Genomic DNA, 115,267 nt, shown 5'->3' with positions numbered 1-115,267 from the left:
ACTTTTATCTTTAATGTAACCAATTTTTACTATTGTATTGACTTTCTTTTCAGTGTAGAAAGATAGTGGGAAAAAGAATTACAGAGGAAACTATTTTTATTTCATTGTTCTGAACAAAGCAATCTATTGAGTCTTTGACATGTTCTAGAAACCACCCACATGAATTTTTTTTTTTTTAAAGTTTGTTGCTTCTTAAGGCTCATTTTTTTTTTTAAGATTTTATTTATTTATTTGACAGAAATCACAAGTAGACAGAGAGGCAGGCAGAGAGAGAGAGGGAAGCAGGCTCCCTGCTGAGCAGAGAGCCCGATGCGGGCCTCGATCCCAGGACCCTGAGATCATGACCTGAGCCGAAGGCAGCGGCTTAACCCACCAAGCCACCCAGGCGCCCCTTAAGGCTCATTTTTTAAAAGTTCAGAATACAAATAAATATATGAAAATCATCTGATGATGGTTAAATTTGGGGGAACTCCCTTAAGGTGAGAGTGACAGAAAAAAATTCGCTGCCAAACATAAACACGAGCCTAGGTGAGATGGTCCTGATGACCTATTACATTGGCAGAAGAACATAGGCACAAGCACTGCGTTCTGGAAACTGCTCCTATTTTGAATTTTTGAAGAATTTTTAAGTGAGGGTTTTCCTATGTAATCTTCTTTCTGCGATAGAGTCAAACCCCTTTTAATCCCACTCCAGATTTCACTGGAGTGGCCCAAGGCCGCTGGTTACTGGCTACAGATAGCTGGTGGCAGGTGTGGGAGACACAATGCACAAAGCAGAAGATGGTGTGTGTTTGGGTACATAGGTAGAGAGAGACATACAAATGCTCAATATACAGTTGTGAAATTTATGTATCTGAGTTTTGTTATTTGAGGAGCACTGTTTTTTAGAAAAAAAATAATGCTATTAAGATCTAGTCAGGAAAATAGGGCCAATATCTCACTAGAGGGAATTTTTTTTTTTTAAGAGGGAATTTAATATAGGAAAATGTTGGGACTTCAGCTCAGGTCATGATCCCGTGGTCCTGGGATTGAGTCCTGAACCTGTGGGGCTCTCTGTTCAGCAGGGAACCTGCTTCTTCCTCTGCCCTTCCCCTACTCTGCTCTCTCTCCCTGGCTCTCTCTCAAATAAATAAAATTTTTAAAAATGTTTCAAAAGTCCTGAAATCTGGGGCCACCACCAGTTCCTGTTCCTAGTGTATTTACCATCAAGCTGTTGCTGTTTCTTTCATTTAAGGAATAATGAAATAAATAGGTATTTTGCAGTTGCTTCTTTCTTGAGAATATTATTTGCCACCTACATTCTTTAGGATATGTGTCCGACAGAGCCATTCTAAAACCTTTTCTTACTTATTTTTCTTATTATGCAAGGTGTATTTTTAAAGAAAAACCTTTAAAGTGGTAAAATCAACAATGCACCTTCTAGAAATTAAAAAAAATAGAAAATTTAAAAATATAAAGAAAAAACTTTAAAATACCACTTATTTTCCCACCCAGAGATAATACTTCCAAATTTTTAGTTGAGAAGCTTATAGAAAAACCTGTATAGGATCATACAGTCTTGTCACTGGCTTTTTTTTTTTTCTTTCTTTTCTTGTGTTTAAACATATTTTGTTTTCTTCCTAGTTCATTAAATATTCCTCAGAAACTGTCCTTTGGTGACTTCAGTGTATTCCAAGTCTAAATTTCTTTTCCATTTACCTACTACAGGACACTGAGTTTTCAATGTTATTCAATTCTGCAACTTCAAATAAAGCTATAATGTAAATGTCTTACAAATAAGCTTTTTTCCTGCTTCTTTAATTATTTCCAAACTTAAGCAAAGAATTAACCCCTGTTTGCCTCTCCTTCTTCTTCCTTTTTTTTTTTTTTTTAAAGATTTTGTTTATTTATTTTAGAGAGAGAGCGCATGAGAGGGGAGAGGTCAGAGGGAGAAGCAGACTCCCTATAGAGCATGGAGTCCGATGTGGGACTTGATCTCAGGACTCCAGGATCATGACCTGAAACGAAAGCAGCTGCTTAACCAACTGAGCCGCCCAGGTGCCCCTGTTTTCTTCTTCTTAATTAGAGTGGGGGGGGGGGAATCAGTTCTAATCATGACTTAAAAGGTATGAGTAGTGCTAAATGACCTGACATCTTAAAAATAAAGGAAAATTAGAATTTTTAAGTAATTGTTTGAAATGCGTGAAATCTTGCCATTTGCAGTGACAAAGATGGAGCATTATGCTAAGTGTAGTAAGTCATAGAAGGACAAATACCATATGATTTTACTCACGTGTGGAATTTAAGAAACAAATGAATAAACAAAGAAGGAAAGACAAATACAGAAAACAAACCAGAAGGGAGGTATGTGGGAGGATGGTTGAAATAGATAAAGAGAATTAAGAGTACATTTATCTTGGTGAGCACTGAGAAATAAATAGAATTGTTAAATAACTGTATGTACACCTGAAACTAATATAACACTGTCAATTATACTCGAATTTAAATTAATAGATAAAATATACACACACATATATAATTGAAAAAAACTCAAAGACCTGTTTTGACCTAAACTACATGATGTTTTCTTTTGTATTTGATTAAGAAACCCTTTTTATAACCCCCCAAATATAATTATTTTATAATATTAAAATACAATCAATTCTAACAACCTCTAAAAACCTTGAATGTTCCTTAGGTCCCTCAGTATTCTCTTCATTTTCTGTTTTCATATCAAGTTTTCTTGACTATCATCCAGCAAGGAAAAAAGATATGATTCTTTTGTATAGATTTTCCACTTTATTTAATACTATGTCATAGACAATATTATGCTTTATTATTTCTTCAGTTTTAATAAATTGCATTTCAGCTAAATAATAAACTTGGATATATATCCTTATACTTAATATTATTTCTGTGGGACACTTCAAAGATCTAAATGCATATTTACAAATGTATATTTGTATCCACTTGTATCAAATTGTATCCATAAATATTTAGCAACATAATTTGCTTATAAGTAAAGGACTTCCAATATCTAAAAAAGTAAATGATATTTATTTAACCTCATATGTCATAATTCAAGTATGACCAGAAAACATTGTGCTTAGATACATAGTTCATAGTCCGGTCAAACATAAATAGTATCTTTCTAAGAGGTGTGTGTGCGTGCGTGTGTGTGTACCTTAAATATTAGGGCAGATTCTTTGATGGACCTGAGCTTTTAACCTGGAATCATTAGCACAACACTAAAATTATGTTGATCTCCAAAAGGAGATCATAAGTCCTAACAATGAAGATTGTGAGCAAAGTATATAAAATAGAGTCATCTCTGTTGTTACTGTCTCTTAATTTTTCATTACATATCACCATCTGGCTTATAAAAATTTTGTTTCTGTATTTATTGTATGCCATCCTTTACTAGACCTTAAATACCATGAGAATGGGACATTTCATTCATTCTCTGCTTGATTTACTACTTAGTACATAGCAGATGCTCAGTGAATGTTTTACTTGAATAAATAAAAATTGAGTGAATAAACAGTGGATTCTTTGTTTTTAGATTTGATATAATAGAAATAACATATAATAAAATATTGAAAATTCTGTAAATATCCCAACTTTTAAAAAACTTGCAGGTATCATATTTTTGATAGCCCTTTAAAATTGAATGTGCCAAATCTTTGGCTAAATCTGTTCAAAAAAGAAATGTGAATCTCAAAGCCTCATATGAGATATCTTTTTTCCTTCTAAGTAAATTAAAGAGTTTTGTCTTAAAAATATGGCAGAGAGGGGCACCTGGCTAGTTCATCTGTAGAGCATGCGACTCTTGATGTTGGGGTCATAAGTTTAAGGCCCCATGTTGGGCATAGAGCTTACTTAAAAAAAAAAAAAATGACAGGGACATAACTCTTTAAACCAAGCAAGATGATAATGGTTTTCGAAGTGGTTTCCCTTTCATGGAAAGTCACAAATATGGTTTTCATTTAATACAGACTTCATTTGCTATATTCTTAATAAATAAGTTAAGCCTCCAACACCATAAAAAATTACCCTGTGAATGAGTAATATGTAACTTAAATCTTCTAAAAGTGAGAATTCTCAACAATTCAAAGATAAACTCTTTAGTGTTTTCTTGGAGAGGCAAAGCTACAAAGAAATAAGATCGCCAGGGTCAAACCTAGTCTGGCTTCGTTTCCCAGCAACTGTTAGGCATAGGAATGCATTGGTCACAGTGTTTAACAGGAGTTCCTGAAGTTAAGTGAGGGAGTGGAATTAGAATAGATTTTAAACGAATGTTTATTAAAATCCACAGCTGTATTCATTGTTGATAACTGGACCTCGTAAGCAAAGTAATGAGTTTAAATACACAGCAACAGGAATAACTTTTCATTTTAACTTACAAAAGGAACTACAAATTAGGTTGGAAATAATAGAAAAAGAATCATCAACATCAGTCAGTCTTATAACCAAAGCCTTTGATTTTATGCATCCTTCAGAGGTAAACCAGTTAATACACCAGTGCCCTGCACGTTTCTATTACATCTCTTTTCTCTCTCTCTCTTTTGCACTCTAGCCTTCCCTTTCTAGATCCCTTCTTACCTCTCCAACACAGCCACATCACATACTCATGCACACACACAGGTATGTCTTTGGTATAAAGCTATTGTCTTCAGTTTCTTTTTGGCAGGTTATTTTTACTAAAGGATCTAGTCACAATTATTTCATTAGAACAATTGTAATAATGGATCATTACCATAGAAAGGTATATGAATAAAAAAGTAATTCTTTTTTCTTGTTATAAGTGCCTACCTTGTATAGAGAGCAACTGCTTTTGCCATTTTCTGCAGGTATCATACCATTCATATTACTGAAGGAGTAGAAGAATTTTTCTGTTCAGTCTGGCCTCTGGAATCACATGGAAAGTTATTTATATCAAAGGCCAGAAAACCACCAGGACTTTTTGCTCAATGATCCTAGTGCTAACAAATCTATCCTAAAAAATACTTCCAAATATGGAAAAGTATGGATGCAAGTATTGCTGCAAATAACAAAATAAATATTAGCAAAATTAAGCAAATAGAATTTATTTTTTTATTTTTTATTTTTAAAATTTATTTGAGAGAGAGAGAGGGTGAGTGGGGGTGAGGAGCAGAGGGAAAGGAACAAGCAGATTCTGTGCTGAATGCAGAGCCCAACATGGGGCTCTATGCCAGGACCGCGAGATCATGACTTATGCTGGAACTGAGAGACAAATGCTTATCTGACTGAGCCACCCAGGCACCCCATCTTAAGTTTTTATGTTTTAGGAGAATTTGTTTTAAAAGTAACAGTTAAGTCACAAAATTAATGAGACATTTGTAAAATTGGCTCAGGAATGGACACAGACTAAAATACAGCTCTAGAGCAGGTGATCTAAGCTATAAGAATTTCTAGAATCTCTTGTTAGTGGGCTACTGCTAGAATTAGCCAGTTCCACCTGCTTTTCCTGTCTTGGTTTCAGTGGACTTAAGATTCAAAATCCATGGTGGGGGGAGTTGGAGGGGGTACCTTATGGGAATTTTTCTACTAGAGCAACCAACATGCCAAAATATAGTGGGTTGAGAATTAAATCTATTTTTCATGTAACACTTCAAGGCAGATTAGCTGCCTGTTCCATGTCAGTCAAGAACTCCAGTTCCTTTTGTTTTACTGTTCCACAACCCCCTAGGAAGTATTGACACGTTACCCACAGGATTATAGCTGGGTCACGCCCTCTCATCCAAGCCTGCAGGAAGGTGGAGAGAGAGGCTAGGGAACAAGCAACTTCCTTTTTTAAAAGATATGACCCAGAAATTATATATAATATTTCTGTTCACTTCCCGTTTACTGGAAGTTAGCCACAAACACATGGAGCCAGAAGTGAGGTCAGGAAATGTGGTCTCCCGTGCCACACTGAAACTTGGAAATACTCTATAACTTAAAGAAGGAGAAGAGAACGGATGCTGGCGACCAGAGTATAGACTAGGATGAGGCAAGTAAGTTACCCTAGGTGAAAAATGAAAGAGACACTCACTCTTGGGATAGTGCAGATGCAGGTGTTCCTTACATCTTGTAGCCTAAGTGCCTCATTGCCTGGTTCTGGTCCTGCTGGGGACAAGCGTAGTCTCCGTCATACCTAGTTAGATCACATGGGAGTACAGGACACCTTCATTTACAGTCCTACAGAAGTATACACATTGGGTAAGAAGTATCTACCTTAACAGAAAGTAGAATATTATTGGTGAAAGTAGAATGAATATGCATATGGTGGCTGACTGAAAAAAACATCTGTAGTATACTGACAAATTGCCACAGCTTTTCATGCCCCTGTATCCTCACACTTTGTCATGTGAATTTGCAGCTCCCTCTGGTAAGAAGTGGAGTCTGTTTTAACCTCTGTTTGAATCAGGGTTGCATTTATGATAAGCTTTTTCTTTTTTTTTTTTTACTTATTCATTTGAGAGAGAGAGCGCACAAGCGGAGGGGAGAAGCAGAGGGAGAAGGAGAAGCAGACTTCCCGCCGAGCAGGGAGCCTGACACGGGTCTAGATCCAGAGATGACAACCTGAGCTGAAAGTTGCCGCTCAACCAATTATGCCACACAGGTGCCTTTATGATAAGCTTTAAACAAAAGAATGCAAGGAAAGTAAGGTTGGGCTAGCCAGTTCTGAGCCTAGGTCTGAAGAGGGTTTGCAGGCTTCTTTGCTGGCTGTTGAAACCCTGCCTAGATACCATATAATAACTGGTCTGGCCTGTAACAAAGTGAATGACCACATGGACCAGAGGCAAGATTGCTCATGTGATATGAGAGAGATCAGCCAAGCTGTCTGCCCAACCTGCTGCTAAATATGGTTCATGAATATGCCCGGCCAAGATCAATTGAATCTGGCCCAGGCCAGAAGAGTGACCCAGCTGATAAACAGATTTGTGTTAAGTGGGTTTTGTTTTGTTTTTTTTTAAGATTTTATTTATTTATTTGACAGACAGAGATCACAAGTAGGCAGAGAGGCAGGCAGAGAGAGAGGAGGAAGCAGGCTCCCTGAAGAGCAGAGAGCCTGATGTGGGGCTCGATCCCAGGACCCCGGGATCATGACCTGAGCTGAAGGCAGAGGCTTTAACCCACTGAGCCACCCAGGTGCCCCTGTTAAGTGATTTTTTTAACCAATTTACTTTGGTGTGGTTTATTAGACAGCAATAGCTAGTCAATATTTGCTATACCATTTATCCTAACAAGAAAGCAGAAACAATCTGAGCAGTGATAATAAGTTGTTTAAGTGAGTTACCCCACATTTCCTAGGAAGAAGATTTATGACCCTGAAGCTGTTCTCATGAAGTTAGCCTATAATCATGCTGACCATTATCAAGGCAAGGAGGAGTACTTGCTTCCATTTCTCTGCTTTTTTCACACAACCTCAGATGCCCTTTTCCTGTGTTTTGATGAATTCTCAGGGTAGATATTGTTCTGAGATGGTGGGGTGGCTTTTCCTAATTTATCCTTTTATTGAGATGAAGGACAGGAATTGCCATACCTACTTAAAATCTTGTCTTACAATCCCAGTTGTGTATTAAAACTCAAGCCCCTTCATTACTAAATCCAGCAAAACTTTCAGAATAGCAGTTTCAAAAATTCAGGTGTTGGGACGCCTGGGTGGCTCAGTTGGTTGAGCAGCTGCCTTCGGCTCAGGTCATGATGCCAGCATCCTGGGATCGAGTCCCACATCGGGCTCCTTGCTCAGCGGGGGAGCCTGCTTCTCTCTCTGCCTCTGCCTGCCATTCTGTCTGCCTGTGCTCGCTCTCTCCCCCTCTCTCTCTGATAAATAAATAAAAATCTTTTTTTAAAAAAATAAAATTAAAAAAAATTCAGGTGTTTATTTCTCTGGTTTGCAGTTTCTTCTTTAATTTTTGATCCTTGGAGATTTTTTTTCCTTCTGAGCTCACCCATGTATTAAAATGGACATTTGTTCTATTTTATCCAGGATGTCTCAATGTCTTGTAATATGAAGGCTTTATGTTTATAGTGCGATGCGTTACCAGATACAGAAATTTCCCTCCATAATCTTTACTCATTGACTCCACGATGACACTTGAGGCTCCGCCATAGGTGGGAGATAAGATTCTCTCTGCCCTCTAAGAGCTTGCAATACAAATGGCCTCTCCTTCCTTTTCTAGCCTGATCCACCAAATCCCTCTATCCTAAGGGTACACTAGACTATTCACTGCTCCAAACATGCCATGCATAAAAGATTGTGATACTTTTCACGCTGAACCCTCTGCCTACAATGTCTTTTCTCTTTTCTAACTTTTACTATTTTACACATTTTTTATTTATCCAGTTTCTTGCATATGTACAATGTACCAGTCACTCAGTAGAGTTCCAGATATGTAAAGATAAAAAATAAACCTCTTTCAATAAATTTACAGCTTTTCAAGCCCCAGTAATGCTATATTTCTACCTAACTTTCCTTAATTTCCCAGCCAGGATTTAGATATTTCTTCTTTTCATTTTCACAGCATATTTTTATGTCTTTATTTTGTACTTAACTCATTCTGTATTCCATTGTTATGTTTTATGTAGAGCAATATTGGAAAAATCTTATATGCTTTAACATGCCATGTGAGTCCCCATATAAGAAGTTACCCACTGATAGCTGAATGTTTTGTAAACCTCACCTGAGATGACATCTCCCAGACCTGAGTCCCCTGAGATTTAGTTTTGAGCATGCTTGGATGATTCTAAATTGCTCTGCATAAGAAAAGCATGATAATTTGTATTTAGAAACTGTGTAAGGCAAGGGGACAAAGAGGTTATCTCTATTTTTTATTATTTTAAAAAAATTTTTATTTATTTATTTGAGAGAGAGAGAGTGAGAAAGAGCATGAGAGGGGAAAAGATCAGAGGGAGAAGCAGACTCCCCATGGAGCTGGGAGCCCAATGCGGGACTCAATCCAAAACTCCAGGATCATGACCTGAGCTGAAGGCGGTCGCTTAACCAACTGAGCCACCCAGGCTCCCAGTGGTTATCTTTAGACTGACCTTAAGGAGAATACGAAACAAATGTTTAATAATAGAAGCGAAGTATATCTATCTTATGCCCCTACCTCCTCCAATCAAACTAGACTGAAAGCTCCATGAAGGTAGGAACCCATTTGTACTCACCTTTATATCTCTCATTTACCTACTACTATGTTTTCTCCACAATACCTTCTCAATAATTATTTCTTGAATTTGAAAATGAAGATGAACCAGAGAATCATATCATACATCTAGGGTCAGAATTAGACAAATTTCAGGGTCTTATAGATAATTCAATCAAACTCCCCATTTTACACGTGAGGAAATGGAGAGGAAAAGTGAGTAAATAATATGCACAAAGTTACCAGGATTGTTAATAACAGCAAATAATTTTAAAAATTTATCTAGTGTCTCTTTAAAAAAAAAAAAAAAAGCGTTTATAGCCTTTAAAAAAAAAATTGGTGGGTGCCTGGCTGGCTCAGTTGGTTGAGCATGTGGTGTGATTCTTGATCTCAGGGTCATGAGTTTGAGCCCCGCCTTGGGCACAGAGATTAATTAGGAAAAACTTAAAAATTTTTTAAAATTTGGTAAATACAAGGTTCCTGGGTGGCTCAGTCTGTTAAGTGTCCGCCTTCGGCTCAGGTCATGATCCTGGAGTCCTGGAATTGAGTCCCACATTGGGCTTCTTGCTCAGTGGGGAGTCTGCTTCTCCCTCTGCCCTTGTGCTCTCTCTCATTCTCTCTCTCTCAAATAAATAAGTAAAATCTTAAAAAAAAATTTGTAAATACATATCACATAATGTTATATCTTTTTTTTTAAAGATTTTATTTATTTATTTGACAGAGACCACAAGTAGGCAGAGAGGCAGGCAGAGGGAGAGAGGAGGAGGAAACAGGCTCCCTGCCAAGCAGAGAGCCCGATGCGGGGCTCGATCCCAGGACCCCGGGATCACGACTTGAGCCGAAGGCAGAGGCTCAACCCACTGAGCCACCCAGGTGCCCCATATAATGTAATATGTTAACCATTTTTTTTTAAAGATTTTATTTATTTATTTGACAGAGAGAGATCACAAGTAGGCAGAGAGGCAGGCACAGAGAGAGAGAGAGGAGGAAGCAGGCTCCCTGCCGAGCAGAGAGCCCGATGCGGGACTCGATCCCGGGACGTAAGATCATGACCTGGGCCGAAGGCAGCGGCTTAACCCACTGAGCCACCCAGGTGCCCTATGTTAACCATTTTTAAGTGTACAGTTCTGTGACATTATGTACATTCACATTGTTGTGCACCCAATCTCTAAAAGTCTTTTCATCTTGTAGAATTAAACCCTGTACCAATCAAACAACAGTTCCCTATTCACCTCTCTCCATGTAGCCTCTGGCAACCATCATTTTACTTTCTGTCTCAATGAATTTGACTACTCTAGGTACCTCAGATAATTGGAATCATACATTAGTTGTCTTTTTTGCCACCAGCTTATTTCACTTAGCATAATGTCATTCAGGTTCATCAGTACTGTAGCAGGTATTATTTTTTTCCATTTCAGGGCTGAATAATATTCCATTTTATCTATATATCACATTTTGTTTATTCCTTCATTCATCGATGGACACTTGGGTTACTTCCATCTGTTGGCTGTTATGAATAATACTGCTTTGATCATGGGTGTACAAATACCTATTTAAGACCTTGTCTTCCATTATTTTCAGCATATATCCAGAAGTGGAATGGCTGGATCATATAGTAATTCTAATTTTAATTTTGGGGGAAACTACCACACTCTTCCATGGCAGCTGCACCACTTAACCCCAGCTATGCACAAGGGTTCCAGTTTTTCCACATCCACATCAGCACTTGTATTTTTTGTTTTTCTGATAGTGACCATCCTAATGGACCTGAAATGGTATCTCATTGTGGTTTTGACTTGCATTTCTTTCATGATTGGTAACATTGTGTATCTTTTCATGTGATTATTGGCCATTTGTATATCTTCTTTGAGAAATATCGATTCTAGTTCTTTATCCATTTAAAAATTTTTTCTGTTGAATTTTAGGAATTCTCTATATATTCTGGTTATTAATCTTTCACCAGGTAATGTGATTTCCGAATATTTTCCCCCATTCTGTGGGTTGCTTTTTTACTCTGTTGATAGTGTCCTTTGATGTACGAAAGTTTTTGATTTTGATGAAATCTAACGTCTATTTTTTCTATTGTTGCCTGTGTTTTTGGTGTCATATCCAATAAATCACTGCCAAATCTAAGGTCATCAAGATTTCCTCCTGAATTTTCTTCAAACAATTTATAGTTTTAGCTCTCATGTTTGGGTCTTTGCTCTACTGTGAATTAATTTTTGTATATAGTGTTAAGTAAGGTTCCAATTTCATTCTTTTGCATGTGGATACCCAGTTTTCTGAATAGCACTTGTTGAAGAGACTATGCTGTCCCTATTGTATGGTCTTGGCATCCTTATTGGAAATCATTTGAGGGGCACCTGGGTGGCTCAATCAGTTAAGCATCTGCCTTCAGCTCAGGTCATGATCTCAGGGTTGGGATTGAGGCCCATTTCAGACTCTGTGCTCAGGGGAGAGCCTGCTTCTCCCTTTTCCTCTGTCCGCTGCTCCCCCTGCTTGTGCTCTCACTCTCTCTCTCTCACTCTCTGTCAAATAAATTTTAAAAATCCAAAAAAAAAAAAAAAGAAAAGAAAGAAAAGAAAATCATTTGTACATACATGTGAGGATTTATATCCAGGATTTTCATTCTGTTTTGATCACTGTAGCATTGTTGTAAGTTGAAACCAGGAAATGTGAGTCTTCCAACTTAGTTTGTATCTGTTAAAATTGTTTTGACAATTTGGACTCCCTTGAGATTCCATATGAATTTTAGGATGGATTTTTCTGTTTCTGCAAAGAATGTCCTTGGGATTTTTATAAAGATTGCTTTGAATCTATAGACAAATTTGGGTAATAGCAACATCAATATTAAGTCCTCCAACAGATGGAAATGGGATATCTTTCCATTTATGTCTTCTTTAATTTCTTTCAGCAGTGTTTTGTAGTTTTCTTTAACTAAATTAACCTCTGGTAAATTTTTAAATATTCTTTTAAAAAATTTTTTTATTTTTAAGTAATCTCTACACGCAATGTGGGGCTCAAACTCAACAAACCTGAGATCAATAACTGCATACTCTATCAACTGAGTCAACCAGGCACCCCTTAAGTATTTCCTGATGCTATTATAAAATATGGAATTGCTTTCTTTTTCAGTTGTTAATTGTTAATAGAGATGCAACTAATTTTTGCATGTGATTTTGTATCCTATTTTGTTGAATTCCTAATTATTTAGTTCTAACACGTTTTGTGTGGAATTTGTAGGGAGCCTGCAGCTCCCTCTTCCTCTGCCTGCTGCTCCCCCTGCTTGTGCTCTCTCTCTCTCTCTCTGTATCTAATAAGCAAGTAAAAAAAAAAAAAAGAAGAAGAAGAAGAAGAAAAGAAAAATTTGTTTATCCTGCTCCTAGAAGATTATTAAGAAATGAGAAATGTGGGGCGCCTGGGTGCCTCAGTGGGTTAAAACCTCTTCCTTCGGCTCAGGTCATGATCCCAGGGTCCTGGGATCGAGCCCCGCATCAGGTTCTCTGCTCGGCAGGGAGCCTGCTTCTTCTTCTCTCTCTTTTTGCATGCCTCTCTGCCTACTTGTGATCTCTCTCTGCCAAATACATAAATAAATTCTTTAAAAAATAAAATAAAATAAAATCCATAATAGCTTAAGGAGAAAATATTTGCAGACCCTATGATATTTATAAAATAAATTTTATTTAAACTGGTAATTCCATTTAAACATACAAGACAAGGATCCACATATAAAACGCAACATCAAAAGGTCAATATTGACTTCTTCTCATAAACTTGTGGGATTATGAATGTAAACTGTCACATTAGAGGAAATGGATCTTAGAAGATAATTTTATCTTCTCAGCTTCTGACCTATCTCTGGACTGTCACATCTCTTTTGAGACATATACACACACACACACAAACACACACAAGTAAAAAAAATTTTTTTAAGATTTTATTTATTTAACAGAGAGATCACAAGCAGGCAGAGAAGCAGGCAGAGAGAGAGGGTGAAGCAGGCTCCCTGCTGAGCAGAGAACCCGATGCGGGGTTCGATCCCAGGACCCTGAGATCATGACCTGAGGCAAAGACAGAGGCTTGACCCACTGAGCCACCCAGGTGCCCCCAAATATTTTGAATTTATTTATTTATTTGTTGATTTTTTTTTATTTTAGAGAGTATGCAGGCAAGTGAGAGGGGGAGGGCAGAGGGAGAGAATGAATCTCCAGCAAACTCCCCACTGAACGTGGAGCCTGGCTTGGAGCTTGACCTGACCTGAGCTTGATCATGACCTGAGCTGAAACCAAGAGTCGGTTGCTTAACTGACTGAACTGCCCAGGCACTCCTGGATGTATTAAAAGTAAAAATTCTGGGAAATATATTAGGAAATTGTTACAGGGTTAACAATACACATTCATATCTTCAGAGATTCAAATTGGGAAGACTAGCTATAAAGACCTAATAAGCAGTTCTGCTCATTAAGAAGACTGTGGGTTGTGACTTTCTGTGATAAAAAGCGTTGATTTATTTCACTTAAGTTGCCTTTTAGGGACACTTGTGCAATTGTAAAATACTTTCTGTGGATGTAATTAATCCGTTTGATTTGTTATCATTTCCTTACAGGAATGATGTTACCATAATGGGGACCTCTGAAGAGGTATTAGAGATCTCAGTACTGGTGAACCATTTCACACATTTCAAATTATCTTTTTTCTCTTATCTGTAGTTAGGCCATTTAATTCATTTAGAATCCCCATTGAAACCCTAGCATGTCCTCAACTGTGAAACATTTGTGGGAAGACTTGCTCTATACCATGCATTTTGCATATTATAGTGAAAGGGTTGCGCAGAAGGGATTTAGTAGACATAATTTACATCTGTTACATAGCCAAACCTTAATTATTTAGTCATTGATCGTCCTATTTGGGAATTATACAAGCATTTTGTTTCTACTCTGTCTTACTTCTGCTGGCTGTTCAGCCATTTCACTAATCATCAGGATGTCTGCCAAGAGTGTTTTGGGCATAGTAAAGCAGAGGACCTCATTGTCCATCATTTTGCTATTTCCTAGAAGACTTAATAAAATCCTTAATGAGTAAGGGGATTGAATCTTGTCAATCAGTGAACCTTAATATTTTCATTGTCCGTGTTATTCTCTGTCTCCCAAGGACAGTTAAAAGTTTCCTTCCTTCCTTCCTTCCTTCCTCAAATTCCCTATGTATGTTCTGAAAATTGTAAGATAGGAATAAGGAAATGTGTTTTAGGGATGCCTGGGTGGCTTAGTCGGTTGAGCATCTGCCTTTAGCTCAGGTCATGATCCCAGTGTCCTGGGATCAAGTCCCACAGCTGGCTGCTTCCTCTGCAGGGAGCCTGTTTCTCCCTCTGCCTGTACTCTCTTTCTCTCTCTTTGACAAACTAATTAATTAATTAATTATATACTTCGTGTGTGTGTGTGTGTGTGTGTGTGTGTGTGTGTATCTCCATTCTTCTAGAGACACTTGGTTGCTTCCATATCTTGGCTATTGTAAATAATGCTGCAGTAAACATAGGAATGCACATATTTTTTCAAATTCGTGTTTTCATATTCTTTGAGTAAATACCCAGTAGTGGAATTACTAGAGCATATGGTATCTCTATTTTTAATTTTTGAGGAACCTCCATACTGATTTCCACCATGGCTGCAACGATTTGCATTCCAACCAAGAGTGCACAAGGGTTCCTTTCTCTCTACTTCCTGGCCAACAATTGTTATTTCTTGACATTTTGATGCTAGCCATTCTGACCAGTGTGAAGTGATTTCTCATTGTGGTTTTGATTTCTGTTTCCTTAATGATTAGTTATGTTGAGCTTCTTTTCATGTGTCTCCTTGCCATCTGTATGTTGCACATTTGAAAATTTTTTTCTTTTTCTTTTTTTCATCTTCCCTACCCCTCGCACATTTAGAATTTTAATGTGCTCTATTGTCCTGCAAGAAAGTTCTATTTTGACACTCCCATAAATAGTATATAAGAGTGACTTTCCTCTCTTTAATGTTTTCATTACCTATGTTTAATATCTTTCTAATTACCTTTTTTCTCCTCTGTATTTAAAACATTTAGTTCACTTAGAATTCCCATTGAAACTGCAGCACAAGGGCGACTGAGCGGTTCAGTCAGTTAAGCGTCTGCCTTCAGCTCTGTTCCTGATTCTGGGGTCCTGGGATGGAGCCCCACATCAGGTTCCTTGCTCAGTGGGGAGTCTGCTTCTACCTCTGCCCCTTCCCCCCTACTCATGCATTTGTGTTGTCTCTCTCAAAGAAATAAATAAATTAAACCTTTTAAAAACATTTTTAAAAAGAAACTGCAGCACATCCTCTACTATGAAACATTTGTGAAAGACTTCTGTACAATCCATTTTGCTTGATATTAAGAAACAAACATTGTATTTTTTGCCCCAACATGGTCAGTGAAATTGTCTTTAACTGTTAAGTCTCTTGGGTGATTTATTTTTTGGATATACTTATATAGATGTCCAAAGACATTTTCATTTAGAGGGATAGAATCTATAGTAGAGAAATTTGGGGGAAGGTTAGAGGAAGAATGATATTCAATAAGGTAAATTATTTTTAGCATAATAAAATGTTTTCTCTGAAATTCCTTTTACATTAAAATTTATTTTTAGAGCCAGGGGAGCTCTTCAGGAGCTCCTTAGTAAAGGACTTATTCAACTGGTTTTAAAGCAAGAGCTCAAGTAATATACACCAGAAACACCAAGATGTTTAGAGATGGTCTAGCTGCTGGTGGAGATACTGTACATTTTGGAAATTAAAACTTTGTTAAATAAAAAAAAAAAAACTTTCCAGAGTTTGAAAAATCATGTAAAGAACTATAATTTCATATTGTTGCAAATAAAATGTTAATAATTTTCTGAGACCATAGAATATAAGAATTTTAATTTTCTCAGTTTTTCTTTAATTTTTATATTTTCTATAATGATAGTAGTTTTTTAAAGATTTTATTCATTTATTAGAGAGAATGAGCACCAGCAGAGGGGAGAGGGAGAGAGAGAAGCAGTCTCCTGACCGAGCATGGAGCTTGGTGAAGGGCTCCATCCCAAGACCCTGAGATCATAACTTGAGCTGAAGGCAGACACTTAAATAAATAGATAATTAATTTTGATTGCATATTTTACCTAGCATATCCAAAATATTAACAAAAATATTGTTCTTTCATGTAAAGGTAAAACAATTATTAATGACATATTTTATATGCTTTTCATTTAAATCATTTAAATCTTCAAAATTCATTGTGTATTTTATACTTAGCACATCTCAGAACAAACTGCATCTCAAGTGCACAATAGCCACAGGTACATCTGGTGGCATCTGTGTTGAACACCTCAGGTCTAGAATAAAACACGAATACAAGAAACTATTGGGGAGACAGTGGAGGGAAAGAGACTTACCTTTTACTATATACTCTTTTTTTATTTTTAAAGTTTTACTTATTTATTTTTAGAGAGAGAGTGGGGGGAGAGGGTACAGAAGGAGAAAATCTTGAGCAGACTTCCTGCTGAGCATGGAACCTGATACCAGGTTCAAGTCCACAACCCTGACATCATGACCTGAGCTAAAATAAAGAGTCAGTTCCTTAACCAACGGAGGCATTCAGGCGCCCCTTATTGTATATTCTTTTGTACTTTTAGTTTTTTTATTCCATGTACTTGTTACCTATTCAAAGAAGTTTGGAAAGATATATTAATAAATTAGAAGCATCGTCTTTTTATCTGTATGTGTACACATCCTTCTATGCCAATGGTTTGCAACTAGAGGTGGTTTGCCCCCCAGAAAACATTTTGGCAATGTCTAGAGAGATTTTGAATGGAGTGGGTGGTAACTACTGGTGTCTAGTGGGTAAATGTCAGGGATACTGTTACATACTTACCACCTACATATACCACAGCACCCCTGGTCCTCCACCCCCCAATTGTCTGGCCCAAAATGTCAATAGGGCTGAGGTTGTGAAACTCTGTTCTTTGTATATATTCCAAAAAGTAAAAATTTAAGTGTCTACTAGTTAGTAGGCATCGTCAAGGCCATGGCTTTACAAAGAGGAATCACACACATACAGCTCCTGAACCATAAAGGCTCAGTTTCATGAGGGAGTGATATAGAAGCGAACAACTGCAGGTCTATAATAAATTCTCGAACAGAATACAAACAAGGCATTAAGCAAGAACTAAAGTATCTATAAACATATTCATTAACTAGAAAGCCACTTGTTTGAAACATCAGTTTGAATGGAATAATTGAAACTAAAACTTCAATTATTTCCCACTGAATCCTAGGTTGAGAACGCAGCACTTTATTCAAAGGCTTTAATGTTCCTGTGTACCAACATAATGTCAATAAAAGACATCTGAGGGGAGCCCTGAATTTGGTTATAACAACTGTTACTCTATTTCTGTGCTGAGTAACACATTTTGGAACTGTAAATGGACTCAGTGATATATTTTTAAAAGAATGTGTAAGTCATGACTAATGTTGCTGTCTGAAAGAGATAGCTATATTTTATAAGAACAGTCCAAGGATTATCATGTTTTGCATATCTTCTCCCTCAAATGCCTCCTTTTTTCCAAGAGGCTCCCAAGTTCAACTATATTTCATCAGCAAAGAAACCAGACAAAGCTCAGACTCTGAAATCCATTGGCTTTGTTTAGTTTTTTTTTTAAACCTTGGTGCTTTATACTTTTGGTTTAGTTTTTTACTGGTGAGCTCACAGAGTCCTGCAGACATCTGCTTGAAAAAAGAAAGTTTGTGCCCTTCTTACTGCCTGTAAGCTGCTTGCAGTCAGGGCAAGGCAGCACAGGGTCTTGGTGAAGGGCAAGTGCTTTGGCATCTGTTAAGGCCTGACTTTGAGTCCCAGTTTCACCTTGTAAGGTCTAACACATTATTTACCTCACCAAACCTCAGTATCCTCATGCAAAGTGTCTGTCTTGAAAGGGTTCCTGAGTTGATTAAATGAGATAATATATAGTCAATGTATTTATCATTGCCAGGAATTAATCAAGCGATGAGGCCTGTTACTATTGAAATGACACAAAACATAAAGCAGACTTATTTGTCAAAGTAGTGCTGTTAGGGGCTCCTGGCTGGCTCAGTCAATAGAGCATGTGACTTTCTATCTTGAGGTTGTAAATTCAAGTCCCATGTTGGGTGTAGAGATTACTTGAAAATAAGATATTTTAAAAAAAAATAGTCCTATTAGTCAGAATACTGCTTGTGTGATTTCTCCACTAGAATTTATTTTTTACTGTATTTTATCATCAGTATTTTTCTGAAAACCAAGTGATTTCCTATCTTTTTGTTTGACACCATTCTTAATCAGATGAAGAATCTTGAGGACTGTTTTGGCACTCTGGGTTTTATTTGTTCATTATTCATTGGCTACTACCTTTGACCACTGTGCTGTTAGAATATGGTATTGTCTTTTGATGTTTGCAGTCTATGCCTCTTCCCAGCTAAATTCACATTGTTTATTTAAGACCAACTGTGTTTTGAAATTTCCCTTGTGCCCTCATTATCGCACTGACTAAGCCGCACTAGATAGTAACCTAAATCTCTTTGGTAATGAGCCCATCCTCAACAGCTTGAAGAACTACACTGCTCTGTAAATACAGAGCTCATTTATAGACAGAGACAAAAGGCTCTTCTTGATTGTAATTTCAGCAGACCAATGATTGTAATGTCACTATGGTAAAAATACAGTTGCATTTTTCATGCTTTCTAGAAAAGTTGAGATAAAATCTCACAGTCACGCCACACATATTTTACAAATTAAGTCTCCAAGGGATTTTACTTCATTTAAAAATGCTGAAACTGTAAATTTCACTTTAAGTTTGTGTGAAAAGTTACATTGTAACAAATAATTTTCTTCCATACTCTTTAGTTTCTTCCTACTATGTTATTTCTTCCTTCTATGTTCCTACTTGTTACTTTTACTTCTTCCTACTTCCTACTATGTTCACAGCAGGCCTCACTAAAAGAGGCAATGGTTTTCTGATTCTTTTAATATGTTGTTGATATTTTATACTACCCTGTTTTAATCATAGCCAAGAAAAAAAAAAATGAGGACCAGATGAAAGAAGGTAAATGACAAAAAAATAGGTAATTTCCTTGTTTTTTGTTATTGTGATCAATATTAGTAGTTAATATTAATAGAGCAGAGCATAAATAAAAGGCAAGCTATTTCTCTAACAGCCTAATGACTCGAGACAGATAATTAAGGTTCCATTCCATCAAGAGGGATGAGAGAAAGCTAGTAGGTTTTTCATCGTGAGGGAGGGCCTGCTCCCATCTTTTCCTTAGCCCCACCGAGAAAGATGAGAAACAGACCCACTGCTTCTTTCATCTTTATTTCTCCTGTTTTCCTCTTTATTTCACTCCTGAGGGGAAAATTTCAGAGCTGGTATGCCCAGAATACAAGTAACAGATTTCAAAAGAGGGATTTTTATAAATGAAGGGCATATATGTGAAAGGAGCAAATACAAATGGTGCAGAGCGAGAACAGTTTCTGGCTGAGTAGGCTCTGTAGAGAAAATAGCACTGAAATGGGCGTGGGAAGAGACAAAGAGAGCATTCAGGGGGGGAAATGGCTGAAGAAATGAGGGGAGAACAAGTGGCAATATAGATGTTCAGAAATTACCATAAAACTTAAAACCCTCAAGCGGATAATTCGATTTTTCCCCCAGAGGACATGTTCAAGTCGATTCTTTATCAAGTTCTGGAGATCTGTGGAAGTTGTTGGCCACACACCCAGAAGAATTTGAGCTACTCAACAAGCTACTCACAAAAGCATCTGTCTCAACCTGTTATTCGCTTTCACCTCTTACCTGGTCTAGAATTTTAACCTCCTTTCTCATTCCTCTGGGTGACACACCAAAGTGGATGGTTATCTTAAAAAGCTACAATTAAGACTGTTGGAGATGGAGTAGAGGCCCTGAGGGTTCTTTTAGTCTAGCACAAAGGAATTTATCAAATTAACCACTTGAGAGCACTAACAGCTCAATATTGTCCATCAGAAAGTGTTTGAGATTAGGGAATTGCAGGAAGAGAAAAGCTTGTAGCCCAAGGATTGTACTCCTGAGGCTACCTTTTAAGTAAAGGGAAAGCACCAGACCTAGCAAAGCAGGCCTGGGGTTCAGAGGGCACCCAAAGTGAAAAGTTTAGAAAAGCAAGAAGTACAGAGTTTTTAAAAGACTGACCTGTTTTACATAGGGCTTACCTTGGTTTGATGCCTGTTGATAGCCAAGACTAGAATGGGCCTGGATGGGGTTCTTCCTGGTCTTGAGAAGGCTGGTAAGAAAAGTCAGAGATTAGGAGTGCCTGGTTGGCTCCGTCAGTTGAGTGTCTAACACTTGATTTTGGTTCAGGTCCTGATCTCATCAGTCATGAGATCCAGCCCCATACTGGGCTTCCCAGTCAGTAGGGAGTCTGCTTAAGATTCTCCCTCTTTGTCCCCCCACCTCAATAATGCATGTGTACACATGCTCTTTTTTTCTCTCAAATACACAAATAAATCTTTTTAAAAAAGAAATGATAAGAAAAATTAGAGACTAGGGCTTCCTGGCTGGCTCAGTTGCTCAGTTGGTAAAGCATGCAACTCTTGATCTCAGGGTGCTGAGCTCAAGCCCCACCTTGGATATAGAGATTACTAAAGGAAAAAAAAAAAAAAAAAGCTAGAGATTATACTGCTTTTCTTCCTAAGAGTCATTGAATCATTGTGCATGATAAGCTGGGGGAATTTATCCTGAGATAAATTCCTGAGAGTCCTGAACTAAGTTTTGGCGCAAATGCCTTAAGGGATTTCACACTTGCTGAATAGTCTCTGAGAACAGATTGGGATTGGGATCATAATTTATTGGTTCCAGCCCCAAATCAAGGAGATCATTTGAGTCAGAGATGACTAGCAACTAAAACTTATGGTAGAGCAGTGAGGAATTCTAATATGTAGTCTAATACTTTTAAAAATGAGAGCCACACATTGGGGAGGGTATGCGCTATGGTGAGTGCTATGAAGTGTGTAAACCTGGCGATTCACAGACTTGTACCCCAGGGGCTAATAATACATTACATGTTAATAAAAAAAAATTTTTTTTTAATTTTTAAAAAATGAGAGCCACCATTTCAATCAGCGTTGTGGGTTAGAGTCCTCTGGAAGGATATTTATGGGGGAAAATGGACTTTGAGTAACTGGTAAGATTTAGATAGGTGGAGAAGAGGGTGAAGACAGTTATTCATTCATTCATTCCCTCAAAAAAATATTTGTGAAATATCTATGGGCCTGTGCCAAACACCAGGAATTCTGTAAAGAACAAAAGTGACAAGATCCCTGCCCTAATGGGTGTGTGGAATCAGACATTACACATAGTAAAAGACAAAGATTATTTCAGATAAAGGGGTAAGTGTTATGGTAAGTGTTATGAAGGAAAAAGGAAAAGTCCAGTGGGACAGAGTGACTTGGTGGGGAGGTTTGATGATGAGTCTTTTAGGTAAAGAACAGAGAGACCTATCTGAAGAGGTGAGAGTTGATTAAGGTCTAAGAGATGCAGCGCTGACCCTGTGAAGGGACATTCTTAGAAGATGGAGGGGCAAATATAAGAGGCTTGAAATGGCAATGAACTGGATGCGTTTGAGGGACAAAAATCATCAAAAACAGCAACAAGAATAAAAACACAGCATAGCCAATGAAAGTAAACAAAAGACAAAGTGTCTAAGACAAAGTCTTCATATAGAAACAGTTTCTTTTGGGGTGCCTTGGTGGCTCAGTGGGTTAATCCTCTGTCTTCGGCTCAGGTCATGATCTCAGGGTTCTGAGATTGAGCCCCACATTGGGCTCTCTGCTCGGCGGGGGGCCTGCTTCCTCCTCTCTGCCTCCTCTCTGCCTGTGTCTCTGCCTACTTGTGATCTCTGTCTGTCAAATAAATAAATAAAATCTTAAAAAAAAAAAAGAAACAGTTTCTTTTAATTGCAAAGATAATTTATTTATTTTTTAAAAAGTTATTTATTAGAGACAGAGAGAAAGAGAGAACAGGCATGCGCGCTCATGTGTGCTCAGGGGGAGGGGCAGAGAGAGAGAGAGAAGCCTCAAGCGGATCCCCGCTGAGCTCAGGAACCCAAAGCCGGGCTTAATCCCAGGATCCTGAGATCATGACCTGAGCTGAAATCAAGAGTCAGATGCCTGACTGACTGAGTCTTTCAGGTGCCTCTTAATTACGAAGAGAATTTAAATTTTATTTATTTATTTGACAGAGAGAGAGAGAGAGAGAGAGAGATCCACAAGTAGGCAGAGAGGCAGGCAGAGAGAGAGGGGAAAGCAGGCTCCCTGCTGATTAGAGACCCCCCCCACCCTCCCCCCCACCCGCGATGTGGGGCTCAATCCCAGGACCCTGAGATCATGACCTGGGCCGAAGGCAGAGGCTTAACCCACTGAGTGATCCAGGCGTCCCTACAAAGAAAATTTAAAGGCAAGATTAAAGTAGAGGACAACTGTGACCTGGAGAAGACTCAGAAGAAGCCCGAGTCCCTTACACTAGAATTGTTCTATGAGAATATGGAGAAAAGAGGGCTGGATATAGAGTCCTTATAATAGTGAAAACAATAGCTAAAACCCAGGTGACACCCTATGTCAGCAAGCTTTGGTTTAGAAATTCCTGCCCGAGAAAAAAGTAGCACCCTCAGTGCTACTGTTGCCAGTCGGTAAGCAACCCCAGGGGTCAGTGCCATCTCTAACATTTTAGTTGCCACAGCTGGCATTTGAAATCCAGAGGAAAATGGAGATGATGGTCACTGATTTCTTAGTAAAAAAAAGAACAGAAATGTGACATGACATAAGATTTGATGGCCTAAGTGTTTTGTATTTTTATTTATTTTTTTAAAAGATTTTTTTTTATTTGAGAGAGAGAGAAAGAAAGAGTGGGGGTGCAGCAGAGGGAGAGGGAGAAGAAGCAGATTCCCCGCTCAACAGGGAGCCCCACTATTCACTCCATCCCGGGAGCCGGGGATCATGACCTGAGCTAGAGGCAGACACTGAACCAACAGAGCTTCATAGGCATCCCCAATATATTTTTAATAAAGCTAAAAAAAATCTAAAATTCTTTTGTGGGAACCCAAAATATATGAAAGAATAATTTAGTCCTTAGAGGTAATATTTTATTTGTTTTGTGTTTCAAAGGCTTTGCAACATTTTTAATTGGTCTAAATTCCTTTGTCTACCAATGTAAAAGACAAACTTCACTTCTTTCCCAAAGAAGCTAAGATTTTAATTAAGTACACATTATTTACTAGACTTTGGGACTTCAAAAACACATTGGGTGAAGTTGGTTTTCTGTTTTGTTTTGTTTTTTTTTTTTTTTTAGGCTAGCATGTTCTCAAGGGGCTGCAACAACTTTTCCTTAACAATTCTACTTCAGTCTAGATTATGAAACTGCTTCTTAATGCATACTTTGGTGAGGAAAAAAAAACCCATTAGCCATCTAATAATATTGAACAAACAATGAGCTAATACACAGGGGGAAAATGGCGCATAAAACTTACCATTTGTAGAGTGCCAATGAAGTAGTCAGCTCAAGGCTGCCTGGGTGGCTCAGTCAGTTAAGTGTCTGCCTTCGGCTCAGGTTATGATTCTGGGGTCCTGGAATCGAGTCCCACATCGCATTGGGCTCCCTGCTCAGCGGGGAGCCTGTTTCTCCTTCTGTTCTCCACCCCCAGCTCCTGCTCTCACTCACTCTTTCTCTCTGTCAAATAAATAACAAATCTTCAAAAAAATTAACTGTGAAGTGGTCAACACAGCACTTTTCACATGTCTGCACAGTATCACTCTGAGATGGTTTTGTCACCCACAGATGCAGCTCAGAGAAGAGCTAGCAAAGTTCTGAGCTGTCACACAGCTGAGTAGAATTTGACATAATGACCATTGGCCATCAGTCTGTGTTCTGTCTGCCAGACATTATAGTATCCCCTAATTTAGATGGGACAGTGACAGTACAAAGAATAAGTTTAATTACTAACGTTAAGAAAAAGTTAGTAAATTTAGCTTGTTAATGGTCACATTAATTGGTAACACTCCCTGCTTCTGGTGGAAAAGTTAACTGCTAGAAACCTGCCAAGGATTTAGGTTACTTTTCAGATAATGTTTGTGATGGAGGAGGCCTGGGGAAAGGAGGGGGAATAAAATAGTTTGCAGCTGACTATAGCTTGCAAGGAAGCATTGGAAACATTATCCATCCAGCGTTGAGCAAAGGGAATTTCTTCTCATTCCTTTGGCCTGTTAACACTCAGGAATTCATGCAAAAGTATAGGGTGAGCATCTTAGAATGTTTAGAAACAAGCAATCTTTGTTTTTCCTTTCTTAAAAAAGCCCTGGTATATAGGAGGTCTTTCAGGTGACATGGATGTTAATGCATCAGTATTTGCTGGTGGCAGAAGATTGTTAGGCTCACTATTAAGCATCAGTGAGTTAAGACTAGCGAGCCTAGTATTTATCCAGCTCCTAGGCAGGCCAAGCTTGATACCGAACTTACAGTTTCATAAACCACATCCAGAACTTACGTCACCTACCCCTTTCTCAAGACAGCCTAGTGACCCAGTGTGTGCCATATTCAATTAAAAGTGGTATTAAAAAAAAAGCCAATATTCTTTTCAGAACTTTAGATTTCTTATGCTGTACTTGTTTTTTTAGTAATAATAATAATATTAATAGCCATCATTTATCCAGAACTGACTGTATGCCAGGCACTATGCTGTTATTGTGTTATTTTATTTAATCATCAAACAAGGATCACCTCTGAGACAGGTATTAGAATTACCCACGTTTTATAAATGAGTAAGCCGAGCTAAGAGTTAAAGTAAGCAATTTGTCTGATGTCACTTGAGTAACAAGAAACAGAGTCGGGGTTTGTACAACTTAATCCTTAATAATTACATTGCATAATATGACTAATAAATAGAGAATTTCTTTGGGAATGTTTCTGTTACTGGCCAGAAGTTTTCAAAGGCATTTGTTATTTTCAATAATAGCAATTTATGAACTAAACCCTGTTCAATTTCTTTTTAGTTAATACTCTTTTTACCCCCCCTCAAACAAACAAACATATAAGCCAGGTACCAAGTAAGCATTTGACAAAAATTATCCCACTTAATTCTCATAACAATTTTAGGATGCTTAGGGAGGTTACATACTTTGCCCAAATGGTCAAATTGATAGCAGGCTGCTGAGATGAATTTGAACAATGTTACTCTTCAGGTTTTTTTGTTGGTTTTCAGTGTTTAAATATTTTAAACTCTCCACTTCAAAAGGTCTCTTTCTTACAGGTTTCGTCCTTCCCCTTTAATCATTATATGCCCTGTTGAGCTGGTTACATTCCAAAGGTTAATGTCATCCAAAGTTATTTTTGATTCTTTGAAATAATTTACTTTAAATATTTCTGAAGACAAGCATTCCACAAGACATATGCATTGCATTAACAGCTATTCTTTCACAGAACAAAACCTTTCCAGTTAATTTTTCTTATTTTAGGCTCATAGATGGAACCTAACATCTTCCATAAAGTTGTCTTTGCTTTCTACTCAGCTGTGAGTGACAACGTAAGTGTGCTACATGCCAACTATTGTTTTCCTTGTTGAGTGATGGGCCAAGTCCAGCTTTCTAATGACCATTTGATAGCAAAGAACATTGAGTCATATCTAGAGCCTTTTTATATTGGGTAGAGGTTTCTAAGCCTTCTAAAAATAAAGATAGTCTAGAGTAATGTCATATTCTTAATGCCCTGAGTTTGTTTTATTACATAACTTAGCTATAAATACTGCCATTGAGTCTCTGTTTCAGAACTGTATCTATCTTTCAGTACCCAAATGAGAGTCTATGTCCTTCACAATGTAACTGTTTTATGAAAGGGAAGAAAAAAAAGAAATTCTTTCTGATTTCAGCTCTACCAGCAAATTTTGTTTCTTATTGATATAACAGTATTATGCATACATATAAGCCTTTTGCTTCTTCACAGTCTTTGTTCAGATGAGGGTGTGTAGAAAGCAACAGAAATGTGCGTAACTTAATTTCTTGAATAAGAGATTTTGTTGCATAACAAAATGCTGGGATTTGTTTGTTTTGTAGATAGTGAATACAGTTTAACTGCAAAAGGTTGTAGTCTTCTCATCAGATTAAACCATGGCTATTAAAAAAAAAGATTTTATTTATTCATTTGATGGAGAGAGGGAGAGAGCACAAACAGGGGGAGTGGCAGGCAGAGGGAGAGAAAGAAGCAGGCTTCCCTCCAAACAGAGAGCCCAAATGTGGGGCTATATCCCAGGGCCCTGAAATCATGACTTGAGCCAAAGGCAGATGCTTAACGGACTGAGCCACCCAAGAGCCACTAAGCCATGGCTATTTTTGTTTTGCTTTATGCTTCTTTGTATGTATTCTAATTAGTGGTATTCTGATATGGACAGCCTTATAAATGATACAATTTCAAGAGGCATCTTCCTTATCCAAATCACTGCTCCCCTGGATGCAGTTCAGGCTGTCTGAAATCCCATAATTCCTTTGTCCATTCCATGCATTCTTTTGTCCAGTTAAAATGTTAATAATGCCAGACTGGTTGAAACATTAAGTCTTATCGGGTAGCTGGTACACTTGGGAGTCTTTTAGTAGGAGTCTGGATCCCTGAATTCATTGATAAAATCTTTTATTTTCTTGCAACCAGACAAAAAATGAGTCTGCTCATAAAGTAGAGTGGGAGATGCAATTGTTGGGTAATTCAGACACTTTTGTTTAGAGCTGACTCTGTGTTTTACATAAAACAATTGTTTAATTGACAATATACTCCTTAAGATATTTGGTATTTGGAAAATACATAGAGCCACCCTACAAATACGGTATCTGTTTAAATCTTCTGCTATAGAGTGATTTTGCAGAATATAACTATGGTAGCCAGCCTTAGAGAGGGTCCCCAATGACCCCCCCCTCCTGGAATTCACACTCTGGTATAGTCCCTCCTCCACTCTACCAGGGGTAGTTTGACTATGTGATAGAGTGATAGAATGATACAGTGATAGAATATGTGTCACTTCTGAGATTAGGTTATAAAAGTCTTTGCAGCTTCTGTCTGGGTCATTTTCTTGTTGTCTTGCATCACTGGCACTGGGAAGCCAATGCCATGTTGTAAGTGGCCCTAGGGTAAAGTGCACATGGTGGGGCACCGAGGCCTCCAGCCACCGGCTCCCCAAGTTAGCTCAGCAGCAGATCCTTCAGTAGCGTTCAAGCCTTCAGACTACTAAGGTCCCATCTAATCTTGACTGCATCTTCATGAAAAACCTTGTGCCAGAAACACCCGGCTTACCCAACCACACACTGCTGATTTTCAGGAACTCTATGAGATAACCAGTGCTTGTTGCTTTTAAGCAGCTAAATTGGGGGTCAACATATTTGGGGTTTGGGGTCCAACCCCAGCTAATTGCTAGAGATACTGAAAAGCCACCTATTCATTAGCCACCAGAATCTGTAAGCTGAAATGCCAGCGAAACATCATAGTTTAGCAAGAAATTCCTGCCAGATAAAAAGGTATAAATTAAATGTGATAAACTTTCATGCTTAGAAAGTCCAGGCAGGGGGTGGCCATGATGAACTGAAATCTGTTCCCTAGGTCTGAGGATGGAAACAGCTAGAGATACATGTTGCCATGTGGGTATTGGGTTGCGATGTTGCCAGATCTTTTCGTTTTTCAAGGTGAAGTATATATAGGTCAGTGTCTTCCCAAGCACACATTACACTCCAGATAATTAGCCCAAGCTAACCACAGTAAGTCTATCCTTTCTGCCGTGAAATTGTTCAGGAATGGGCATGTGACCCAGTAATGACAAAGGAAGTGTGAGGAGAAATCTCTGAGGAAGTTTCTGGAAAAGATTCTTAGACACAGAAGGAATAGCCTTTTCTTTTACTATCTAGTTGTAATGCCTTGCTATTTGCTGAGAGTCTAAGATGAAGCTAGCACTAAGATGACCAAGCAGAGACATAAACATGGCTAGGCAGCGAAGCAGTCAACCTCTGAGGAATTGGCATTTCCCATTGTATGAGATCATAAAGTCTGTTAAAATACCTTATTTTAAGGCGGTTGGAGTTGAGGTGTCTTTTACGTGTAGCCAAAAGCATTCTAACAGATACACAAGGAAGCCCAGTAATCCATAATTTTGTGGATAAACTGATTTTTAAAATGCATGAAAATCAACTTTAAAATGGTTCTGTATCAAATAAAATATATCTGGATGGCATGTCCATCCTGCTGGCTGCTAATTTGTGATCTCTTTTGTAGTCACCATACTACCATATTATTAAAAAAATTTTTTTTAACTCATTTACATTTTATTTGAAGATCTCATTTGTTCAATGACTGTTTATCAGCTGCCATTTGGGCTGCTAGAAGAAGCAGAAAAGTCCTGATAATTGTCTTCACATACTCAAATGATAGTCATTTTCTCAGCACAGTACTTAACATAGTATTTCTAATTCTTACAGGTTTGTTACGTGGACCTGTTCTCTCTATATTACAGGCAGGCAAACTATATTTAGAGAGGGCAGCAGTGATTGATGGATGACTAGGGAGCCAGGATCTGTATATCCTACCTCCACCCCTACCTGATGCCATACTTGCCACCTCCCACCCCCATTCCCAGGCAATGAATTCCCCAGAGAACATTTAGGCATTGAGGACAAGCCCAGACAAATGCAGGCTTTTTACAATTAGCTGGGGTTGGACCCCAAACCCCAAAGTAGTTTCCTTGTAGCTGGGCCAAACAGCTAACCAGCTTCTCTCTCTCCCATTCAACTTGAACCTGTAATCAAATCTCTTCATTATGGTTCATAAGATTCCCATGATGAAGCGAGGAAAAACACTACACATAAGAAAGGAAAATAGGGCATTATTTATGTGGTTACAGACTTATTTATATCTCACAAGATAATAGGACCCTCCTAATGAAGACTAATTACTGTTCTTGGATCTGCCCACCCAGCGAATTGGTCTTGAAGGCCCATAGAGAGAAGGGGGGGGGGGTCTTCAGTGCCCCTAGAGGCCAAGAAACCAAAAACTCAACAGGGATTTGAACCCAGGTCAGCTGGATTCTAAAGTGATACTAAATCAATAGGAGGTCAGAAAAAACAGAACCACAGCTGGGTCAAGTAGTTTCTGGCTCAAGAGAAGGAGAGATTTTTCCAATGATTTGGACTTTCCAGAGATGGAGTATGCTGGCTCCCATGTAGAAATTTGCTCCATCAGTAGTTTTCAAGAAAAAGCCAGAAGTCCACTTGTCAGGAAGTTTTGGGAAGGATTCCTGTGGTTGACAGAAAATTGGAAATCTACCTCTTTTTCAGCCCTAGTTCTGTGATCCTCAGATCACTGGCAAGCAGTTCTAGTATTGCTTTTCTTCCAAACTGTTTATTCTTTTCATCTGTGGCCACAGCCCTCTTGCAATTGAAGGATTTGAAAACCACTCATTATATTTTAGCAAACTCCTCAGGAAATACTTTGTATTTATTTTGAGTAAATACTTAACTCAAAATACTCAGTGTTTCATTGGCTTTTGGAACACACTTGTTGAGGGGAAGAGAAAGCAAACACATTAGAGAGGACAAACTTTCAGGTGAGTAGAGTTAGAGCAGCCTTGTGATGGTTGTTGATTCAAGAGAATTACCTAGGGGCAGTAGGAGGCACAGGCTTGGTGGGATGAGAGCTCTAAACACATTTCCAGCTTTTCCAGGCAGGTTTTCGTGGGGTGACTTAATTTGAGTGGTTAAGAGTCCAAAGGCAGGGGCGCCTGGGGGGCTCAGTGGGTTAAGCCGCTGCCTTCGGCTCAGGTCATGATCCCAGGGTCCTGGGATCTAGCCCCTCATCGGGCTCTCTGCTCCTCAGGGAGTCTGCTTCCTCCTCTTTCCCTCTGCCTGCCTCTCTGAATACTTGTGATCTCTGTCTCTCAAATAAATAAATAAAATTTAAAAAAAAAAAGGAGTTCAAAGGCAGTTACTGAGAATATGCTGCCATTCCATAGTTGGCATTTATTGAGTGTTCAACAGTTTACATGAATTACCTCAGTTACTCCACACAGAGACTTACGCATACCATGATCTATTGTCAAGCCTTTGGCTTAGGGAAGTAAGGGAACTCCTCTAAGACCCCATAGGAAGAGCTAGAGCCAGAATGAGCATTGGTTTGATCCCAAGGCACTGAACTATATATATATATATATATAATATATATATATTATATGTTACATATTATATACCTCATCCATTAGAATGTACTATTTGAGTAATACTGAAAGTTAATCTGTAGAATTAGTTTCCATACAGACATTACACCAACATTAGGTAAATTTTTAAAATAAATAAAATTTGGGGGTGCCTGACTGGATCAGTTGGTGGAGCATGTGATCTGAATCTCAGGGTGGTGAGTTCACATCCAATGTTGGGTGTAGAGATGACTTAAAAATAAAATCTAAAAAAAAAAATCAAACATTTAAAAATATATTTTGTTTTGTTTTATAAAATTCAATTAAAAAATAGAGATCAAATGACTCAAGTAGCAGTTTTCTTTTGCTCTTGAACACTATATATAAGGTCAACAGTTCATATGTATGGTTACTTACAGAGCTGATGTTGCTATCATGGGTCCTCAGATGTCAACATAGGCAGAGGTCTAAACTTCACCTCCAACGCCAGAGACCTTCTGCTGACAGCAGACTTCTGAATCACTTCTGAATCATTGTACCATTCATTTAGCAATTCATCACGTGTATTCTGGACCTCTTCTTTTCTTAAACTTTTAGCTAAATATTATTCTTTTATTGTATTACCCTATTCTAACAGCCTGATAATGTCTTATCATTTCAAATCTCCCATGGTCCCCATACAGGCTTTCATTGGATTTGATTTTTTCCCCCTTTTATGTGAAAGCAGTGCTCAGTGTTCTTTTAACGAATTGTATGCACTTGGAATTGTACAAGTCAATGCTGATTTTATGCCATATGTTCAAAAACTCTTTGCTTCTCCAAATACAGGCAGTACCCAAATTGCAAGTGGAACTTTGCCAACAGTTATTTTGTATACTGGTTTTTGGAACTCTGTAAAAATGATAGGCATATTGGTTGCATTTCCAAATAGGACAACAGAAGAGCTTTTCAACCCATCATGGATGTGAAGCAAAATCATCTCCTAAACAACCATAAACCAACTATTTATATACATAAAACATAGTTGTCCTAGGAAATGCAGATATGCAGATAGGTATGTAACCCAGCCCTACCCCCAAGACAGCTCCCTTCCCTGTTCTGATATGAGCCCAGTGACATTCCTCTTCACTTTTCTAGGTTTTAGGCCATGAGGCTCTCTGGGTAGTTGAACTTTTGGGACTGAAATCAGTGAGGTTGCAGGAGGTTGCAGAGCTGACAAGGGGTATAATGGGGACCTCCTGGGGCCTTCTAAGTGTTGTGGTGGGGAAATTCTTGCAAGGTTTTCCTTGCTCCTTTGTTGCTGCTGAAGGGATGCAGGGCAGGGAAAAAAAAAATCAGCAGTGAGGTTTTTGCAGTTGTAACAAGATGGAATTGACTTCCCCTTTCCTTTGGCTTTGATATCTGTGATAGAGGGTGATGAGAATCTGAGGAGGGATCTGCGGCTGATGGCTACGGAGTACCTAATCCAAGCAGGAGAGAATTTCTCCTTGCAAACACCCCTCCTCCCCGCAAAACACACATTGCGATGTGCTAGTGATGGGAGAAAGAAATGCATCTCAAGGAATGAATCCAGGTTGGATATCCTAAACGTCTGCATGTTGGTAGCCCCAAGGAAGCATTAAAGAAGAGAGGGAAGGAAAATATTAGCAAAGGAGGGAAGAGATATGTAAAGGGTGGGTCTGTTGAGGTCATAGTTTGCCTGTAAAATAGAGGACAAAACCCAAGTTGAGGCCCCTAAACTCACAGTCCAATTACATAAATGCCATTTTATTTTCTAGGAAAGATGATTTAAAACCTCCATGATTAAATCCAGATGTGGAATTTTCTGTGGGTAACTCCACTTTGTCTGTGTCAGCTTTATAATCTGTTAAATGTAAGTATGGATTTGCTCTCTTCTCTCCCGTGATTTCCTTCTCTTCAAGATACTAGATTGGGAACTAGGTTTGCTGGCGGACCCCCACCAAGTGTGAGAACAATTGGTGGAGGAAGTAATGCAGGGGAGGGAGGGCAGCAGGATCTGAGCAAGGCAGCCAGGATCCCAGGGTAGAAGGTGAATAAACAGGTGGACAACTCCTATTAGAACTGTCACCTATTATGACACAGATTCTTGATATAATCACAGATTCTTGATATAAAAGATTTATATCAAATATATATTTATAGATTATAAAAAATTGAGAACTCTAAAATAAGTACATCAACCTCTCTTGCAGGAGTACCCTTTTAATTATGCTTTTGGAGGCAGAAAAATAGTAAAAAGAAACCAACCAACCAAAATAGTGCATACAAGCATCTTGAACAAAAACACCTTTTTTTTAAAAAAAATATTTTATTTATTTATTTGACAGACGGAGATCACAAGTAGGCAGAAAAGCAGGCAGAGAGAAAGAGAGGAGGAAGCAGGCTCCCTGCTGAGCAGAGAGCCCAATGTGGGGCTGGATCCCAGGGCCCTGGAATCATGACCTGAGCTGAAGGCAGAGGCTTTAACCCACTGAGTCACGCAGGCGCCCCAAAACATCTTGAATAAAGACCTGACAAATGCACCTTGGGATTCCTAATATATATATATATATGAATCATATATATATATATGAATGAATTGGGTAAATATATATATTTACCCAATTCATTCAGAAATAAAATCAAATATTTAATTAAATAGGAGTGGGGAAAATCAGTACAACGATTCACGAAAGTTAAACTAAAATTTATTATTTGAGATTAGAGAATTAAATCAGTTTCTAGTTGAAACCTAGTTTTACAGTAAATGTTTAAGTTATGCTCAGGTTTTCTTTGGGATACATTAAATTATGGGACAGTAGTCTTCCCTTATACTTAAAAGTGATTACCAGAAAGTAAATATTACCATCTCTCTGGCCTTCCTTTTCCGTGCTTTTTTTTTTTTTTTTTTAAGATTTTATTTGTTTATTTGACAGAAAAAAAAATCACAAGTAGGCAGAGAGGCAGGCAGAGATAGAGAGGAAGAAGCAGGCTCCCTGCCAAGCAGAGAGCCCCACACAGGACTTGATTCCAGGACCCTGAGATCATAACCTTGGCCAAAGGCAGAGGCTCAACCCACAGAGCCACCCAGACTCTCTCCTTTCCCATGTTTAACTTCAGTGGCATGGTCAGGAACCACTGAAAGGAGAAATCCTAAAATATCCAACTCCAGTGAATTTTTAAAAATTCGAAGCCAAGGGGCACCTGGGTGGCTCAGTGGGTTAAGCCGCTGCCTTCGGCTCAGTTGATAAGAGTCCCGCATCGGGCTCTCTGCTCAGCAGGGAGCCTGCTTCCCTCTCTCTCTCTCTGCCTGCCTCTCCATCTACTCGTGATTTCTCTCTGTCAAATAAATACATAAAATCTTAAAAAAAAAAAATTCGAAGCCAACTTTTTTGGGTACGGGGAGTGGAGCTGTTGAAAGTCGCTGCTAAGGTAAGATCAAGCCAACAGAGCAGCTTCAAAATTACCAGCAGTGAGTCCACTTTGGAAAGGCAAATATGTAGGCTTAACTCAAGTCCGTTGCCCTGCAAAAACGAAGCAGGTGTTAGAGGGGTGGACTCTTTGGATAGGATGGAGACCCGGGCGGATGAAGTCTTCTCTGGTTAGAAAGGAAATTTGGTATTAACAGGGCCTCGCTGAATCCCAGTAATAACCAAACAACTGGTGTTGTCCAGCGCACCCGGTGGCAAGTGGGAGGCAGGAAGTAGAAAGGCTCAGGCTCCCTTCCCTGGGTCAGTTCAGGAATTTAATTTCAGCAAATGTTTATTGGAGCCTAATAAGTGTTGGGCACAGTGTTAAGCACTGGGATATAAAGCTAAATGAAATGTGGTCTTGTCCTTGAGGAGCTCACACTTCAGTAAAATGTCTTCAACGTTCCTCCTGTGCTTTGTTAACTCTTCTCCTGGGGATTTGTCAGGGGACAATTGTAACTAAATCCATTCACACTTCTGAAGTTTTCAAAACTAAGAAAACGAGACACGGCACGGGGGCGGGGGGTGGGTGGGTGGGGGAGGACTGGTGGAGAGATGGCTGCAGGGACCAGTGCCAAGCTTGGGAGCCGCCAGACTCGGAGCTCTGATGGTGTTGCCTCCTGGCAAGGAGCAGCCAAGAGCTTCCCCCGCACTGGCACCCTCGAGCTTGGCTGGGGCACAGCGAGGCTGCGGCGGTGCCAAAAGCTGGTCTGGTCTGGACGGCGACAGCCGGGAGCCGGCTAGGGGCCGAGCGCCGGTCCAGCTCCCCCGCAGGAGACTGCGCGCCCCGCGCCCGCAGCCAGGGGGCAGAGTTCCCGGGCTCGTGCCACCGCTGGCTACCTGGGGCTCAGTCCCCACCACTCCCCGCCGAGTCCGCGCCTTCTCTTTGCGAGTCCTCTCAGCCAGCCGAGTCTCCGAGGAGCTCAAGATTTCACCACCCGCGGCCGCTACGGATGGGCAGGAGCCGGGACGCAGAGCGCAAAGCGCAACGCGCGGCGGGAGGCGAAATGGGGAGGGGAGGGCGGTCCGCGCGGGGGGGAGCGGGAAGGGACTCGAGTGGGGGATTCGAGGGACGCTGCAGCCCCGCCCCCGCCCCGTCTTCTCCTCTTCTTCAGAACCGGAGGAGCCGGGGAGCATGGACCAAACCCGGCTGCTCTGGAACCATGACGCTCGCCTGCTTCGTGGTGGCTCTGGTTCTAGGGGCGCTCCCCGAAGTGATCGGCTTTGATCTAGTCGTCACTTACCCCCTCCACCACCGCTATCGCCATTCGCCCCCGGCAAGTCCCCGGCACCCTCATTACCTTCCCACCCAGCAGCGACCACAGAGGACGCCTCCGCCGCCCCCTGTCCCGCGCGTCCCGCGCCCCCCGCCCGCGATGCATGCCCAGCGCCTGCACGCCCTCCATGCCGGGCGCACGCCGGGGCCGCACCACCGGGATTGCCCCGCCGGCGAGCCCTGGGTCAATGTGACGGACTTCGGCGCCCCTTGTCTGCGCTGGGCAGAGGTGCCGCCCTTCCTCGAGCGGTCGCCCCCGGCGAGCTGGGCTCAGCTGCGAGGGCAGCGCCACAACTTCTGTCGGAGCCCGGACGGCGCGGGCCGACCCTGGTGCTTCTATGGGCACGCCCACGGCAAGGTGGACTGGGGCTACTGCGACTGCAGACACGGTGAGTCGTCCCGGGACAGAGGCGGCAGCTCGGGAGTGGCAGGGAGCCAGCCTGGCTCTCCCAGGGCGTTAAGTGTACCTCGAGGAGAGGAGGTGTGAGTGTGGAGGTTCGGGTTTGCATTGCCGGGTGTGATGGTTGGCTGCCGCCGAGTTACCAGCAAAGTACATTGTTAGGTGACCTTAAATGAGCGACGCGTGCTTTGTGTGGGCAGGTTGTCGTGAGGATAGATTTTGTGCAAGGTGCTGCGCCCTGGGTTCCTGGATATGGTCTCTGGCCACTGCTGTGTGTGTCTCTGTGTGTCTGTGTGTGTACACGCGTGCTCGTCTGGTGGATGTGTGTTCGTTGGATGGATGCATGTTCTTTAAGTCAGTTTGCCTTGAGGGTGTTACCATATTTATACCAAAGAGGCAAAGTAAAGCAGATAAAGTTTCTAATTACTTGTTATGGAAAGGGAAATATTAAATCTAGTATGACAACCAATAGCCTTACCTCCTCCCCATAGACCCTGATTTGGAACAATGTGATACATTTTTTTGCCTTCACTCTCACCATTGACCTATGTTTGAAAAAGTATGGCAAAATTTCCTGATCAGAATACAACTTGTCAAAATGATGTTTTACGTTCTGGGACACAATTTGGTAAATATTATCAGTGAGTGAAGAGAAAAGAAAGAAAAAAGAGTAACTTATCTTAGGGAAGAAGCAACTTGATATGTTCAGATGTACTTCTCAAGGATGCATTTTTTAGCTGTATATGTTCTTTGTGGGCAATTGGGATTAGTTGGTGACATCAAGAGATAAAGTTGGTAACATGTTTTGGTTTTATGGTACAATGAAAACGTATTAATAGGTTTAATGTAAGTAAGTGATCTGCCTTTGAACAGTGCTTCACTTTTAGTCGCTGGGGTTTTGTTTAACATTAGGGCTCCCCCCACACCCCTTTTTTCATAACTGGGAAGAAAAACCTTATGTCCTTCAAAGTTTGAATTTTCCTTCAAACATCTTGTTGGCAGCTCTCCATCTAAGCTATGGGGCAGGGGTTTTGTGAATTGGAATTCTGAAATATATTGTACTTTATTTTTGGAGGTAATTTGGAGGTTGGCTTTCATAGTGCTATTTTTTCCCTACAGACATTTTTATTTATCTGAATTGCATTAGCTTTGAGTTAAAGGAAAGTGATAGGAAGGTTAAGATCAATTATCCTTCAGTCTGGAGAATGAAGTCATTGCTATACTTGGGTTTCATGGACAGAATGCCAATGTGGCTATAAAAAAAATTGAGGTGATATCAGGCAAAGAGCCCTAGCATTGTCTCATTATTTACTGTAAGAGATTATCTGTTGTAAAATATCATGTTCAGCAAACATTGGAATTTTTTTCACTTTCCTGTTATTATAAGGTGCTTCTTATTTTTAAATGTATATTAGGGTATACATATATATGCAGCTATACTGAAGAAAAATGGAATTCAAAGGTTAAACCCTTTAGTGATAAATTGCTCTCGTTCTGATACGTAACTCCTTCAACTTTATATTCCAAACGAGGAGAGTAGGTTGTTCTTTGTTTTCTCCCTTGTGTTGAATAGAAATGTAAATCTAACAGCAGCACAGACTCTTTGTGATGTTTTTATGTTCATAGCTAATTCTCACCAGACAGAATCCCAAACACTGCATAATCGTTGTATGTGCAGTACTTCCTGGGGCAAAGGGATTGAACACAAGAGAAACAAAAGAAACCACCCAAGATGGGAGATAAATGTCACCCCCCCCCACCCTCAAGAACAGGAAAACAATTGTCTGGCTATGTAATAATTAATTACTTTCACAGACCCAGTCTTGATAACCAGAGCTTCCCATCCTTTCATTTACTCACATTCTGATTAGGCATGATCCATTCCTTTGAAATGACTGGCATGTTCTGAACATACTTATGGCTTTCTGGCCTTGGTCCTACATTTCACTGAGGAGGGTAAACAAAGCTATCATGGAGTAGTGAAAAGAATATGGAATTATGCTTTAGAAAACACTGTGTCTGTTGTGGCTCTGGCAGTACTATATAGTGTTGGGTAAGACTCTTAACTCCCAGAGCTTTGGTTTTTTTATCTGCAGAAAAGCAGTTTTTGAATAGATTGATTCAAAGAACTTTTCCAGCTCCCAGCATGTATCAAAATAACCTGGTCTGATAACAACTAGGATTCATTGAACGTTCACTCTATCTTGGATGCTGAGCTAAGCATTTTATGTATGAGTTTTCTCATTTAATTCGCATAACAACATTAGAAGGCAGTGTACAATCTCATGTCACAACTCATTTGGCTCTAGTTCTTTAATTATATAAACATGGAGAAATATATGTGCTGTCTGATGATCCATCCTATTTTTGTAGCTTGAAGACTAGTCTTAAAGGAAAGAGGAAAGGAATTATGTTTGGTCCAATGCACATAGTTTCCCATATCTTAGGATTTAGAGATTTCCAGAGGTTTTTTTTTTTTTTCTTTACAAAAAACAACTGGAACAAAAGGAAAGAAAATTTATAGTAGTGAGATCCTCCATCAAGAAATAAACTGGAAGCCAGAGTTACGTATCTAGTTGCATTGAGAGAAATGAGGAAGTCAGTGCCTTCAAGTAGAGACTTGGTCTAAGCCTATTTGAAGGGACGCTGGGGGGATTTCAGGTAAGCTAAGGCAAGGTGTGGGCGCACCAGTGGCTCAAATGTCTGAGAGTGAAAGATGATGCCTGGCCCCCAATTGTATGAAACTGTGAATTAGTAATAGAGTTGTTTGGAGGATTGGAATACCTAGATCAGCCCAGGGAGTTTGTTCTCATAATGAGCACCTAGGAACTTCTTAAAATGCAGATACCTAGGCTGTAGCCTTCAGAAGCCCTGAATACGTAATCTTTAGATCTGTCTCAGGAATGTGCATTTCTTTCTTTTTTTCTTTCTTTCTTTCTTTTTTTTTTTTTTTTTAAGATTATTTGTTTATTTATTTGACACAGAGAGAGAGACAGCGAGAGAGGGAACACAAGCAGGGGCAGTGGGAGAGGGAGAAGGGAGAAGCAGCAGGCTTCCCACAGAGCAGGGAGCCCGATGTGGGGCTCCATCCCAGGACACTGGGATCATGACCTGAGCAGAAGGCAGATGCTTAATGACAGCCACCCAGGTGCCCAGGAATATGCATTTCTGATGAGCAGTCGAGGTGATTTGGATGTTGAAGACCCTTTGTCATATTTGGGACATTGGAACCCATCTAGAATATACAGTGGTGGATGATTAGGTAGACTGAGTCCACCATCTGTGACTTAATTCTGCCAGGTGTGTAGGATCAAGAAGAAGGCATGCCAATCTATGGTACCTTTTTATGTCATTCTAGGAAATGGCACCACTGTTTTTTGTTTGATTGGTGTGGGATAATATAACCTAGTTCACCAGAATATGATTATTAACTGCATGCAAGCTAGGTTATTTTTTATGTTTCTACAGAAAGAATTAATACGCAGTTCATCCCCCTGCCCCTCAATACCCTGTAGTAATTTAGAGCTTCCTGACTAGGAAGGGAAAATCACTTTCCAGTCACTGGTTGGCATGGCAGATGGGACAACTTGATGCTGTGCTAACTACTCTCCATTACAAGCAGCCGAGTGGAACTCAGCCACATGTGACTGATGACTGATGGGCAAAACAGGTACAATAAATGGTGATAATGCTCTAATATTGGAGGTTTCACCAGAAAGAATGACTCCTAGATCTGACTTTTTGTCATGTCGTCATGCTAAGCTGTTCGTAGACATGTACCCTGTGCAGTCTCTTGATTCAAAAAGAGGTAGCAGACTTGTGGGGCAGTTGTTTACAGGCTGTACTCTTTGACGTCCATCTGGCGTTTGAAGTGAATGTTAATTAAAAAGTTGGCTGGAAACTGTCCCTTTAAAAAAAATGCTGCATCTTGATTCTGTGTAGCGGGTTCTCAGAAACATTAGCAATACCAGATTTTATATATTTCCTGGCTGGATTGTAAAATTTGAGCTCAATCTGCTTTTCAGGATAAAGCAGATATAAAGTACTTTGATTTGAAGCATTATTGGACTCTACTAGTCTGAAGACTTCTTTTTTTGAAAGAAGAAAATGAGATATCTAGTTACTAATGCCTTTTAAAAAAAGTTTTATTTTGGAGAGAGAGATAGAGACTGAGTGGGAGGGGCAGAGGGAGAAAGGAGAGAATCTCAGGCAGACTTGGCGCCAGATATAGGGCTCGATCTCATGACCCTGACATGACGATGTGAGCCAAAGTCAAGCAAGAGTCCAATGTTTAACTGACTGAGCCACCCAGGTGCCCCTAGATACTATTGTCTTTTGTGAGTGATTATCTGTGAGTGTAAATAGATATGTGACCATTGTCTTTGTGTGTGAGTCTGTGTGTGTTAAGGTGACCTTTGTAAAAGTGATTTGGTTCACAGGTGCCTGGGTGGCTCACTAGGTTAAGTGTCGGCCTTCAGCCCAGGTCACCATCTCTAGGTCCTGGGATGGAGTTCCGCCTTGAGCCCCAGGTCCTGCTCCTTGCTCAGCAGGGAGTCTGCTTCTTCCCCACTTTGTCCCTCCCTGCTCTTGCTTTCTCTTTCTCTCTCAAATAAATAAGTAAAATCTTATTAAGGAAAATAAGGAAAAAAGGGCGCCTGGGTAGCTCAGTCATTGAGCTACCCAGGCTCAGGTCATGATACCAGGGTCCTGGGATTGAGCCCTGCATCGGGCTCCCTGCTTGGCGGGAAGCCTGCTTCTCCCTCTCTCACTCCCCCTGCTTGTGTTCCTTCTCTCGCTGTGTCTCTCTCTATCAAATAAATAAATAAAATCTTTAAAAAAAGAGAGAGAGAGAGAAGAAAAAAAGTGATTTGGTTCATAATTGTGGAGGCAAACCTAAATATAGCAATAAGATACTACACAGAGGTCCTTCATTTGATGGCTGCTATGTAGCTACTCAAGTGATAATTGTAAAGATTATACATAAAAGATGGAAAAAATGCTTATAATGGTAAGGGGAAAAGATGGATGCCAAGTTTATATACATTATGACTGTGAAAAAAAGATGCTTTGGGGAGAGGAAAAAATTATAATTACTTGGATATGAGTGTGGCTTGGATTAGTTAGGGTAGTTTTCATGGCAAAGACCAGAAAACCCAATTCAAAACGACTGAAGCAATCAGGAGATTTGTTGTTCATATTACAAGAAGTTGGGCTCCAACATGATAGGACTCTGTTTCTCTTCTATTCTCTTGGCTCCTTTGTTCTCTAAGTGTGGCATGTTCCGGGCTTCCCACTGTGATAGGATAGCCTGCAGAAGAAAGGAAGGGCCCCTCCTCCTGTAGTTCACAGAGAAAGAGCAAGGAAACCTTCCTAGAATTTCACACACTCCCCATCGACTTCCTCTTGCATTTCATTGGCCAAGACTGGATCACATGTTCATTCCACACTCTCTGGAAAGGAAAATTCAATTAACGCAATTGGGTAGTTTAATCAGATTAGGATGAATCCTGGAACACCTGGGGACTTTCCTGTCAGGAGGAAGTGAGGTAATTGTTGGGAGAACCAACAGGGTCTGCTAAGAAGTATGGTTGGAGTTTGTCCTTGCATTTTGGAAACAATGCGATTCAAAAATAGTAGGAAGGGGGCATCTGGGTGACTCAGTGGGTTAAGTCTGCCTTCAGCTCAGGTCATGATCTCAGGGTCCTGGGATTGAGCCCCACATCGGGCTCTCTGCTCAGCGGGGAGCCTGCTTCTGCCTCTCTCTGCCTGCCTCTCTGCCTACTTGTGATCTCTCTCTCTCTCTCTGTCAAATAAATAAATACAGTCTTTAAAAAAAAAAAAGTCTTAAAAAGATTGTTCTTCCTTAAGTCTTTTAAAAAGAAAAAGAAAAAATTGTTCTGTGAAATGTTACATTTATTTTTCATCTGAATCTAACTGAATCACATTTAGACCCTGATTTGATTGAAAAAGCTTATTTCCTTGTTTGAGGATGCTATTTGCAGGTCTAGCAAATTTATGTCCTAAGTGAATAATTCCATAATTATTAAGATACTGAAGTTAGCTCAATTGTGAGGTAGACACTTTTAATTCTAATTTTGAAGCTTCCCCCATCCCTGAATTAACTCGTAAAGAAAGCAGTCCTCTGAAATCTCTTCCTTGAGTCTGCACAATAAACAAGCATTTGGTTGTGCACCATGTGAACAGTTCATTTAGTTGCCTTCTCTGTGGTTGGCACCTTGTTAGGAAATGTTTGTTTTTTGCCTCTTTCGCACCTTATTTTTCCAGGGCAGCCTCCCCCCTACCCACTCCCCTTTTATCCTGCAAGTCAGCCCAGCAATATTAATAAAAATTTTATTGTATGCAAAGCACTATAGTAATGAGCTTTTCCCCACACTACAAGACACCATCTCAATACTTATTAGGATCACCAGAGGGACGCAAAGGGTGGAAAATGCTGGTTCTTATAACAAGGCAAGGATAGATTTCATTAAACACTTTCTGAGTTCACACTAGGAGCAGCAATTACAAAGATGAATAAGAAATCACTTGTGTCCTCTGGTTGAGGACACCTACTCTGTGATTGAGATGTCAGAAGAATACTAAGCATTTTCATTACCTTTCCGGTGGTCCCTACTCTGGGAGACAGATATGAGGATTATTACCAGGAGTAGTTTAATTTCATCACTCAGAGATGAACAATGAAATGTTAATACCCATACCATTTGCTTGTGTGTGAATAGTTCAGAGACACACAACTGGTGAAGTTTTCTGCTAGGGTTATATTCATGTGTTCTTAGTATGCCATCATTAAACCATGGAAAGAGTCTCCTTTTGCATAATATTGTTTAGTGTTTTAAAAGAAGTAATAATTGATATAATTTATAAGTTTCAAGTAATCTCAATGTAAATGAGTAGAATTGCTTTTAAGGCTACTCTTTCATTGTTTAGATACTCTCATTTTGACTTAGACCAGTTGAGATTTTTTTTTTTCCTCAACACTGAAGGTATCTACATGAATAATAAATGAACAACTAATATGAATTATAGATGTGAACTAATGGAGGCAGATATAGTTCATTTGGAACTCAATCTGAGGGAATGTTTCATATGTTAAAAGATGATTTAATTTCATTTTGACACAGCATGATTTGAATAAAATCTATTTCACAGGGCTAAAGCCAGTTTTGGTTATGGGTAAATACAGTCATAGAAAAACATCAAAAGTAAAGCAGCCTCATGTACTGAACTTGAAAAATTCAACTAACAACCTCCCAGTTCAGTTGTTTTTACGCAATGAGAATTTTTTCTATATTTCATAATTTAGATAGGACATGCTCATTTAGTGTATTTTCCCAGTGTTGCATTTGGTATAAGACATAGGATTATGTTTAATTCATTTGTGGAATACGTGTACTAAATTGTCCAACATATAATGGGCATTTTTCTTCAGAATAGTTCACACATTGGAATTTTTCTCTCACTTTCAGCTTTTAAGTATATATTTTGTCCACGATCTGAACAATAGCTTGATGTCACCAGCATTCATTCTTTCTGGTTCCATCAGAACAATATCAATGACTAAAATTAATTATTTTGTGCTTCTGTGAAAATCAGTAATAGATGCGAAAGGATTTGTATGGTAACTGTAATTTTATTTTACTCATTTATCAAATTGTGATTTTAAAAGATTTAAAAAAATATATAATTAAATCTGTTCAGAAGACACTACTGCTTCCCTTTTGCTGGTATTTCTTTCAAACAAGTGACTGCTATTCTCTAAGTACCTGTTAGTTAATGAAATAGGCGTAGCTTTTCATTTGGTTTATTTTGGAATGAGTGGGATTCACAGAACAAAGACAGCTGACTCACCTGATTCCTTACCTAGTATTTCTTTTAGGTCTCCTTGAAGTATAGAGTATGAAAAGGATCGTTTCGCTAGCTGTCCAAGGAGGGAAGGAATGCTATCACGCTCCATGAGTTTGCTAGGGCTGTTGGAACAAGTACTGCAACTGAGCGGCTTAAACAGCAGAAACATAGAGGTTCACAGTTCTGGAGGCTGAAAGTCCATGGTCAAGGTATCAGCAGGGCAGCCCTTCCTCTGAAGACATCGGGGAAAGATCTGTCCATGGGATCTCTTAGCTTCGGATAATTCCAAGGCTTGTGGGATGTAACCCTGATCCTCAGATGCTGTTCTCCCTCTGTGTGGGTCTCTGCGTCTAAATCTCTCCTTTTTAAGGAACATAGTCATACTGGATTAGAGCCCACCTTAATGACTTCATGTTAACTTGGTCATCTGCAAAGACCTTGTTTTCAAATAAGATCAGATGTATAGGTAGTGGGGGTTAGCACTTCAACATTTTGGTGGCAGGAGGACTAGAATTCACATTGTAATAGGCTTACAAACTGATAAACTAATGAGACTTATGAAAGGAAATTTTCAGGAAGATTTCTTTGTCTCCACTGAGACTGATAAAATGGTTAAAGGGAGTTATTTTGTAATGTCTTTTCATTTCGGGAATTCCTGTTTTTTGTTTTTGTTTCTTTAATTTTTTTAAATTTTAAGTAAATCATCCGCCACACATGGGATTCATACTCATGACCCTGAGATCAAGAGTCACATGCTGTGCTGATGGAGCCAACTAGGCAACAGCGAATTCCTGTTATTTAGCAAAATTGCCTTTAAAGCTAATTTGAGTAACATACATTTTTTTTTTTAACATACTTTATTTATTTATTTGTTTGACAGAGATCAGAAGTAGGCAGAGAGGCAGGCAGAGAGAGAGAGAGAGAGGGAAGCAGGCTCCCTGCTGAGCAGAGAGCCCGATGTGGGGCTCAATCCCAAGACCCTGAGATCTTGACCTGAGCTGAAGGCAGAGGCTTTAACCCACTGAGCCACCCAGGCACCCGAGTAACATACATCTTTTATGTTCCTTTCTTTTATAAAACTAGAGTTATAACTACAAAGAAGAAAAAGAATAGAAAACTAATACGACAATAAGTTCAACAGTTTGAACAGGTAATTAAGGTGGTAAAACTCTGAGCATTATTGCACATTTTTGCTTTTAGGTAATTGTAATTAACCAACAGACAGTTGACTTTTTTTGGTGTTTGGGGGGGTGGTGGGTGACAATCTCTTTCAAGAACTCTGGGCAGTCCTCTCCATGACATGATACCACACATAGCTTTACAGTTCTAGACGTTCTTCCGGAAAGTTTTGTTTTGTAATATTGTAATGCCTGTTTTAGTTGTCCTGAAACCTCTATTTGAGACTTCAAATTTTAAATTTTTATTATTAACACATTTTAAAAATAGAAACATTTAGAATAGAATAATTTCCATCAGACTGGCACTTGAGAAACTTTAAGCCAGGGCAGCCCATGTGTTCCAGAGACATTAGCTGACACTGAGGAGCATTGCAAAGTGCTTCGCTGGAGTAGGAGTGTGAGGGAAGGAAGAGGGATCAACTTTTAATAATAAAAGAGCTTTATATTTCTTTAGCAATGTAAATGAGTTTACTGGGTTTTGACCTTTGTGGAGTGCTGCATTGTTTTTTTTTTTTTTTTTAGTTGAGTTAAGGATATTTCCCTCCCTTCACTTTGCAATTGTGTACCTCTAAATTTGTGCGAATGTGTAGTTTTCCTACGAATTTATACAGCCCGTAGGACTGCTCCGTTGGGGGGTCAGCCTCAAATGTAATCACTGGAAAGTACTCATTTCTCTCCTGTTTGCAACCTCTTCAAGTTGTCTTACCTTCCTCGCTGGCTATTTCTTCCCATAAAATGTTTGATTGATTAGTTGCAATATTTCAGATAGAATATTTCACATAGAATGGTGAAAGCCACATGACATAATGCATAAAGTACATTATGCAAAGAACATGAATGCATAGACATGAAAAAGACATTGCAGGGTCTTTGCTAGGGTTCAGAGATGGGACGGGAGCAAGGACAGGAGTCTAGGAGATAACTTGGAGACAGAGGAACAGTAGGAAGGGTAGGAAACTAGGAAATAGGTGGTCATGGCAGTTGATTTGGTCCAAAATCTTCTTCACAAATTGAGAGAAATGAGTTACGGTTTTTGAGATTTTTACCATCTTGGCCATTCTAAGAAAATAAACGTAACAAGAGCAAAGTAAAACCAAAAACAAATAAAAACTGCTACTTATCTTAAATGTAATCTAAATTGCACATTCAAACTTTTATTATTTTGGAGCATGTTCTGATATTTTTTAAAGTGCTCTTTCAAATAATTATTTGAAGAATTATGCACTATATAGAATTATCTTCCATTAAGAACTACTCACCCTGAGTCCAAAGTAGATAATTTGTCAGAATATGTTAGAAATTTTTATGACCTTAGGAGAAGGATAAACTGGGTGAGGGTGGAGATAAATGAGGAGGGTGTGGGAGCTGGGGAAGTGGGTGATGGGAATGGATTCTGACAGAGAATTCATTAGTCATTGACTTGCAAATTGACTTTCCAGAATTGTAAATATTTGTATTCACTTGTTAAAGGAAAATTGGATGAGCACTCCACATTTCTTGCCATACAGCTAAATGAATCCAGGCTTTCATAGCATGTTTGCAGAATCTGAGAAAAGATGGTGGAAGTGATAGTTCACCTGGAAGCTATTTCCAGCTCTGTCTTGTCATTATCATGATGCACGGGTAGTAATTATACTTCATGCAGAGTTTTCTGAGTCTTATCTCCAAATGCCTTTATCATTTAAATAATATGCACACATCATTTCTTCTTGATAGCTTTTTGGTGATGTAGGCAGTATTTATATTTTATTATGATTTTTTTTTTAACCACGCGTAAGTAGTGTTCCAGTTTGTTTTCATTACCAGAACTTTCTTCCAACACTTGACATGAGTAATTTGGAGAAGGAGGTTAATAAAGAGATAATATATTAATTTAAATATCATTTCAAGTAATGTTTGTTTGAGGTGAGCTAATGAATTTTTTGATTTGAAATAAAATTCTGGTATTTGCGATGTGTAGGATATTATGTAGGTCTCTATAGAAGAGATTTTGTGGTTAAAAAAGTCATTAAAGTTCAGTTAAACTCTTCAGACCTGTTTCTTTAAAAATGTTTTGCAGGTGGGGCACCTGGGTGGCTCATTGGTTAAGCTGGTTAAGCGGCACCTGGGTGGCTCATTGGTTAAGCTGGTTAAGCGGCTGTCTTTGGGCCAGTCCTGATTCCAGGGTCCTGAGATCGAGACCTGCATCCAGCTCCCTGTTTAGCAGAGAGCCTGCTTCTCTCTCTCCCCCTGCCTGCCACTGCTTACTTGTGATCTCTCTCTCTCTGTCAAATAGATAAATAAAATCTTAAAAAAAATTGTTTTGCAGGGGTGCTTGGGTGGCTCAGTCAGTTGGCCTTCTGCGTTTGGCTCAGATCCCAGGGTCCTGGGATGAAGCCCCGTGTCAGGCTTTGCTCAGGGGAGAGCCTATTTCTCCCTCTCCCTCTACTGCTCCCCCTGCTTGTACGCTTTCTCTCTCTGTAAAATAGATAAATAAAATCTTAAAATTTTTTTTTTGCAGTTCATGCTTTTCCTTTAGCTAAACAGGGCTTCCTCTTGCTTAGTCTGAACTGAAGAGGTTTGGAAAGTATGAATGATGACTTAGAGATTTATCTGCCATGTGAATGATCCATGTCCGTGCTCTCTCCTGAATAATCAGGATTTGGCAGTGTAATGTTTTGCCTCCATTTATTATTATTTTCTTTGAATTAAATGACACTTTGTACTTGTCATGAGACAAACAATATGTGTTTCTTAAATAGTTACATTTTTAAATGATGATGACTTGGAAAATAATGGGTGCCTAGGCCAGTGCAAGTGAAATGAATGGGTAATTTGTGAATCTAATATTTTGGAAAATTATTTTAAAGCCATACTTTGAAATAAGTTTGAAATATGCAAAATTTGACAGAATTTTTTGGTCGAACTTACTTTCTTAATTTCTTTACCTATGAAATGAAGGTCATCATAAGTGGCTTTAAACAGCATTTTGTGAAATCCTTCAGCTGTCAGTTTGCTTCGGTCTCTGCTTAAAAGTCCCACTTGTGGTCTCCCAGTAGCCACTTCGAAAACCAGAGCATTATAATAAGAAGAGAAATGTAGGGCCTCAATCTGTCTGCACTTAAGGGATGTTATTTTTTACTGGGGTGCTTGCATTTTACTTTTGACTCTTTTCAAGACTGAGTGACTCAAATCATGGACTCTGGAGCAGCTAAGTGAGGATAATATGTAAGGGGAGGGGAATTTCCAGGGACCCTCAATTAAACCAAACGATTCTGCCTGGTGGGAATTTTCCTAAGACTGATATTAGGCGATGTCATCAACACCAACACCTTTTTGAAATTATAGGCATAATATTTAGAATTTCATCACTACTGCTTGAGGTTAAAAAGGGAAAAAGCTTTTTGCTCTTTTGTGGTGAATAAATCAGATGGAAAGAATATATAACACAGTAACAGCTAATTTATAAGTAGAGCACTGAATTTCATTTCTGTGCTTCTTATCTCTGACCTGAGGTGAAGTGGAAGGTGATACATATATGATAAGAATTTTATATGTGATGTCATCTAATATTTGGGATGTAATATCAGACATTAGTCATACTCTTCTGCTTTTCTCTTTTTAAAATATAATTGGACTTTCTCTTTGCTTAACTAAAAAAAGAAAGCATAATTACTATTAACACTATGATGTTAATTACCAAAAACATAAATAAAATAAAATAAAATAAAATAAAATAGAATTGAATCTGTGAAATCCTCATTTAAACAAAGAACCAGGGCTGAGAACCTGGAGGCCAATTGTTCAGGCTGGATCTGCTTATGTGGACAAATGTTAACTGAGGACGGGCTCAGTATGTTCAAATGTTTATTTGCTATTAAAGGGTTTTGGGATTCTTTTCTACTTCAGGGTCAGTGCGGCTTCGAGGTGGCAAACATGAGTTTGAAGGCACCGTGGAAATATATGCAAATGGAACTTGGGGCACAGTCTGTGGCAGCCACTGGGATGATGCTGACGCCTCCGTCATTTGTCACCAGCTGCAGCTGGGGTGAGTTCTCGTAGCCTTGCCCACATCAAGCTGCTCATGTGGGAGAGTAATGGAGGGCACCCATCACTGCCATGGAAAGATGATGCATGTTTTCCTTCCTTTGGTCTCATTTCCCTCATTGTCAATTTTCCCTAGAGTTATAAAGAAAGGGCCCTATGGGGGAAGGAATACTAACTGGGAAATAAGCAAATGCCGAGTGGTCAGACGTTAAAAGCATCCTTTGGTCTATGTATTTAAAAATCATCCCTTAGCCCTGGGAAGTCAGGAACATGATTCTGAGGATTGTCATTTCCCAGTAGCATCATCTGCACATTTCACTGGCTACTTGTAGCCGTCCACAGCTTCCATCTCCTCTCTCTCTCTCTCTCTCTTTTTTTTTTTTTTTTAAGATTTTATTTATTTGACAGACGAGTTCACAAGTAGGCAGAAAGGCAGGCAGAGAGAAAGAGGGGGAAGCAGGATGCGGGGGCTCAATCCCAGGAGCCAGGATCATGACCAGAGCCGAAGGCAGAGGTTTACCCCACTGAGCCACGCAGGCACCCCAGCTTCCATCTTTCTGTGCAGGAAGGAGGCGGAAGTCCACCTGGGCTCTCCTCCTGAGGTGGGAAGGGTGTGCTGTCCAGACCTAGGGTTTCTGTGCCCAGCGTGTCCTGCTAGAGGGGGCGGCCTCCGTCAGCGCCCGCAGTGCCTGCCGCGGCCCGCTGCTTCTCCGCGGCTCTCAGCGCTCTCCACACCGTCGGTGCTCGCTACCTGCCACCGGCCCGGGCACCTTTACGCCACGTGCCCGGGGGCTTCCTCCGGAGCGGAAGGCTCCATTTTGGAATGAAAGGTTTTGCTTTTGTGGTTCTTATTCTGTTTTTTGTATCTCATTTATTTTATTTTATTTTTTTGTAAATACACTTGCCAGATGTTTTTCTTGGCCTTTCTCACTAGAGATCTTTAGAAAGCATGGAAACTATCTTGTCATGAACAGGCAAGTCCAAAAAACTGAAGAAAGTTTTGCAGTTTATGAGTATTTTGGATTAATAATCAATGAGCGGTAATATTTAATAGGAGGATAGAAACGATCAACTGCAGTCAGGTCAGTAAGAATTTTAATTTGTCCACTTCCTCCTGTCTTCCCGTTAGGAAGGTGGGCAGTGAATATTTAATAAAGACAAACCCTCCTGAAGGCTTTAGTTTTGTTCAGATTTTGATGCTGTTAAAGCAGCAAGTAGGCTTAATGTACTTAATTAATTAACAATTTTAAAAAAATGGATGTTGGTATAAGTCAGGATGAAAGAAGCAATAAGGCTATACAGCCTATAAAGTGTTATGGTGTTTGGGAATGTTAATTATCGATTTGATCGATGAATATTTTATCTGGCAAATAGTGGTTGGCAGATGGACAGGACACAGAGCGTGTTGACCTGACGCTTTTTATTTTGAGGGCCTCAATATGTAACAGATTTGTAGACTGGTGTCAGTGTCTTCCTTAAAATACACATGTATATGTGCTTTTATTAACCCTGAAAATCAGGAAACAATATGATTTCCTGTGAGAGTGACGTAAAAAACCAACACACTATAGTGGAAATGTGAACTGCTGTATGGTTACTAGTCTTTTGGTTGATGAAGAAAAATAAACTATCATTCTGCAAATAGAAACTTCAGATACACTGATCTGATTACTTATATCATCTTAGTTGTTCCTTTTTTTTTTTTAAGTAATCTCTACACCCAACATGGGTCTCAAACTCCTGATCCAAAGATCAAGAGTCCCATGTGGACTCTCTGACTGAGCCAGCCAGGCACCCCTTAGTAGTCCATTTTTATTTATTTATTTTATTTTTTAGTAGTCCATTAAAAAAATATAATTAGATCAGAACATCTCAGAATTATTGTTGTTAAGAAATGTTCATATTTTGATATACCTGAAATGTTTACTGTTTGGTTGATGGTAGAAGCTACTGTATGGAAATAACTCTAGAGATTACTCTGTTAATTAGATAAGCCTTTATCTTTTTTTTATTATAATTTTTTATTTTTTATAAACATATATTTTTATCCCCAGGGGTACAGGTCTGTGAATCACCAGGTTTACACACTTCACAGCACTCACCAAAGCACATACCCTCCCCAATATCCATAATCCCACCCCCTTCTCCCAAACCCCCTCCCCCCAGCAACCCTCAGTTTGTTTTGTGAGATTAAGAGTCACTTATAGTTTGTCTCCCTCCCAATCCCATCTTGTTTCATTTATTCTTCTCGTACCCACTTAAGCCCCCATGTTGCATCACCACTTCCTCATATCAGGGAGATCATATGATAGTTGTCTTTCTCTGCTTGACTTATTTCGCTAAGCATGATACGCTCTAGTTCCATCCATGTTGTTGCAAATGGCAAGATTTCATTTCTTTTGATGGCTGCATAGTATTCCATTGTGTATATATACCACATCTTCTTGATCCATTCATCTGTTGATGGACATCTAGGTTCTTTCCATAGTTTGGCTATTGTGGACATTGCTGCTATAAACATTCGGGTGCACGTGCCCCTTTGGATCACTACGTTTGTATCTTTAGGGTAAATACCCAATAGTGCAATTGCTGGGTCATAGGGCAGTTCTATTTTCAACATTTTGAGGAACCTCCATGCTGTTTTCCAGAGTAAGCCTTTATCTTTTTAAAATTTAATATCAACTCATACATATCAGAGGTTACTTATAAAATATGTAGATTAGAGAAGCTAAAAGCAGAGCCCATCTGCATGTTACCATTTCATTTATTGATTGCAAAGCCTTGCAACCAAATACTATATATAAGGTTTTAAAAATTTTGTGAATGGATTGCCTCTTCTGTGATTATCTTACTTATGTGTAGTAGTAATCATTTTGAAAACGCTAGCCTAGGGGTGCCTGGGCAGCTCAGTCAGTTAAGCGCCTGACTCTTGAACTCAGACTGAGGTCATGATCTCAGGGTCCGGAGATTGAGCCCTGAGTCATGCTCCCTGTTCATTGGGAAGTCTGCTTCTCCCTCTGCTCCGTCCCATTCTTTGCTCTCTCTCCCCGTCTCTCTCAAATAAATAACTAAAATCTTTTAAAAAGAAAAAAAAAAAAAAAGAAAGAAAGAAAAGAAAGAAAATGCTAGCCTAAAATGTTGGAGCAGAAAACTTGTCACGCATCCAGACCAGCCCTCTTTTTAGAAGGCAGAGCTTATAGAAACTCACAGCTTAGGGCAATTTGTAGCCGAGTCCAGACTAGAATCCATGTCTCACTGAGCCACATGACACACTTCTTCCACAAAACCACCAGGCTTCTTTTTAAAATCTGTAGTATTTGCCCACATATATGTATTTTCCCCTAAAATCAGCTGTAGGTAGGAAAGGCACATGCATACCATTATTTAAGATGATTAAAAAGATTGCCATAGGTAATCAGTGCAAGTTCTGATCTGATGTTTTGATTTCCTTGAAACTTATGTAATCCATTATGTTTTTTTTTCCCTCCCACATCTTTTTTTTCTCCTAAATCTATCTTTATTGATTTCTTCCACTTAAAAAAAATCTAAATACTTCCACAAAAAATTTCACCTATGTTCAATAAACCTAACCTTGATCATTGTGTTTCCAGGCGAAAAGGAATCGCAAAACAAACCCCATTTTCTGGACTGGGCCTTATTCCCATTTATTGGAGCAATGTCCGTTGCCGAGGAGATGAAGAAAATATACTGCTTTGTGAAAAAGACATCTGGCAGGGGGGGGCGTGTCCTCAGAAGATGGCAGCTGCTGTCACATGTAGCTTTTCCCAGGGTAAAAAACTCTCTTTTACTTTTATTGTGTTTTCAGCAAGATTCCAGATGATAAAATTGTCTTCGTTAAATCATTTCCTCAAAGAGTTTAAATACAGACATAAGCCTGAATCATCGTATTATGTAGTCAAATAGTCTTCAATAAAAGTGCGTCTAACATTCTGAATTCCTTTTGACTTTCAAATGCTATCTCACTCAACGTGTTTTCTATTTCATTTAATTTGCTTACGGAACTATTGCATATTGTACATGAAACGTTTATTTTGCTAATGGAAGGTCATGATAGAATCAAGATGGAAAATCATCTTGGAACCCAGCAACTACAACAAAATATTTTCACTTTATAGGGTAGATTATAACTGTGGTACCAGCGTTCTCCTTTGAGTTGTCAATAGCACATTCCATAATATGGATAACTGCCTCGGATAAAGGCTCCTTCCAAGCACTATATGCTGATCATGAGATGATGACCATGGTTTAGCACACATATATGCATACGGTCATATGAACATACGTGGAGAAGGGAACAGCTGCTTTTCATGATGGCTGATGGGTTTTCTGGAAAGCATGGTGTATTTTAATGTGTGACCAGAACCTGAAACTAGCACCCTGTCACAGCATCCCTTTTTGCATTCTCCTTGGGGATGGCAGTGTGGTCAGATATTCCAGGTCTTAAAAAGCTAGCAGCCATCCCAGGGCATTGGTTTCTGCTGGAGTGCAAGAATCAGGAGAGGAATGGAAACTCTCTCACCACAAAACACACAGAGCCTCAATTTAGAGTAATTGCTGTGAATTGGCTGGAAGAACCAACTGGAATATAGGGTGCAGGTAAGTGCTTTAAGAATCATTGTTCTTTTTTGAGTGGGCCAAATGCATGTTAAATCTTGATGTTTTGGAAATTTTTCCTCTTCTTCCTTTGATTCTCCACTTTGGGTAATGCTACTTTGGGAGGTAGATGTTTATGCATTGCTGCTTCACGGATGATGTGATTTGGGTTCAACAGTGCATTACTTTTTGTAGATTATTGCTTGTACTCATGCTCCACCTGTTGGGTAAAATGTTTGACATTTTTAAAGTACTGAAGTAAATAAAATCTTGAAAACAATAATTATTTTCTTTCAGGATTATCTTTCCACTTAAAAAATTCCTTTTGCGGGGTGCCTGGGTGGCGCAGTGGGTTAAGCCGCCAGGTCATGATCTCAGGGTCCTGGGATCGAGTCCCGCATCGGGCTCTCTGCTCAGCAGGGAGCCTACTTCCTCCTCTCTCTCTCTCTCTGCCTGCCTCTCTGCCTACTAGTGATGCTCTCTGTCAAAAAAAAAAAAAAATTCCTTTTGCTCTCATCATCTATTCACCTATTTATACTCCAGTTGTGAAGATAAATTGAAGGTCATTCATAAGCATATATGAAAATGTGAGCGGTTGAATGAGATAAAAGTGAGAGAGAAAAAAGACCAAGTGAGAAAGTGAAAGGAAACAGCTGAGATCAGCAAACACTGAGTCTACTTGCTTTAAGGCATAGTAATAGATCTTTAATACATTTTTTTAGTTTGGAAATTACATTTAGTGCCCTGTCATCTAGTACTTGTTGTTTTTCCAACACTTATAAAGTAGGAAATTGAGTAGCAGTCCTAGATATAGGAAATAGTAATTTAAATGAACATGTCTGGGAGTTTTATTTATCCGTAAGTTAGCCATGAGTCAACTACCTCACCAAATGCTCTTTCAAATGATTTTTTGTGCGCTTGTTGGGAAGATGTGGGATGTTGATGAAATTTTGTCTTTGAAATTTTCTGTATTTCCACAATTACTTATAGAGCCAGAAAATGCCCACATATTTTAAAATAAAACATGACACTAAAAATATAAGGTAGCAGGCCATAGAATTCTGGGTTGTAGGTGATTTTAAATTTCCTCTTAAACATTTTTGTTTTCCAGGGCACATGAGTGGTTCAGAAGTTGGTTAAATATCTGCCTTTGGGGGCGCCTGGGTGGCTCAGTGAGTTAAAGCCTCTGCCTTCAGCTCAGGTCATGATCCCAGGGTCCTGGGATTGAGCCCCGCATCGGGATCTATGCTCAGTGGGGAGCCTGCTTCCCCCCACCTCTCTACCTGCCTCTCTGCCTACTTGTGATCTCTCTCTGTCAAAAAAATAAGTAAAATCTTAAAAAAAAAAAAAAAGTGTCTGCCTTTGGCTCAGGTCATGATCCCTGGGATTGAGCTCCCTGCTGAGTGGGAAGCCTGCTTCTCCTTCTCCCTCTGCAGCTCCCCCTGCTTGTGCTCTCTCTCTCTCTCCATGTGTCAAAAAATAAAGTCTTAAAAAAATTTTTTTTTCTGTTTTCTCTAATCTTACCATAGTGGGAGGGGGAAGAGAGGCAGGGGAGAATATAATCATTTAAGAAACTAATACATTTTCCCATTGTTTCTATATTTTCCAAGCTTTTTAAAGGAAAAATAAACATAAGATGCAAATATATTTTTCAGACCACTCAGCATCAATTAATTATAAGGAGCTAATATATAATGCTGAGAACACTTATGTTTATTAAAACTATCTTTATCCTTTTTACAAATTGTAAATACTAGTTGACTTACGTAAATAAGCTAAATTATGAAGATCAGCATATGAGTGTATGTAAATATTCACTAACCTGAATTTCTGATTCAAAATTGAGGTATGATGTTTGAATATAAATATGAATATCCCAATACCATTTACTGACAACTGCTTCCACTGTGGGGGAATTAGAAGCATATTTCATGTGGATAAATGGTTAGCATTTGGCAAAAGCTGCAATTAAATTTCTGAATAGGGGCCCAGCCTGTTCTGAAACTTTTACCCTATTACATCCTTTATTCCAGAAAAATTGCACTGTCTTGCTATTTCCCAAACACATTCAACTTTGTGCTTCTGTACATTTGCTCATACTGTTCATTTTGCTGAACTGCTCTTACCCTGTCTCTGACTTCTGAAATCCCATCCATCCACCTTGGCCCTCTTCAGATATCAGCTCCTTCAGAAGGGATTCCAGGCTACCTCCAATGGTAAGCAAGCTCCCTTGCTTCTGAGCCCCCGCAGGGTCTTGATGATCTTCTCTGTGCTCATTTTGACCATGTCCTTAGGTGGCAAACTTCCTGATGATAGGGTCTGTCTAGTGCTCCTTTAAATGCCCCTGTGGGGCTGCCTGGGTGGCTCAGTGGGTTAAGCCTCTGCCTTCAGCTCGGGTCATGATCTCAGGGTCCTGGGATCGAGTCCCGCATCGGGCCCTCCGCTAGGCAGGGAGCCTGCTTCCTCCTCCCTCTCTCTCTCTCTGCTTGCCTCTCTGCCTACTTGTGATCTCTCTCTGTCAAATAAATAAAAAATCTTAAAAAAAAAAATGCCCCTGTGGTGCCTAGTATCTATTAAACAGAATTGAGTGAATGAATATTACTAAGTATTTTTTCTTGTTTGGAATATTCTTTCTAGGCTTCTGGCTGTCATTTATCAGTCCAGTCAGTCAACAAGTATCTATTACATGACTTCTGTATGCTGGGTACCTAAGATACACAGGTGAAAGAGAAAGGCACGGTCTCTGTCCTGAGTTCTAGCTGTTAGGAGATAGACAATGTGGAAATCAATGAATCAATGACAGTCTTAGATAAAATAAATATTTGGAAGGCAATGTAGTAGAAAGTAACTTTTTTGTGCTGTGTTGGTTAGGAAGACCAGGGGAGGCCTCTTAAACAAAGGGCAATTCAGGGTTGAAAACTGAATGGTGAGAGTGATGAAGGCAGGGGAAGACCTGCAGGAACTCTTTTCAAGTAGAAGGAACCGGAAGTGTACAAACCCTATAGTGGGAAACACCCTTGAGTGTTTAAGAGGCAGAAGGAAGAGGGCGTTGTAGGTATAGCCTGAGGAAGGAGTCCAGGTGTAGAGAGGGATGTTCGGGACACTAACAAGGGCTAGCTCAGGGCACTGTGGACCGTAATAAGGAGTTTGCAACGGGAAGCCTTTGGTAGTTCTTAGAAAATGAATATGAGCCGATTCATAACCAAGTGAATTCTCCAATCTTGTTTTTTGTAGGTATTGGCCATGATCACTACCTTGTATAATGAGTTAGATGTTAACTTGATTTCTACAAATACAGAAATATTTCTGTACTGAAGACAAGGATGTTACAGACATAAGTGCCATTTTTAAGAATTACATGTTGGTAATACTCAAGTTACTGTGCATAAAAAAATTAGTGTCCCCACTACAATACCATAAAAATCAAATGCGTTTCCAATAAACTATAGTTTTGAGTGTGTCTTTTCTGGCTTCTGAGGTTGTTGGAGGAAAAGTGAATTTGGACTACTTCCTCTTAGGAGCTATTTGTATGGACGTCATTCAATTTGGAGTATTTTTTGAAATAATTTTTATTGAAAACTTTTTTTTTTTATTATTAAGTAAATTCTACCCCCAGCGTAAGGCTCTGACTACTCACAACCCGGAGATCAAGAGTTGCATGTTCTACTGATTGAGCCAGCCAGGCACCCCCAATTTAGAGTATTTTAATTGGTCAAGAATACTGTAATACATACTAGATGTGTGTGCGTGTATGTGCAAATCCCTGAGGTGGTTTAATAAATATGACTCAATTATTGAGAATGGCAGATAAATAGAATATATCTAATCTCATCATTCAGTTCAAATGTATAGGTGTAATTTGTTTCTGATTTCACCCGGCACAGGCCCTACGTTCCCCGCCATACGCCTCGTGGGTGGGAGCAGTGCGCGGGAAGGCCGAGTAGAAGTCTACCATGCTGGTCATTGGGGGACCGTCTGTGATGACCAGTGGGATGAAGCAGACGCAGAGGTGATCTGCAGGCAGCTGGGCCTGAGGTTTGTTTTTATTCTTACTTCATTTCAATTTTGGAATCTCTTCTTCCCACACGCAGAGACAGGTGGCTTTGTGTTTAAATTGTCCAGTTCCTCAAGCAAATAGAAAAAGCCACCTTGCGATCTTTGTGCTAGGTTGTAGGCTCCCCGAAGAGAATTTTTGTGTACCTAGAGGTCTAGCCTGTTTGTATCTGGATTCAATTGCTTTTATATCTCTGAAAATGTCACCCTTTTACTTCTATTCGTTATTTGCATTTATATTATTCCCAGGTAATCACCAGCACTGTCGGTAGCAAAGACTTACTGAAGTCATCTGCTCTTAGGGTTTAACTGAAGTTCAGCTTCTGCCTCCAAGTATTATCTCAACTTTTGACTTTGCTTTCTGATTTGTTAGGTATGTGCTTAGAAGAGAAGATGTTTATTAATGTGCAAAGGAAATAATTCCCACATAAGATGTGGAAATGAAGCATGTGTAATAAAAGCAGCGGTATGAAAATGAACATTTCATGCTGTCCTAAGTCCTATTCTGGAATAGTATGCTGTAATTTTAGTCTTTAATCCCTTTCTTTAGTGATTCTGAACATTGGTATAACACGCCTAAAAGTTTCTCTAAAATCATATTAGGAGATTGGAGTGCCTGGCTGGCTTGGTTGGTTGAGTGTCCAACTCCTGATTTTGGCTCAGGTCATGATCTCAGGGTTGTGAGATGAAGCCCCTCCGTGGGCCTTGTGCTAAGCGTGGAGTCTGCTTGAGATTCCTCCTCTCTCTACCCCTCCCCCCTCTGGCCCGACACTCTCTCTATAAAATAGATACATAAATCTTAAAAAAAACAAGATAAAATTAGGGGCTCTTTTTGAAGTTGATATTTTACTTTAAATTTGTAAATTTCTTCCTTTAGCTTTTTGCAGGTGGTGGTGATAGGTTGGCCTCTTTAGATCAAAGCTTACTATTCACGGATCACTTTCTTTTCAATTAAGCATAATCCTTGACACTGAAGCATGATTTTTGAACCTTACACCATTTATACTTATTTGTTTTGTGATTGTTTTTGCAACTGCCCCCCCCAAAACTCTGTATTTATAATGAAACAACTTAATGTAAAATATTGACATTTTAACATTCTATCTCTAAATACTTCAGTATATGTCTCTTAAAAATAAGAGCATGGTGCTACTTGGCCAAATTAACATTATCACAACCAATATCATTGGTAATTACCACTTTTTTTTTAGAGAGAGAGAGAGAGTGTGTGTGTGTGTATGTGCAAGTGGTGGGGGAGGGGCAGTGGGAGAGAAAGAGAATCTTAAACAGATGTCACACCCAGTGTGGAGTCCTACTTGGAGCTGGATATCACAATCTCGAGATCATGACCTGCACAGAAATCAGATGCTTGATTGAATGAGCCACTGAGGTGCCTCATGGGTGATCATTCTTAACATTTTCTAATACCCCAACACAGTGAGTTTCCTGTAGTGGCCCCACAGTGTCCTTGGCAGATGGACTGTCTTAAGAAGAATTTAGTCCAGGATCATGCAGTGCATCTGGATGTTATGTACCCGAAGTCTCTTTTGAATCTAGAACAGCCTCTTGTTATTCATGACACTGACTTGTGGAAGGGAGAGACGTTTGTTCTTGAGAATGTCCTTTCCTCCTGGATTTGTCTCATTTCTTCCTACTGGTATCATTTAGTTTACTCCTCTGGCTCTTGTAATTCCTGACATTGGAGGCTAGATCAAAGCAGGTATTTTGGCCAGGATTTATCACAGGTGATGTGTCTTGGGGTCTTACCACTGATGGGGCTAAGCTTGAGCATTGGGTTAAGCTGGCATTAGCCTGTCCTTCACTGTAAAGTTACATTTCCTCCGTAACTGATTCTGCTACCTAATGGCTATTTCAGAGTTCAGGTATAGGACAGGACCCGCATGGCAAATCCAGTGTCTCTGGAGCTTATAATTATCAGTGGTGTGAAATTACCGTTATGATCATTTTCTTTGGGTGGTTTAGAAATAAGGCCAACCATTCCTTTTGAGAAAAATTCTTATTAAGCATTCATTTTGAGACTAGATTTTCAAAATGTTCTGAGGGGGTATCGATTTCAATACTAATCTTCCTCAAATTTCCAGGTGTTGCTGTTAAAATGAACACAGCATAAAGTTATCATGTGCCTTGTACTCAGAACAACCTGGATCTGTGTCCTACTTCTGGAGATGAGAAAAGTTACAGAGTATCTCTTCATGAGAGAAAAGTTACAGAGTATCTCTTCGTCCGATTCCCTATAAGTATTTCTTGATATATAGGGACTGTTGTCTAACCCAGGTTCTAGAGCAGTTAGCACACTTAATAAGTATATAGTACACATTGGCTCTCAAGGTCAGTCAAATTATAGTTGAAAGATGTTTTTAGCATTCAAAATAAACTGAGTATTTGGTGGTAGATTATCCAACACTAGTTCTCTATTCAGAACTTCCATTTAGTTAGCTGTATCTATGAATTTCATATTTTTAAAACATTCTAGTGTGTGTATATGTATATTTACTGGCGATCAATTATGTGGTGCTAATTGATATTCATGTTAGTTACTAAGAAACCTATGTCTTTGCTAAAAATATTAAGAACTTGAAGGGTGGATCGCATCTCGACCTTTTGGCTAAGGTTAAGTGAAGAACTTGAAGGGTGGAGTAATAGTGTATTTAACATTACTAGCTGCTGTATGGATTACTCTAAACTTAAGCTGTAAGGCATTTTTTAATCTTAATATATTTCTGTGGGGGAAAACACAGGTTTGCCTAGAAAATTTAGAGTATCCTGGAGATACACTGTGAATATTGATTATATTTATAATTATAGAAGTGATTCTAAAAATTTGTTGTAATGTGAAATTCTTGAGCCAAAGATTTCTTTCACTTAAACAGTTCTTAAACATAGGCCTTTTTTTTTTTTAAATACTTATTTATTGGACAGGGAGAGATGACAAGTAGGCAGAGAGGCAGGCAGAGAGAGAGGGGGAAGCAGGCTCCCTGCTGAAAGGAGAGACCAATGGGGGGCTTGATCGCAGGACCCTGAGATCATGACCTGAGCCGAAGGCAGAAGCTTAACCCACTGAGCCACCCAGGTGCCCTGAACATGGACCATGTTGACAAACAATAGTCTATTACAGAGAAAAGATATAGAAATGGAATCACCAGGAAGACTATATTAATGTCGAACACATGTGAAGGCCAAGTATTTACATCTTTCTCGAGCATTAGCTTATTGCTATCTTTTGAATGAGGAAATACATGTTTGGAAAAGTAATTGAAAGGAAAAATACCTGCAGATATACAAGGCAGCAAAAGTCCTCCACAAGCCTACGCAACAACCAATGATTCAGCTTGGTAGACATTTGTTTTTATTGTCAGCACTCTGATGCTCTGAGCTGATATTGTTCGTTTTTGCCTTTCTTTCACTTGATTTTATAGTTCTCTCCTACGTTTGCATTAAAGCAATATTCTGCACCTGCTCCTCCTTTATAATTTGTTTGCTTATTTAGTAGCACAGCACTTTCAGATGAAATAGTTTTTAGTGGCACATGGTTGATAACAGCATAATTTTGTTGCTTGTCTTGATTTATGATTTTTTTTTCCCTAAGCAGATTTCATCTCTTTATTTGTTTGTTGAATTTCCAAAGGGAAATGACATCATGCCTCCCTGGAGTGGTGGTTACAGTTTCTTCGTGAGATGCTGATTTGTTGGCTTTCTTTTTTTTTTTCTTCTTCTTCTTCTTTTTTTTTTTTTTTAAAGATTTTATTTATTTATTTGACAGACAGGGATTACAAGTAGGCAGAGAGGCAGGCAGAGAGAGAGGAAGCAGGCTCCCCGCTGAGCAGAGAGCCCGACGTGGGGCTCGATCCCAGGACCCTGGCATCATGACCAGAGCCGAAGGCAGAGGCTTTAACCCACTGAGCCACCCAGGCGCCCCATGGCTTTCATCTTTTAATGGTGTCTGTGGATTTTGATAGCTGGCAAGCTTCCTAAACACAAAAGAAATGACTGTATTTTTGATAGTCAAATTTGAGTAACCCAGAACTTGGAGAAAGATTAGGAGCAGGAAACGAAGCAGCCAGATGCTAGAAAATTGTCTTGAGAATGTGCATGTACACAGTGAAGTTTCAAGTAGAAACATTTTATTTATTTATTTTTATTTAATTTCAATTAGCCAACATACAGAACATCATTAGTTTCAGATGTAGAGTTCAGTAATTCATCAGTTGCATGTAACACCCAGTGCTCATCACATCAGGTGCCCTCCTTAATGCCCATCAACCAGTTACCCATCCCTCCACCCACCTACCCTCCAAAACCCTGTTTCTTTCTTATAGTTAAGAGTCTCTTATGGTTTATCTCCCTCTCTGATTTCTTCCCATTCCATTTTTAACTCCTTTCTGCTATGATCATCTGTACCCTTATATTCCTTGTATGAGTGAATCCATATGATAATTGTCTTTCTTTCTCGCTCAGCATAATAACCATGTTCTAACCATGTCATTATAAAGGATAAGATTTCATCCCTTCTGATGGCTGAGTAGTCTTCCAGTGTGTGTGTGTGTGTGTGTGTGTGTGTGTGTATACCACATCTTTTATCCATTCATTTGTTGATGGACATCTAGGCTTTTTCCACAGTTTGGCTATTGTGGACATTGCTGCTATGAACATTGGAGTGCATGTGCCCCTTTGGATCACTACGTCTGTATCTCTGGGGTAAATTCCTAGTAGTGCAATTACTGGGTTGTAGGGTAGCTCTATTTTTAGCTTCTTGAAGAACCTCCATACTGTTTCCAGAGTGGCTATACCAGCTTGCATTCCAGGTGGAGACTTTTTTTTTTTTTTAAAGATTTTATTTATTTTATTGACAGAGAGAGATCACAAGTAGGCAGAGAGGCAGACAGAGAGAGAGAGAGAAGAGAGAGAAAGAGAGAAGCAGGCTCCCTGCTGAGCAGAGAGCCCATGAGGGGCTTGATCCTAGGACTCCGAGAGCATGACCCGAGCTGAAGGCAGAGGCTTAACCCACTGAGCCACCCAGGCACCCCAGGTGGAGACGTTTTAATCAGGGTTCCTTTTGTGCAGTTAAAATAAAGACTTTTCCCTTGTCTTTCAAAACTCTTAAAAACATAGTTTAGAACTAGGACATCATATTTTATTGTGTGGATATGCCATAACTTACATAGGAATTTAAAAAATTGTAAACACATCTTTCTTAGGTTTTTTTTGGCTATAAAATTATACAAAACTACTTTATTGAGTGGTTAGAATAAAAATGTGATACAGATTGCTTTTTAAAAAATACTTCTTTGCTTTTTTTTAATCTTACTGTTTATTAATTTTTTTGTATTTTATAGATTTTTATCCTAAAGAGAACCTGAAGACCTTGTGTAAAAGAAGAGGAAATTAGGCCCTCTAAGATTACCCAAAGCCCTAAAGTCATACTGTTAAGTGAGAACCAAAATCCTCTTTTTTTTTTTTAAGTAGACTCCATGGCCATAATGGAGCCCAGCACGGGGCTTGAACTCCCAACTCTGAGATAGAGACCTGATCTGATATCAAAATGAGATCAAGAGTCGGACTCTCAACCAACCGAGCTACCCAGGCACTCCAACAACCAGAATCTTAAGATTTCCCGGTGTAGAATTTTTTTTTTTTCATGTTCTACTATTTGCCAAAAAGCCAGGGGTTAATAAGAATAAATACAAATATAGGGCTGAGAGAAATAGAGAAGTCAAGAGATAAAAGTTCACTGTAGGGAGAAAATGCTAATAGACTGTATTTGAGGTTCCCCCGCCCCCCCCCTTAAAATGCCCCCCTGAGACTTTATATAGCCAAGTGCTTCAGAGTTAGCTGTGTAGCCAGACAAGCTTCACCAGCAGTGGGTATAATGCTGGGCAAATTATCTAATTTCTGGGCCTTCATTTCCTCTTCTGTAAATTGGGGATCAGAATATAGGGTTATAGGGAGGATTAAATGAGTTAATACACATAAACCTGGTAGACCAGTGTTGGCCTACAGTAAGCATTCCGTGTGCATCCAGTATCACTACTGGAAATGCAGGAGATTGTTCTCCAGAGAGAAATCTAGGATATCGATCATTAACAATGAATTTTTTCATTCATAAGTTGTGTCACACACTGAAATTTGTAGTTAAAGGACCAATCTTTTATAATCTAACGAACAATTACCTTGCATAATAGAATTGCCTAACTATATTCTGTGTCTGTTCAAAGTAGTAACTTAGTCTGGTGCTTGAATTAGTCAAATGATGCTGTTTATTTGGGCTTTTACCATGAAGACAAACTTTATACAAATACAATCAGAGTAGTCAAGTAGGTTTAAGAATGTTTTGGATGAGGATCAGACATAGAATCAATTCAGTGTTTCTTGGGCATTGCTGTTATAGATATAGGTCAAATAGACACAGAAAATCACTTAATAAATCAGTGTATTATTTCAGAGCACTCCTATTCCAGCAACTTTATTTTGTGGCTAGAGAGTAAGAAAATGGGCAATACTGGGACTTTATTACAAATGAACTGCCAGGGAGGTGGGGGAATAATTTTCATAAATGAGGGACAATGAGCACATAACTGTTGAATTCACATGGCTTTTTTTGACTTTAACAATCCGTGAGGTTGGCTTTTGTTTTTGTTTTTTTGAGAGGTGAGGAAGGGCAGAGAAATGATGAGTGATTACCTTAAGTTGGGCATGGAGCCTGATGTGGGACTCTGTCTCACCACCTTGAGATTGTGACCCGAGCTGAAACCAAGAGTCAGACACTCAACCAACTGAGCCACCCAGGCACACCAACAATCTCTGAGTTTTATGTTGCTTTCCCTAATACCACAGACTTTCTTTAAAGGCAGAGTCATGAGTTTCTTTGGTATCCCCTGAAAGCCAGCACAGTCCAGGGCACCGGGAAATACTAGTGGCTGAAGGAATGTGTGTATAAGTATCTTCTTAATTTTAGTAAACTCGAAAGGGAGCCAGAAAACCTAGTTTGTGTTGCATCCTAGTTTCTTAGTTAACATTTTTGTTGCTATTGTTGTGATTAGTTCTGTGTTTTTCTGATTAGTTTGTTTCAATTAAATACTTTTGTGATCATTAAAATGTTTATAAACAGTGGGAAATATGGAAACCTATAAGAAAGATCATAAAACACCCAAGTAGTGTTTTAAGAGTGTATCTTAACATAGATGACTTTTCTCAGAGTCCTGAGATGATTATGGGGCTGCTGCTCTTCCATCTTGTGTTCTCCCTTAAGGAAGGGACACAGTTCAGAGGCAATTAATCAGGCCTTTTGCTTTTTCCTAGGACCTCTATCACATGATCTTTAACATATTTGGAATATAGTATGTATCAGTTACTCCGCCCAGCCAATCCTGAGTCACTCCCAGCTAATCATTATTTTAGGGTGTTTTTTGGGGGGAGAAGGAAGGGGGGAGGGGGCTGTTGGGTAATAAAAGGTCTTTAGTTGTTAAACTTTTAACCTAAATATTGTACCAAAAAAAGAATACTAATCTTTTAAAATCTCTAAAAATATGTTAGCTAAGAATGTATTTTTGCTGTGTTAATTTGACCTTTGTAACATTCAGCATCTTATATGCCCAGTGGCCATCGATATTTCTTCTGTGAATAGCCTCATTGTCTCCATGCCCCTATTTTTTAAAAATGCTTTGTTGTTTTGTCTTTCATTATAATGTAATTATAATATTATTATTATTAATTTTTAGGAGGTTTTTTTAATTGCTGTCACATATTACAAATATTTCTTCCTGCCTGTTGGTTTGCCTTTTGACTTTATGGTATATTTTGCTATACAGGAGCTTAAATTTATATGTGGTTAAATTAAACTTTTTTAGTTTTTTTCTGACTTCTGCGTATCTTACCTTGCTCAGGAAATCCTCTTTGTCCCAAGGTGGTATTGTTCTTGTACTGTGTTCTTTATTTTATTTCAATAACTTCTTAACCCTCCCTTCTCAACCCCTTAACTCCTTCCTTCCTTCCTTCCATCTTTCCTTCCTTCCTTCCAGTATTTAGACTTTTAAACCATCTGGAATTTATTGTTTGTTTCTGTTATGAGTTTGGGATCAAATTTTATATTCTCCCATATTCCTTATACCACTTAATCCTGGCTCAGTGAATTGTACCCATTGAAATGTTCTTCCATAGGATCTTTTTCTTTCCTGGCATTTATCCCAGGGCAAAGAGCCAAGAAGACTGTTAATCGGCTTTTCTCCAAAGCTGTCCCTTCTGGCTTCCCCATGACCTGCATTAGTCCTCTGTCTCCCTCTCCTCTGTTAAGCAACTTTCAGTTATTCTCTAAGTCAGCTTCCATATTTGCTTTCATTAATCTCTTTCCTTTAGAGCAAAGGTCACCAAACTTTTCCTGTAAAGGTCCAGATAGTAAGTACTTTGGACTTTGCAACCACTTAACTGTGCCTTTGTGGTGCAAAAGTGGCCACAGCAGCTAAGCTGGGAATGAGTGAGGCTTTGTTCCAATCCAACCTTATTTCTGGACAGTGAAACTGGAATTTCATAGGATTTTCCCTTGTCAAAAATTACATTCCTGATTTGATTTTTCTGCCTACCATTTAGAAAATGTTAAAAGCCCCTCTTAGAGCATGGACTGTATAAACACAGGAGGTATGCTGAATTTATCCTTTGGGTTGTGGTTCACTCTTCTCCACTTAGGAGCCACCAGCAAGGGCACTTTGCTCCTGTCCTGGATTCTCCCTTCTCGCAAAGGTGTGGCAGGTCTCAGGAACGCAACTGTAAGCACTTTACTTCTGGTTTGAACTGAGCTTAGTAAATAACACTGTACATTTCAGTTTTTCAGGCTTCCAAATGCTGGAACTAAGTCCCAATATACACGACTTCAGAGTTTTCTTTCCAGTGGGTATCACGTTCCTTTGTTCAGTTTAGTTTGAATGTTGTATTGAGAATATTGTCTTTTGGAAGGGGATATTTATTCTACTAGGGGCAACTTAAAACATGTTAATTTATTCACAGCCTTATAGACTACTTTTGCAAGATCATGTTGGTACAGAATATGCTTTTCTGGGAGCATAAGTGCTGTCTTTAGAAAAAAAAAAATTGCATTGGCCACTACAAGTGTTTTTGGTAAAATGCCTATGTGCACTGAAACCCTTGAAATTGTTGGTCTCCGAGGATCTGTGTGTCTGCCACAGGAATCCCAAGTTGAGTGATGCAACTCATAGCTTAATGATCTTCTGGGCCATCATCTCATAATCCTTAATAAAAAACAACACAGATCTGCTGGGTATTTTATAGGCTACTAAATTACTCCCATAAGTATATATATATATTTTTAAAGATTTTATTTATTTATTTGACAGAGAGGGGTCACAAGTAGGCAGAGAGGCAGGCAGAGAGAGAGAGAGAGGAGGAAGCAGACTCCCCACTGAGCAGAAAGCTCGATGCGGGGCTCGATCCCAGGACCCCAGGATCATGACCTGAGCCGAAGGCAGAGGCTTTAACCCACTGAGCGACCCAGGTGCCCCAATTATATTCTTTAAAAAATGATTTTAGGGGCACCTGGGTGGCTCAGTGGGTTAAGGCCTCTGCTTTCGGCTCAGGTCATGATCCCAGGGTCCTGGGATCGAGCCCCACATCGAGCTCTCTGCTCAGAAGGGAGCCTGCTTCCCCCTCTCTCTCTGTCTGCCTCTCTGCCTACTTATGAATTCTCTCTGTCAAATAAATAAATAAAATCTTAAAAAAAATTTAAAATAAATAAATGAATAAAACATATTTACAACCTTAAATCCAGAACATGTTGAGATTTTCACTGATTCTCCCTTTCCCATCATTCCACTGACTCTACCTTGGGGAGCCGGAGAACAAAAGCTATATGATGTCTGTTTAAACTAAACGCGAAATGGTTTTAGATGAGTTGCTTGGCAGTGAAAAATACACCCTTCATCAGTAGTGAGGGGGAAGCTCCTGATAGTGCATGAGGGAAAAGGAACCAACGTTTATTGAGTTCTTACTTTGCATCAGTTTAATTCTTATAACCCTCCAAGGGAGTGATTATCATCCCTGTGTTCAAAAGAAGCATTTTGTGCTTGGAAGGTTTTTATAACTTCCCCAGGGCAGTTTTGCTTGTTAAAGATAGAGCCCAGATTTGAGCCTGAGGGCCTGTTTCCAGATCTTTTCTTCCTCAAAGATTCTGTTTGGAAAGAATAAGCTTTTTGACATGACCAGTAATATATGAACACTTATATATATATCCACTACACTCTTCTTTGATGACACAGGTACGCATTGAAACAACTGGAAATTTCATTTAAAAAATCCTACTAATTGAGTATTGATTCCTTCTTTCTGGAAGAGTAGAAATGGCTTTTTTCTGTCATTTTTTCCTTGTAAAACAAATTCACTCACAAAATTATTTGATAATATCATTTGCATTAGGATTTTTTTCTTTCACATTTGTCTGATTTACACTAGATATTAATCTTTAATATTTGTTTGAGCAGACTTCTCAGAGTCCTTGGTATTACAGATATCAGATTTAAGTGTGAGGATTCCAAATTTAAAAATTTTAACTCCAGGAAAATATCCTGCATAAGCTACCCTATTTTTCTTTTCCTTCCTTCTTCACACCTCTTCTTATAAACATTTCGTTTATTCTTCCTCTTACAAACTCTGAATTTCATTTTTTTTAATTTTTAATTTTTTTTTTAGATTTTTATTTATTTATTTGACAGAGATCACAAGTAGGCAGAGAGGCAGGCAGAGAGAGAGAGGGAAAAGCCGGCTCCCTGCTGAGCAGAGAGCCCAATCCCAGGACCCTGAGATCATGACCAGGGCCGAAGGCAGAGGCTTAACCCACTGAGCACCCAGACATCCCCAGACTCTGAATTTTAAACAGAAAGTGGCTCAGGTGATAAAGGAATGAGTGTTTGCTCTAATGGTTAAAGGTTTTAAGTTTCAGATGTTTTGGGCTTTGTTTTAAACATGTGTTCTCTTAAAAGAAACTTTTGTAATATCTAGTAAAATTAGTCAAACAAGTTCTAATTTGGCCAGGAAGTTACTATCCAAGACTTGGCCATTGCTGAGTATTATAATCATTTTAGTAAACTTTCTTTTTTCCTTCAATATATTTTGGTTGCATATTCTCAAGGTAGTTATAATGGTATGAGAAAAAGGCAACCAAAATAATGGGAATATTATTGAATATTGAATAGGGAGCATCACTGAAAAACAAAAAGAAAATATAAATGTTCTACTCTAAAAATTAGAAGGCTAAAAGGGGTTAACATGGCAATTTCTGAAGTTATTAATAATTTTGACAGTGGTGAAATCTGGGGTTCTAGAATCACTAGATTCTAGATCACTTTGAATTAAGGGAGAAGTAAATTTAGTGCACATGAATTTGAGTGGAGAGATATTTAATTAGGAATATGTTTGGCTCTGAGTAACAGAGTACTGAAAGTAACAGTGGTTTAATAAGATAAGAGTTTGTCTTTGTAGAGACCAGAGGTAGTCAGCTCTGGGCTAGTCTGGTGGTTCCACAGTCACCTGGGTTTGGGTTTTTTCTTGCTTGTAGTTCTCTCATTCTTAGAATGGCACCTCATGGACCAGTATAGCTTCTCAAGCTCTGACCATCATTTCTGCCTTGGAATCATCAGGTAGGAAGAAGTGGGACAAGGATACTTCCTGGAAGTGATACACAACAACACTTCCACCTAAATATCTTTGGATAGAACTTAATCATCTCAAATGAGTCCAGAGTTTCAGTTCGGGATGACTAACTAAAGAGTTCTGGAGGTGGGTGTTGGTGATAGTTGCACAAGAATGAGGAGGTACTTAGTGCCCCTGAACTGTACACTTAAAAATGGTTAAAATGGTCAATTTTATAGTATGTATATTTTAAGACAAACATAGTCATCTGGAAGGGGAAGAGGCTGGGAAATGTAATCTTTACTCAGGATAGCCATCGCCCTCCTAAAAATCTGAGGTTCTGTTACTAACGAAGAAAAGGGCAGTGAGTATTGAGGGGTAATTAGCAGTCTTGTGATGGCCAAAAATAGAAAGAGTGACAAACAAAGGAACAGGAAAGAAGTATAGCAAGTCACATAAAATCTGTGGAGTGAATTGGTCAGGGGCAGTATGGATTATTCATAGCTGTACCGTTCCTGCGGCAAAAGAAATGATATCAGATGACTTTTTGATGTCTAATCCAGATTTCTTTTTTTTTTTTGACAGAGAGAGATCACAAGTAGACAGAGAGGCAGGCAGAGAGAGAGAGAGGGAAGCAGGCTCCCCGCTGAGCAGAGAGCCCTATGTGGGCCTCGATCCCAGGACCCTGAGATCATGACCTGAGCCGAAGGCAGCGGCTTAACCCACTGAGCCACCCAGGCGCCCCTAATCCAGATTTCTTATGTTTGTTCAGTGGCATTGCCAAAGCATGGAATCAGGCGTATTTTGGGGAAGGCTCTGGTCCAATCATGTTGGATGAGGTACGCTGCACTGGGAATGAGCTTTCTATTGAGCAATGTCCAAAGAGTTCCTGGGGAGAGCATAACTGTGACCATAAGGAAGATGCTGGAGTGTCCTGTACCCCTCTAACAGGTAAGAGTTTCACCCCATTTCACCCCATTAATCTATCAACCCTTGCCCCTAGCACCATCTGGGCTTACCATCTCTTCTCAATTTAGATAATATAACTACATGAACACACCAGTAAATTCTGCAAATGAAACTAAAAACAAAGCAAAACAACTCACAAAAACCCAAAACCAAACAACTGACACAAATTGTATATCAGCATGGTATGTCTTTGTTCATAAGTATTTCTGAATTTTTCACTTTTTTATAGTCTAAAAAGATAGACAGAAAGTATAATTTTTTGTAATATATAATGCCTAACAATCAAAATCAGTGTGCAATGATAAATGTCACATTATTAGGCATATACTTAAGTTCATTTTTTTTTTAAAGATTTTATTTATTCATTTGAGAGAGAGACAGTGAGAGAGAGAGAGCATGAGCGAGGAGAAGGTCAGAGGGAGAAGCAGACTCCCCGTGGAGCTGAGAGCCCAATGTGGGACTCGATCCCGGGACTCTGGGATCATGACCTGAGCCGAAGGCAGTCATCCAACCAACTGAGCCACCCAGGCGTCCCTACTTAAGTTCATTTATTTATTGAACTACCCTGACTCTCGGAATGTGTTTATAGCTCGTGGAACTGTATTGATGGGATTCTTGGTTAAAGCACACTAATAAAGGAACCAAGTTAACTTGGCTGTGCTCAATTCTCTGACTATTCCAGACTGTAGCACACTTGTCTGGATATGTCTCATGTGTTATAAGAAGGGCATGTCTGAGTAAAATGAATGTGTGTGTATGTAGTTACATGTTTTGTGGGAAGAAAAGGGAAAAGGATAGAAGGAAAGTCAGGTCATTGCAAACCCATTGTTTCTATGGTAAAAAGAACTTAAAGAAAAAAATTGGGGGTTTTAATCTCTCTTTAAAAAATCAAAATAAAACCTTTGGAGGGACCATGAAATGCTTAAGTTACACCTTTTTATTTACATAGTTCTCTATGTGATTTTTTATTAGAATAACATGTTTATATACAATAGAATACAATAGAAATATAACATTTATGCCAGATTTTAAGCCAGAGCACATCATCTTCTTGGATCTCCTTTTCTTCCTCTTTCAAAGGAGTAGAGTCTTGTAGTGTTACTATGATGGTCAAATGAGGTAAAATGTGTACCAGTGTTTTGTAGGCGGTAAAGTGTTACAAGAAAAAGTGATTGCGTTACTAAGAGACCATTCATTTTAAAGATCCCAGAGGTTCATGAAAAGTATGACCTTTACCCAGGACTATATATATGTTTCATTTGGGGTATTTGTATTATTTTGGCTGGAAAAGGCTTTTAAATCTACTTGTTGGGGGATAAATTTATTGTATATCTGCTTAGAAGCTTTTGATAGGGTTCTCTGCCAATTAATTATTCATTGAACTCATAAGTTTCAAATCCAGATCTGTATTATCAATAAAAGAGCAAAAGCAAGACATGTACTCTAGCTTTTATAATTTATGAATGCCTAAGGAATAATAAATGCATTGACATGATAGATCACACTTTAACCAGAACAGCTTTTTCTGTCTTTGTATTTCAGAATTTTTTCATTTGCAGCTACAATTTTGAACTATTTCCAAATCACTGTTTTCTTATTTTTTAAATGTAAATGACTGGTATTTCTCCTACTTACCAAGACTGAAGCTACAAGAAATTTCCGAAATATTTGTTTAATCTGGGGAAATCCAAATAACTACTTTGGAATTATATCAGAATATATTTTTCTACTCAGGAAATACAAGTACAAATAAGAAGAATATTTTCTTAGGTTGGATATGGTTATGTCATACTTCAGAAACAATCCAGTGACCTCAGATCATTGAGCACTGTCCCAAAATAAGTTTAACAAAAGGTCTTGAGAGAGACCTGAAGAAGTGATAATTCTAGTGAAGTTAAAATGTTTTTCTCCCTTTTTTTGAGCATTGATTTTCTTAGTTTCTGTGTCTCCTCCTTCCCACAGATGGAGTCATCCGACTTGGAGGTGGTAAAGGCAGCCACGAGGGCCGCCTGGAGGTCTATCACCGGGGACGGTGGGGGACTGTCTGTGATGATGGCTGGACTGAGCTGAATACATACGTGGTTTGCCGACAGCTGGGATTTAAGTAAGGCCCATTGGTGTGAGGTGGCTAAATGCCAAATTATATTTTTAAAATTCTCATTTTGTAATCTTTAACTGTAATTTCTGTCATACTAACAATATATGTTCTCTGTCATCTATCTACCTGTCTATTTATCTACCCACCTACCTACCTATTCCCCTCTCTATATATGGAAGGACAAAAAACCTCAGTAAAAAACGGTAACATTTTCTGTGATGATGAATAACCATGTCTTGTTATTTATCTCATTACCTTTCCTGTCACCACCTTTCTTGAGTAATTGGTTAGAGCCATGGGTGACTTTTAGATTTCTTTCTTTTTTTAAAAGATTTTATTTATTTATTTGACAGGGAGAGAGAGATCACAAGTAGGCAGAGAGGCAGGTGGGATGGGGGGGAGGGAAGCCGACTTCCTGCTGAGCAGAGAGGCCAACGATGTGGGGCTCGATCCCAGGACCTGATCGTGACCTGAGCTGAAGGCAGAGGCTAAACCCACTGAGCCACCCAGGTGCCCCTAGGTTTCTTTGTGTCTATTCAAGTAAGACTGTATGCTTTGAATGCTCGGTTTTATTCGGACACATCACTGCTATTAGATGGTGTTGGTTCTGACATCATTGTGTCTGAAATCTCAGGGAAGTCCAGTGTCACATGCTTTGGTATTACATTACTCCCTTTCTCAAATGTGATGATAATTATCACTTTTATTTGAGAAAAATGGCCTTCTTGTCATGAGATGACCTTTCCAACTCACCCTTGACCTGACTCGTAAAATCTAGTATCACACTTTGAGCAGTGGATTTCGTGTCACACACATACTGCATTCCAGAGTAACCGCAAATGATGCCTTTTAGCTGCTATTTGAATGAAGCCCATGAATGCCCATTCTTTCTTGTTTTTCATATTTCTGGGTTATGCTTGAATCAATTGTCTCAAGCTTGAAAAAACTGACAATCATTTCATGCTTGAGATAGAGCTAATTGAAAATATTCATTAAACCTTAAAAATATACTTTCATCCAAGCCAAGTATTATCATGTTTAAACATATTTTTAAATTTGTAAAAGTAGTATAAAATACTAGAGCTTAGAAAATAAAAATTAAAAAACTACCCATAATTTTTCCATTCTTATACCATTATTATAATAATTTATGTGTTTCATTTTATAACAACTGATAGTCAGTATGTACTTTTTCTATCCATATTACTTACCTTTATATTACTACAGTCATAATTTTTAATGACAACATAATGTCCATTAAATGTTCATATCATAATTTACTTATATTTGGGTTAGTTTAATTTTTCCTATTATAAACAATGATACCATGAAGATATAAATACGTGTTATTGCCCAATATTTTGCATTTTCATGGGCAGTGTGGTTGTGATTACTGTGTCAGCAGATATGACATACCAGCCAAATAAATATTAATGTTTAATTAATAAGAATTATTTAATAAGTGCCATTTCATCTTTGAGTGAATCTCTGTTAGGCCTGAGAACTGTATTCCATTTTTATAGATTTAGAAAGATTCATAAATACTATTAGTTGCTATATTTATATTTTGCCTTATTAATAAAAACAATAGAGTGAGTTTTTCTCCATATTTTTAAAATCTTGTTTCACAAATATATTCAGTTTTTCTTATATATACAGAATATCACCTTAATGGTTCTAAAAATGTTCTCACTAATATTTGTTAAAAGTTCTAAGTGATTGTGTTAGGAGTAGAATAAGCGTGGGCCAGATTTAGTTTTTGGTTTTCAGAGGAATTTCTGAAACAGTATGTTTTGAGCTAAGGAAGGGGTGAACTCTGGGTTTCTTTGTACAAATGAAATCTCAAAGTAAAATGACTTCTTGTTATCTGTTATATAGTTGATATGGACAGAGAATAATCAGACTGATGCATTTTGTGGGAAAGTGGTGTAAATTCAAAGTGGTAGCAGTATGAGATTTAGGATAATTTTTTTTCTCGCTGAGATTTGATTAGTTAGCAAAATGGAGATCTTAGGTAATGAAAAGTTCTAGTGTTTTTAATTTATTGAAATGTTCATCTTCTTAAATGTAATACAAGTGCATTACAAGAAACTGAGAAAATTAATGCGAGAAAGATTTCTTCATATTCTTTATGTAGAAATAATAAAAATATTTCAGTAAAGGAAGTGACTGACAAAATTTTATGAGTATGAGTTTAATTACATAGACTCTTAGAACCAAAAGACACCTTAAATAATTTTTAGCTCAGTTATTTCTAGAGGTTTGGAATTTGCAGAATAACAAAAACAAAATTGGGGGAAGGATGAATGAAAGTACAGATTGTGATTTAGTTACCAACTTTTAATTTTGCAACTTTTTCCTGTTTCCACAATGTATATATTTATTATAATTTTTGTAGAGCATTGTTACAAAGAAAGTCAATTGGAACTCAATATAATTTATACAGTTTTAAAAATCAGATTTCTGTAACAATGAAAAGCAGAGAGCATCGCCATTATTCTGATTTTGGTGAGCTGAAATCCAAGTCTTATCATGAATTGGGGGTAGTGCTTGAGGAATCACTGAACTTTACACGCAGTTTTTATTTTGGAAGAGATGATGCCAAAGAGGTCTAGAGGAGCTGATGAAATCAGATGAGCTCAGGCGGCTCTTGAGAGGCCAATATGAGACAACTGTTCTAATTTTATGGTTTATGGTGTTATTTCCATTGTCAGGAATGGGAGGTCCATTTCTTTGCTGTGCATTTCTCTCTGGTTGGTGAGTTAAATTGTAGCCAAGACACAAGAATGAATGGAATGGGGGAAAAGGATTAATTATCCATTAGGTAAATGTTGAGTCAATAAAAAATTGTTAAGATGATCGAAATGTGTGATGGGGAGAACACTGCTCTTGAACTGTGTCTTTCAGAGTTTTATTTATTTATTTTTTTTAAGATTTGTTTCTTTTGAGTGCATACTCACTTGAGAAAGAGAGTGAAAGAGAGCACAAGCCGGGGTGGGGCGGGGCAGCAGGCAGAGGGAGAAGCAGACTCCCCGCTGAGGGAGCCCAGTGCGGGCTCAATCCCAGGACCTTGAGATGACCTGAGCTGAAGGCAGACACTTAACTGACTGACCCACCCAGGCGCCCTGGAACTGTGTCCTTCAGATAAGAGAAAGAGCAAGCACTTATCCTCTGGAGTTATGATGGTTAATCAGGTTGTTTGTTTTATGATTTGTGCTTCCTTGAAACAAGAGATAGCAGTTCTATGCACAATGTTTATTTTATTGCCACAGATATGGCAAACAAGCCTCTGCAAACCACTTTGAAGAAAGCACAGGGCCCATATGGTTGGATGACGTCAGCTGCTCAGGAAAGGAGTCCAGTTTGGTTCAGTGTTCCCGGAGGCAGTGGGGAAGGCATGACTGCAGCCATCGGGAGGACGTTGGCATCACCTGCTACCCTGGTGGCAATGGATACAGACTATCTCTGGGTGAGGATTGGCCGCAGCTTTGGAGTAGCCATGATTCAACCCCCACTGCGCCTCTATCCACTGGTCTGGAATGGGAAGCATTTCTCAGCTTTGGCTTTTTTTAAGTCAGTTTTCTGTGATGCTCTGAAAAAACTTTCGAGTCTTTCCACCAAGGTTATAAAATTTCTATTCCTCAAGTTATTATTCTTTACATAGAAGCCTAAGTTTCTCACTAAAAATCTTTAAAATCACATGTATCTGAAAGATGGAATAAAGAAGGTGCGGTGTCCATTTCCCCCCTGATTGGTCACCTGCTCTGATTCTCATTCACCTTGAATTCTAATGAATGATTTGGGATGGAATTAAAAAAAAAAAAAGGAACAAAACAATAGCTCTCTCTTGCACTCCCCACGATTTATTTCTTCTTTAGTCCCAAGGCCTTGTCAGTCGTTGGTCACCAGTCATTCATTGCTCTGTACTCACCTAGATCTTTCTAGTTTCTCAGTGGGTTCCTAAGAGGATTACTGGAGTAAATAACCCATCCATCTTTCTAAGATATCCTGTTACTCTAGAAACCCATCTGTGTCCTTTACTATTCCCCCATTCCAAATTTCTTTACATCTCTAGTCAGATAAAATGTGACTGGTTCGTCTAACAGTCTGGAAATATTTGTGGTAAACATCCTTCTGTAAGCAGAGAGCAACTACATGTCCTTGACCGACTTAACATCTGACTGCTCTTAACATCTTAACATCCTTTGAGGATGACAGAATAATTATAAATAAAAATATAGAGGGAGATATTAAAAAGAATTGCCAAGACTACCAGGGCTCCATTATATATCGAAACACATAGTTTTTGGTGAATAGATGTTAAAATCATCACAGGTGGTCCTTACTTATCATCTCAGAGTTGCATCAACCCCTTTTGCATCCTTCTATTTTGAGACTATGAAGCTTTAATCTTCACATTATAAAATAACACAACTTGTTGAATCCCACAGTATTTATTGTATACTTAAGTTTGTCAAAGTATGTGGTTGGTTCCTCATTGTACTCTAACCTGTGAGATCATGATGACTCACTGCTCTAACCTAACATGATACCAAGGAGAAATAGAACATTTTACTCCACCCTTTAGTCATACTTTCAGTTTTGCTTTTTCATTTGTACTCCTTTCTTCTGCGGGATTTCTGATCTTCCTGGGATTATGTGAGGAGTGATTGTGTGTGGCTGGGGGAAATAGAACATGTTTGCTAGACATGGATACCCGTGGCTCCAGATAGCAGGTATTTGGATCACGAAGTGATCTACTCAGGCACAGTGCATCGGTACTCCAGGTGATGAAGTACTCTAAATACTATACAAATTATTATAATCGGAGTCCCCTGGAAGTCTGTGTGGTTAAATGCATGCATATGGTCAGGCAACTAATTTTTCCAATTCCCTTGAAAATCCTTAATTCTAGGATTCTAGATATATTTTTAAAATTTAAAAAGCTGAAGATGATAATTATTAATAAAATATGTGATCATTATTATAAATGTCTTTGGTCCTAATTTCAGTAATACATCTATTAACTATTCATTTGTCTGAAGAACATTATGTCTGGGCCAAATATACTTTTGGAATAGAATCATATTACCACTTATTCATCCAAAGAGATCATTATTTTCCCACTTATCAAAAAGGATTGCATATTTAAAACAAGCTAAGAGAAGGAAATCATGGAATTGTAATATAAAAAATAGCATTTTAAAATCAATTGAGATTTTTTACTTCTTTGGCACTGTAATAGTGAGTTGTCAGACTATTACTGTTTTCAAGTGTTTGAGAGGTAACTTGGGGACCTTAACTTTAGATGTGAATTGAAGCGCTCAAAATTAATAATTCATCAATAGACACTGTTTATATTTGGGTGTGTGGTAGATGGAATACTCAAAAACAATATTCTAATTCAATATAAGTAATTCTAGTAAGAATGCAGTTAATACTCTGTGTGAACTGGAGGAAATTTGGGATTTATTGGAGGAAATATGTGGATTCCTCATTTGAATATTGCACCAATTTTTTTTTTTTTTAATTTAAGTAATCTCTACCCCCAGCATGGGGCTTGAGTTTATGGCCCTGAGATCAGGAGCTGCATGCTCTTCTGGAACCAGCCAGGTGCCCCAGTATTGCACCAATTCTGAATTTCAGAGTATTAAATCCTAGAGAGAGTTTGTCTACAGTGAGATGGTCTCTTACCCAATTTTATAGCATAACATCATGACTTTTAACTTAGCTAAATTTTATCTTCTCTAAAAATATTATTTTCTAGAAATAATGTATTAAATCAATGTTAACAGGAGAATTAAAATAAAGAAAACTCTATTGGAAGTCCAAGTTTGAAATATAAAATTACATATGATTTAAGATAATATATAATCATTGTACTGTTTAGTTTTCCTGGGCATTTTATATTTAAGATTTTAGAAATAAGACATGTATATTATTGCTACCATAACAAAAAGAACTTAAACAGTAAGATGGTATTGATAGAATGTCATCCTAAATGTCATCCAATTTTCCCTTCAAGCATTGAAAATCCAACAATTCTGTAAAACGAAGTGCTGAAATTAGGTTCAGAAATGCTGCATGCATTATTTGTACGAAGCATGTAATTGAGGTTTTAGAAACACTTTATCATTTTTATTTTTATGGTTTATGAAAAACTGTCCATAAAATGCCTAGAAGGAAATATGAAGATCTCATTCCATGTGCATGTGTTTTCTTAATTTTGGACCAAACATACAAAAATGTAAAAATTTAGAACTTTAAGAAAAGAATTTCACCTTTTTAAGGTTTTTTTTTTCCTTTGAAGATCACTTTTCTATTTTATTCCTTAAAAGAAACACAAAAACTCCAGACTTTCAGATAGATTAATAAGAAATGTAAAGTTTCAAGTATACTGTGTTTTGTGCCATGGTTAAAACCCCAAGTGTTTTAGCTATTGTAAGCAGTGCATAGAGTAGGCACTCCATAAACATTTGTTGATTTTGACTTTGCTTTATTGATTCTACCATGATAACTAGTAGATAGATAATAGTAGACAGATACCTGGCCCACAAAGTGAGTATGACAGGGATAGCAACTAAAGAGCCAGCAACTCGGAGGATAACAAAGAAGGATGGAAAAGTATAAAAATGGATCAGAAGACTCAACGTAGGACATGTCCATGTTGCCAACAATATTTTCTGTCAGTCAGCCAATCCCAATCTAGTACTTTCATATGCTGGTTTAAACAGAAATGATATTTCGTTCTTTAGCTGCTTACTTCACCTCCTTAGTTCTGCTGAGTTCAGCTGGCTTCATGGTTTTCCCTAAATCCTTATCAGTAAATCTCAGGGGCCCTGAAGCTGAAGACCCTTCTAGAATCTGAAGGGTCTTAATTTGCTTGGGCTGCTTTAACAAAGCATCACAGTGGATAGCTTACACAACAGGTATATATTGTCTTATATTTCTGGAGTCCAAAATCAAGGGGCCATCAGGATTGGTTCCCTCTGAGGGCTAAGAGGGAAGGCTCTGTTCCAGGCCTCTCTCTCATCTTACAGATGGCCCTCTTCACCCTGTGCATCTTCACATAGTCTCTTCCCCTTTTACAAAGACATTAGTCATAGTGGATCAGGGCCCACCCTAATGACCTCACAGGTCAACCCAGGACAGTATGCAAAGGGCAGTGAGGGCTTTTGGTTAAATAGCACCATATTTATTGGTGTTCTAGAGATATGTGAGATTCTACAAATGGCCTCATTTGCATAACTTAGATAAACCTCAGTTTGAAAGAGATCAGTTTCTCAACTTAAAAAAAAATAGAATGAGATTAAAAAATTTTTTTTTTATTTTTTAACTACAACATTTAAAAAATTGAGGTATAATGAACATATAACGTTATATTAGTTTCAGGTATACAACATAATGATTCAATACTTGTATACATTGTGAAATGATCACCACAGTAAGTCTAACACCCATCACATAACATAGTTACAAATTTTTTTTTCTTGTGTTGAGAACTTTTAAGATCTACTGGCAGCAATATTCAAATATGAAATATAATATTATTAACTATATTCACCATACTATACATAGCACTCTTTGAAATCTTAGTAATTTTTATGACTTAAGCCCTTTTTTTGGAAACATTAGTAAATAGGAAGGCTGAAATGGAAACTGCCCCTGTTAGCTGCTGCCTTCTTTACTTTTTTTCCCCTATACATTCCAGTTACCCATGCAGGGTGCGTGTGTGTATAAATATATATACATCATATATATATGTGTGTGTATATATACATACATATATAATGTATGTTACATATATAATATACATACATATATAATGTATGTATATATACACACACACATATATATATGATGTATATATATATGATGTATATATATGATATATATATATATATATCTTCCTAAAAATCTCAGCTTTGGAGTATAAATTTCTAGTTATGTTCAAAGATAAATGAACATATGTGAAACAAAAACAACTCTAAGGAAATGTCTTTTACAATTTAGAAGTTCATGGTAATAAAATAAGACTATTCACAATTTTGCAGTGGTAATCATTCATTCATTCACTCAACAAACAGCTACCTCTTGCCCTCTGTATGTGAGGCACTGTTCCAAGTGCTCGGAATTCATAGTGGAGCAAGTGAGTGCTCTGACCCCAAGGCTTCAAATGACATTGCAAAAGTCGATACAGTTTTTTATTAATACCTCTTCCTCACCCTCTCTTGTATTACCCAGCTGATTTTATAGCTGATATAAAAAATGAATTGTATTTTATAAAGTCTCTCATACTTCAACATTAGTTTGCTGTTTTGGCTTTTCTAATACTTTCAAATCATACTTAGGTTTTCCCATCAGACTGATGGATGGAGAAAATAAGAAGGAAGGACGAGTGGAGTTGTTCATCAATGGCCAGTGGGGAACCATTTGTGATGATGGCTGGACTGACAAAGATGCAACTGTGATCTGTCGTCAGCTTGGCTACAAGTAAGAGAAACCGAATCATTTGGCATGGTTTCTTGATGAGCATTTCTGACTTTTTAGGTTTGTTCTAATGAGTTATTTCTTACCTAAAAATAATTTCTAGAATCAGTTGGAAATACTGGCAGCATACTGACTTGATTCCAGATTATTAAGAAATACTAAGGAGAGTCTGCTTAAATTTTTCTATTTTCCTAAAAGCAAGATACATTGTTACATGAGAAATATAGCTTTGGGGGCAGGTGGCTAGCTCAACTGGAGAGCATGCAACTCCTGATCTCAGGGTCGCCAATTCAAGCCCCATGTTGGGCCTAGAGCTTACTCAAAAAAAAAAAAAAAAAGCTTTTATCTAATAGCAAATAGTCTAATAATTCTTGAATATTCATAATACTGCTTTTACCAGGTAAAGTTGGTAACCTTTTCTCTTTGATTTAGGTTTCAACACTGTAGCCTTCTTAAGAGACTCTGGAGTTACTGAAATTGTGGTTAGTTCTCCTTATTCACAGCCATTATACTTTCTAAAGTCACAGTGAATACAGTATCAGCAAATACTGAGTCATTGCTTCTAGAGTTAAGGTTGAACAAGAAGATGCTCTGCCTTCTTATTTTAGCTTTCAAACTTGCAAAATTTTGGTCTATTAATTTTTTGATGATTTCACTGTTTTTTTTTCTTTTTTAAAGATTTTATTTATTTGACAGAGAGAAAAATCGAGAGAGGGAACACAAAGCAGGAGAAGTGGGAGAGGGAGAAGTGGGCTTCCCGCTGGGCAGAGGCGGGGCTCAATCCCAGGACCCTGGGATCATGATCTGAGCTTCATGAAGGCAGATGCTTAATGACTGAGCCACCCAGGTGCCCCAATGACTTCACTGTTTAAAATGCCATCAACGTAGGGTGCTCAAGAGCTATCCAGCGTTCCTGAGAGCAAAAAGGCTGTGATGCACTTTCTGGAGAAAATATAGGTGGTAAATAGGCTTCACTGAGGCATGAGTTTCAGTGTGAAAAACATGGCACTAAGTAGACTGCGAAAAGGACACGTGTTTGTTTGAGAGCTGAAATAAATAAGAAGGTTATCTTCTTGTGAGACTTCAACTGGGTAATGCACATTTGTGGGGGTTTTGAACATGTGTGCAAATGACTGTGAAAACACTGTGAGTATTAATTTGGCAGCTGCAAATATATGGAACATGTTACAGTTTAGAGGTTATGAAATTTAGACAAATATGCATAAATTGATGAGCTCATAATAGATTACTAATGTTGGTTTGGATTTTATTTTATTTTTTAAAAGATTTTATTTATTTATTTGACAGAGAGATCACAAGTAGGCAGAGAGGCAGGCAGGGTAGGGGGGGGAAGCAGGTTCTCTGCTGAGCAGAGAGCCTGATGTGGGGCTCGATCCCAGCACCCTGAGATTATGACCTGAGCTGAAGGCAGAGGCTTAACCCACTGAGCCACCCAGGGGCCACTGGTTTGGATTTTAAAATATATCTTTAATTATACATCTATGCATATCTTAAGTATTGATAAATTTAACTGGTTATTCCTATGCAGAATACATTTTTATTTTTACAAGTATTTCTAATTTGCAATGCCTGGGTGGCCCAATTGGTTAAGTGTCCAGCTCTTGATTTTGGCTCAGGTCCTGGTCTCAGAATTGTTAAGATCAAGCCTCCTTGGGTTCCATGTTCTGGTGGAGTCTGCTTGTCCCTCTCCCTCCCACTCTGCCCTCCTCCTCTGCCCCTCCCCCACAACATGTGCATGTGCTCTGGTCTCTCTCAAAAAATAAAATCTTAAAAAAGTAGTATTTCTTGATTTAATAAGAAGTCAAATGCTTTTTCTAATTTTTTAATTCAAAGTTTGCTTTTGGTTACCCAGACCCTACTTTCAGTTTACTGCTGCTCAGTTTTGGACTTGGTTGCAATTCCAATTGTCTTATGGTAAATGGGTCCATTATTTGTGACACAGATTTTCAGTTTTCAAACTGGTTGTCTAGATATCTAGGTGAACTTCATCAATGATATAAGTTTCCTTGGCTCACTACATTTCTAAGACTTGTTTCTTTATTTGAAAAAAGTATTATTTTTGTTAACATTTAATTCACAGTGAATTAATCAATAATCAATCCAGAAAACATCTAAGCTGTCCAAAGGTTTGGTTAGGTCTTATTAATAGGAGTTCCAGAGCTCTGTCCCTCAGACAGCTATATCATATGTGACGCTTCCTCCTTGGAAGTACTGAGAATCAAAATAGCATTAGAAAGCATTTCCACAATGGGAGAAACAAAAATGAAGTAATAAACGCCAGGAAACATGAATGATAACTAATGTAGATATGCTTAAACAGAAAGTTTAAGTAGGCCTCTCTGCCTACTTGTGATCTCTGTCTGTCAAATAAGTAAATAAAATCTTAATGATTACTAAAGGGGTGCCTGGGTGGCTCAGTCAGTTAGGCTTCTACCTTGGGCTCAGGATCCTGGGATCCAGTCCCATGTCAGGGTTCCTGCTCAGCGGGGAATCTGCTTCTCACTCTCCCTCTGCCTCACCCCTTACTCATTCTCTCTTTCTCAAATAAATAAAATCTTTTAAAAAAATGATTACTAAAATAAGCAACTTGTGGCAATTCTGACTCAGAAAAAGGAAAGAGAATACGAGTAAACATTGGAGGAAGGAAGAGGAATATGAGAACAGATATACAGAAGGTTAAAAAAATTGTGAAAGAGTACTGTGAATTACTTTTCGCTAATATACTTGGAAATCTAGATGAAATGGACAATTATCTGGGAAACCACATTTTCAACAAATATATAATTATGAAAATTGATAGAAAACCTAAATTAATGATCATGGAAGAAATGACTCCGATTTTTTGCTCAAAGAGTTTTGACCAATATTCAATTCAGATAAGTCCCAAGTTATATAAATTGTTGCAGAGTGAGAAAAATATGAAATTCTTTTCATTTATTTAAGGAGGATAATATAAATTGATTTCAAGACTGGACAGTCTAAGTACACACACACACACACACACACACATGAACCTACATACAAAAATTTAATAAAATGTTAGCAAATTTAATCCAATGGTGTACTTAAATAAATTTAAACAAATGAGAGTCTATTGTAAGAATAAAAGAATGGTTCCAAGTGAGGCATTCAATTAATGTATTCCAGTGTGTCATCTAAAAATGAAAATAAATGTGATTGTTTAGTAATCGTGAAAAGTTATATTTTAAGAATCATCATTCCTTCCTTATATCTATTAGGAAGCTTAGAATAAAGTAAAACTACCTTAACTTTATATCGCAGTCATCAAAGAGGAAGAAAACAAGGGTGCCTGGTATTACTGCATTGACTCAGTACTATGTGAAGGTCATTACTAAGCACTGAGGTATCAGTATTGGAAAAAAAGAATTGTTACGAGTAATACGCTATTCCACCTAAATAACACAAGAGAATCAATGGGAAAGGCACTAGAACTAGTGTTTATTGATGTAATCATGTAAATGCAATTAAAAAAAAAGTTTTATTTATTTATTTGACAGAGATCACAAATAGGCAGAGAGGCAGGCAGAGAGAGGAGGAAGCAGGCTCCCTGCTGAGCAGAGAGCCCAATGCAGGGCTCGATGCAGGGCTTGATCCCAGAACCCTGGTATCATGACCTGAGCCAAAGGCAGAGGCTTTAACACACTGAGCCACCCAGGTGCCCCAGTAAATACAAATATTTTAAAAATGTAATAGCTCCTATAAGCAAGGTAAAAAGTAAAAAAAAGACAATGTCATTTAGATGGTACAAAAACAAAGAAATGACTGGGAATAATCACAAGAATTGAGACCTATGTAAAGAAAAGAAAATCTTTACTGGAGGTAGAAGAGCTAATAAGTGATACACCACAATGGAAAGACAGAACAGAAATTAATGTAACCTATAAATGCTGTCCTCATAAAAATCTTTTATTTTTCTTGGTGTATTTGGTGGGGTGGTGGTGGGAAGAGAGACTTGATTTCCAGGTTCATCTGAAATCATATCCATGTGGTATTGGCACCAGAACAGGCAAGACATCAATGTCTCTAACTGCACCAGTGGTTAGCAACCTTGGTTGTACAATTAAAATAACGCTGAGAGTTAAAAAAAAAAATATTATCCATGCCCAGGCCCATTCCTATGGATCCTACTTTAATTGACATTAGGTGGGTTCAGGTTTTGCTATTATTTTAAAGGCTTCTAAAGGTAATTTAAATGGTAATCCCCAAGGTTGGGGATAACTGAACTGTAAAGACCAAGAAATGGCTTCTGTACATGTAATTGTGATAAATGATTAAATTAAAAATAAGCCTTTCAAATCAGTAGGAAAAGTTATTAGGATTGTGAATTTAGGGACTAAAATTAAGCCAGATCCCTTACTAACATGAAACAGAAATAAATTCCAGACAGAACTATGATATACAAAATAAAACAGAAAAAATTGTTTAAATAGTCACATTTTAATTGTATGTATTTCAAATGAATAACTTCCTTTCCAAAGACTTGCCCTGTATTCAGCAATATATATCCAGAACCTTAAAAATCTTTATACCTGTTGAACAAAAATGCTACTTTGGGGAAGAATTCTAAGCTATCCACCAACAATTACATTTAAGTATATATCTATAATTGTAAAAAGTCTTGAATTTTAAAAGTAAATGTGCAGCAGTAGGGTAAAAACTTTAATTTTTCTATATTAAGGTTTTTCTTCTAAGGAGATTTTATTTATTTTGAGTGTGAGAGAGAGCACAGGATTATGCACATGTGGGGCAGTGGGGACTTGTGCAGAGGCAGAGGGAGAGAGAATCTCAAGCAGACTCCATGCTGAGTGTAGAGCCTGAGGCAGGGCTCAATCTCAGGACCCTGAGATCATGACCTGAGCTGAAATCAGAGTTACGGGACTGAGCCACCCAGGAGCCTCTATGTTAAAGTCTGATGCAGAGCTTCCTGAATAGGAATCATGTAGGGCTTATTTAAAAAAAAATAGATCGCTAAGTCCCACTGGTGATACACTCAGAATCAATCCAAGTGGCCTTTTAAGTACTCTGAAGTTTGAGATGCACTAAAGTGTTCAATAAATCTTTTTAACCAGTAAAAGTTTTGGTTAGTATTTTCCCCATAAGTATGTACAGGAAGGGAGTATACAAATGCTAGCAGCGTATTGTTGGGACTTTATATACTTTTATTTTGTAAATTTGATACAATGAGCATTTATTACTTCTATAATTAATAATAAGTTTCATATTAAAAAAGATTTACTTTAAGAGTACTGTTAGAGTCATCTGTTCAGGCATAGGGGTCTTCCATGACTAAAAGTTTATATTTGCACTTTTTGTCAGAGTAGCAGTTAACTAGTTAGCTGTACCAGTTTTTGAAGTAACTGTGTTGCCAACCACAAGCATGTGAGTTCAGGTTTCATTGCTGAAGGAGGTAATTCAAATGAATTTCTCAGAGAATCCATATCAATAAATGACTTTGCTAGAGATCCTGCATTAAGTATAAGGAAAGTATAATAACTTTAAGTAGAATATATTTTGATGAGAGAAATATTGTCCAAATTGTCATTTTTAATGAATCAGTTTCTTTTGATTTAAAACCTGTCTTTTGCCTATTTTTCTCTTGGTTGATAGGTCTAAAAAAAATTTACGAATTTTGAGAATTTTTTTTTTTTTTTTGGTATGATAGTCCCCTCTATTGGGTGTATTCACCAACAAATATATTTGTAAGTACGTGTTATAAATATATGCATCAACCTTTTAATTTATCTCCTATTTTTCCTTAGGGTGGCTTTTAGTAAAATAGCATTCCTAATTTTTATTGAATTTATTAGTCCTTTAAAGTATATCACCTATGCCTTGTTTAATAAGTCTTTCTCTAAGTTGAGGTTGTAAAGATAATTTCCTCATGATTCAGAATTTAAAACTTTGCCTTTCCTAATTTTGCCATTAGTTTATCAAGAATTGAGTTTTGAATATGGTGTTTGAAATATTTCATGAATAAATCCTTAGTATTTGGATATTTTTAAAAAGTACTGTGCAATTAAAAACAAACAACAACAAAAAAGTGACATACCAAAATAACTCTTACTTCTACTTACTTCTATTTGTGATTCCTAGTTTTGTCTTTCTCTGTTAAAAATTAGACTTTTTAAAAAAAAATAGACTTTTTTATTTCTAAAGAGGACTTTAAAATTTTTAGCTCCATAGGCTATTATTTGACCTCATATTTTTCTTGGCAGTTTTAACCAACTTTAAAAGAGTGTTATGCGCTATAAGAAAATTTTGAGATGATTTTTTTCTTGCTTAAACTAGAGTTTAAGACTATCATGAATTTCTGACATGCTTATTTAATGTGACTTTCTCAGCAGAAGCTAAATTAGAGGCAACTAACTGATGAAATAAGGAAGCTCTGGGGTAGGAAAATAGAGAAGGTTTAGTTATTACCTCTTTTTTTAATTTTAATTTTAATTTTTACTTTTTTAAAGATTTTATTTATTTATTTGACAGAGAGAGATCACAAGTAGGCAGAGAGGCAGGCAGAGAGAGAGAGAGAGAGAGAGAGAGGGAAGCAGGCCCCCTGCTGAGCAGAGAGCCCGATGTGGGACTCGATCCCAGGACCCTGAGATCATGACCAGAGCCGAAGGCAGTGGCTTAACCCACCCAGGCTCCCTAGTTATTACCTCTTTTAAGCTTTTTTTGGACAGAGTCATGAAGTAAATATTTTTTAGCACTCATAGATGCTGATTTTAATATTTAAGAGTTAACTGAATGAGACTGTATGTTGTGGTGTATTCAAATGTACGATCATCTCGTCCTCCACATCCTCAAGAATGCTCTGTTCCCAGGGGCCCTGCCAAAGCAAGAACCATGGCTTATTTTGGAGAAGGAAACGGACCCATCCATGTGGACAATGTGAAGTGCACAGGAAATGAGAGGTCCCTGGCTGACTGTATCAAACAAGATATTGGAAGACATAACTGCCGCCACAGTGAAGATGCAGGAGTCATTTGTGATTATTTTAGCAAGAAGGCAACAGGTAACAGTAATAAAGGTAAGTCATTTTCTGGGGCCAATACAAGTCAGAGTACTTTTCACTTCATTAGTATAAACAGTATTTTGATAACAAAAATCTCCTTCCATAAGACTATACCTACTCTGTGTTCGTATTTAGAGGCAGTGGTTCCTGACAAACTTGACTGATGGGGCTTACATGGGGAGCAGAGTTCAGGGGTGGGAGTGAATTTATAGGATTTGAAATCATGCCCTTTTGACATTCTCAGCCACTTCTGTCCCATTCTTTCTCTGGATGTAATAAAACAGTCAAACTTGTTGGTATCTTTGAAGATTTAGAATTGACATAGAAAGAAATGAATTTTTCTATTATTTTTATTTTCTTAGAGGAGGGAGAGAGGGGAGGGGAGAAGAGGCATTGGGAGAGAGAGAATCTCAAGCAGGCTCCATGCTCAGTGTGGAGACCAGTGTGGGACTTGATCCTAACCACCCTGAGATGACGACATGAACCATTTAAGGGTTAAGTCAGAGACTTAACTGACTGTGCCACCCAGGCGCTCCCCAAAAAGCAAAATTTAAAGATGAATCACAGAAAGGAACTTCTTCCACTCTTACTGATATTTTAAACAACCAGGATAAACTTAAAAGTAGTTGCAAAAAGAATATTATCTTTTGTAGAGTTTAGTTTCTGAAATTTAGAAACATTAAGGAAAATGAGAAATAATCTTCCAGTATAGTACAGTAATAGATGTTTTGTACTTAAATACAAAGGTCCTTTAAAGCTGAGAGTAACTTTTATGAAACAATGAATGGCTTAAATGAATAAAAAAGTAGCTATTTTGTAGAAAGCTATGGTTACATTTTTATGAAAAGAAAAATCACCTCTTTATGTATGTTGAAAGTTCATAGTTTTGATGCATTGGACTTTCTGAAAATTAGGTGCCTATATTTGAGCATTCTCATTTTCTAACACCTTTTAATTGCTAAAGACAATGCAAAAATAAACTGGATACAGTTAATATGATTCTTCACTGTCTAAGGAGCTTCTCAGCTTACCAAATCACATATATTTAATATTACTAAATAGTATACATATATAAGTATTAATTATAACATAATGTGTTAAATTCCTTTCAATAATTTAAACTACAGTTAAAAATGGAATATAACTAATTCTTTGGATTATATCAAATTTCTGAAGCAGTAGAAAAACATAAAAACTTAAGAATTGTAAATGTTTCTAACTATATTCCTATATAAACCTACTTTAAAGTATGAAATACCATATGTATTTCATTACTTATACATTTGTTTTCATAAATTCCTAGAGTTGTAGCAACACTTATTTTGATACCTTTCCATGGTTCAATACCACCTTACATCAAATAACAAGATTTCATTTTAGACCAGCTGGATTACAGAATCTGGCTTATTAATCTATTGATTTTGTATTGAGGTTCAAGACCTAGTGACTTCTTTTTTTTCTTTTTTTTTTTTTTTTTTAAGATTTTTTTTATGTATTGTAGAGAGAGAGCAAAAGTAGGGGGCAAGGAGAGGGTCAAGCTGACTTGGCACTAGTGCGGAGCCCAGCGTGGGGGCTCTATCTCATGACTATGGTCATGACCTGAGCCAAAATCAAGAGACCCCCACTTAACAAACTGAGCCACCCAGGCACCTCTCTAGTGACTTCCATAAGGGAATTCACACTCAGGCCATTGGTTATTGGTCATCTGATGGGACCCTTTTTTAAATGAACTTCATTTTGCTTTCTAATTTTGTTTTTGTTTTGGTAACTGTGGATTTTATGGCTTTAAATAGATTTTACGTTTTTATAATCTGGTGCCTTGCACCAGATGATGTAAACTTTCAGTTTTGCTTGCTCAGTATTAATTACATCATTCTTTTATTTTGGTGTTCTATGCATTGACTTGACTTGGACCATTATTTGAAACTTATGTTTTTCTCATCTCTTATAATTTGCTGTGTCATCTAGAGGACTCATATCCTAAAGAGATGAGAATTAAAGATTGACAGCATGTCTCTGAGATCATTTGGCAAATTAATGATTTTGGTACACGTAATTCAATGCTGATTCCCTACTGAGCTCCCTTTTACGTGATTATTTTGGGAGAATATTAGTGTTGATTAGATTTTTTTTAAAAGATTTTATTTATTTATTTGAAAGACAGAGATCACAAGTAGGCAGAGAGGCAGGCAGAGAGAGAGGAAAGGAAGCAGTCTCCCTGCTGGGCAGAGAGCCCAATGTGGGACTTGATGCCAGGACCCTGGGATCATGACCCGAGCCGAAGGCAGAGGTTTTAACCCACTGAGCCACCCAGTCGCCCCATGTTGATTAGATTTTCATGGTCATGGTGCAATTCTCAGCCTTTTCTTCTTACACAGATAGAAAAACTATCTATCGATATTTTAAAACATATACTTAACCAAGGAAACAAAATACTATAGAGATTCTCCTCCTTCCTAAAATTATTTTTGAAATAGTCATACTTTCTTTTGTATACCACTTTTTCATACATTTTAATTCTTAACTCTTTTTTATGCTCTTGATCGAGTCTATTATCTTGGGAAGTTTGACTATATTCCCTCAAATGCCACTTAGACTGTTTAGTAAAACTTTCCATAAGTTAATTTGCTATATGATTAAATGTAAACGTGAATTTAGATCAGAATCCCATTCCAGGAATGTGCTTTGCTCCTTTAAATTAGATTTTTGTAGACATGGCTTGGCAATGTTGTGTATGAAGAGCAAGTAGTTTAGACCAGTATTGCCTTTGCAGTTCTCTTGCTTTACCCTTCCTACACTCCCAAATGATTTCTGAAATCAGTGGAGGAGATGTAGGCACCTGTAGGATGATGTACTGGGCAGAGTCCACACTTAATATGGAAAACTTCCTCAAGTTCCTGATCTGCTTGGGAATTCTTGGTAAAGTGAGAAGACATTTAATTTTTATTATAAGAAACAGTATCCTATAATTTGAGGAGAGAAGACATTTTAAAATAGAGAAGGAAGTAGCAGGTAATGTGTCACTTGTGTCTTTATCCCACTATCAGCAATATGATAATCTGATTAATAACTTCTGTCTGCTTCAGAATCCCTCTCGTCTGTGTGTGGCTTGAGATTAGTGCACCACCGGCAGAAGCGGATCATTGGTGGGAAAAATTCTTTAAGGTAAAATGTTCTTTTCCATATTACAGAATTATCTATATATAATTATCTCTACACAGTGTTACAAATTGGTTTTTTTTTTAGTGTTATGTAAGGGGTTTATTTTATTTATTTAATATTGGGTAAATTAAATACAGATTACACTAATAATTTCACATTTTTTGAACTACATTTACTTTATATAGGTCATGTCGTTAGATCACTACCCTCTGATTTATAAAATAGATACTAAAGTTATGTGGTAGAAATTAATTTAACAGGAGGTCTGAAAAAAACACATAACTACAAAATTCATTTAATTTCGAATATATTTGTTTTAGACTTGACTCTTTTAATATAATTTTCTTTATTTGTTGCATTTACTCATGGAAAACCAGTACTTCGCTTATCAGATACTTCCTTAGGCTGCCTAGGTGAGGTAGTGGGGAGAGAAAATACACTTCAAACAATGAAGTATAAAGAAGACTCAACTTGATTCTATGACTGTCAGGATAGGTGGGATGCATACAAATACCCACAAGGGAATCTTCAGTGTGGACTGCTCAGAGTTCTAGGAAGGGATTTTTATATCTGAGGGTCCCTTTTGTACTGCTTTTCTCTAACCTGCAAGCTTTCTGAGTCATTGTTTTAATGGGTGCTTTTCTCTGCCTTTTCTACCTTATGTGGAGTTAAGTGACTTACCTTCTTCTTAGGGGTGGTTGGCCTTGGCAAGTGTCCCTCCGGCTAAAGTCATCCCATGGAGATGGCAGGCTTCTTTGTGGGGCCACGCTCCTGAGTAGCTGCTGGGTCCTTACAGCGGCACACTGCTTCAAGAGGTATGTGTCTACCTTTCCAGACGACTCAGTTGGGCTCTTATTTGCCTTTCTTCTGATTCCTTCTTTCTCTGTTGCATACTGGAAACTTGGGGTGACAGAGCCAGGCTACTAGTCTTCCTTATCTATGCCAACAACACTGTGGAAGTGGGGGGAAGTAACAGAAGGAGCAAAGAGATCCTTCCAAAAGCTACTGGGGTACTAAAGCAAGCTATAGGGAAAAAAGACAATGTGTTTTCGGGGGCTGGGGAAGGTGGCTGTATTAGTGCTTTTCTCAAGAACATATCTGAGGGTGACATCATAACCCAGCAGACCTAGAAGAGACCTCGGATTATCTAGTTACAAAACACTAAGAATAGGGAGTACAAATTTTATTGTTTTTGATCTTTTGGGTCTTCTTGGTGTTTTGTGCCTTTTAGATTTCTTCATTTGTACCTTCTGGAAAGGTTGCATCCTGATTATTTTCTTATGTCCTATTTTATCAGTCCAATCTCAAGTCTTCCCAGTTCAGAGGGGAGGCCACGCAGAGAAAATAAATGTGCCAGAATCACACTGCTCTTGGTAGCAATGCCTGCAGTAGTACCTGGCTCTCCTTTCTTCTTGTTCTGTTCTTTTTGGTTGGCCTGGCTCATGGCCATTTCCTCAGCATGAATTTTGTTATGTCTAAATGCATACCAATCTTTGGTAAAATATTGATAATTAATGAGGCAAGGTGATATGTATAGGAGTCTCACTATATTATGTATTTGAAAATGGTCATAATAAAAAGTCTTACATAAAATGTATAACATGTCATTGAGAAATTCTTACAAGCAAAAATTTTTATTTATATTTTTCCATATGTGATTTTATAAGGCTACACTGTATATTTGTAATTTATCCATATAGATTTTGTTCACTTTAACCACCATGTGAATCTTAACTCCTATTGGAAGACTACATCACAGCTTATTTATTCCCATACTAATGGGTAGTTAGGTGGTTTCCATTCTCTTACTATGAAAAAACTGTGTGATAGTAGATATCCATTCTATGTCTCATTGGGTACATATATGTGGGAGCATTTTGCTAGAGTATGGGTACATTTCAATTTCACTTGGCACTACTAATTTCCTTTCTAAAGTAATTGTATCCATTTATATCTTGGCAATGTGTAAGTCCCTCTGTACTCAGATCCCCAACTCAACTTTATACTATCAACAGTCTTACTTTTTGCCACTATTAAAATTTTGGATTTCTTTTTAATTCCATTTCCTCGATTAGTGTCTTCCTCATTCATGACTTCTTTGTTTATATCCTTTGCTTATTTTTCTGTTGGATTTTTTTTTGTAATTGATTTAAAAAATTTGTTCTGTGTGCATAGTCTTTGTTGTTATATATTATAAATACCTTTTCTCAATCAGGGGTATGTCCTATCACTTCTCTAAAATCTTTTTCTTATAAAGATATTTTAATTTTAACATGTTTAGGTATGTCAGTTTTTTAAGTTTGATAGAAGTTTTTATATTTTATTTAAAAAATCCTTTCCTAGCCCTACTTGATGAAGATACTATCTTAGTTTTTCTCTAAGAAAATTTATGTTTGCCTGTCATGTTTAGGTTTTTAATCTGTTTACAGTTTATTTTTGTGTATATGGTATGGGAAAGGAACCTAACTATACTTCCATGGATAGTTAGTTTACCAGCACTTTTTATTGAACATTATATTCTTTATGCAATGATTTATCACAACTATGTTGTATGCCAAATGCATAGTCTGAGGTGGGGCTCAATCCCATGACCCTGACCATGACCTGAACTGAAACAGAGTTAGACGCTTAACCATTTAACTGACTGAGCCCCAGGTTCCCCAAGGGGCCATTTTTAAAGTGTGGTCTTTCTATAACAATATTAGATACATTCAGCTTGTTAAAAATCCAGATTCCTGGGCCTCTACTCCAGATCTACTGAATCTTTGGAGCTGAGCCTCAGGAATTGGCATTTTTATCAAGCATCTCTGATGATTCTTATGGGAAAAGTTTTCAATTAGCAATAGTCGTGCCTCGGATAAACCTCATTGGCTATGATACTGCCACTGTGCAAAGCTTCTGATGATTCTTATGAACACTAATGGTTAAGACCCACTTGCCTGGTGGCCAAAATAGAGTATGATCTGGATTTTTGAATAATGATGATGAGGAAGAATATTGGAGTTCACAGGATACTTATCCATGTCCTATTCAACATATTAATCACTAAACTGGAAAAGATGCCAAACATATTAATCACTAAACTGATAAAGACACCAAAAAGATGGTAAATTAATTATATTTTTGGATGTCAGAAGATTGAGATGGACATATGTTGGAGATAAGATCCATGATAGCAAAAGGTCTTGATATGCTGATTCTAACAAGCATTGTGGAATAGGGAGGAAGTAAAATGCTGACTTTAGTTCCAGGAAACTTGGCTTACATGTTGCACAAGTGAAAAAGACCTCATGAGTTTTAGAGTCCTGCAAACTTAATATAAGTCAGTGATGTAATGAAGTTGCCCAGAGTTAATAAGTAGTGGGCAGCACTGACAGAACAGGGGCAAGACAGCATCGATGAGTCTTGCTATTCTTATTGTACTCAAGCTATTGGCAGAGACAAAAGCACTGTCACTATCAAAGAGAGAGAACTATGTTCAGTTCTAGGTGCCACACCGTGAAAAAAAAAATGATGTGGTATACCAGGGAAGGCAAAAAAGACAGGGGAATTTGTGTGGAATTGGATTAGATTTGTTACCTGTTGATTCAAGTACCACAGATGGTAATGGGAGAAAAGACAATTTTCTTTTTAACATGAAGAGTTGTTTATTTTTTATTTCTTTAAGATTAGGACCAAAGATGGAATGGGCCGTATGTGGGAGGAATAGTAAGTTCTGTTATGAAGTATGTTCAAGCACAGAGGTTGGATTCATATATTGGTAGAGGCTGAAGGTGGATAATGTCTCATGTTGAGAACATGGTGGTGAAAAAACTTGAGACATATTTGAACAGTGGTGGTTATTAGTTAAGATAGTGATCTAGAGCTTTGGTAGTGGACTTAGAGTAGAGAATCAGGAAAGGCCTGGAGTGCCAGGATAGTGAATTTTGTTTCATTCATGAGGTGGTAGAAAACCACTAGTTTTTTGAGGCTCGAAATGAGATCAGAGAGTTTTAGGAGATGAGTCATTTGGAGATATACAGGATAAATCTGAGGAGGTAAAGCAAAATTACTAATCCAGGGGTCTGTGAATGAGCTTCAAATTATATGAAAAATCTGCATACACATTTCTGGAGTGACTCGAATTGGTCTATATTACCAAGTGATTAAGACTCACTGTGGCTGGAACTAGGCGGAGACTTATTACAAGGCTATTATAATAGAGACAGAAGGTAGAAAAGGAGGGAGAGAAAGTAGACCCACTGTGACAGAAATCAGTAAAACTTGGTACTGTGTAACAAAAGACTTGGATCTGGCCATTGAGACCAAGGCCACAGTTCTCCAATTTTAGCTTTAATTTGTGGAAATTATTTAGCCTGTTGGAGCCTCAGTTTTCCCACCTGTAAAATGAAGGCAATAATGAAGGAACAAATGATCTGCTAAGCATCTGAAAAGTTAAAAACTGTAAAATTCAAAACAAATAATGCCTATTATTATGTTGAGTTTCAAGAAAGGGAATCAAAGATTATTATTATCAAAAGTAGGAAATTCAGGATGATTTTAACACACCGACTACTGGAAAAAAAGAAGGTAGGAAATTATAGAGAACCTGGAGAAACCTGTCTTAGGGCTTAGAGTTTGGGCAAAATAACTACAGAGGTTCAGTTTACATTATCTTCCTCTTGACTAAGATACCTTGTCTTTCAGGTCTCTGTTAAAAGTTATGGACTTCAGGGTTTAAGGCTTAAAGTTTTAAAGTAGGGAAATTACCCAAAAATTGTACTTGAGGTTGAAAACTTTTATCTGACTTTTGGGGTCCCTAGATGATCTTTTTCTTTTCTTTCTGGTACATGTTTGGGTTTGTTTGTTTACATGTCATTATTCCTCCCCTGGCATGCCCCTTCTAGATTCTTGCTTAAAGTCAGTAATCATCTCACTTCCGTTTATAAACTGAGTGTCTAGTGTATTACTTGGCACAGAGGAGATACTCCTAAATGGTTGTTGCATGATGAAAGTGGGGGCTCAGTTGCCAGATAGTGGATCTGTTTAAGAATGTTGGATGCTTTTAGAGGATTGTGGTATCTTAAACCTAGATCAACAGATAATTCCTTCCATATGTCATTTCTGAATTTCTTCCCTTTATCTGCTCAGTATAAGATAAAGACAGTTAATTAAAAAGTAGAGGAGCAGATGATGATACACAGCATTTTGAGATGCTGTAGATATAATGCAAGACTCTCTTACTATGTGTAGGGAGAGAATTGTTTTGCAAATGTGTTTTATATCCATCTGACTTGGTCTGTAACCTTTACCAGATTTCATAGACTTCCTGTTCTGCAGTGCCTAAGGAGACTACAGCTTACATCTTTATTGCAGTGAATATATTAAAAAACTAAGGACACTTACTAGTGATTGCGAATAAGCTCCCAACTTTGTTTTTTTCTGGGTTCAAGGACTTTGGATTAAAACAGCCTTCCTTTAATTATCAGAAATGCTGAAATTTGCAAAAATCAATTATCTTTGGAATTGCAGGGAAACTGCCCTGTAGAAGCAGGATCTTCAGGTTCCGAGAGGTTATATCTTCCTTTAGATTTCTTGGGAGTCTGATTTATTCACTTTTTATTTTAAAAAACATTTATTTATTTATTTATTTATTTATGAGAGATAGAGTGTGGGAGGGAGAGAGAGGGAGAAAGAGAGACTCTGAAGCAGACTCCATGCTGAATGCAGAGCTCGATGTGGGGCTTGATCCCACGACTGCAAGATCATGACCTGAGCTGAAACCAGGAGTTGGACGCTTAACCAGCTGAGCACCCAGATGTCCCTTAGGAGTCTAATTTAAGGTCTACTGGTTGGGGACCTAAATTTCATGTTTAGAAGTTAGCTCTCACTTCCTTTTTCTATTGATAGCTCAACTGCTTTAACTACTGGACTTCTGCATATGTTCTATAATGGTTTCTTGTTCATCAGGCCTTCCTTGATGTTTACTTCTTGCAGTGATGATATAGGCCAGTGTTCTTGAAAACTTTTTTTGAAATAGGGTTTTTTTTAAATAAGGCATAGACTGCTGTTACTATCTGTGTTATTTTATACTGTGGAATGACAGATTTTTATGTTTATTTGTTTTGCCTTTATAGTCATTCTTTTAAATAACCCTCATGTCAGAATAATCTAAGAATGATGACATGGGAGGTTGAGATCAGAATGCAGTTACTTCAGATCCACAATCCTGTCATATTCATTTTACATAGGGTAGCCTCTTTACATGATAAGGTACTTTATTGTAAGGCTTGACAGAGTTCCAGTAATCAAATTCTAATTTGTTTCTAACTTTCATATGTGCTGTATCCCAAACACTTTTTTATGCCATTAAAATTAGGGTAACTGAGGTAATTGGGGAGTCACCATTTATAGGCCTTCTATCTCATTTTTCTCATTTTTCCTAGTGTTAATGTAATGCAGACTTTGGAATGCAGTATCCTGTTGGCATTTTGAAATGGAAACTTGGAATAAATCAGGTTTTTTTGTAGTCCCTATGAAACTTACATAATATAAATTACTTGCTTTTGATATTTTCTACTCTAAACTATGAATATCATGAAATGACCCTGTCTCTATTGTGGTGCAGCAATATAATTGAGAGAAAAGTTCATAAATATTACACTTAATTCCTTTTAGTTGCTTATTCTGGTAACAAGCATCATTTGGTGGAAAGAATGCAAAATAAGACTCTCTTTTTTCTGTAGTTCTATTGCAAATTTGGTTTGATCATGAATATATAGCTTCACCTGATTTTATCTTTTTGATTTTTTTGCCTAGAAACACTATAGCAGCTAGAAATTGTCCGAGACTGTTGCTCTGAAAATCAGAAATGTCTAAATCTTTGTAATTACGAAGATGAGCCACAGAGATAGTGCAGTCACTTTTTAAAATCATGGGAGTGTGAGGTGCTCAGCTTATGCTCCAACATAACCTAGAATCTAGTAGAATTCATTAGGAGCATGGTCTTTTAGTGACATACATAATACCATCAATCATGCTAAAACCATTTCCTGAACACATACACAACACACACACACTATATATGTGATGTATCTACACATACACACACGACACTGTGAGATCCTGCAGAGAAGGTCACTTCTAAGCAACTATAACCATTTACACAAGCAACTTCAATCACTTTTTGAGTTTCATCCAGACAAAGCAATAAACAGATTCTAGTAGTAGCAGATGTGTATAGGTTGAGATAGAGTACTTTTTAAAGAGATGAAATCTATGTAGAAAACACATATAAAGATCACACCCTGCAGCGTGAATTAACTCTTTTATTTTTAATTCCAGTAATTTTTTGTTCTTAAACTCTAGAATCTCAGGAAAATGGGGGCATTGGATTTTACTAAACTGCTGTGTTTCAGATCCTTTCTTGCTCAAGCTTGTCTGGCAATTTCATCCAATTTTTGAGGAGGAGTTGAAGGCATTTCAGCAAAGCAAACAAGTGGATGGTGTGTCAGCCAAACCTAAAATGTTTGTTTTAGAAGGATTTTTGAATATAATAAAGTCTGTCAAAGAAACAGAAGCTCAACTAGAGTTTTTATGTTGGGGGGAAAAAAAAGGTTCCTTGATATGTTTTCTTAAGAAATCTAGAACTACAGTAAATGTTTTCAGAGTCCACAATATTAAGAACCTCAGCCAAAGTGTTATCCCTGGAGTATATAATCACACCCACTAAGAGAGGTGACAGTAGAAGACAAGTATTTGGTTAGCTAACTAATCCAGTCTTGTTTGGATGTTCTTCAAATTCCAAGCTTGTGATTATTTCTAAGAATAACTGGAGTGAAAGGAGTGTGGGAATCCCTGGTTAGGTTTAGAGGGTCCTTAAAATTAGGACAACTTTAAAAGTATAGGTACTAATAGATTCATTTTGACAAGAATGATGCTTTTCCTCTTTTTCTCAGGTAAATATTTTGTTTTCAGTTTAATATCAACTCCTGATAAGTGAGCATACTAAATTTGGAGTATACTCAAAAGTATCGGCTGAAATGTACTTGATTTGAGAACACAGTATATGCATGTAATATGTATTGGTTTTGCATTTTGATGCCTTTATGTAATCTCTTATGATGCTCACTTCACCTCGTGAGATTCTAGGCATACAGGGGGCAAGAGTTATCACTTTGCCTTTAAGTCTTTCGTGTAGTGGTTCTTAAGCCTGACTGTGAATTTGAATCACCTATGGTCCTATGTCAGCCCTATTAATTTAATATTCTCAGAGATTGTGTAGCCTGAAAATTTATATTTTTAGAAGTGGTACAGGTAATTCTGGTAAACAGCAGCATTAACAAGAACATTAGATATTTGGGGGATTTAAAAAAATGTAATAGGGGGTGCCTTGATGACTCAGTTGTTGAGTGTGTGACTTTTGATTTTGGCTCAGGTCATGAACTTGGGGTTGTGAGATCTAGCTCTACAATGGGCTCCACACTCCACACAGTCTGTTTAAGATTCTCTCTCTCTCTCTCTCTCTCTCTGTGTGTCTCTCGATTCCCCTCCCCTCATGTGTGCATTCTCTTGCTCTCTCAAAAAAAAAAAAGTACTAGAAATTTTAGTGATGGTGTTATAGAACTGGTGAGAAGTGGACTCTGACTTCAGTTAAGTTAGGGATGACAGTGTATATATATAGATGTGGATATCTTTGAAAAGAAGTTTTACATACACTGATTAAAACTTTTCCCTGTGCCACCCACCTTGCCTAGTGCTGAGGATACAAAAATGAGTATAGCATAGTTCCTACACCTACAGAGTCTTTACCTGGGAGGACCTGATAACTTAGTCTTAGAAACTGTTATAAATGTGAGAACAGTGTGATTGGGAGTGTTCAAAGACAGGATTGGGCAGTTTTCGGGTAGGGTAGGCAGAGCTTCCTAGGAGTTTTTTACTTGAGACTTGAGTGATAAAACCAGTTTTTGCCATTATTAGAATGGGAGGGGTGGGATGATACTGCAAGTAGTCTGAATAAAGACAGGTGTATGAGACACCTCTTCAAGCAACTAAAATGATAGGGGCAGAGAGACCAGGCTGGTATCCGGTGGGCAACGGCCATTCTTGGATGAATTTGCATATCATGTAAGGCATTTCAACTTTATTGTGTAGACAATGGAGAGCCCTTGAAGGGTATACAAAAGAGTAGTTGTGTTGTCAGACTGAAACCTCACTCTGGCTATAGTATGATGAAGGGACTGAAAAAGTTAAAACTCAAAGCAGCAAGGCTATTGGACAGACTGCTGCAGAAGTCCAGGCACAGACTACTACATTAAGGCAAGATTGCCCAAGACTTTAACAATGGAGTATTTTAATTAAAACAAAATTTCCTTGCTGCAGTAATGTCGTTTCTTTGTTTACTGGCTGAAGACTCAATTTTCAGATCATGTAGAATATATTTATATGGCTAGTTTAGATACAAGGATTACTTTAGCAAAGTATCACAGCTGTATTTCAAAGAGGGGAAAATATTGCAGCCATGACTTTTTTTTTTTTGAACAGTAATGTAATTATCTGAAAGGATATAAGAAGTTCACATATGAAGGGAATGTCCATAATTCAGGCTTAAAAATTATAAGCAATATAAGAGACTGCATTAGAGAGATATAATAAAACAGGGTACCTAGTTTATGCCAAACTGTTTCTTTAGACCAGTGCCATCTAGCAGAAATACAATGTGAGCCACAAATGTGACTTTAAGTTTTCCAGTAGCCACATTAGAAGATTAAAAAAAAACCTAATAGGTCAGGGGCAGCTGGGTGGCTCAGTTGAATGTCTGACTCTTGATTTTGGCTCAGGTCATGATCTTAGGGTTCTGAGACTGAGCCCCACATCACACTCAGTGGGGAGTCTGAGAGTCTCTTCCTCTCCCCCTGCTCATGTGCATTCTCTAATATTTAAATAACTATTAAAAAAAACTGAGGCTGAATTAATTTTAATTATATATTTTATTTAGCTTGGTATATCCAAACTATTATTGCAAAATATAAAAATTGGGATATTTAATACTTATTATCTATGAAGACAATATATTTAGCAATCTTTTTCATACTAAGTATTCAAATCCATTGTGTATGTTATACTTTGAGCACATTTTAGTTCAGACTATCCACATGTGGCTACTGGCTACAGTACTGGACAGTGGAGCTCAAGATAATTTCTTCAACTCTATGCTAGAGATATATGAAACATTTCAGCAGCACTTCCAAGGATGTATTGGCAATTTTTTTTTTCCCTTAAGATGTATTTATTTGAGAGAGAGCACACGAGAGCAAAGTGGGAGGGGCAAAGGGACAGAATCTCAAACAGACTCCACCTTGATTGTGGAGTCCCACTCAGGGCTCAATCTCATGACCTTGAGATCACGACCTAAGCCAAAACCAAGAGTCAGATGCTTAATCACCTGGGCCACCCAGGTGCCCCTTGGCCATTATTCTTTTTAGAAAGGTGTTAAATCACTTGAGGTTTTACTTCAAAACCTGAATACATTAATTAGGCATACTGAATTTTTATAATAGTATCAGTACACAGAAAGTAGAAATGAGGGCGCCTGGGTGGCTCAGTGGGTTAAGCCGCTGCCTTCGGCTCAGGTCATGATCTCAGGGTCCTGGGATCGAGGCCCGCATCGGGCCCTCTGCTCAGCAGGGAGCCTGCTTCCTCCTCTCTCTCTGCTTGCCTCTCTGCCTGCTTGTGATCTCTGTCAAATAAATAAATAAAATCTTTAAAAAAAAAAAAGAAAGAAAGTAGAAATGATGTATTTAAATCTGATTTTTCTCCATGAGTATTACTTTTTACTGTTTCAGGATATGAAATAATGCCAAACTTCACTTAAATTTTGAAGTGGAATCCACAAGAGTGTATTCTCTGGGAACAATGTATAAAAAGCCTTCTGAATTTTATTTTATTTATTTTTTAAAGATTTTATTTATTCATTTGACAGACAGAGATCACAAGTAGGCAGAGAGGCAGGCAAAGAGAGAGAGGAGGAAGCAGGCTCCCTGCCGATCAGAGAGCCCGATGCGGAGCTCCATCCCAGGATCCTGGGATTATGGCCTGAGCTGAAGGCAGAGGCTTTAACCCACCCACTAAGCCACCCAGTCACCCCGAAGCCTTCTGAATTTTAAAGATCTGTGATGACTTAAGGTTGGAAGTGGAGGATCAAGGAATCACAGGAAATTGTTAGTATTACAGATCAGCAATAGGTGGCAGAAAAAGAGAAATCATCTTCATTGCACTGTTCAGTATTTTGTGCTGACATAGTTAAGTAAACTACTTTATATACCACAAGACCTATATAGGGGTATTTAGTGTTTGAGCAATTTAGAGTTTCCAGTAATTTTATAGGAGGAAATGTGAGGTTGTACTTAAATAGGCAGTCACTAGAAAATCCTGACTTCTCTAAATTCACATTCAAGTACAGGTCTCCTATCTAGTGTAAGACTTCCAAGTTTTCATTAAAAGAATTAAGGTGAGAGCTGTACCACGTTTTCCCAACTCAAAATCAGATGCTAGCCCAAAGTAGGAGCTGAGTTGATGAAACCACATATGAAAGGAATGAAGGACTGAGTTTTTGCAAAAGAGTGATTGTGTAATCCAAGCCTGGTAAAAAAGGGAAATCATAAGTGGTGTGAGATTGCAGTAAATGAAACTAGTGGAATTAAAGGATTGAAGTCTAATGGGGTTGAAAGAGTATAGAGCTGTCAAAACTGTAAAAATGGGAGGTGGAAAGTAGGAAATGCTTGAAATCAAGACTTTAAAAATGTGTAGTATTTGGTGAATACCAGTTCTGGGTATCATGATGGGAGTAGGTGAGAAAGTTAGGGAACTAAAAGGGCATTTTGGAAATTAAGCCATCAAGAATGTTTTAAGTAGTGGTAGGTGGTAAGTAAGCAAGGTGCCATAGAATCTTAAGTGATTAAGAGGAAGTAATCAGGAAGTGGGGTGGATCATGTAGTCTATGTCAGTAGTTCTCAACTGTGGCCAGTTTGCACCAGAGAGGACATAGGGAAATGTTTGGAGACATTTTTGGTTGTCAAAATTGAGGGGTGTGTGCATGTGCTTTACTGGCCACCTTGTGAAGAGAGGCCAAAGATGCTTCCAAACATTCTACAATGCACAGAATAGCCTTTCTCTCACAACAGAGATTTATCTGGTTTCCTATGTCAGTAGTGCTGAGGTTGGGAAACTGCTTTAGGTTGATGCACCACAATCAAGGTATGTGGTTGAAAAAACAAGCTGAGAACTCTCAATTTAGTAAATATTGTTTCTACTTAAATTGAATAGTTTAAGGGAAAAAGACACATTAAAAATATACATTCATTTACTGAATCAAAATATATGCTGCATTTCTACTTAACAGGGATCACTGTTGTGTTGAAGATTCATCAGTGAACATAAAGATTCCTGCCCGTGGATAGCTCTTGTTTAAGCAGAGGGAGACAGAGCTACAAATGTAATAGTAACTCAGATGGCCTGTTAGAAAGTGGTGTTAAAGAGAGAATAAGGATATTGGGAGTGCTGGAGGACAAAGGGTAGACTGCAGTTTTCAATCAGATCTGGATAACATCTGGACAGATTTGAGAGAATATACTGAATATATGTCACCCTGAAAATATAGTTTTGGTTTGTATTCAGTTCACAGGAAACAGGAGTCAAGTGGGTTGTGCTAAGTGCTTTGAGGAATACAAAGCTAGACCAGCGATGATTTCTGCTCTCCAGGAGCTTTCTGATGAACTAACATCTCAGAAATGATAGAAAAACAAAGACAGCAAATACAAGACAGTAATTTTACTCTATACTGTTTGTTCCTGTTTTCATCTTTTTTCATGATGGGAAAATAACAAGTTAACAATTAGCTGTTATTTGCTACTTGTGCTCCACATTTGCTTCTTCTCAGGAAACGATTACACGGGAACCTGGATTAAGCTGTGAAATGAAGCGATGAAATGGCTTTGAAGTACACAGCCGAGAGTGGTGGGCTCAGAGAATTGGAAAGGGTAAACTACAGAAAGGGATAACGATTAGGAAGAAAGTAGCTTAATCCACTGTCCCTGAGAGTTGTTTCCAACCGCTTACTACTCTCTGCCCCTCAGGTATGGTAACAGCACAAGGAACTATGCTGTTAGGGTTGGGGATTATCATACTTTGGTGCCAGAAGAATTTGAAGAAGAAATCGGAGTTCAGCAGATTGTGATTCATCGGGGCTATCGACCTGACAGCAGTGACTATGACATCGCTCTGGTTAGATTAGAAGGACCAGAAGAGCAATGTGTTAGATTTAGCAGCCATGTTTTGCCGGCCTGTTTGCCACTCCGGAGAGAGAGGCCACAGAAAACCGCCTCCAACTGTTACATAACAGGATGGGGAGACACAGGTAATGTAGATAATACAAAGAACGAATGAGACCTGGGCTTGTTCTTGTGTCTGGGATTATCAGTACTTTTTGGGTGTACAATGGTTATGAAAACCTGGGTTCAGGCTTAGTTGTTTAGAAATTCTGCCAAACATTTGGACTCATATCCTGAGGGTACTGTTACCATTATTATTAGAACAAATTGACAGAATTCAATTGCCTTATAGGATAGAGAATCCTGTACTCTCGGGTTCAGACTAGCAGGGAGACCGAGGAAACCAATTTTTAAGACCCTACTCCAACACCTGTGCCTGGCTGACTCTATTTTAACTTTTCCAGGACAATGATATAGCTACACCAGCAGAGGGCTTTGGTATATGATGGCCTTGCTTTTTCTGTAATGAAGGCTATTATCAAGCTCAATTTTATAGAAAATCTCTAAATATAGAACAGACAAAAGAACAGCTGCTTTCAAGTGGAGATCCCACCCTCCCAACCCCAAAGCTAGAGCAAGATGTTCATTTTTCAGTCAGGCAAACAATTTTCTGGACTGCCTTTGCTACAGAATTAAATCAGCTAGTGCTTGTTCAGGATGGCCCCTGAAACGGATGTGGGGCTTACCTGGATTGGGTGCTTGATTCACAAATGGCTATTGAGGAAGAAGTGATAGGTTGATTGACTGCTTTCCATTAAAAATGAACACTGATCACTGTACTCTTGAAAGACCATGAAAGTAGTTGTTACCTGTGTGATAATTTCAGTGTTTTATTTAGTCAAACTTGTGTTCATCACACACTGAACAAAATATGGGCTTTGTAATTGCATTATTTCATAGCTGCAGAAAAGTGAGAAAACACTTTTTGGATGATACAATTATCAAATCTAGAGTACATGCCTTCTCTGTACACTACGGGCATCTATGAGGCAAATTTTGTCTCTGGGAAGGCTTTTAATTATATCCATTACAATTCATGAGGGAAGGCTCATTTACTTTCCTATAGACACATAATTTAACAGAAATGACAAAGTCGAGTCAGTTTCACACAATGTTTTATTATGAGTTATTCCAATGGAGTAAATAGGGTGCAAGAAAAACAATGCAATTTACATCCAAGAAAAGACTCGTGGAGAATATCAGTTCTATATTTTAGTCACTGTACAATGAGTAGCTTGCCAGTAGAATACACTAACCTCAAATGGTCAAACTTAGGCCTGTTTGGTATATAGTAATGTTTTGCTTCTCAGTACTTATAAAATGCCATGCTTACATTTAGAGTAGTTCTTGCCACTTTATGTCCTAAACCATTTAGTTATTACTCATTTAAACTACACTAGATCACAGTAAGGTCTTTATTTTTAAGAATATTAAATGTTCACTTAACTGTTAAATATTTTCTGTAAGGTCTTTAGCTGCCATCTAATTCAGATTATTTGGTCTGACTAGGAAAAGCTTATTCAAGAACTCTACAACAAGCAGCCATCCCCCTGCTTCCCAAGAGGTTTTGTGAAGAACGTTATAAGGGTCGGTTTACAGGAAGAATGCTCTGTGCTGGAAATCTGCAGGAACACAAACGTGTTGACAGCTGCCAGGGAGACAGTGGAGGACCACTCATGTGTGTTCGGTCAGGAGAGAGTTGGGTTGTGTATGGGGTGACCTCCTGGGGGTACGGCTGTGGAGCCAAGGATTCACCTGGTGTCTATACCAAAGTCTCAGCCTTTGTACCTTGGATAAAAAGTGTCACCAAATTATAATCCTTCACAGAAATCTGAAGGGAATATGTTGGAAAATTTTCAACCTCTACATTAACACTCAGCCAGAGATGCCAACTTATGGGGATGAGAGCCATGTTCCTGCTTTTGTGTTGTGACTAAATAATGTACACCACTGCTGCTTGAGAAATTTGTGATGTGAACATTCTTTGTTAGATACCTCAGTGTAGTACTAATTATTCTTGATTAGCATTGTTGAATCTTTATTCTCATCACTCTCCAGAGATTACTGTCAGTTGTGCAATAAGGCAGTCTTCATTTAGCTTACAAGTTTATAACTGAATCAATACGGTTTATTAAAAATAGTATTGTGTAATTAAGCTCAGATTTTCTTCAAGACTGAGAAATTTCCACAATGAAATTTCTGTAGCCTTTGATAAATGAGGAAATCAAGGGCCAAAAAGGTGAAGGAATCCATTATAAACCTAAACTGGAATAGGATCAGTCACAATACATTCCTGAATAAAGCCTTTGTACCATGCAACATATTCTAGTTACCTAGCAAAATCTGGAATACCTGAGAGTAAAGAATGTCTTCAAATTGTTAGGATGTACAACTTAATTTATCCATCTTACTTGTTAACATCCCCTAGCAGTTACTTTCAGCTACCCTAAAATTTACAGCTTTATTTTTCCTTGGCATCATGCCAATTTGCTGTACCATGACTGAGAGTGCCATCTGTTTCCAACTTTCTTGTAATGACCAAAACATGTACATTTCTACTGTCCTGTCCCAGCTAGTAAAAATAACTATTAACAAAGCTTTCTCTGCTCATGTAGTGGGAAGAAAACTCTAACTTGTGTCCACTAATTTAATTCATATACCACCTACATGCCAGGCCCTGCATTAAGTGGCTATGCACCTCACTGATAATTTATAAAAGGCTGGTAAGAAACATACCCAGAGGCTAAGCTAAGCCTGTGGGATCCAGTACTGACCCAGTACTAACAATGTTCTTTCCTCCTTCCACTGCGGTCTGCAGGCCATTTTCCCCTTTGGCTACTTCCCAGACCAGTAAGGGACAGCTGCTTACCATGTACCCTTTCAGGACATTCCTGATAGCAATGCAAAATCTCTGCTCAAACACAGAAGGCATGCCCCTCAGGCTCCCTAAGCAATCACCACCAGATTATGATTGCTAACATCAAGAGCCCTTAGGTTTAAACAGTTTTTGTATATCCAAGAAATAGATGCATAAAGACAGGTAGAAAAGTCAGTGTGAACTTTAGGATCAAGATTAGTTAAGTAATCCTCTTCAAAGGCTAAATCCACATGAAGGGGGCTTCAATACTTTCTCCACTGCATCCACTTGTGTCCTTTTTGTAAAAAACTGGTGCTAACATAAAGGTGCTTAATAGTGTACAGAACTGCAATGCTGTTATCAGGCAGAACATTAAACTTTTCTGAAAGCTCAAGATTTTTGATAAAGGAAATTTTTAAAAGCATTTACATTTACAGAAACGATAGAGCTACACAATGCACACCTGCACAAGGGCTTGAGAAAATGTGCAATACAGGAGAGAAAATTTCTCTACTGAAATGTCGCACAGGCCACCTTTCTAGTTAAACTATAGTGCAGATGCAAGGAACATTTATATTGAAATTTTATTAAAACCAGAGGTCGGACACTTTTTAAAGACAGAGAGTGAACAGGCAGCCTACAGTTTGCTCAAACTGGAATACTTGGTTCATAACGTATATCTTTATTATAGCTAATTTTTTCTTGTTAAGCATTAAGTGTGACTTTTAAAAGACACATGTGTTCTGTGCACATTTGTGTGAATAAAGTGCATAACTGTTCACCTTATACCGTAGTCTTCATCTTTTGTGTGGTACAAAATGACTGTGCTGTCCCTTAGGGGTATCTGCCTTTAATGTGGTTTCCCTCCAAATACTGTAGTACCTCACAAGGATACTCCTCCATACTATTGCAACACCAGTTCTTACCCTAAGAGGTAGTCTTTATTATTTGCAGTGACAAATACCTTTCCACCTCCTTATCATTTAGTCAGAGAACACGGATTCTCCAGACAAATCAAGCATTTTACTTAATTATAGCAAGCAAGAAAGTGCTCACCTATTCCTTACGTAAAGGCTATAGGCAAAAAATTCAGACCTATATCGAACACCCCACCCTGATAGTTTTCAGAATATTACTCGCCACTCAATACCCAAGCTGTTGAGATTTAAAATCACCTTTTGGCAGTGCGCCACAGGCTTCTAAACAAACAGGACTTCACCCATAGCACATGGCATTTCTTGATTACCTGCAAGAGAAGATAACCAACGTTGAAACACTGATCTGTACTCACATCACGGTGCTGAAGACTTAGCAACTATCTGTTACTTTCTATTTAGCTGGCTATTAACTCCTTTCCAATTACAACGTAACAGCAAAAACGGGCCGATTCTGTCCTTCCAATTCCTAGCACTAAGAGTTTCAGACTGACTACGAAATATTAATAAAAAGGAACCTACCAGGTCATGTTTTCTATCGTCCATCGGAACAATTACTTCTGCTTCCTGGAAACATTGGAACCAAGAGTTAGATGTGTGCCCGATAACCCAGCACCCTCCAAGTTTTCTCAAGTGAAGAATGTTACTTGTGCAAGTCAGAATCTGATACCAATTAAATGGTGACAGCTTTGCCAATAAACAAGAATATGCTCTTCCATGGCTAGGAAGGGAGACTGCCACAGCCGACAGGTCCCAAAGATACATGGAGATTCACAATCCCATAACGGATGCGCATGCACAGCGAGACACTACTCACCTACATCTGAACGGGGGAGTACCGGCGAAGCAGTTTCAAGATGGCCACTGGACACCGACAGCGGACTTCACGACCTTTGCCGAAGTCGCCCTGTGTTTCGAGCCTCTGCCCGAGTGCCCAAGACCCGAGCGCGTTCGGCCTCTTGGACTCGGCAACCAGGGCTGCACGTGGCCGCCTCGTGACCTCATGAACACCTAAGTCTCCTCAGGTTTTCAAACCCAGAGGTTTTCACAGCTGAAGTGAACCTACCACTACACGACTCTTGAATCTCCTGCATTTTAACTAAGCCAAAAAGTTCTGCCCCAATTACCACCGTGGTCCACAAAACACGACAGCCTAGCTTAACGTAACACAACCCCGACGCCTCCCGGATGTAAAAGGCCCGCTCTCTCGGCGCACGCTCTCTTATAGAGCTAGTGACGCTATTCCGGGGAAGCGCCGCGAGGGGCGGGGCGCACGCGTTTTTCCCTCCGTTCCTTCCTTCACGGCCCCTCCAAGGTTCCACCCCTTCCTGATGGCCCCTCCCTCCTCTCAGAGTTTGCTCCACCTCCCCCGCCCGTCGTGGGGACTGGGCTGCTCACCAGCGCTTTGATTCTGACGCACGCGCACACAGGAGTCAGAAGTTCTCGCGAGACTAGGGAATCCTGATTCTCTAATATCCGGCTGTCTGGGAAGGTGAAAAGTTTGTTTACTGTTTACTTTAGGGTAGTTACGTTTGAAGTTGCCGTAGTTACCAAAACACAAAGTTATATAGTTTTCAGCTTCTAAATTTTTAGATGGGTGAATATATACGGAACTAGCTGATTTTTTGGTCTGTTCATGAACTATCCCGGACTTTGGTCTTCCGCTGGAATTGCTGTTCCTGAAGCGCAGGTGTCAGTGATCTGCAGTCTCTTTCTCTCATTTTTTTTCTATTTCTTTTTTTCTGCTCTAATCTCTTAGGAGTATTCACACTCGTTACGGGAAGCCGCGCCAAAAGAGTCTGTAAACACAAGCTTAGAAAAAGCAAAGGACAGGGGGCAGGAGAGTTTACGGGAGATTTACGTGTCTTTCTGATTTCCCGCCTTGCAGACGGACCCATAGTGGGGTGTTCCTATCTGGCCGCAGCTGGGCGCGGTTGACTCTGGCAAGCGGGCGCCTGAGTCTTACCTCCCTGCTGTACATTCTTTGAGGGTGCAATTAAAGAAAAATAGAGTCACCTATTGTAAAGTTGAATTAAAAATATTTGGGAATACTCTTAAGTCCAAGACGTGTGCTTACTAACTGCAATTAAATGTATTTCCTGTTTTCCCTTGTCCTCTTCTATGAAGCGAAAGGGAGGTTCCAGGCGACGTTTTGGGGTAGTAGTGGACCCTCTGGGAAGGTTTGTTGCTGCCAGGAAAGATTGTATCAAGAGGCCTGGTGAATAAAGTACCATAGTAGACCTCTACAGAATCTTCATGAAACCCCTACATACTGTTCTGGGGGGAAATAATTTAATTGGAGCAAAAATTGCTATTATGGTTAGAGTTGGAATGATAAGTTTATAGGAAATAATTTTTTTTAAAAGGTTTTATTTGACAGAGATCACAAGCAGGCAGAGAAGCAGGCAGAGAGAGTGAGGAAGAAGCAGGCTCCCCGCTGAGCAGAGAGCCTGATGCGGGGCTGGATCCCAAGACCCTGGGACCATGACCCGAGCCAAAGGCAGAGGCTTTAACCCACTGAGCCAGCCACCCAGGCGCCCCTATAGGAAATAAATTCTAACATGAAAGAACTAAAGTTGTTTCTGAGGCTCTTCTCTCACCCTTTTCTCTCTTTCTTTCTTTCTTTTTTTCTGATATTTTATTTATTTATTTGACAGAGATCACATAGGCAGAGGGGGCGGGGGGCAGGCTCCCTGCTCAACAGGGAGCTGGATGCAGGGCTTGATGCCAGGACCCTGGGATCAGAAGGCAGAGGCTTTAACCCACTGAGCCACCCAGGCGCCCCATCACCCTTTTTCTTCTCTATCTTATTGCATCTCACTAATGAAGGGAAGGTACGATTCAATAACAAAGTTTAAATACTAAATCACAGTGCATAGTTTTGCCAAAGTAGATTTCATTTAGAATCTCTTAACCATCTGTATTTGCAAAGGCAGTCCTAACAAAATGCCACAGATTGGGTGGGTTAAACAACAGAAATTTATTTTTTCACAGTTTCGGAGACTAAAACTCCAAGATCAAGGTGTCCACAGATTTGCTTTTAGATTTTTTGTGGCCTGTAGATGGCTCTCTTCTCTTGGTATCTTCAGATCCTTTGCACTCTGTAGCTTCTGAATCCCAATCTCATTAAAAGGACACAGTCATTTTGGATTAGGGCCTATGCTAATGACTTCATTTACCCTTAATTGACATTTTAAAGATTTTGTCTCCAAATACTGTCATATTCTGAGGTATTGGCGGTTAGGAATTCAACGTGGGGATGCATATATCTTTTTGAGGTTTTTTCCCCCTTCAGATAAATACCCAGCAGTGGAATTGATGGAGCATATGTAATTCTATTTTTAATTTTTTGAGGAACCTCCATACTGTTTTCCAAGTGGCTGGATGAATTTACATTCTTATCAACAGTGCACAAGGGTTTTCTTTTCTCCACATCCTTGCTAACACTTGTTATTTCTTGTTTTGTTTTTTGTTTTTTTGTTTTTTTTGATACTAGCCATTCTGACTGGGGTGAGATGATACCTCATTGTGATTTTGATTTGCATTTCCCTGATTATTAGTGATGTTGAGGATCTTTTCATGTGTCTGTTGGCAGTCTTTATGTCTTCGTTGGAAAAATGTCTAGGGATGCCTGGGTGACTCAGTTGGTTAAGCATCTGTCTTTGGCTCAGGTCATGGTTTCAGAGTCTCTCCTCAGGAGAGAGTCTGCTTCTCCCTCTCCCTCTGCTGCTCTCCGTGCTTGTGCTCTCGCTTGTACACACTCTATTTCTCAAGTAAATAATTGAAAAATCTAAAAAAAAAAGTCCGTTCACATCCCCTGCCCATTTTTTAAGTTGGGTTGTTTAATGTTTTGCTATTGAGTTATATGAGTTGTTTATGTATTTTGGATATTAAGCCCTTATTAGATATATGATTTAAAATAATTTCTCCCATTTAGTAGGTTGGCTTTTCATTTTGTTGAAAATTTCCTTTGCTATGAAGAAGCTTTTTAGTTTGATGTAGTCCCACTTGCTTATTTTTAGAGTCGGATCCAAAGAATCATCACCAAGATCATTGTCAAGGAGCCTACCACCTATGTTTCTCCCTAGGAATTTTATGGTTTCAGGCTTACATTCAAGTTTTTAATCCATTTTGAGTTCATTTGTGTGTGGTGTAAGACAGTAGTTCAGTTTCATTCTTTTGCATATGACTGTCAAGTTTTTGTAGCACTACTTATTGAAGAGACTGTCCTTTCCCATTGTATATTCTTGGCTCCTTTGTTGTAAGTTAACTGACCATATATGCATGGGTTTATTTCTGGGCTTTCTATTCTGTTCCATTGATCAATGTATCTGTTTTGTTTATTTTTTTAAAAGATTTTTAAATTTATGTTAGAGAGGGGAGGAACAGAGGGAGAGGGAGAATCTCAAGCAGACTCCCTGCTGAGCATGGAGCCCAATGCCAGGCTAGATCTCACAACCCTGAGATCATGAAATACCTGTGCCAAAATCAAGAGTTGGGTGCTTAACCAACTGAGCCACCCAGATGCCCCCGTGTGTCTGTTTTTATGCCGATTTCTTACTGTTTTAATTACTATAGCTTTGTAATATAGTTAGCAACCATGGTGCAAGAGGTCTCCAGGTTTGTTGTTCTTTCTCAAGATTGCTTTGGCTATTTGGGGTCTTTTGTAGTTCCATGCAAATTTTAGCATTGTTTGTTTTAATCCTGTGAAAAATGCCTTTGGAATTTTCACAGAGATCTGTCAAATCTATAGACCGACAGCAATCTGTAGATTGCTTTGCATAGTATGGACATTTAAACAATATTTTTCTAGTCAATGAATGCAGAATATCTTTATATTTACTTATATCATTTTCAGTTCATTCATCAGTGTTTTATAGTTTTCAGTAAACCAAGGTTTTCCACCTTCTTCATTAAATTTATTTCTAAGCATTTTGTTTTTTTGATGCAGCTGTAAATGGAATTGTTTTCTTATTTTCTCTTTGTGATAGTTCATTATTTATATATAGAAGTATACTTGATTTTTACATAGTGATCTTGTATCCTGCTACTTTACTGAATTCATTTCTTCTAACAGTTCTTTTTTGGGTGGAGTCTTTGGGTTTTCTATATGTAATATCAGGTCATCTGCAAGAAATGACACTTTTCCTTTTTCCTTTCTGTCTTGGATGCCTTTTTTATTTTTCTTACCTACTTGCTTTTGACAAGGACTTTCAATACTGTGTTGAGTAGAAGTGGTGAGAGTGAGCATCCTTTTTTGTTCCTGATCTTAGAGGAAGAGCTTTTACCTTTTCATCATTGAATATGATATTAGCTGTGGGCTTATTATATATGGCCTTTACTATGTTGGCATATGTTCCCTCTATACATACTTCCCAACCTTGTTCAGTTTTTTTTTTATTATTTTTTTATTTTTTATAAACATATATTTTTATCCCCGGGGTACAGGTCTGTGAATCACCAGGTTTACACACTTCACAGCACTCACCAAAGCACATACCCTCCCCAATGTCCATAATCCCACCCTTCTCCCAAACCCCCTCCCCCCAGCAACCCTCAGTTTGTTTTGTGAGATTAAGAGTCACTTATGGTTTGTCTCCCTCCCAATCCCATCTTGTTTCATTGATTCTTCTCCTACCCACTTAAGCCCCCATGTTGCATCACCACTTCCTCATATCAGGGAGATCATATGATAGTTGTCTTTCTCTGCTTGACTTATTTTGCTAAGCATGATACGCTCTAGTTCCATCCATGTTGTCGCAAATGGCAAGATTTCATTTCTTTTGATGGCTGCATAGTATTCCATTGTGTATATATACCACATCTTCTTGATCCATTCATCTGTTGATGGACATCTAGGTTCTTAATCGTAAATGGGTGCTCAATTTTAATATATTTTCAGGTGTAAAAATACTATTCAGTTTTGAGTGCTTTGCTTGAATATCCCTTGTTGTTTGAAACTTTTCATTACTCTAACTGAATTTGATTTCCTTTTTTGACACACTATAGTACTTGGATTTTTCTTGTTATATCTTTATTATTTTATAAACTCCCTGTGAAGGACTGTGTCTGACTCTTACTTAAAGTGCCTGTCAGGGGCACCTGGGTGGCTCAGTGGGTTAAAGCCTCTGCTTTCGGCTCAGGTCATGATTTCAGGGTCCTGGGATCCAGCCCCACATCCGGCTTTCTGCTCAGCAGGGAGCCTGCTTCCTCCTCTCTCTCTGCCTGCCTCTCTGCCTACTTGTGATCTTTGTCTTTCAAAATATAAATAAATAAAATCTTAAAAAAAAATAAAGTGCCTGTCAGAGTGACTCATATTAAATAAGCATGGAATTGCATTATGGAATGCTTTGAGGCAATCAGTATATGTTTTAAGGAATTGAGAAAGTTTTATATTTATTTTGAAAAGCTATTTTTTACCAGGAGGTGGAGTTTGATCCCCTTTCTCTCCTCCAACACCAAATTGAGTATGGGCTGCCCTTAGAGACTTGCTTTCAAAAAGTAGGGTAAGACAAGAGGGGGAAAGTATAGCTGTATGGTGGAGAAATATAGCAAACACTACCTAGAACAGGTGATCAATAGTAACAGAGTGTGAGAAGTCATAATGATAGTGTATTCCTTGGTAAGATGTGATGAAAACATTTTTTACTGCTTTTGTGTTATTCTTCCACAAAGCTCTAACCCTAGTCAAACCATGAGAAAAAATATCAGACAAAATCAGTTTGATGGACAGTCTACAAGTTACCTAACCAGTACTCAAAATCGTCATGGTTTTAAAAAACAAGAAGTCTTTGAAACTGTCACACCAGAGGAGATGACCAATAATGCCTAAATGTAATGTGGTATCCTGGCTGGAAACCGCAAGCAGAAAAAGGACATTGTTGGAAAACTAGTGAAGTCTGAATAAAGTGTGAAATTTGGTTAATAGTAATGTGCCAATGATGACTTCTTAGTTGTGACGGATGTATATAGTATTGTAAGATCTTAAGAGTAGTGGAAATTGGATGAGGGATACTCCTGTGTACCATTTTCTCAACTTTTCTGTAAACCTATAACTGTTTTAAAATAGAGCTTAATAAAACAATCATAACTTTCTAATCTTTTATTTTTGGTTTAAGACAAGTTGTGCTTTAGTGATGGTTTCTATATACTGTTAGTGTGAAATTTGTGGCTGAGATAGTGATAATCCATATTTGTGGGCATTTGAGATGAAGCCTAATGAATTTAGCCACTGATTCAGCCAAATCTTTAAGACTTAGAATACTCAGTAGACATGTAATAATATATAGAATTTAAAAATTTATTGTAAATGAAGGTTGGTTTAAAGATTTTAAAGGTAGAATGCAATGTTAGAACTCTAAATGATGGTGGGACAATGCTTTGGTCCTCATTTGATACACTAAATGAAACAGCTCATTATAGAATACTCATTCAATTATGCTACTTCTCCCTACTCTATTTCCTTTTTCCTTTTGTGGTTTTAACTGCAGTAGT

General features: G+C 38.4%; 1 protein-coding gene, 1 long non-coding RNA gene, 1 other non-coding gene and 1 pseudogene across 5 annotated transcripts; 1 reads left to right on the top strand and 3 right to left on the bottom strand.

Moving 5' to 3' along the window:
- Positions 1 to 34,540: 34,540 nt before the first annotated feature.
- Positions 34,541 to 107,624, top strand: PRSS12 (serine protease 12). 3 transcript variants are annotated; one of them, XM_004748010.3, is made up of 13 exons: positions 34,543 to 35,504; positions 48,448 to 48,586; positions 52,197 to 52,375; positions 57,084 to 57,234; positions 69,674 to 69,852; positions 71,833 to 71,974; positions 75,241 to 75,437; positions 80,320 to 80,461; positions 87,322 to 87,527; positions 90,599 to 90,677; positions 91,367 to 91,489; positions 103,787 to 104,067; positions 105,491 to 107,624. In XM_004748010.3, the coding sequence occupies exons 1-13, from the start codon at positions 34,793 to 34,795 to the stop codon at positions 105,796 to 105,798; spliced, it is 2,838 nt and encodes a 945-aa protein (XP_004748067.1). In that variant the 5' UTR covers positions 34,543 to 34,792; the 3' UTR covers positions 105,799 to 107,624. The 3 variants fall into 3 exon arrangements, with proteins under 3 accessions (XP_004748068.1, XP_012909394.1, XP_004748067.1); XM_004748011.3 differs by lacking the exon at positions 91,367 to 91,489 and having other exon boundaries at positions 34,541 to 35,504; XM_013053940.2 differs by lacking the exons at positions 103,787 to 104,067; positions 105,491 to 107,624 and adding an exon at positions 98,072 to 98,262 and having other exon boundaries at positions 34,541 to 35,504.
- Positions 93,379 to 93,571, bottom strand: LOC123394057 (annotated as a pseudogene).
- A 215-nt stretch (positions 107,625 to 107,839) lies between the features above and the next one.
- Positions 107,840 to 108,980, bottom strand: LOC106005385. The gene is made up of 3 exons (XR_001178706.2): positions 108,591 to 108,980; positions 108,296 to 108,340; positions 107,840 to 108,084 (listed from the first exon to the last, which is right to left on the bottom strand). It is a non-coding gene; the product is annotated as an uncharacterized LOC106005385 (long non-coding RNA).
- On the bottom strand, positions 108,412 to 108,542 carry LOC123394058. The gene has a single exon (XR_006608829.1). It is a non-coding gene; the product is annotated as a small nucleolar RNA SNORA24 (small nucleolar RNA).
- Positions 108,981 to 115,267: the final 6,287 nt, after the last annotated feature.

This window comes from Mustela putorius, unplaced genomic scaffold (genome assembly GCF_011764305.1).
Source record: "Mustela putorius furo isolate JIRA1106 unplaced genomic scaffold, ASM1176430v1.1 tig00001215_pilon_pilon_pilon, whole genome shotgun sequence".
NCBI lineage: Eukaryota > Metazoa > Chordata > Mammalia > Carnivora > Mustelidae > Mustela > Mustela putorius.
Note: the sequence above shows the minus strand (reverse complement) of the source record. Positions and strands in the feature narration are given on the sequence as shown.

Excerpts from the sequence above, each read along its gene's own strand:
- PRSS12 (XM_004748010.3), top strand. The coding sequence starts at position 34,793 with ATGGGCAGGAGCCGGGACGCAGAGCGCAAAGCGCAACGCGCGGCGGGA. Across the intron at positions 48,587-52,196 it reads TGTCACCAGCTGCAGCTGGG|GCGAAAAGGAATCGCAAAAC; the intron begins GTGAGTTCTCGT and ends TTGTGTTTCCAG. Across the intron at positions 90,678-91,366 it reads GGTGGGAAAAATTCTTTAAG|GGGTGGTTGGCCTTGGCAAG; the intron begins GTAAAATGTTCT and ends CCTTCTTCTTAG.